The following is a 108,784-nucleotide window of genomic DNA, read 5'->3' on the forward strand; positions in this document are numbered from 1 at the left end:
GCAATAGTTCTCCAGGCTTTCTAGAGGTCTTTTTTTTTGGGACATTGGCTTTCCTTCCGCACCCATTTTTAGAACCCAAATTGTATCTTTAGGCACTTTGTTACTAGAAGCCTGTTGCATAAAACAAGTACATACATTTGTACATAATTTGTTCCCATTTCTTTAGCACAAAATAGGCATATTATTTTTGGCATCAAGAAGGTGATTCCCAGAGAGTTATTAGTTGAAAACTTGGCATATATCAGCATGGCATTCAGTGTGTCCTTAAAAAATCTGAGTAAACTGGAAAAATGGAAGACGACAGAAGAAGCAGCAGACATAGAAAATAATATCCAAGAAAAATTACAGCAGATGAACAGTATCTGAAAGTCATGTCCTTAAGAAACAGGAAAAATCCAGTACTGTCTCAGGACCTGAAAGATGCAGTCCCAGCCGAAGGGTGGCTGTTGAGAAGCCATTCTTAAGGAAAAGGATCAAGTATGCCAAATTACACAAGAACTGGACTGAAAACCAGTAGCATCAGGTCCTATGGAGTGATGACTCCAAATCTGAAAAATGTGTTTCTAATTGGGTTTCCTTACAGAAGAGGCCAGAAGAGATACAAGAAGTTGGTTACTGTATATGTGTATAGTGCATATATCTATTTACCAAAAGGCTTTGTGGGGGTGTTGATTTGTAAGTCTTAAAACACCTTTAATTTCTTTGTAGTCAATATTTAAAGTCACTATTTAGTTTGACAGCATTTAATCTTCAACACATAATCATTGTCAGTGTTTTTCTCTCCCGGTATGATTTTACTGCATTGACAGTATGCTTGGGATCATTGTCATGCTGAAAAATGAAGCCCCGGCCAATTAGTCTGTCCAGATGATATTGGGCGGTGGATCAAAATTTGATGGTGCTTTTTGATGGTAATTCCATTAATGCTGACAAATCCCCAACACCACTGGCTGAAATATCAGTGGTGTTGGGGATCCTTGTTTTACAGATGACTGTAGACACTTTCTCCTTATCTCCTCTGTACATGATGACGATGACTTGAGCCAAAAGTTAAAAATTTGGATTCATCACTCTATAAGACCTGTTGCTACAGTGTTTTACTCCAATTCTCGTGTAATTTGCTGTACCACAAGCTTTTCTACCTCGAGACTTTTGCGCAATGCTGTATGTAGAGATATTTGTCATATTTTGCCCATTACATTAAAATTATTTGAAGATTTTTACCACTGATGGTGCACTTCTGCAAATTTAGTATTTACTAAAAAAAAGACTAATCTAATCACTGTTCTTTTCTCAAACATATTACTACGTTTATCTCTTAACCTGGGGTTGTTCACTAGTTCTCATGATAAGCTAATGGCATTAAAAATAGAGAGATGCTACTTGATAGATAAAATTATGTTGAGCTAAAGCGTACACACACACACACACACACACACACACACACACACACACACACACACAAAAGCTCTCACACACACACATACACATTCATCATAGAGTGACTATCACAAGCCTCAGAGGAAGAGTGAAACATTAAGGACAAGCGATGTGAGAGTGGTCCTTCTCAATATTTAATCAAGATACATTTCAAATCTAACCCAGATGTATAATCAAGACAACTGGGGATTGAATGAATTGGTGTTTAAGTGCACACATTAGCTAAGCCTTATGGTGTGTGTGGTTGTGTGCGCAGCCACGTGCGTGTGCATTTGGTTTTCTCTCTTTGCTCAAACTGATTTAGATTCTCAAAGTGAAGATGTTCTTGCAAAGTGGAAGCTTTCCTCTTCAAAAGATGTTTTATGGGTGAGGGCTCAGTTTCTTGTGCATGACGGTATAAGCGTATCGTGTACATGTTAGAAGTGGGCGTGTACTCTGCTTTTAAAAATAAGTGGCGTGTCACTAAATTTGAGTTGACACCAGGGACTCCTTTGCTCAAAAGCCTCAAAATATCAAAATACCGGGATAGCAGCTCACTGTAACAGCAGACTTGCTGTCAGTGTTGGGGAGTAACGGAATACATGTACTGGCCTTACATATTTAAAATACAAAATATGAGTAACTGTATTTCATTAGAGCAACTGTTTAAATAGGTCATAATTAAATAAAGTTACTTAGTTGAAATAAATGGATTACACAGCAGTCATTTCCTGTTTCATATGTTAGGCTATCCCCCGCACTAATTTTGATAATTAAACGCATTGCCGGAAACCCAAACAAAACATGCAATAAGAGGCTGTAAATGTAAGCATCCTGTTAATGTTGGTGTACAGTAAATATATTGTCTATTCAGGGAGATTTGGGCTTAACAGCCAATTGGTAGAGAAAAAGAAACAAGAAGTTGCAGGATGTGATTGCTACCTTCATGCAGTTGTAAAAAGCTTGACAATGCATTAAGTAATCCAAAGTATTCAGAATATGTTGCTCACATTGAGTAACTTAACGGAATATGTTACAAACTACATTTTGGGGCATGTATTCTTTTTAAAAGTAACCTTCCCAACACTGAACTTACAGTGCTCAAAAAGATGTTTTGTGCACCATAACTAACCATTTTTTCTGTTGTTTACATTTTAAAAATGTAGAAAATCAGAATTTCCGAAAGCTCAAGCTGAAGCCTCAAAACCCAACAAAAATCAATCGCAGACAAGAGGAGAGAACATCAAATCCTTCCATTTTTGAAAACAGTTCATATGGACTATATCTTTGTGTGTATAAGAAGTAGTTGTTTGGTTTCTACGTTGGCTCTTTCTTTACTTCTTTCCCTGTAGGTACCATATGCCTCTCCACATTAAGCAAACATGGATGTGGAGTGCCAGCTAGATGGAAGCCTTTTACGGCTCTGAATACTGTGCAGAAACATTCTGTAAGAGGGACACAAAAATCACGGGATGAGAGCTGCATATTTGTGACTTTTGACAAGCAAGCCATGGCTACGTCGGACATGTTCATGCATGCTAGCACAGATCAGTGACACACCACAAAGCTGTGTCTCTTCCTGTCTCTCTGTCTCTCTCTCACACACACAGACACACACACACATAAACACACACCTACACTGCCTCTCTCTGTGGTTCTGTGTGTGACTGTGTAAGCATGTGGGTGTGCAAGTGTGTATGATAAACCCCACTGGTGGAGTAACAGTAGACTGGCAGTATTCCCAGAATGGGTTGCATTAGACATGCACACTAGCAAAGCTCTTCAGGTCGATGTTCTGGCCCTCCAACACTGCAACTCTCTGGCATGACTAACCCAGACTGCTTTGGAAGCGGGAGAAGAAAATCCAGATCTCGTCCTGTGCTACCTTAATAGAAGAGGGGAAAAACTGAATCGCATTTATTCCACTGTGTGTGCACGGCTATCTGCCTGCATGCACAGGCGTGCATGCATCATCTGTGTGTGTTTAAGCAGGACACCAACATTGACTGTTCACTTATCATATTACCATCTGCATTATTTAAAGCTTCGATAAACGCTCTTATGCTGGGGAGACACACAGACAGAAAGGATGAAGTAGTCGGTCAGAGGTGCATTACACTTAATGGATGAAGACAGTAACTGTGACAAATTAACACAAAGAACATTAACAAATCTGTAAAATGGATCGACAGAGAGCAGTGGTTGTGGGAAGAACGGGAGGTTGGGGAATGGCTTTGCCTATCCGCGGGGCTCCTGTGTTGGCTGACAGCAGGAGAAACTGGTTGCATTTGGGTTGGTTCATTAACAGGTTTGGCTGTGAGGCCAAGGAAACTAAGGACTGGATGGCTTATCAAAATACTGAGACAGTGAGCTCACTCACACAGCAGTGAGGTCACTTACCAGAGTGTGGCAGCCTGACCAATCATCAGTCAGCCTATTATCGTGGTATGCAGTGTTGCTATGAGTAACAGAGACAAGCACTGCCTTAGGGATCCCTAATGATGGCTGATGTGCTGAGATGCTACCACTTGGTCTGTTCTCTTTTCCTCACTTCTGCCACCTGTCCATCTCCTCTCCACACACTCTTGCATTTCTCTCTGCTCTTTTCCCGCTTGAACTTGAGGACAGAATTTTTTTTCGAGTCGAACTTTCCATATTTCAGCTCGTTTTCTCCCTTCTGCCCTGCTGTCTGTCCCCCTCCTCCCTGTGTTTACTGTCCCCTGCAGCAGTGTTTTCCAACTCTTCCCCATGGCAGGTTAGTGTAAACAAGCTGGAGGACCGAAACAATGTTAATTAACTGATCATTAACGAGTCGAGGCAGACCCCGGAGATGTAAGCAGTTGCCCACCCACCTGCGTCTCACCATTTCACTAACTGGACTGTTAATGACTAATCAGAGGCGAGAGCGATTACATCGCCTCCTAACGAGAAAGATTTATGATTGCGCGAGTCTATTATGCTTACATGGCGGAGGCCTTTACTGTGACGACAAGGAAACAAACTCAGACTGTGCTGCAAGATCAGATCTTATACTTATGTAAAGTGCCGATTTCAAATCCCACATTTCAAATCTTTCAGGTGCTTGTTGTAAATACTTTGCTGACAGTTAGGTTCAGAAGCTGGGGGCTGGATCCAAATGGTGGCTGGATAAATCACTGCTGGGTGGAATTCAAAATATCACTGAGGGCTGGAGCTCATTTACAGTGATGTTGGTTAGAAGTTTAAAATGTCCTAAAGGGTAGAAACAAGTAGTGATCCAAAGGAAACCAGTTAAAGTTAAGCTAAGGTTAAACCCAGTATAGTTAATCAAGAAAGCAAGATTAAGACATGCTAGGCAATTCCACTCAAATATACACAAACAAGACGTAAAAGATTTCAGATGACGACTTAAATGTACCAAAAGTTACTAAAGATGCTGATCAAGTTCCAACGTTATAACCATGTTGATTTTGTAAGAAGTTCAGTGGAAACATATTTCATCTGTTTTCCTTGCACTTGTTTGTAGTAACTAAAGCATTATTAAGTGTAGGAAGGCAGGGCAGGTTTGGTTTAGCACAAAAGAGCAAAGTGACTGGAACCCTGAGACAAACACTGTTGTTAACATATAAAAGAAACTGGGAGTGCCTTTGATGCTTGAAGCTAACCACAGGTGTGACATTAAAAAAAAATTAGTGCTTCATTGACTCAGGGAATGCCGCCTGTGAACACAATCCAGGCAGGAACTGTCTTTGTCAGGACAAAGTAATTGTGTAATTGAAAAAGTAATTTGTTTTTGTGACATGGGACAACAAGAAAAGAGGTTACAAGCCAAGAAGTTCGCAAATACTGCGTAACAGTGCGTTGCATAATCAAATCATGTGTTAATCTGAACTTGAGATTCTCTCTTACAGGTTGAATTCATAAATAGTCTTAGATAAATACCACACCCTCAAAAGGTTGGAACACCACAAGTGTAGGTAAAATGTAAATAAAAAACAGAATTGGGTCATTTGAAAATCTCACAACATATCAGATGTTAAAACTAAGACAGTTTATTTTTTTATGAAAAATATTAGCTCATTTTGAATTTGATGACAGCAACGCATCTCACAAAAGTTGGGATGGGGAAGACAAACGGAAAACTAAACAGTAACACCCTTTTAGGTATAAAAAGGACAGTTTCTCAGAAGTAAAGACTGGCAGGGGTACACCAGTTAAGTACTGCCTCTACAAAGAGGCATATTGTGGAACAATATCTGAATGTTGTTACTGTAAGTAAAACTGTGAAGACTTTGAATATTTCATCATCTACGGTATGCGATACATCACAAGATTACAAGAATTTGGAGGAATCCCTGTGCACAAGCGCCAGGGTGCATAATCTATACTGTGTGCTGGTGATTTTCAGGCCCTTGAGTGGCACTGCATTCAAAACAGTAATGATTCTGTGATAGAAATCACTGCTTAGGCTCATTATCATGTCTGGAATCCCCTGTCTGTGAACATCATACAAAGAAGAAGCTGTATATAAATTCAGATTCAGAAACGCCACGTTCTTCTTTCGGCAAAATCTAATTTTCAAAGTGAAAGTTGAAAGTCTCTTTTGGAAAACATGGGCACAGAATTCTCTAGACTAAACAGAAGAAGGACAATTGAGCTTGTTTTTAGTGCTCAGTTCAAAAGCCTGCATATCCTGATGGTATGGTGGGGTATTGGTACCTATCCAATGTGTACCTATGCACATTTGGAAAGGCACCATTAGTCCTGAAAGATACATACAGGTTTTAGAGTAACACATGCTCCCATCCATGTGACATGGGAGGAAGGCCTTGCATATTTCAGCTCAGTGCTCACAGTTTTACAGACTTTGGATGCTGCACGTTGGTAAACATGGCCGTGTCCCAACTTCTCTGTGACATGATGCTGCCATCAAAGTTCAAATATTAAACTTGCCTTCTTCTTTTTTTCTTACTTCAAAAGGTAAATGGTTTCTAAGTCTAAACATTTGATACGTTTTCTTAGTCCTATTGTGAATAAAACTTAGTTCTGGGTTTTACATATGTTATATGTAAGCATGTACTTTGATATGTTTGTATCTATTTTGTATCTTAAAAAAAGAGGGGACATAAAATCAAATCAATTATGAACACCGTTTTTTTTTTTTTTTCTTAATTGGCTACGTAAATGTACTTAGTTATTTAATAGCACGGCTCAGGTCACAAGGGGGGATGGAGGGGTGGCAGATATGGATGGCATTAGTTGTGAATGTGTGCACCAGCTTCCAAACGCCACCCAAACAGACAAACGCCCTGACTCACTGAGCATATTCTCTTTCTCCCTCCTATCTTTGTGTATGAATGCTTACCGAGAGGAAACGATAGATGCAGACATTCCACAACCCATATTCCCCCTCACTCTATCTTGTTGCCATGGGAACCGAAGCAGACGGGAGACAGGTTCATATCGGCCTCCCTCAGGTCTCCAGTCACAGTCTCCTTCTCTCTCTCTCTCTCTCTCTCTCTCTCTCTCTTTCTCTCTCCATGTGCTGTCAGAGCCGGCTGCTCCTGTGTGGGCCACTGATACTCGCTGATTAAAGGAAGTTATAATTTGATTTTCTCAGCAGGCGTCGTTTAATAGAGCAGTTTAACTAAAGCTGTGCCATCCCCAGGGCTTATAAAGGAGAGGGAGAGAAAGAAAGAGGGAGATACATATATATAAAGAGAGCAAGGGGGTGAGAGGGGGAGAGAGAGACAGAGAGAGTCATGCTAATCCCAAACACTGAGCAATCACCCCACCACTACACTCTCCCACTCATTCTCTCGTTCTAATTCTGTTTGCCTATTTTGCCGTCTGTCTCCCTCTCTCTCCCTCAGTGCCTCTCTGTCTTCCTCTCTCTGTTTCTCTTGCTCTTCCTCTGCCTATTAATCTGTGCTTCCCTCTCCTCTCCTCTCTTCTCCTCTCCCTCCCTCATTCCTTCCTCCCTCCCTTTAGCGAATCAAACATGGGAGGGCTGGCTTCTCTATGTACAGGCTGCCTGTATTACTGGCCCATTGTGATAATAGCGTTTAATTATCCTCTCAGCTAAAATCAGCCCCATCACTCTGCTTCTCTTTCCTTACCCCCGCTTTCCTTCCCACCCCTCCACCCCCTTTCTTCACCACAACCACCCGTCTGTGGTGTGTCTAATACTCGCCCCCCCCTACTACCACCCCCCACCCCTTCTGTGCATCTCTCTCTACCCTGCCGCCACCACCACTCCCCCGCCCTGTTCTCCAGCTATTTCAGACCCATTTAGCGGGATAAGCATCTTGAGACAGACAGAGGGGTTTTTGCTCTCTTTCAGAGAGAAGCGAGGAGAGGATATGGAGACTGGCATCTTGGTGCCCGCCTCAGAATACCAAACAGGGGCCCGGGCATCTTAATATGCAGTGTGGGACAGAGGCTGAGATCAAAGAGAGGCACAGACAGACAGAGAGATGGGTTGGGGGTAGGTGGGTGGTGGGGGATTCAGAGAGAGGAGGAGAGGGGCAGAGAGAGAGAGAGAGCGAGAGAGAGGTGAGAAAGGGAGGGAGTGAGTCCTCTCATTTCTCCTCATCTTAGCATCCTTTCCTTCACATCATCATTTCTGCTCTGCTCTCCTGCGTCACTCCCCTGACCCTAAGAAAAATCGACAGCTTAATTACCACAGTGTGCAAATCTGCGTGCGTGCCCATGCACTGATGTGTTTTTGTTCTGATGCGAGGATGCTGGGGAGCGTATGTGTACAAATCTTTCTCTGGATTCACTTTCACACATGCACACATTTATATATATATACACGTGTGTGTGTGTGTGTGTGTGTGTGTGTGTGTGTGTGTGTGTGTGTGTGTGTGTGTTTGTTTGTATACGGTGGGGGGTTGGATGGCAGGTCTACCTCTGCCACCTACCCAGCCTCTCTATCTCCTCAGTCAATTAAGATCGTGAGTAGCTGTCCCTGAAGCGGTGTAGACAGGCTAAATGAAAAGGCAGTGGATGTGAAATATGAATCATTAGAATACTGCAAGGACAGGCTTGGTGGCAGGGGGGGATACCGTAAGGGAAAAGGGGAGGGTGGGAGGGTCTGGTGGAGAGATAAGGAGAAAAGGGAATGGAAAAGAAAGGGAGAGGAAGAATGAGAGAGCAGATAATAAAAGATTAACGTCACGCCTCTCAGAGTGGTGGAATTTCAAAACCCTCCAGATCAAATTATTTATCCCTGTCTATAAAGGCAGAGGAAGAAATGGGGGGAGAAAGATCGGGGGGGGTAAAAAAAAAAGGAGGGGAACTGGTAGAGAGGAACAGAAGGGAAAAAAGAAGTGAGGAGAGGGAAGTGGAGTAGAATGGAAGAATGGCGCAAAGACCTCTCTCACCCTCTTTGATGATGGAGCTGACAGGGAAACAAATGCTCCGTGTATGTGTGTGTTTGTGTATTGGTTCTAAGACAGAAAAGAAAAGAGGGAGAGACAGAAAGAGAGAAAGAGAGAGAAAGTGCAGGCAGATGTCTGCATTCACTCTGTGGGAGGCTCAAGGCTGTTTGCCGAGGACAGAGAGACAAGAGAGTGAAAGAGAGGAAAAAAGAAAGGAAGATGGAGAGAGACAGAGAGGGTAGGATTAAATGAAACCTGTTTCCTTTTGATTCTTCACTAATTTGCGGCGAGATGAAGAGCACGGAGAACAAACCACCTACGCAGCACAGTGCCACACCAAAACTCACACACAGACACGCACACACGCAAACGCACATCCCTCGCCTAATTCTCAATGGAGTTCAGTCTGACACACAAACGCGCACAGTTACATTCATCTGTAATTCACCGCCTCGCGCCATTCTAACCAACGACATTGACATTTCTCTGCACGGACCGTGTAACCCCTGCTTGACTCCGTTTCTCCTCTATTTTTAATTTTCCACTCATCCCTCTGCTCTCAACTGCATTTTCCACTATCTATTTTTTTCTATTTCCTGAAGTGAAACCATTATAGCTCCGAGAATACCAGCAGACCGTGTTGCTCAGATACACATTGACTAAACACTCGGGCGCGCACACGTGCACGCGCAGGCGCAAAGTCCTTCCTCATTAGCCCTGATTCCCCCTGAGTGACATCTTTAACAAAAGGATGCAGCCTCTGCCGCCATGGCAACAGCCTCCTCCATCTCTATGCGGTGCTTCGGTCTGTTTACATGATGGGATCTCGCTCTTTTCTTTCCTCTCACTCCATCTCTCTATTTCTTTTCTATCTATCTGTCAGCCTCCTGCACTTTTTCACTCCTTTCCCTCTCTTTCTCCCCCCCTGCTTCCCACTCTATTTGTTTCTCTCTTGTTTTGCCTCCCCTCACCATTTCTCCTTCCTCGCATCTCCAGCTCCCCTCTTCTTCTCTCACTTGTCTTGCCTGCTGCCTTGCCGTTCTCTTTACCAGTTTCTGCTCCCCCCCCCCCCCCCCCCCCAACACACACATACACCCGCCACCCACTCCTCTCCCCAAACCCTTAAGGACATTCAGTAGAGACCACCTGCTTGCCAATCAGAAAGTGATATGTGGGTCTATGAGAGAGTGAGAGTAGGGGGGAAAAGAGAAAAAGAAAGAAAAGAGAGTGACATAGATGAGTGTGTGGATGTGATTAAGTGTGTGTGTGTGTGTGTGTGTGTGTGTGTGTGTGTGTGTGTGTGTGTGTGTGTGTGTGTGTGTGTGAGAGAGAGAATGTGTGTGTGAAACAGAGTGTGAGGGGGCTTCCAGGAGACTCTGATATCTAGGCCATGGGAGTCCAAGGCAGCCAGTGTGTCTGGTGTCACAGCAAATCAACTGTCAGCTGTACACCACCTGCCCACCCACACATGCGCGCATGCACACACACACATATACATCCAAAGTCTGAGGAGACTAAGAATAGAACACCCAGAGAGTGTTGCCACTTTTTCCTCCCCTCCTCTCTCTCTCTGCTCTCCTCCTGCCACCATCAGAGGTGTTTTGCAAGTGGCCTCCAACACGATAGGAATCTTTTCTGTCTTACACCTTCTCCCCAGAGCTCAGACCGGCCCTTCTCTCCCACGGTGAAACGAATCACTTCCACTGCTTTCACTTCCTCTCGTTGTCTGTAGGTACACGGTAGCCGTTAAGATCTCCTTTTTAAAAAAATTAATAGAATAAGAAAAAACAGGCAGACAGACGTCATGCACGGCCCACTAGTATCTTCTGCTTTCATAGACCGAGAAGGAGGGAGGGGGAAAGTGGTGAAAACACAGGAGAGATGCTTCTGAGGCGGGATTCGATCCGAGGCCAGCGGGGGTGAATGCGGTTTCACAGGCCTCGACCGCTAAAGCTTCTCCTGGGAGGATTTCCGGGGGCCCATATCCACGTTAATGTGCGCAACCTGCAGATATTAGGATAGATGGAGCGCAGTTGTCTCTGCTGCCTTTTAGCATACTGTTTGCATATCAGCACAAGGAGTGGCTAGGACCTCTGTACCAATGAAGAACACGCAATACATAAAACGGTGTTTGTGTGTAGGCACGTATACAGAGAGAAGTGTGGGTGCTTGCTTAAATGTGGTGTGAGTGTGTTTATGTTGAGTGTGTGTATATGTGTGTGGTATGCTGCTCTCAGTCTGGTCCCTCTGTTTCTCTGCTGTCTGTGGCCTCCTCTTCCCCATGAATACTAATGTGCTTCAAACCCCAGAGATCAACCCTCCTCCCTTTCCCTTCGCTCCCTCCCTCTATCCCTCCCTCCTCTCCCAGTCTCCCTCCCTCCCTCTCTCCATCCCTGCCTTCCTTGGCCACAGTCTTCATTCATTTCTCCACCCCCTTTACCTTTCAACTTTCCCTCTCTTTCATCTATCCTTTTACCCCCCATCTTTTACTCCTCCATAAATGCCCTTACCTGCTTCCTCTTTCCCTGCCTTATTTCCTCATCCCTCCCCTTCTATCCCCCCACCCTTTATATTTACATCTCACACCTTCTTCTTTTCATCATTTCCTCTCCTCAAATCCAAGTGTTTTCTGTCCCCCTTTTTGCCACATATTCACATGGCAAAGTGCTTCTTCTTTTAACATCGCCACCTTCCTTCTCTTACTTTTTTCTCCCCCCACCCCCCTCGTCTCTGCTCCTCTTCTCCTTTCCTGTTCCCTCCTTTCAACACACCTACTTTCGTGCCTTAGTTTCCTCACCCTCATCTTTCCTCCCGACCTCTCCTTCTCTTTCTTTTTCTCTCCTTTTCCCCTCAACCCATGCTTCCTTCTGCCTTGTCCCCTCCTTTACAGTACACCTCCTCAAGAGGACATGTAAATGAGGTCAGCACAGCCGAGTGTATTCATCACATCACTCAGGTGTTTGCGTGGGTGTTTTGCTGGTGCATACGTGCACAAATTAAACATGTAAGCCACTGATTTTGTGTGTGTGTGTGTTCATTAAGAATTGCATGCGCTCCCATCTAAATAAAAAAATTCCTGTCTTAAGCTGCAGTGAACCAAGTGCTCCAATTACATAAACGCCTTCACCCCAATACATTTTGACATCATGAAAATTATTCACGGCCTAATTCATTTAAAATTGCATCCAGTTTCTTGGCCTCTTCCTTTTTTTCCCTTTTTTTAAACCATGGGCCCTGGAAACAGATGATGAGTGGGGGTGAAGGGATGAGAGGAGCTTTCAGTTCCTTGTGTAACACGGAGGACACAGCTCTGTAGCTTCCTGCTGCTGACTGGACGTTGTCAAACTTTACTGCTTTTCTACACACACACACACACACACACACACACACACACACACACACATACAGATAGAAAGAAGGAGTATGGAAGCAAAAGTGGTGTGCCTACCAACAGCAGACCATGCAATCAGGAGAATGTGAGAAAGCCCAGGAGCAAGGAAAAGTGGGAGAAGAGATAAGGAGGAAAGTACGGGAAGAAAGCAGAGAAAGCCGTTCAAATTTTTTGGGTTCATCATTAAGACTGGAGTCAGTTCCCGGTTTTAGGATAGCCCATTCCTGTTTTGGTCAGCAAATAGCAGAAACGTGTGTGCTTGTGTGTATTCTTCTTCTTCTTTTTGTATGTGTGTGTGTTTGTTTGTTCAGCAGCGGCAGTGGGAATAATGAAGCCAGAGATGAGGAATCCTGCAGGAATTCGTCTCAGTCTGCATTCCTCCTGATGGGAAGCTGAGAGAGCAGTCAGCAGCAGAAAGCAACAGGCTACTGGAGGTTGACCCCCAGTGCATGCACATACACACGCCAACATAATCTTAAGACAATAACATCCTCTACTGGGGAGAAAACACATAACACACTGAAAGAGGCACAGGGACAATTGTGCATGCACAAACCCACCCACAGACGATGTTCGAAACACACAAAAACATAAACAGCACAAACAGGATTCAAGCAGATTGTTAGTAAACAGATTAAACTGGAGAAGCTATCCACGGTGACATGCACACACACACACACACACACACACACATATATGCAACCGCACATAATGTCGGTGTGCCTATATGAACACACACACACAAATCACATTGCATGACCACTTCAGGTTTCATCATCTTTTCCTTTTTTTTTTTCTTTCTTTCTCTTGAGAGCCGGCGATGGGGGGAGCATTCCCTCTCTTTTGTTGCTGCTGGGGAGAGAGAGCACATATCCATACAGAACGCTCTCTCTCCAGCCCCATTCACACCCACACAACTCCCTCCCTCCTTTCTCCAAGCACACGCACATACACACACACACACATACACACATCCAAAAAGATACAACATCAAAGAGCCGACACTGCCGAAGGATTACTTCAGCCACACACTGGCTCCTCAATCCGGGTCTGTTCCTCTGTCCCCCCCTCCAGCCTGCCAGCACTTGGTACAGTCCAAGCATTCTATGCCAAGTAGCTTTCACACATGGAGGGGAAGCTTGTCTCAAGCAATTGCTGACAAGCTACAAACAAGACAGCCTCCCTTTTCCCCCTCTCTCCTTCGCCTTTTTTTCCTCCCCCCTCTCTCGCGCCCCAACAACTCACGTCTGCTTCGCGCCCCAACCATCCTTACTCCTCACCCCTCTTGCCCTCTCGGTCCCCCCTCCTTTTCTTTCCCCCCCTCTCCTCCTCTAGCTTCTTCTCTTTCCCTCTCTTTCTCTCCCACCTACCCACCTCACTCCCCCCTCTCTCTCTCTGAGAATGTGGGGGCCCCACTAGCATAAATTGTCAGCTGTTCCTGGGCGTACTCTCCATGGCTCCCTAAACTCACATAAGCCCGCATATGCAGTCGGCGGTGAAGCAAGGGTAACCTAAGTAAGCTCTGTTGGTTATGAGTCTGAAAAAGTACACCCAAGCCCCCGAATAATGCTGCAGTGTGAGGCCACTCAGGAGTTTTATACTATAATAAGCTGCACCGGGAACCGAGGCTAATGGAAGTGCGGGGTCAACGTACTTTTATTCAGCGTCTTTGCTTAATTAACTCCCAAATGCAAAGTGTTGAGTCTCACTCAAAACCACAATTTTTAACCTTATTTGCAGTTTTCGCGGGAATCGCTGTAATGCTCTCCTATTGTGTGTGTGTGTGTGTGTGTGTGAATAATTAGTTATTGGAAAATTAAGGTAATTGCTATATTTATGAAGTCTTTTCACGAAATAATTACACCGTGCTTATTTTCCCTCTACACTGGGCGATGTCTGAAGGTTTTCAGAGCTCTGCTGGAACCATTTTGCATTGTAGTCTTATTGTTACTGAGCATGCATTGTTATCCACTAGTGTAGGCTGCCATCTAGTGTCGGGTTTGGGTACTGTTTTTTAATGAAGCGCCCAAGTTTCTACTTAAAAAATATTATTATTATTATTTCCCATGGCATTTATGTGAAATATTCCAGCAAATATCCTGTTGATTCACGCAAATGTGTTTTGTGAGTAAAAGACAAGTCTAAAACGTGATGCTTATGCAGAGTGCTTTGTCTGGTTTGATCAGTTGTAATTATTACAGTGAAAATTTCTCTTTCCCCCCTTACATCGTGTCAGCTGCAGGGCAGTTCAAGTTTCAGTGGTTTGCTCAGGAACACCTGTGCAAATGCTTCAAAATGTGCCCTCTGCTGTACTCAAGCTAGGTTGGGAATTGAGAAATGTGAAAAACAATCAGCCTTAATATTTAGGAGAAGGAAGCCCGTAGTGGCAGAGAAGTACAGTGGGGCAAAAAAGTATTTAGTCAGCCACCGATTGTGCAAGTTCCCCCACTTAAAATGATGACAGAGGTCAGTAATTTGCACCAGAGGTACACTTCAACTGTGAGAGACAGAATGTGAAAAAAAAATCCATGAATCCACATGGTAGGATTTGTAAAGAATTTATTCGTAAATCAGGGTGGAAAATAAGTATTTGGTCACCTCAAACAAGGAAAATCTCTGGCTCTCACAGACCTGTAACGTCTTCTGTAAGACGCTTTTCTGTCCCCCACTCGTTACCTGTATGAATGGCACCTGTTTGAACTCATCATCTGTATAAAAGACACCTGTCCACAGCCTCAAACAGTCAGACTCCAAACTCCGCCATGGCCAAGACCAAAGAGCTTTCGAAGGACACCAGGAAAAGTATTGTAGACCTGCACCAGACTGGGAAGAGTGAATCTACAATAGGCAAGCAGCTTGGTGTGAAAAAATCAACTGTGGGAGCAATCATCAGAAAATGGAAGACACACAAGACCACTGATAATCTCCCTCGATCTGGGGCTCCACGCAAGATCTCATCCCGTGGGGTCAAAATGATCATGAGAACGGTGAGCAAAGATCCCAGAACCACACGGGGGGACCTGGTGAATGACCTGCAGAGAGCTGGGACCAAAGTAACAAAGGTCACCATCAGTAACACACTACAACGGCAGGGAATCAAATCCCGCAGTGCCAGACGTGTTCCGCTGCTGAAGCCAGTGCATGTCCAGGCCCGTCTGAAGTTTGCCAGAGAGCACATGGATGATACAGCAGAGGATTGGGAGAATGTCATGTGGTCAGATGAAACCAAAGTAGAACTTTTTGGTATAAACTCAACTCGTCGTGTTTGGAGGAAGAAGAATACTGAGTTGCATCCCAAGAACACCATACCTACTGTGAAGCATGGGGGTGGAAACATCATGCTATGGGGCTGTTTTTCTGCCAAGGGGACAGGACGACTGATCCGTGTTAAGGACAGAATGAATGGGGCCATGTATCGTGAGATTTGGAGCCAAAACCTCCTTCCATCAGTGAGAACTTTGAAGATGAAACAAGGCTGGGTCTTCCAACATGACAATGATCCAAAACACACCGCCCGGGCAACAAAGGAGTGGCTCCGTAAGAAGCATTTGAAAGTCCTGGAGTGGCCTAGCCAGTCTCCAGACCTCAACCCCATAGAAAATCTGTGGCGGGAGTTGAAAGTCCGTGTTGCTCGGCGACAGCCCCAAAACATCACTGCTCTCGAGAAGATCTGCATGGAGGAATGGGCCAAAATACCAGCTACTGTGTGTGCAAACCTGGTAAAGACCTATAGTAAACGTTTGAGCTCTGTTATTGCCAACAAAGGTTATGTTACAAAGTATTGAGTTGTATTTTTGTTATTGACCAAATACTTATTTTCCACCCTGATTTACGAATAAATTCTTTACAAATCCTACCATGTGGATTCATGGATTTTTTTTTTTTTTCACATTCTGTCTCTCACAGTTGAAGTGTACCTCTGGTGCAAATTACTGACCTCTGTCATCATTTTAGGTGGGGGAACTTGCACAATCGGTGGCTGACTAAATACTTTTTTGCCCCACTGTATGTGAGGGTGGTGCAGGACATGTATGAGGACAGCAAGACAGCAGTGAAGTGATAGATGGGTTCAAGGTGGAGTTGGAATTAGACCATGGATCGGCTCTAAGCCTTTTCTTGTTTGCGGGATGCTGAGTTGTAGATGTTCAGATTTACATCATGGATGAGCGGGACTGCTTGGTTTGAGCAATTTGGAGACAAAGTTAGAGAGACAGGGCTTTGGTATGGTAAACATGCTGGACAAAAGGATCCTGAATATGGAGGTGCCAGGCAGGAGGAAAAGAGGAAAGCCACAGAGAAGATTGTGGTTGTAACCATGTCTGTAGACTGTGTTTCAAATGGATGTTGCTAATGAGAATATTCAAATTCTAACAGCTTTACACATTTTCTTGTTTTAGCAGCATAGATGATCTACGTTGGAGCTTGGAGTACAAGCATGTGTGAATCCGCATCTACAAGAGCCTAAACTGGCAGACCAACACAGGAGGTTGTATGCCAAAAAAAGACGGACAAGTTCGGAGATTATTCAGTGTACTTTATGTACGCTGCTGGGGGAGAAGCATCCGAACTGGTGATAGCAGTAGACTGTGTGAAATGATTAGGAAGGCTGGGTCTATAACTGGGCCCAGCTTGGGCATGTTTGAAACTGTGGTGGAGAGGTCACTGAGCAAACTGTTATCCATCCATCCATCTATAATGAATGGCCACCCTCTGCAACATTACGCACAAGAACATCATTTCAGCTGCTTTAACAAATCAATTTTTCAAAATTTCTTTTGAAAAATTTCCAGAGGAAAAAATCCTATAGAGTCAAATTACTTATAATTTGCAGTATAGTAGTGGAAAAGTACAGACTAATGTAATATATATCACATAATCAAGATCAGTTATCGATGCATATATGCATTCTGAAAACTGTGCAATGTCAGATCTTCTGATTGAAACACTGAGGAGGATCAAAATAACATTTAAAACCCAAATAATTATGAAAATTTTAAGAGAGAGACAGGAAAGCTGGGCCTGGATTTTTCCCCTTTTTAAAAAGTGACACCTACTGTTACACATGGAGACTTATTTATAGCCAAGTCAAAATTTAAAATGAGTGACTCAAACTTCTAAGTGAAACTTTTGTACTTAAATTGAAATGTGGACTTCTGGAGAGTAATCTTTTATCTTTCTCGGTGGTGGAAACAATCCATCCATCCATCTTCATCCGCTTTGTCCGGGGCCGGGTCGCGGGGGCAGCAGCCTAAGCAGCTGCCGGGTGGAAACAAGCTTCCTTAATTATAATTACCAAATATTTACCGAAAGGACTGAAACTAAAATGATAAATTCCAATTAGTACCTTGTAGTTCAAGTGCCTCTGCCAACCAGTTAGGTTGCAGGTTAGATGAAGCTCTGTCCAGAGTCATATGCAGTGAAGAAATATAACCGGTGAGCATAAAAAGTAATAAATTCATTATACAACTAATGTGAACTATGGTCACAATCTCTCCTTGTTTTTGAGTTATTGTGGAACAATGGCAAATGAAATTCCCTCGAGAGATATGAGGAACTATGTCCCTTATGCAAAAATACAGACAAGCACAAAGCTACACCATTTTCTAGATGCTAACTAAATCTTCAACAAAAAAAGTCCCCTTGAATTTTAAGGTCAAGTTTCCTGCTTAGATTTTGGCATGAAACTGTACCAGGTATACAGTTTTGAATCTTTTGTCACCATTTGCACTTACAAAAGCGTATTATATCAGATATATATATACTTAAATTGGAATAAAAGGATACAAAAGGCAAAAATTTATTCAGTCTTTACAGATAGCGAGACAGCTCATTTATTTCTAAAATCAATCTGTGAAACATAGACATCTCTGTATGTGCACACATTGCATTTACTCAGTAGAATTTGAAGTAGAACAAGATGAGCATCTTAGCTTGGATTTAAGTGGAGGAAACAATCAATAAAACATCTGTAATGACAGTTGTGTTGATTACTAGTTCAGAAATTCACATTAAAAACGAGACACTTTCCCTTTTCTTTTTTTTTTTTTCTTTTTTTTTTTTAAAGTGGCAGCCTTAGAAAAGATGAAGGGACGGGTGTGTGTGTGTGGGGTGGGGTGGGGGAGGAGACTACAAATGGCCTGGAAATACACATGCAGCGGTTTCACCACACCCAGCACCCCCCACCCTCGGGTCAAACCACAGGCTCCGGGACTAGGTGAAGATTAGCAGATCAATACAAAAGGAGGGAAAGACTAGTGAAGTCATTTAAAAGTTTTCACACCAAAAGACAAAAGACCCACTGAAACACCTCAAGGAAAGGCTCACTCCTAAATCCCACCTCCACCTTCAAGTATTCCCTTCAGCACTTGCACCACTTCAAGTATTCCCGCTCTGAACTCCAAACCATCGATTTCAGTACTACTTCTTAGGTTTACAACATAAGATATGATATAAGTGCACTCCAAATGTAATCTATACATAGAAAAATAAAGATGACATTAAGTAGAAGTAATAGTTATAACAATCACTTTATATTTCAATATTGTACACAAAAGTGATGTTAAATCACTTTATAACGTGGCATCACATTCCCCGCCCCCTGAGTGTAATGTTCAAGTTTAAACTTCTGTATGTACGGAAAAGCAAACAGGAACAGCAACCTTGGTTTGGTTATTTAAATAACATTAGCAATCATTGGCAACGGCAATGATTAGAAGCTCGAGTAATTATGCCTTTCCACAGGCCGTTGTGCTTGTGTGTGGTGGATGCATTATGTACACGCTGCAGATCGATCATGTGACTCTGGCCTGTTCCCTGGCGTTGAGACACAGACAGCCATCATCCTGGAAAATAAACACGAGTGTTAAGAAACAGACGAGACACTGAAGAAAAATCAATGCAGGTATTGAGCAGATGATCATACTGAACTGTAAGGATATTGATAGCCCCCCCCTCCGCGAGCAGTGTGAAGAGCAAAGGACAACTAAACATTCATCTTCCCCACTCATCAATCACATCAGGCAGCACTATGAAAGATGACTGACTGATGTGTAGCTCAGTTTTCTAAGGCGTCGCTTCCACTCACCTTAGTCTCAGTGCATGAGCAGGTCCTCCAGCTTCCTCATGAACCAGCAGCAATGCAACTCCGGCATTTATACAACTTGGGGTCATGGGTGCGGATGTGATTCCGTACATTCCTTAGTCGAAAGAACGTCTTACTGCAGAGCTGCAGCAGAGGGGAACAGAAAGTGTTAATAACAAAGAAATAACTGGAAAAGAGCTGCGATGCTGCAATTTAACAAAACTCCCAAGTGCCTCAATGCCACCCAAAAAGCAGGAAAGACTTTGTTAGACAAGAACTACACCTATGGCAACTGAGTCATTGTGGCCACTGCCTTTTTGATACGTTTATGTGCGCATTGCTGGTGACTAGATAACACTTCCACCAAATTTGAGAAAGAAATAGCTCTGAGCTACAAAAAGAATGATCCAACTTCAAAGTGCCTTTATTCCGCAGCCGTTCACTGGTAACAATCGAAACATGCGCTGTTATAAAGAGGAGAATTGTAAGTTTCACGTGTTTGTAGGATTACAGCAGCGGCTACAGTTTCTCCAGACATGCTTTCAGAAGTATGGGATGAGTTAGACTCGCCTCAACTTGACTCAGTTTCAATTACAATCAAGTACCATCGTTAAATCAACCCAGTCAAAAGTCCTGTGATGTCATTTGTACGCAACACGAACACCACAACAAAAGAGGACTTCGAGGCAATGGTATAGCTGCTGCTCGGTCTGTGGGTTTTTGTCAGACTCTGGGACCACAGTGTTGTTCTTTGAGCAGCTCTCTCCCTCGTTGCTGTGTTTGAAAAATGGTGGTTTTGATTTTTGCAAAGAGATGCTATCATGACTCATTGAGTAACGGCACTGGCCAGCCATGGCATGCTCTCTGTTGATGTCACATTTTGGATAGCCTCGAATCACTTGGAACCCCTGAGGAGTATGTACTAAAAAAAAAAAAAAAAAAAAAGGGAAGGAACTGTGACCCAATGGAAAACCCTGAAAGCTGTGTTGAGCTGTGCCGAACAGACCTGAGTAGGTACTAGTGTAAAGGCCTAACTGAGCACTTGTGAACATGTCCATTACTTTGATTCTTTTTGACTCACCTTATAGTTCAAGAAAACGCTGTTCAAACCAAAAACTGTAGAAAACTGTTGACCAACCATTTAATTTCTCATCATGGGCATATTTGGTGCTAAAATTACTGTCAGCCTATATAAAGTCATCCATTTTTCTTTTCGTTTGCAATTAAAACTAAAATGAGGTCAAGTAAACTAATATGAAGCCCTGTTTCATCCAGACAGAATGGTTTCATGTTTGTTGTAAGGTTTTTAAGAACAACACTTCTGGTCTCTCAAACTTCGCTACATCTTCTGACCAAAGTCGCCACCAGTGCAAGTTTAAAAATAAAGGCTGTGCTTGGCCTATTAGAAAGAAAGCTAGAATTAACAGACCTTGTGTTTTTGTCTAAATGCCACATGAAAAAAAGTATCACCTCAATGCTTTCTAACACCCTGAGCAGAGCAGCAGGAGAAAAAGATCTTAGACACAAGGTAGTACTGTCCCAAAGATGCAGTGAAAGGTCACTAAAGCCCCTTTTCTGTTAGTACCAACTCGGATCGACTTGGCATGGTTCGCCACGGTTTTCGGTGTTTTCCCATTGGGTTATAGTACCCGGTACTTTTTCTTTTAGTATCTGCTCATCTGCGGTTCTAAGTGAGCCGAGCAGGTACTAAAACATGATGTTGTCAGAAAAACTAATATTTGAATTCCTTGGTGCTTACCAGACATGGCCAGTGCTTGCCCTCGATGTGCCTAAGGCGATGCATAATTAGGGCATCACAATCCTTGTAGGAGGCTGAGCACTGCAGACAGGCGTGGGCTGCTTTGGGAACTTTAGGGGCCTGACTACGAGGCCCTCTGAGCTGCTTTAGTCGTGCCCGACGTACAGCATCCAGCATGGCACAGCTCCTACTGCTCAGAGCGAGGAGCTTACCTTGTTGCTAGAGAAAAATAAAATAAAATTATTAGTTAATGAGTTTTATTCACATTTTTAGATAGAAATGATTAAATGCTTTTAAAAGATTAGGCGCCACAGGCGATGCATCAAACAAAGACTGTACAGTTATAAAATTAGATATAAAAGCAAGCATGAGATCATAATCGTCACTATAGTTTGCTACTTAGTTTTTTTTTTTTTTTTTTACCTTTGGCATGGTCCCTGCAGGTTTTGACCTAGCACACCTGGCTAGAGGTAAAGTGTTTCGAGGGTTGGGCCTGGGTCTACGGCCCTTAACTTGGGTCACTTTCCTCTCCTCTCTCTCCCTCTTCACCACCGGCAGGATGGGTGGCCCTCTGGCTCTCAGAGTCCTGTGGGGTAACTCTTCTGCTTCAAATTTCTCTCCAACTTGTGACACAGAGCGTGTTAAGCAGATATCAACACTCTCCTCCTCCTTCTTCAGTCCGGACATGGGCCCCCCTGCTGGCCGGCAGAAGCTAAACAGAAAGCCAGAGTCCAGTAACTTGATGGGGGGCTTGCTCTGGCGTTTACCCAGGTCTGGTGAGGGAGGATCAGGGAAAGCTCCAACTGGCACAGGTTCTGCTGGTTCCTCTTTGATGACTTTATAAAGAGGGTGGTCGTAGATGGACGGTGGAGGTGCTTGCTCTGAAAACTGGAGCCCATCAGGTTTATTTTCCTTCACTTTTGGTCTAGTGTCCATGGTCCCTCTTAGCCCCTGGCTTCCCACCTTTCTTCCCTCTTCTCTGGCATTACACCTCACCTTCTTCGCCTCCTTCGTGGAGCCCCGTCTGAGTTTAGCCTTTGCTGCAGGACGGCTGCTGTTGTATCGCAGTGTTCTGACTGTCTCAACAGTGACCTTATTTCTAGCCTGTATCTTCTGTGAAGGTAAAGATTTGTGGGGTGTGTGGCCGCAGTAATTGTTTGATGAAAATCGGAGACCTGAGAGAGCGTATTCAGCTGGTTCTGATTTGATCCTGACTTTGTTTCTGACTAGCTTTTTATTCGAGCCACGTCGCAGAGGCTGCTGAGAATGAAGGTGGGAACCGTCACCCTTCCTTACGGATTGTCTCAGTTGCCTCCCCCCAAAGGCAACCCTGGATATAGGCTGGAACATGTCAGGTAACACCCCTTTACTTCGCATGCTCCTGTCACTGGGAGGAACACGCTTCCGAGTGGTTTTTGGCCTCTTAGCTGTAATCTTCTCTGTGCTAGCTGCTGCAGCAGGTTTGGTCTTCGCAGGCTTATGGAGGAGGTGAGTGTTAACAGGGTTGCAGAGGGGAAACGCCAGAGTCACATCCCCATATGATAGTCCTGGGGACGGTGAACGGGGTTTCCGGCGCTTGGTGAGTGAATAGTTGTTGGCCTTCAGCTTTCTTAGTCGCTTCTTTTGTCTCCAGCCAATAAGATCTTCTGGTCTGGGGAGGAGAGAAGTCCTTTGTAACCCCAGAACATTCATCAACTTGTACTTTTCCTGTGCTCTGGCATAATCCTCTTCATCCTCGCCAACCTCCTCAACTTCCTGCTTAACCCTCACAGGGCTGCACACCATGCCAGGTCTCAATCTAGAAGAGCAGGAAAGCTGGGAGATGGGATGAGATTTTTTGTTTTTTTGAGAGGTCTCCGACATTGGCAGCAATCTCTGAACCTGCTTGGCAGCTCCAGGAGTGGAGCGGAGCAGACGGGTGTTCGATGGGGATACGGGTGAGTAACTCTGTGACTGTGGGGTAGATGTGGCATTTCGAGGTGTGGAGGCCTTTTTTGAAGAGGGCGATTTAAAGTCCATGAGCTTCATCCTGTGTGAGGGACTTAGAGGGTGGCCGTTTTGGGATTTTGGCATTCTGCGTAAATTGCGGCTGGGACTTCCTTCAAAAGACTCGTCTGATGCATCCAGTGTTAGACTGAAGGCAGCGTTCACATTGTTCTCTAATCCCAAAACCCTTTTCCTTTTGCTTTCCCTCTGGTGGTGATGACGCTCACGGCACGAACCAGCATAGGCTGAGTTTGGATGAAGTTGCTGTTCCTGCTCTTTAATGAGGGCAGAGCAGGCTTCCACTGCAAGCCACATGCCCAGGTGGCGGGCCATGGCAATGACTTCAGGTAGATCCTCACGGCGAACACACAGAGTGGAGGAATAGGAGAAATCCAGCAGAGAGAGAAGGCTGTCCTCACTGAAACCTGGGGGGTTAAAAGGAGCCTTTAATTAGATCACTGGTCAATCAGAGGGTGAGAAGAGGGAGATGAAAGCAATTTGGTGTAAACAGAAGATCAGAGGGAGAGCACTCCAAGAGGGAGCAAAGTGTAAACATGACAGTTGAAACAAGACGACAAATTAACAACTCCTTTAATCATGGACACTTCTGCTCTCATGTAAGAACACACATCAAAGATAAGTAAACGATAACACAGACAACAGCCAAATCCCATTTTAAGGACCAGATTCTCTAAGGCTACGTCCACACGTACACGGGTATTTTTGAAAACGGAGATTTTCCGTTTTCATTTTTAAAAAAATAATCCTGTCCACACGTAAATGCAGAATGAAGGAAAACGCTGCTAGGAACATGCCAAAGCAACAGGTGGCGATATATTCCTAACCGTGTAGAAATGTTGGCCAATCAGAAGTCTAGAAACCTCGGCGGGAAAAAGTAAACAAAGCTGGGGCATAGAAGCAGAACCGCGTGGTATGTGTGGAGGGACAGTAACTGTGTGTGTATATGTAAGCATTTAAACACTGCAGAGAGTACAATTAACAGTATTGTAGAAATTCATTTCACCGAAACAATAACGTGGCGCACAGTGTGACGTCAAAAAAGGCGCACACCTTTGACGCTGCGTTTTCTCCGTTTTTCTCGTCCACACGTAAATGCAAAAACGGAGTTTTCAAAATATCCACCCTGGCCGGAGTTTTTAAAAATCTCTGTTTTCAGTGACCGAAAACGCCGTTTACGTGTGGACGAAAGGTGGAAACGCATAGAAAAATCTGCGTTTTCAAAAATACCCGGGTACGTGTGGACGTAGCCTAAGTCTGAATTTTTAGAGTGATTACGTCTTTACAAAATGCCAAATGTCATCACAAAGACCTCTGAATCAGCTGGATGATATGATTACATCTTAAGTTTCCTTCACACTATTGTTTGAGCAATGATAAGACGTTAATTTTCTTACCTAATGTCAGGAGTTCGCATTATTTGCATTCAGTCTCTTAATAAATGTGTATTCATTAAAATCTGTGTAATAAATCACTCAGAATTATAAATGACTCTACTGTTTGTTCTAACCTGGAATTATTGTCAACAGGGCAATAAAGGGACAATGTTGACTGCAGTTTATTAAGTTTATTACTGACTGGAGCTGCAACATTGTATTTAGCATTTGCTTGAAAGACAGTGTTCTGATTACTAAATAATGACTGGCGAGCAAAAGTCTGCTGGTACAATCTTCTCAAATGGGTGCATTAATTTTCATGAAAATGAATAAAAAAATCTTTTAGATTTTGGACAATAAGTCATGTAAAAAAAGAGGAAAAATGAACAATGGGAAAGTTGTCTAGAGCACACAAATTATAATGGACATTTTTTAGCATTATCTGATGTTTTAAAGGGAAAAAGAAACATTTAATTTAGTAATGTGGAGATTTATGGATGATGGAAATAAGGGTTGGGCTATCCTAAAATTGAAACAAAATATACAGTCTGCAGCTCGACCATATCACAAGCTAGAAGTATTTACGCCATTTCTTAATGCCAGCATTCAAAAGTGAGGCAAAAATCTGGGAGATGTGACGAGTTCAGACAAACACGCACTTTTCTGAGAGCCTTTCTTGGAAATCATTCATTGTGCTGCAGTCAAAACGGTCTCAGATTGGTAGTTATCCTGTTCATTTATTTAATAGTTAAGTCCAAACCCTAATTATACTTAGTGCTCCATAAACCTGATCATTTGCTGCACGAAGGAGGAGTGAAAGTGCCACAAATTTGTTTTTGGATGCAGCTCCTGTTATGTAACTGCCAATACTCTCAAGCCCCTTCATGCTCACAGTTCTCCCTTTCAAGTATTACTGGGGACAGTTTCAGCAACCATCATTTTGAAATAAGTGGTATAATGGCTAAAACTTAACACTCAAAGGGAACAAGTCTGTTTTCTCTTTTATCTCCAAGCCATCCTTAACAAAAGTACCTTGTTACTTATGCTCACATGATTAGCTTTGAAACACGAGTTTAAGTTTTGTCTCTTAATGGTGGAACAACATTCAGGAATCTCTTAAATTAGACAAATATTTTATCACAGTTGATCTTATACAAGCATGTAGCTTTTGAATTTTTGTATACGTTTATATTAGAGATGGCACGATACCACTTTTTTTATGTCCGATACCGATATCATAAATTTGGATATCGGCCAATACCAATATGAATCCGATATAGTGTGTTTTTTAATAAATAAAACTGTTTTTTTTAATATTTTGCTGCATTTTGTATAAGTTCAAACTCAAGTTTAAAAAAAACAAAACACTAAAGCTATTCTCTTATACCTGTATGCAAAACATACACTGCACCCAAAATATTTCATAGTTCAGCAAAACTGATCAATCTAATAAACTTAAACCTAGTCTATCCTCCCAATTCTGGTATTTTAAAGAGTAAGCAACCTAACTAACAGGGTTCCAAACTCCCAGCAAAAAAATAAATAAAAAAAAAAAAATAAAAAAAATAAAAATAGGGAACCACCCCTCACCTTATGATGCTTAATCAATGTAATCAACTTTAATTTGATGCAGTGTGAAAAAAAATGCACAGAAATAAATTATTTTTCAAGAATAATTAAATAGATTCAACATCTTTCTTCAACAGAACTGCAGACTGCACAGATGGTACCTTCCCAAAAGAAAAAGTACTATAGCTTACTAGGGTATATTAGACTTAATAGTTACTATATACAGTAATGGACTTCTATACATTTTACATCAGATTAAAACTTTGGGCGTAAGATTCAGATAATTATTTATTAAAAGCTCAACATTTTAAATGAGAATAAGAAAAGAAAAGTATTTCTTTGTGCCCCCTTTTCCCAGTTAATGCCCTATCGGCCCCCCTGGCTAAACTTTGCTAGATCCGCCCCTGCACAGTTACCAGCTGTCAGCTACGTAGAAAAAGATCCTGGTTTAGAAAGTAATATTAAATAAATTCTAACAACAGCTTATCAAGCTTAAATGTGCTGCTGTTGTTCAGCTGCTGGTTTCCTCTTTCTGGCGCGAAGTTAACGATAAACAAACAAGAGAGACAGACTCGCGACAGAAAAGCCGATCAGCTGATCATTAATCAGTTTCATCATTGAAGTAGCAGCAAGAAGAGGCAGTCGCTCCATATATCGGTTGTTAAGCTTAACACTGGAATGCTTTACAAACACTCAGAGATGAACTTACACACTTGCTTTACTTCTCTCGGGGATAACTTTCTCGGAGATGAAATGCCGGTTTGGTCGCGAGGCTACAAATACTCAACCAGACCGCCGACAGGTCTTGCACGCCACAGCCGCTCTATCACGTGACGCATTTTGCTCCGATGTGCTAAGATTATGAGCCGAGTTACGCCATGACCCAAGTTTTGTGAGGTGCTTTTTTGATATTTAATGGATCGGATTACCTTTTTTAATTCTCTCCGATATCGGATCCAGTAATTTAGGTCAGTATCGGATCGATACCTTATATCGGATCGGTCCATCTCTAGTTTATATATAGTAAAATTTTTTCTTTTTTTTTTTTTTTTAAACAGTAGTGGACTTTATCTATCCAAAAGGGGCAAGGCAGAGGTTGTTTCAAAAAGTGCTTTTCTATGTAAAGAGAATAGATTAAACATATATAATACACATATAATGTGTACTGTACGCTCACCCCCAACCAGTCAAGGCCCTCTCTAACCTAGTTCCGCAAGAGCGATCTTGTTAAAAGGGAGTCTTTCCTTTCCACTGTCGCCAAGTGCTTGCTCATAGAACGTCATCCGATTTTTTCTCTGTGTGACTGTAGGGTTTTTACCTTAAAGTATACAATGCCTTGAGGCGACTGCTGTTGTGATCCGGTGCTATATTAATTAAATTGAACTAAACAATTTTTCAGGCATTTAGACCAGAAATATTCACACTGAAGTTTTGACACCTGTGGGGGCAGAGTGACTGATGTGAGGAGAAGGATCAGGCTCGGTAAGGTATTTTGGTCTGCCTTCAACCACCTACCCAAAAAAACAGCTCAAGTAGAGAGATGTGGCACCCAGGTGTCCACTCTTACCTGTGAGATCTATGTCTGCCTTCATGCTCGAGTCCATTTCCGTGAAGATCTCCTGAAAGTGATCACTGACGGCTGCCAGGACGGCTCTGTGCGCTAAGAAGGAACGCCCGCTCGTCCGCAGGGTAATGTCACAGAACAGGCCTGCCTCACGCTGACTCCTCAGCTTGCTCAGCATGTCGGAGCTGTGTGACACTACTGTCTTTGTGACACATCCTCTGCCACCCGGCTCCTACGAGGCACAGACAAAAACGAAAAAGACAGATCGAAATACTTTATTATGGGAGTATGCTGTGTGTGTGTGTGTGTGTGTGTGTGTGTGTGTGTGTGTAAGCACTTCCAGGAGACAAGCGTGAGAGTAAGTGGGAATGAGTTAGAAGGTGTGAATTAAAATGTGTGAGATGCCGAAAAAGAAGGCCGTCTCCATAAAAATGAAGAGGCGCTTAAAGTTTGATGAGAAGAAACAAGGCTCCGGGATAGCGTTTGCTGTCAGTTCATCAACTCCAGTGTACACTCACCTCCGATTTCTTGTTGTGCTGACACTCTGGACAGCTGAGGACAAAGTCTCTGATCTCAAAGTACATCCCTGTGAAGAAAGCAGTTGTTCAAACATCAGAACATGAGGTAACAAAAGACAGGAAAGATTTTGGGCTGGATCGGGCTAATCGTTTTAAAGGTGTCACAACTGTCTCGACACTTGGTAATGCCTCACCAAAAAGAACAGCAAGGGGTGTGATTAACACCTATTGTTCATGTCTGAATAAGTCTCACAACCTTTGACTGATTCAACCACTTGTGCATATGCGAGTCTGTTTCAAGTATCCCTACACTTACAATTGGAATGCTTAAATCTCTGCTAGTGTATAGATAACATCATTAGTAGGCAGTTATAAGATTAATATGCATTTGTAGCAGTCTACACATGACTCGCATGCTTTACCAAGACACTTAGAAGACAAAAGTGATGTTCATACCTTCCCACCAGTAGTTTTCAGCCACACATTTGTACGTCTCTTCCAGTGAGAGGTGGCGTTGGCCCGGTCGCCTTATGTGGAAAGTGGAGATTGCCTCATGTCTTCGGTCCTCATTCAAAACCTCCCGGTAGTTGATGAAGCCCCTTTCCAGTTTCTTTCGATACAGCAGCCCGTCTATCACCTCAAAGTTGGGGGACCACCGTGCGGTGGACCCACGCCCACTCGAGCACCCCGCTGACTCCTTCTGCCGGGATTGCTTTCTATCTCCATCCGACCAGGGCTTGGACGGGCAACACGTCTCTGCGTTTTCGTATTGGGCGTTGGTGTGAGAACAGTCACAAGCCATTTTTTCTTTAAAAAAATGAGGATTTATTTTCCAATAAAAAGATACAACTTTGTAGTCTCAGAAGGACTACCCCCACCACCACCTTTCTGGATCGCCCTCTTACGAAACTTTACCCAACGACCTGAAACGAAGTCCACGTGGATGAGGCGATAAAGGACGACAGAGGCACGAAAACACGCAGTTGAAAAGTCTGACACAATGTAGTGCACCACACAGAGTAAATTCTCAATAACTAGCGCCTCTCATTGTGGCTTGAAAAGCAGAAGAAAAGTCAGACGGGAATCAGCCGCATTTCCCTGCCCCTGCTTTGTATCCTTGCTGTCAATGAGAGCATCACTTCTCTCTATCCAAACATCCCTAATATGCAATAGTTACACTTCCTCCTTGGGACACGTTTGGTCAAATTTCTTAGCAATTTCTCGGTTTCGACTGTCGGGCAACCAGGTTCTTTTTTAATATCCCTCCAAATGTTGATAATAACCCAGGAGAGTATCGCGCCAACAACGCCAAGCCAAGTGATGTAAAGTCACCACAACGACCGCGTAAACAGGCTTCACCGTCAACCCCTCGCCGGCAGTCCGTCTTCCATCTGTCTCAGAGGTCGGGAGTGGCCTCCGGGGGTGGATGACGGCGGGCAGCCTCACCTCTGGCGTTAACTTGTGATTTCTTTTCGCCAACTCGAGTCGGAAGCAACATGATGACGCAGCTATCAGCTCAGCATCGCGACTTGGACGACCTAAAAGCGAGGCTGGTCGCCCCGACCAGCTCGAAAATGTTGCAATAATCACCGCCGGACCCCTTCAAAAGCGAGCCAACAAGCTCCAGTCAGACACCCGACATAGTTCACCCCCCTTCAGCCGCCACAACGCCGCTCTAGTAGTCAAATAGTCCAATTTTTCAAACTCGTAACCTTCTGTTTGTTGCTAATCAGCAGACTAACCGAGCGAAGGGCTCCCCGCCTTCACACAAAGGCTATTAGCAGAAGCTTTAAAGAGCTTCGCCCGAGCCAATTGCGATTGGCTGCTGCGGCTGTCACTCAAACAGCCAGTTTTCTTCCATTTGCAGTAAGCTAGGTTGTTCGCTCACGATTCCAGTGTACCAGTATTTGCTTCACTTGCTGCAAACACAAGTGAAACACGATATAGCCAGTGTGTCGTATCCATTAACGGAATACACACTGTTTCATGTGGCGACTGTTCAATATTTCCCTCCCCAGAATAAGTTACAGCTACAACAGATTTACTCACATTTCAAAACGTTAGCCACATTTCATCACCTCAGTGTCTGTTACAAATATTGTATCCGCATATTAATTTTGTAAACGTTTGGGTTACATTTCCAGACTTTAATAACATTTAAAAATTAAATAACAATAAAATACATCAACCAGGCCCATGTCCAAAACATGTTTATTACTAAATTTTGATGACAACATCAACAATGACAAGGGCAACAGAAAAAGGCGGCTATTTCCTTAAAAATGTAAATCATAATCATGGAAAGGTGATGAAATAATGTAGATTTTAGGAGAAAAAAAAACAACATCAACTTTTTTCATAAGGCAAAAACTGATGATTAATTCTTTTTTTTTTTTTTAAAAAAATAAGGCTGGATTACACTTCTGAAAAGATGTCCACATGCCCTTACCAGATGAATTTACAGTTGGGTCCATAAATTGTTGTGGCAAGTTTTAGTGAACTAGTTTCATCCGTGTACAGTTTGTGCAGACTTACAATTTTAATTCAGCTGGGTTTACAATCAGAATCAGAATCAGAATACTTTATTGATCCCTGGGGGGAAATTATTTTTTTGTTACAGTGCTCCATTATAAACCAACATAAACCAACACTAACAAGACAGACAATACGCTAACTAAGAATAGTACAATATATATATATATATATATATATATATATATATATATATATATATATATATATATATATATATATATATATATATATAGTCACTCATTAATAAATAGCTGGAAAAGAAAAATGTGTAGTTGTAGCAGTAACCAGTGTGTTAAGTGGATGCGTTGTACAGGGAGATGGCCACAGGCAGGAAAGATTTCCTGTGTCGTTCAGTGGTGCTTTTCGGTAATCTCAGTCTCTCACTGAACGAGCTCCTGTGACTGACCAGCATGTCATGGAGTGGGTGGGAGGTGTTATCCAACATTGTCTTTATCTTGGACAGCATCCGCCTCTCCGACACCACCTTGAGGGAGTCCAGCTCCATCCCCACAACATTACTGGCCTTACGGATTAGTTTATTGAGTCTGTTGGCATCTGCTACCCTCAGCCTGCTCCCCAAGCATGCAACAGCATAGAGGATCGCACTGGCCACAACAGACTCATAGAAAATCCTCAGCATTTTCTGGCAGATGTTGAAGGACCTCAGCCGCCTCAAAAAATAGAGACGACTCTGGCCCTTCCTGTAAAGTGCTGTGGTGTTTTTAGCCCAGTCCAGTTTATTGTCAATGTGTACTCCAAGGTATTTATAGTCCTCCACAATGTCAACACTGACCCCCTGGATTGAAACAGGGGTCAAGTGTTTCCTGGTCTTCCTGAAGTCCACTATCAAGGATTATATCAAGGATTTTGCATTAAATGTTTAGGAATTTTTATACACGTTTTTATGTTTATTTTCAGAGGCCCAAATGGACAAAATAGTAAAGCTTTAAATATAATGATTGTTTTTAATACTTGGAAGAAAATAATTTGGAATCACCCTTATGAAGTCTAGAATCATCACCGAATGGTATAAGTTTCTTTTCGTCAGATGCTCTGCCTTCAGTTTAGTCTACAGTACCGGTAACTAGAAATCATGCTCAGATGATTGGTTTGGTCATTGAACAATATGTCCTTTCTTTTACTTTGCGTTGGGTCTTTATCCATTAGCACTGTGAAGCATTTTTCAGTCAGTTTTGCAAAACATGGCTGAATCTGAGCACAGAGTACAGCCCAGTACACTTCAGAATTCACCCTGGCACTTCTATCAGCAGTGACATAATGAGTAAGAACTGCTGACCTGGTTTCACTGACCACTATACACACCCATACCATAGCACTTTCTCACCACGCTCCATACATTTCTCTTCTCGTCAATCTGGTACAGTCTAATCTTGCTGACATCTGTCTAAAGATTTTTTTCCAGCACTCTTTTATATGTTTCTGACAAAGTCTAAACCTAAACTCTCTGTATTTCCATTCATGAAGGCGTCTCTTGATTGTCGACCTTGACCGTGGTATGCCTGAATCCTTGAGAGTCTTCTCGACTTGATTAGATGTTGTGAAAAAAAATTTTCCATTCCAGCGAACACATTTTTTTCATTCCACACTTTAGTTCTCTTCTGTGGTATTCCAGGACATTTGGTGCTGCTAAGTTAGCCAGTACATTCCTCCTGTTGATTTGGCCACCCCTAAAGGTTTTGCTGTCTCTCCGATAGGTTTATTTTGTTTGTTTAGCCTAATGATGGCCTCCCTCATATGCACTGACATTCCTTTGGGCCTCATGATTAGAATTACAGAGAAAAAAATCAACTTCAGATATTAAATCTTCATTTGGCATGAAATTAATGACGGAACAGCAAGTGTTCAACTACTTTTCAGCCTCTGAAAATGGGAGACTGTGTATAAAAACGACTTTATGAAAACCTCTTGAATTAAAGCTAAGCTAAGCTGTAAAGTCTGTCATGTCTACTTCTACTCTGGCGAGACGTCTTTGTCCACAGCACATGACTCCACAAAGACATGTCTTTGCTTATATTTTGACAATTTGTAGTTTTGCACTGAGGTTTTACAGACAGAAAATGTTTATTCCAATCATTCAGGTAAAATTTGTACAATATCCGATTATAGAGCCATGCACTGTGAAAACCAGCAGTTGCAAAAATGACCTGCAGATTCCAGTGTTACATTTTGGCTCTTGACATGTTTTGCAGTCTGCTGCTGGGCGGATCTTTCCAAGGTTTGGGTCCCACTTGGCAGTAGTTAGAATTTAAGCCACTTGTTGATGATTTTCTTTACAATGTGCTGCTATTAGCATTACAGGTGAATCTTTAACAAGTACACACAAATTCCACGTTGTCACATACTGTACTCTTTTGTCATTACTCTTTTTGATAAAGACAATCAACCTATTACTGTTACTTTCAATATGGTTGTCAACTTTGGTAAAAAGGCATATTTTTTAAAAACAAAAATAACTAGACTTATTTATAAATTATCTTGGTGTTAAATTCTGAATGTTTGATTGTTTCGATCATGACCTTAAAAGTCAGAAATTACTATGAAGCTTTTTTATAATGCATATACACTTTTAAAAAAGCTGTCAACATGAGTGCAACATGTCTTGGGTGTTTTAGCCAAATCTCCTGGATGAACTGACCCTCTTTTCTTACCCACTTCTCACGGATCAAAGAAGCTTGATGTTCATGCTGGTTCGGGATTTAAAATGATGCCTACTATTCAGAAGACCGGCGGTTGAGTCCTTAACTATTTTTCCAATCTGTGTTTCTACAAGTGTCTTTGGGCAAGATCCTTAATGCTTAATTGCCCCAGATGTGTTCATGAAAATAAGTCTATTCATGACTAAACTGGGTGAAGAGAGAACATGGAGAAGATGTTAAGTTGACTGGATGGAAAAGCTACACTGACAAAGGATGTTGTGAAGGACGACATGTGACAGGGGGATGCTAAAGACAGGGTGAGACGGAGGGAGATGATCCGCTGTGGCGACCCCTAAGGGAGCAAGAATAAGGAGGACGTCACATTACTGCTGGGAAACTCAGCTTGTGGTTCGGTGTTGGCTAACTAGCTTGTTATTTAGATTAGTTACGTATAAGCTTATACATTAATCAGATTCTTGGCAGGATGGTGGTGCAGTGTTAGCACAGTTCTTCAAGAAAAGTTTGAACCTTCTCATCCAAAGTTCAAAGACATGCGTGTCAGGTTAATTGGTAATTCTGAAGCATTTGTAGGTGTGCATATAAATCAGTGAGTGTCTCTGTGTGGTAGCTTTTCCAGCTACTACCCTGCCTCCCCTAGGCTAATGGTTAAAAAATGTATGGATGGGTGGATGGTTAGACAGCTGAACGAATTGACAGGGTGTTCCGGCATTGGATAACTGAGCCAAGGGTAAAGGGATTCATGCATGTAAGTAAAAAACATTGAGACACAGGACCACAGGAGCAACATGTCTTCTCACTATGAGATATATGATTCACAAAATATGGCTAACTTCAAAGACCTTTCGTTATTCATATACTGTCATAATAAATATGTCAATGCGCTTATCTGGTGTTTTACATTAGAAATGAAGACAAAAACAGTAAAGTTGGAAACTGACTTCCCTGCTACCAAAAACATAAAACTCCAGAGTAAAACCTCTGAAAATGAACCAGTGGTTCTGCAGTAAAACTGCTTCCTAAAAGGGAAACAATGCCTATAATAGAACATCTGGAATTTTCCAAGTGTGCAATGGGATTTTTTGAATGGATGGCACTAGAGAGACAAACACAAATTTTGGTGCTTCCGTCTACTTTTCAAAGATTGTTGCACTGAAGTACAGCATCATTAATTAATTTAATAGAGCTTGAAGATGATGGTGGGTGAATTTGTAAAGACTGTTGCTTTAGGGTAATGAATGAAGAATTGTTTTTATAACTCAAAAGGTTTATTACTGACAGCACTGATAATGCACGATTTAGACCATGGCAATTTATATCAGTAAACTGACATGTTAACATGAAGGGCACAATAGAAATAACAAATATGGTTAAAATGTTATTAGCAATGCAAAGAAAGGGAGATTAACGTTACAATTTGTTTTTAAAATGTAACTGCCCGCCTTCAAATCACTTTGACCTCACTTCTGTCAGGTAATTAATTACTATTAGGTAAATATTCTTTTTAATTATTTATTATTTAGATACCATGTGATAAACCACCAGAACTTGCACTTTATATCAAACATCTTTTATTAGACAATAAGAAAATGCAAATGCTTAACAACAGAAGTCACCCTATTCAACCAAAGTCTTCAGCATGCTATATAAACTCAAAGCTCACACAAAGTCAAAACCCTTCAAGTGCTTGTTATTGTCTTCTACAGGTTTTCAGTACAGTTTTCTCTTCACAATCATGTTCTGGAGAAGTGAAACAACTTGACTCAAGCTTTTAAATTTCACACAACACAAATATAATACAATTAACTCATTACTTGTTTATCGTATGATACAAAACACCTTTAAAAAAAGAATAAAGGACATAAACTGCAATACAGTCTGCTTTATAACTGAGTACATAAAGTGAAATGTAAAGCTCCAGTCGCTAAGATCAATATGACGCAAAGGCAATGCTATTGCACACAACACTGTGAATTCATGTGGAGCCTCAGTGCTCTTTTGCTGATGCGTCTTCAACTTCCATTCTGCTTTATATACTCTAGTCTTATTTTACAGCACCACACTTTTCTCAGTTTATACTACTCCTTGGTGACGCTGGTCTTTTCTTGGGTGGTCTTGGGTCGTTTAGATTCTGGAGGCTGGCACACTGGATCAGTGGGAGGAGAAGGACGATCTGGTGAAATAAAAAGAAGGTTACACGTCATAGCCTGTTTCTGTGTGATCTTCTGCTGCGTGTACAGTCATGCGAAAAGCAACATTTCCCCAGTCCTGTGAAAAAATGTAAGCCCACCTTTACTGTTTGCATAGCAATTAAGAGGCTAAGTAGTAGCCAGGTAATTCCAATCAAATGTACCAAATCATTTTTCAGCAAGTGTGAACACAAGTTCTAGCAGTTTGCTGGTCTGGAGGATTCAGATATGTGTTAACGCAATGTCACAATCTTCCTCGTGCCGCAGCAAATTCAACTCAAGGTCAGATTGTGCAATGCTCAACAGCTACGTCTCAGACTCATGACAATGCAATTAAAAAAGACTGATTTGGAATGAAACAATGAAAACGAGCCTCTTCTCTCTAAAAAGAACATGATACCTAAAGTTTGATTTGACAATAATGGAGATGTTTGGTGAAAACACAGCATATCAGCGTAAACACCTTTTGCAAACTGTGAACCACAGTGTTCGAGGGGTAATGATTTGGGCTTCTTTGGCACCCCCATGCAGGGCTGGCAAAATCGCTAGCCCGACGTCCCGGGGCTATATGATGGCAGGGCTAGCGATTTTGCCAGCCCTGCCATGATCTGCTACTAGAAAGCAGGACTTCGGCATTAATTCTGGGTTTTCTGCACTGCATGATGTTTTGGGGGGTTTTGTACATTAAACACCATCAGGGCTGAAGGTGCAAGAATAAACAAAAATACGCTGAGAAATAATCTGAACATTAATGAATGAAATACTCAATTATGAGCTCATCAGATTCTCCCATGTCTTAATGATAGAGCTGTGAAATTTAAATAACTGTTTAGGGCTCTATAGCACATCATGGTCACCATGGAAACGCGAACCCCATTTGCGACTAAAAACAGACCTGCAATACAAATGCATTTAGGATCGGCGTGTGAATAAAAAGTTTGACATTAAGCACACGCACACTGATACCACAACAGCAGCAGAGATGATGATGATGGCCCAGTTTAATGTGGAGCTAGAGTCTGTTTACACACCGCAAAGAGCAAAGAGGTGGAGCTTCCTTTGAATACTTATTATTGCTCGTTAATAAAAGAAACGCTTCAGTGGAAGATCTATGTCATAATTTACGCCTTCCACGCCAATCAAATGGTGTCGACCTAACGTGTAGGCACATTTCTTGGGAGGTTACCTGGAAGGTTACAGTGCAGAGTTAAGTACATTCTGTGTCATGCATATAACCTTTTCATATTTTTCGAAAATTATAGTTCGTTGTAAAAGCAGCCATTTAGCTGACAGCAAAATAATCAGTGTGACTGATCATAACAGCATCAAATGTGAGGCCTTGTGTCTCACATCTAAAGCTTGGCTAAAAGGCTTCATGCAAAAGGACAAAGATCCTAAGCACAGCTCAAAGGTCCAGTCAGTCGTAACTAACTGCATGACTTTAAGAGAGATATGCATAAATAAATTCCTGAAAACTTCAGTGAACCGAAGCAACATTATAAAGAAGAATGGGCTAAAATGTATCAACCAGACCAAAAGTTTAGCACTGAAGAATTAATATAGCCCTTTCAGGTTTGCTTACTTTGATGTTCACTCCCAAACAAAGTGGCTCACCTAATCAAACTATGCCGCTGGCTTGTTTGCAACCTGTCTGACTGCTTTTGTTTCCTGCTTCTTTGAATGCATCTGTAGCTGTGTCATAGTCAGAGATGTCAGTAAACAATTTAAGCTACAAAAAGACTCAAGGTGAAATAGATCTTCAAAAATATATATATGTTCTAAGCTCTAGTACAAATCCATAACTTGCTACAAGCTTGCTATAAGAGCGTGTACATAAAGAGGTAATCCAACTCAAATATGGTACTGTAATAAAGGCACAATAACATACACTGATTTAAACATAGGATAAGACAAGTTGTTGCTACTATCACTCAGTCTAGGGAGGGCCACAACAATCCCTGGGCTCTTGCCACCTAATAATTGTAAGCATCTCACTCGACTCTCCATTATAAAAGTTGATTATCGTGGAAAGTTCAGCATTAAAAAAGACGGCGAAAACCTTACTAACCGTGTTTGGCCTTTTCCGTGGAGGAGAGAGGGCTGAAAAGTGAGCCAACAGCTGGAGACCGGGGTGCAAGGGGAGTCAAAGATACTCTCCTGCAAACAAAGAGAAAAAAGTAGCAATGCTGAAAAGACCTCAAAGCAACACAACGTGTATTTATCGTCTTTTGTTTTGTTGTTGCCCAACAGTGAAAATTAGTCAAACGTTCCAAGTTACAGATGTGAAAAAGGGGGTACGCAAAAGCATGCACAGGCCTGCTATTGTCTGCCAGCAGTCTGACAGAGTGATTATTATTTTGTAGTCAGTGGGGGGTCCAACGAATCCCTCATACCAGACAGGGCTTTGTTCACACTGCAGGTGCTGGGCACATATTAACCGACAAAAACCTCACACGGCAAATAGAGCTATTTATATTTCTCTTAACTTATTCAAAAGAAGGCATATTATACACTATAAAGAGCACAGTGTTTTCTTACTTTTCACACTCTGAAAACTCAAACTGCATTCAAGGGGGCTAGGAGGGTAGATGTAGTCAATACGAGTCCGGTCAAAGATTTGAATAGATTATATATTTCCATAAATTAGCATACGCTGTAGTTTAGGGCAAACTGCACTCTTCACACGCGCCACGCTGCATCTAAAAAGAAGCTTTAATACTCACAGTGAAGCTTTAAGGCTGCTGCTGCACAAACAACACTTATTATCTCTACATTACATGCTTAATGAATAATTCCACTGTGTTTCTAGATCACTCGAGTGGGTTTCAGCAAGTTTCCCTTTCCTGTAAAATATATTTGAATAATATTCAAAATTGGAGACGCTCATCCTCATAACAGATTTTTAGACACAACTCCTAATAAACTGTGGAACATGGATTTGAAAGATGCTTTTGTTTAAAACTTTACTGTCAAAAAAAAAAAACATCCACAAATTATATGTACAAGCATATAAGTTCTTTCTTTAAGGAGGTGTTTTTTGATTTCCTTTTTTCCCCACATACACTTGTGGGACACTTCATTAGGTACACATTGCTAGGACCAACTTGTGCTTTCAGAAAAGGCCTGATACGTGATAGAAGTCACACAGCTGCTGCAGATTTATCAATCATCCGTTCCACCACATACCAAAGGTGCTCAGATTAAACTAAGATCTGTGGACTCTGAAGGCCATTTGAGTAAACTCATGTCAAGTTCAAGAAATTAGTTTGAAAGGATGTGAGCTTTGTGACATGGTGCGTTGTCCTGCTGAAAGCAGCCAATTAGAAGTCACTGTGGTCACAACAGAATGGGCATGGTTAGCATCAGTACTAACCAGGTAGGCTGCAGCATATAAACAATGCTCAGTTGCTCTTAAGGGCCCAAATATGCCAAGAATACAGGCCTCCACATGATTACACCACAAACACCACCTTGAACCAATGATAAAAGACAGGAATGATCGGTGCTTCCATGTTGTTTACAGCAAACAATCCATCCAAATGACTCAAGGCAATGTTTTACCAAACTTCCATTGCTGAATTTTGATCAGCCTGTGTGACCTGTAGCCTCAGTTTCCTGTTCTTAGCAGACAGCAGTGGCACCTGGTGTGGTTTTCTGCTACTGTAGCCCATCCACGTAAGATTCAAGGTGTTGTGTATTCAGAGATGCTTGTCTTGATACCTTGTTTGCACAGAGCTTCTATTTGAGTTACTGTTGCCTTCCATTCAACTTGAAGTAAGCTGGTCATTCTCCACTGATCTCTGACATCAACAACGCAAATTTCACCCAGTTGTTGTGCAGGAAAATCTCAACAGATCAGCAGTTTCTGAAATACTCAAACCAGCCCATTTGGCACAACGACGCCATGTTAAAAACCACTTGAATCCTCTTTCCTCCCCATTCTTATGCTTGGTTTGAGCTTTAGCTGTCACTCTCTTGACTGTGTCTACATGTATAAAAGCAGCAGTTATAAAGTGTCTGTTTATACAAATACCAATATGTACAAGGCTTCCTGAGAGCCTCAGGGAATACACTGTTGTAAACTCTGTTTCAGACTGTTTTTTTCTACTTTTGAAACTGTATGATGTCATAGATAACCTTAATCCAGTAAAATCAGGCACACGGTTCTGTTTTCACAAAAACTTCTGTTTGTAAGAGGCAGACAGAGGAAAGGTGTCTAAGGACAAACGAGCTAAAACAGCTTGTTTCAGACAAATATGGCTTATTGTGAACTGTGAATAATAATGAAAACCTATTGTCAAAGAGACCAAGTGGAGCTAGAAATGAGTACAATACTTTCCCTTTAAGCAATTCATTTTTTTAAATAAAATAACTATTAAACTTTTATGTTTTTGAAAGTTGAGGGTGTGAAGCACTTTCTTTTTTTAAAGACTGAATGAAACAGCTTTGAATTTCTATTGGCAGCTACACGAGAAAACAACTTGCATACAAAAGAAATAAAAACATACCCGTACTAAGTACATCATTATTTACCCGTTTTACTTTCTGCCACCCTGACAGAATCCCAAAGACAGCTGCTCTAATATTTACCTTGGAGTGGGCCCTTTTGATGTGGCAGCACTCTTAGGTGTTGCGGGCCCAGGAGTATTGGCACTGTTGAGGACTTTTGGTGTGGATGGAGAGAGGGGGGTTACGCGTGGTTGGGGAGTGGAAGGGGCGCTTGTGCTCCCAGATTTTGAGGACTGAGGTGCTGCAGAGGCCGTGGCTTTAGGAGTAGTGGGCTTTCCCCATCCCTCAAGGGTGTTGAGGGTGATCCTGCGGGGCTGAGGTTTGGAGTTGGCACGAGGGGTGCTCTTCTTCTCCTCTGGGGAGGTTAGAGAGGGGGCGTCTTTGCCCTGGTTAGCTTGGGATGTGGCAGGTGGGGCTGGGGGTGACGGCTGGGATATAGGAGATGAGCCTTTGGCCAATGATGCCTTCTTGCCTTTTTTCTCAACACCACTGCTTGGGACAAAGACCTCCAGGGTGGGCGGCTCTTTCAGTGGAGTGCCCAGCTCCCCAGGAGAGAATGACAGGAAGGAGCAGTAACCGTCTGTGGAGGACACAGCCAGGAAGGAACCATCACGGGACCTGCAAGGGATAAAGTCTGCTTAATGGTAAAACATTTACAGTTTACCATCCACCTCTCTACTTCATGGGCATAAATCCACACATAAAATATCATTATCAGACTAAGGAATGCTCACAAAGTTACAAGTTTTCAGGTTATTAAATGTAAGACTGACTGTAAGAAATTATTATTATAAGTTCGATCATGTCTTTAGCAACAAATTAACTGATAACTTCATGTTATTTAGAGCTTATGCTGGACTCTAAGTGCAGGCTAAACTGGGTAGTTTGCAGTATTGTGCTGCAGTGGATGAACTGTTTGGTCACTGATAATTTAGCCCATAGATAGCAGCAGAGATGCAGCAAAGGTGGTGGGAGAAGTATAACTTTAAGGAGAAAAATCTTTCAAAATCTTGTTTGTCCATCACATTTGACTAGATATTGATGCACTGAATGTTTTTTTCTTTACTCAACTTTCACTCATCAACACGTACTGTATAAAACTCTGGCTCCTGTTTCTTCCTGTTAAAAGAGTTTTTCCTTCCTACTGTACCTTACAATATAAAGCATCTTCAGGCAAATAACTGAATAACAGGAGTTATTTGAGCCAGTCATGTTCTTTAGTAACACTCGCCAAATTCCACCTTTATGCTAGCTATATTCTGGCTGAGCAATACATGGCTTATGTATCTGATTGAAGCCTGTCGACAAAGCAAGCACATCTACTGGAGCTCATAAGACAAATTAGGCGCATTTCATTTTAAGGCAAATGTTTCACATGGCATTGCTACTCTTTAACCCCTATCTATATTGGCTTCCAAGAGGTGAAAGCTTTCCCTTTATCACGGTGACAAATAAAGGTCTTTTATTCCAATTGCTGCAGCCATCATATAAAAGATGAATTTGGCCTATTACTAGCTGTTCCCTGCTTCTGTCTTCCTCTCTTTTGCTGATTTCTGTGGTTTTGATGGCAATGCCATGAAGTTTTGTACTTTATAACCTCAAAGTGTGTGTTCTGTGAGTACAGATTATCTGCTTTTATGTATTGCTGTGTTGTTTTGTATTTTTAAGACAAAATATTCCTTTAAGAAAATCAGGCTTCACTCAAAACAAGTGAATAATATACAGATTTGGCTGTTTTTAACAAATAAGTAAATACATATTACTTTTTTGTGTGCACATTATCATATCTTCCTGTCATCTTTTGCTTTTGAAAAGTTAAATATAGATACCTGTGCTAAAACGGCTAAAAAGAAAGTTTACCATGTGAGATCACTGAGTGTGTGGTAGTGGATGTTGGACACAAGGCCAAATGGAAGTTTCTGCTGCGTGTCATACAACAGGATTGAATCCTCAGAGGCCACGGCAAACACCATACGGTACGGCAGCTGGAATACGTTGGGAAGAGCCTGGACAGTACCGTCTGTAGGGAAGAAATGGGAATGGGAGTGACACGAAGAACACAACACAAGAAAAGAAAACTAGTCCGAAATAATCAGTCTTGCTTGAATGTCCTTGCCTTCTCCTTTTTTTGTCCTCAGTTCAAAGTAGACAGGGCAGCAGCGCACAGCCAGTGTAGCCTTAGATGGGCACGGCAAGTGAGCAACAGGCCTATAAAACACACAGAAAGATATTTATATACACAGATTATTAAACTTTAACAGACTCTGAATAGGGTGTAAATACAATAACAGTCCACAAAAGATACCTCTTTAGACCCTTCCTGGAAAAGATGTAGGTGGTATTCATGATGTTTTCTCCTATCTCCACGCATCCAGCTGAGGTTTCAAAGAAGCAGACAACAGCGAGGCGAAATTAGAAAAAAAGTGTTGCACTGTTAGAACACAAGATTTCAAAAGCATGCTTTGTGTTTACCGGGAGCAAGCAGGAATGACCCGTCTGGTGTGAATGAGAGACGGCGAAAGAAAGACCTCATGCTGTCATCGTGGAACATCCTGTACTGCTTCACCTGAAAAGGCAACAGTTCTAACTCGCTCTGGACAGTTTGGTAGAGCATTTAATTTCTTATATTTGATTTTATAAACTTGTTAAAGAGCAGGTTAAGGAATAAGAATAACACAAGCAGGAAAAACCTCAAAACACCTTTTGCAAAGTTAAGAGAGGTATTGTGGCTCATGCAACTATCAGCTTGGATGAAACACAGATTTCTCAGAATTTCAGATTTATGAGAGACCAGACTGGTGCTAATAAAAATGATTGGAAAGAAGTAACTGAGACATTAGAACCACCTTTAAGACATTGAAGAGAGTTTGTAAAAAGAAGCACGACTGACCTCTCCTTCTGCAAGCGGCCCAGAGCTCATTTTACTGATACTGAAGGCCTTCTTCTTGGTGTGAGTGCTGTACACACGAAGCACCCTGAATGGGAGGAGAAACAAAAATATTCCGAGCATCAGCGTGCTGACACATCAATGCCAGTGCCTACACGACATCAAATACAATCATTTAATAAGGAACAATACTGCACTCATTGCCCACTTTGTTAGTTACACCTGTTCAGTTGTTTGGTAATGCAAAGATCTAACCAGCCAATCACATGACAGCAACTCAGTGCATTTAGGCAAGCAGACGTTGTCAAGTCAACCTGCTGAAGTGAAAACTGAGCTTCATAATAGGGAATAAAGGTGATTTAAGGGACTGATAGGAAGGCAAAAGAAACTTAAATAACCACTTATTACACCTAAGGTAAGCAGAAGAGCATCTCTGAATCCCTCAACCACTGAAGCAGATGGGCTCCAGCAGCAGCAGAACACACAGTGTCACTTCACTCTGCTAAGAACTGGAAACTGAGGCTAAAATCCTCACAGGCTCACCAAAAGTGGACAATAGAAGACTGGGAAAAATGTTGTGTGGTCTGATGAGTATCAATTTGTGCTGCAAATGACAGGGTCAGACTTTGGTGTAAACAACATGAAAGCATGGATCCAACCTGCCTTGCATCAATAGCTCAGGCTGATAGAGGTGTTAAGGTGTGGGGGATATTTTCTTGGCACACTTTGGGCTCGTTAGTACCAGCTGAACATCGTTTAAATGCTATAGCCTACCTGACTATTGTTGCTGACCATGTCCACGGCTTTATGGGCACAGTGTACCCAACAGGATAACGTGTCATGTCACAAAGCTCAAGTAATCTAAAACTGGTTTTCTGATGAAGTCACTGAGTTCACTGTAGTCAAACAGCCTCCACAGTCACCATATCCCAATCTAATAGAGCGCCATTACAATGTAGAGGAAAAGAAGATTCACATAAATGCTATGCAGCCGACAAATCTGCAGCAACTGTGTGCTCACATCATGTCAATAGCTGAGGAATGTTTTAGGCACCTTCTTGAATCTAAGGCTACATCCACACGTACACGGGTATTTTTGAAAACGCAGATTTTTCTATGCGTTTCCACCTTTCGTCCACACGTAAACGGCGTTTTCGGTCACTGAAAACAGAGATTTTTAAAAACTCCGGCCAGGGTGGATATTTTGAAAACTCCGTTTTTGCATTTACCTGTGGACGAGAAAAACGGAGAAAACGCAGCGTCAAAGGTGTGCGCATTTTTTGACGTCACACTGTGCGCCACGTTATTGTTTCGGTGAAATGAATTTCTACAATACTGTTAATTGTACTCTCTGCAGTGTTTAAATGCTTACATATACACACACAGTTACTGTCCCTCCACACATACCACGCGGTTCTGCTTCTATGCCCCAGCTTTGTTTACTTTTTCCCGCCGAGGCTTCTAGACTTCTGATTGGCCAACATTTCTGCACGGTTAGGAATCTAGCGCCACCTGCTGCTTTGGCATGTTCATAGCAGCGTTTTCCTTCATTTCTGCGTTTACGTATGGACGAGATTTTTTTTTTTAAACTAAAAGGAAAATCTCAGTTTTCAAAAATACCCGTGTACGTGTGGACGTAGCCTAAGTGATGTAGAATTAAAGCAGTTCTGGTGTTAAAAGAGGATCCACCAGGTGACTTAGTAATGTGTCCCTAATAAAGTCGCCAGTGAGTATAATCCATGTTTGAATCACCTATCACAGCTGAGAGTGGCAATATATTGTCCTTGGGGATCCCAGGTAACCCCCTGCACGTAGCTCTTGTGGTCATTCAAGATAGAAAGCTTCTGTCCTAAAAACACAAACAACAAAATAGACAGAAAGTCAAAAATAACACCAGATAAAAGCATCACAGATAAAATGTATGCACCCACAAACCTTTATTGATGTCCCACATGATAGCTGTGTTATCAACAGATCCAGACACCATGAAGTTTCCATCACGTGTCCAGCAGATGTCATACACATCCTCTATGTGCCCTCTGGAAAGAAATCAGATAGCAAACTCCTTTCTATAACCACATCTCATGGGCATTATAGTTATAAAAGCTTCAACAACCAGAGTGCCACACAAAGTAATTAAACACCATTTATGACTGAGTCTCACTTCGTTGACCTTAGCAAACATTAGCACTTGCTGTTCTAGCGTACCTAAGCGTTTTGACCACAGTCCAGCTCTCCTTGTTTAGCTGAGCATCCTCATCCTCCTGAAACACAGAGGCCTGCTCGAGCTCCTTGGAGTCGTTGAGCTTCCACAGCAGAATTATTGCATCTACATCAAAACGTTAAAAGGCCTCTATTATTGTTTCTTAAAAAAAACATGTTTCGTTTTGAGAACAAAAACAACAGTTGCTTTTAAATAGAAACACGCATGTTTGCAATGGAGAAAAGGCTGAGAAGCGTCTGTCTACTACGTGGAACATACCATCTCCTCCTGAAGCAAGCAGCTCTCCGTTGGGGCTAAAGCGCACTACGTTGACAGCTTTTGTATGTCTAGCCAGATTAGACAGAAACTCTACCACCGCCTTCCCGTCTGGACCAGCATCCACCCGCCACAGCTGCAAAAACATCATTAGGAAAAGAGATCATTAAAAATTCTCGGTAAATTGTCCGTGCAACATACAGCTCTTCACAAACAATACTCCGTCCACAGATTAATTTTAGTAGGATAAAGGTTACAAAAAAGGGTAAATGTATTAAAAATCTTAATACTTAAATAACTGCTATTAGGTGGATCATCCCTTTAAGGATGTCACGTGCCTTGATAATTTAAAACCTTGCTGTACGCAAACATGAAAACATCGCATTGCTTGATGGTGCATCATGACTTAGAGACTGTCACCAGTGTCTGAGAAGGAAAAAACAAAAACAGGACTACTTTTGACTGCTCTGTTAGTCACAAGGGGCCACCACAGTGAGTAGTTCTCCTTATCTGATTTGGCAAAGAGTGTTATACAGGATGCCTTTCCTGATGCAACCCTCCCAGGGATTTGTGCCTCCTCCAGATCTCAGACTAAGGATCTTTGACTTGTTGTGTTAACCAGTATCCTATGGGCCTTAAGAGAGGCATTCTCTAAGGGCTAAAGCGGGCCTGAAAAAGTCTCTGTAAACAAAAGGTCAATAATCACCCTGACAAATGCACAGTGAAACACTTGCTTAAATGTACAGTTGTGGCCAGATTTCTACATACACTCTGGTCCTTCAAAATCCAAGAAACTCTGTGAAGATCTAAGAAGGAGAATTGTAGATGTAGATTGTAGGATTCTGCCTGAGAAAGATGCCCCTGCTCCAAAACTGACACCTTTAAGTTTGACTGAAATGCCCACGTGAACGAGGGCCTTCTGGAGAAGAATTATGGTGAGGTAATGGTGAGGTTTTCACACCCAAGAACACTGTACTAACTTTAAGCACGGTTGTGGCAGCATCATGCTCCAGGGCTGTTTTGTAAGTGGTACTGGTAGATTGCACAAAGTGGATGATGTAGTAAAAGATTCTTATTCCGTTTCCCTCATTCTCCCTCACATGACCGCAATTTACCTCGTTTCCACTCTTGACTTTCTCAACACTGATTGGTTCTTGATTTTCTTTGTGCCTTAAATAAACTCACCTGGCATACATTGTATAAGGACTGCACTCCCTTTCACTCACTCTTTTCACTCCCACATAGGGCGGCAGCTGAGGTCAGTTTGATTTGTTCTTCTGAGTTTAAACATTTATGTTCAAGTTAATGATTTAAAGTCCAACCTTGTTTTCTCTTTTAGAGTTTAGTAGTCCATGTGTGTCTTCCTTTAAGTTAAAGTGAAATAATCCAGTACATAAGGAAAATCAATGGTTAGGCTGTTTTCTTTGCATTCTGACCAGATTAAACCCATGGTGATAAACTTTACCTTACCTTTGAACCTCCTACCTAACAGATGGAATCTTATAGGAGAATTACCACCAAATTATTCAACTTCACCTCAAATCAGCAGTAAAACAGGTGTTCCAACAGAAGAATGATACCAAACACACATCCATAACTGGTTTTAGAAAGGATAAAGCAAGCAAGCATTAAATTTTAAATTCATACTTGTGTACTAGATTCTTATTTTTCTTAAGTCATTAAAGATGTACGCTGTACAATCATTTCACCCCGGAAAAAGAAAAGTCAGAAGGAATCACTAAAAGCCCAAAATGACCATGACATTCATGATGAGTATATGGAAGATTATAATTACAACTGTACTCTGTCTACCTGCACTGGGACTGTTCAGAAAGTTAACAAAAAAAATTTTCTCCATATTATCTCTGTTTCTGTGTCCTTATTCTTAAGCTAAGTGTTTTTATGACCAATTAATGAAGAAAAAAACAACTGATGGGTACAAATACCTGCGTCTTCTACATCCGTGAGACTCGCTTCTTCCTGCTGCATTTATAGACTAAATCACTGTTTTTTTTTCTTCTTTATTTCACATTTTATTTAATTAAAAACAAAATAAAAATCGTCGACCTCTTACGGAGTTAACCTGATGTTCTGACCGCTGTCTCCACTCACCCTGACTGTGGTGTCCACTCCAGCTGTGGCCAGTCGATGAATGCGTCCATCTGAGCTGTGCTGAAAGTCCAGACTGTACACTGGCTCCTTGTTGTGCCATGCTATCTCACACGTTACCACCTTCATTTCTTTTCAATTTTTATATTCGGCACCGACCTCAAGGGATAAAAACACGGTAAATTCACCACCTAGATCGTTTTCAATCAACTCATATGAACGCATTAGTTAGCAAAACGTACAACAATGACTCTGAAATACGGATTAGAGAAAACAGTTTGATAAAGCCGCTCATTTGGCTGCACTAACATATAGAGCACAGCTGGCTAACACGTTAGCAGTTAAACTGGCAGGTTAGCTGGACTGGTTTACGGCTAAACACAGTGGACATCATTCCCATTCATGAACATTTGTGTTAAGTTACTGTTAGCTAAGGAGCGTGCCCGTTATAAATGCAGACGAATTACAAATGCTTATTAATCTGAACGAAGATAACTGGAAGTACGTGACAGTATTTACCTTCTCTGTTGTCCTGCTCAGTCAGAATTGGTAAATTCCCGCGTTCCAGACTCTCAAAACTTCCGGTCTGCCGTGATTGGACAAAAACACGGAAAGGGCGGGGACAATTGATAGTCTTGACTTTTTGTTTTTTTCCTGACGTAATCCGCAAAGATCTTTGGCCATCCCCTCATTTCTTCATATATTTACTATGTAATAAACACCAGACATGGTGACTTAGTGAAGCGTGCAAACATACGTTGATATACAGAATAAAATAAAAAAAGGGGGGGGGGGGGGGAGACTAATCAATTACTGATAGTATAGCATTGTGTGTTTTTCCTACTCAGGTATGTTTTTACTGAATTGACCGTGAATTTGGGACCATTGCCATCATGAAAGTGGATGAAAATCTAATGGTAGTCGTCTCTGTTCATAATTCCATCAGTATTGATGTTGTCAATCTCCAGTACCACTTACCGAAATGTAGCCCTAAACTATGACAGTCTCCACAGGTAATTTTAAACACTCAGTGTTTTTAAGCCTCGCCTTTTGTTTTTACCTTCACTTGGCCAGTTTCCTAAAATGGTTTAGGCACACAAAGCACAGCATGCTGAAATATGACAAGTTCTCTAGTTCATAAAAATACTATGTTCTAGTACTCTGTTCTAGGATGCCCTCTGGACCCAGTGGAGTGAGTGACAGGAGAATGGCGGCTAAGCTGTCATCCCTGTTGGACAACATCTCCCACCCCATGCAAGAGACTCTGACAGCACTGAGCAGCTCCTTCAGTGGGAGACTGCGGCACCCACGGTGTGGGACGGAGAGATTTCGCAGGTCTTTCCTCCCCACTGCTGTCAGACTCCACAACAAAGACTTTTGCAGCTGATCAAACCCTCACACGTGCAATAAGACTGCTATATGTGCAATTCTTGTACAATTCTTCTTCTGACGAAGTTGTACTTTTGTATTTTCTTACTCAGTTGTATGTATTGTATATAGTATTTTATTTTATTTTATTGCATTCCAGTGTTTTCTAATTTCTTCTACATAACTTTTCACTTTTGCTGTAACAAAACAAATTTCCCACCTGTGGGACTAATAAAGGTCATCTTATCTTATCTTATGCTATGGCTGTCAAACTGTTAAGAAATGGGAAGAGATGCTTTTGTGACAGGGTGCTGGTAATAAACTGCCTGAAGATAAAATCTAAAATTGTTTCTTTGCTAAGTTTTCCATTATCTGTAGACACAACACTGGTTGAATTTGGTAAAAAAAAAAAAATTGGTCCATTTTTTTTATTATCTTTGAATGATTCAAAGGTCTGTAAGTGGACAGGGTCTAAGGCAGTTTGGTTATGAAAACAATGTCTGTGCGTGATGTCTGTTTATGGCTTAAGGCCTCCACTGAATTGTTTACTGTGCTTCACACAGCCTGATAAGGAGCAGTGGTACAGAGTGAAAATGATGAATTAACGGTGTGAGCCTTATTTCGGAGCGCCACATTGTTGTGAGTGAGATTTAATTGAAGGAGGAACACAATGAAAAAAAGAAAAAAAGGGGCCAGCCCTTGGATTTACGTAAGCATCTCGCGTGTATTTAACACAATTGCCTCAGGCTTTAAAGATCTGTACGAAATTCTGGTTTCCAGTGTGAGAGAAAAAGCCATGCAGTTATTAGAGCTAGGTTAATTGATGATTCTAAATTATCCATGAATGTAAGGGTAAACGGCTGTTTGTTTCTATCTGATAGACTGGTCGGCTGTCCGGGGTGTACCCTGCCGGGGAACCTATCACTTCAGGGTTATTTCCCGGCCCTGCTGTCACCAGGATAAAGATAGGGGGATGGTAGTTGTTGTAGACCCATTAAATTTTTATGGTAACCAGGATCTAGACTTTGTTGAACTGTATGCAATGTGAAGACAACATGTAGTATTTAAGTGACCAAGTAGTATTTGGATAAAAGTTATTTCATTTCATTTTATTTATTTATTTCACACTTGGTACAACAGATCAAACAAACCAACCACACTTTCTATCAATAAAGCACTACAACCATGTGTGAAAAGGAGCAGGAAGAAGAAAATATTCTTATTAAACCCTGCCCCCTATCTACACTGAAAAAAATGCAATAGGGTGGTTGTTGAATCTGCATAGAATTACTTCATATATCCAGCATGACTAATTTAAATTTCACATCTAAACATATTTTTGTCTTTTAATTTTCACATATTCTTTAAGAATATTCATTCTTTTAGAACAAATCATGTTGAAAAGAAACAAGTTAGTGTGTTTTATCCTCAAGCTCCGCCCCCTGGAAAGGAAAAATCGGCTGCACTGTCCGCCATTTTTGTCTCTCGCTTTGGAAAATCTACTACCATCTGGAGTTTTACACTTGAAGGTAAATAGGATTTTAAAGCTAACACACCAGTGAGAAAGAGTGTAGACCCTTTATATATGTGGACTTTTACTGGGGTGTTGTCATTTTACAGGTATGTGGGCTGTTTATCAAAAACCATGAAAGGCCAATGTTAGCTAGCTCCAGTTAGCTAATGGTAACCGAAATTATGCGATAAGCAAATTAGTAATTAACATATATAATGTGAGTTAATATTGTTTGTATATTCTTTCAGTCTAAATTACCAGACTATTACAAACTTGCATCGGTGTCTGTAGTAAGTGGTGGTACCTGCAGTGTCTTAACCATTAAACAAGCTAATGTAGGGCTGGGATATGACTAGTTTGTTGAAACATGTCTGCTGCCAATGTGACTGCTCACACACGGTAACATTACTAGCACATAGCCACAGCCGCTAAAAACATGCTGAAAGGGCAATCTAGCTTCTGTAGTCAGCAGCTGGAAGACTCAACACAGACCCAAGATTCAGTGTAACGGTTATCTAAATGTTGTGTGTCCTGTTTGTAAGCCCAGAAAAAGAAATTAAATAAAATGACGACCTTGAGCTTCAAGCTAATGTAAGCGTAATGCTATAGCATAAAGCAACTAATGCAATGATGACGTTGTTAAATTAGTAAAAATACAGTAAATATATCCAACATGAATCAGTTATATTTTTGGTCTAAACATAATTAAGTCTCACGCCTTTCACTTGTTTTAGAAGGATGTTCAGTCTTTTAAAACCAGTCATATCAAAATAACAGAAAATAGTTACGTTTTCTGTTGAAACTCCACCCCCCAGGGCGTGTTCTGCGAGGGAAAATTCACTGTGGCGGTCCGCCATTTTTTTGTCGTTGCTTCGTTTACGTTTGGTGCTGAGCTTTACTTTGTCGAGGTAAACTGAAAACTACATGTTTGAGAGGAAACGAAGAGAACATCCATTATATGGGGAAGTTTTTCTCATGAATTGCTGTTGAGCAACATAATGGAAAAAACAAGTCATTCCTTAAGTTAACTAACGATAATGCTAGCTTAAGCTGCAGGACAATATTATGTGCATTAGCTTTTTTTCAGTGTGTGCCCAGTCACATCCGCTTGTTTTTTCTCAGTGAATACAGACTAACAAACTCGTGTCCATTTAGTTTAGTTTTAGTTAAACAGTTAAATAAGCTAGTTTGCCATGGGGTGGGCTCTGTTGGGGGGGGGTGAAGATTTGCATATGTTATCTCACATTCTGTAAGGTAAATTTTCTGGAAAGGTCAAATTAACTAATTTAACTAAGTATTAATGAAAGACCTTGATGTGTATATGACAATAATAGATGTAGTTTCTGGGTCATTTGGCAGAACTGCAAAATGGCCAGAAGGAGGCAACTGCTGTGGTTGCAAACAGGCTTTGGGTGGTATGGAAGTAAGGGCAACTATGGAACTGCTCAGCAACATGGGACCCATAGCTAATAAATAGTAATATGACAAAAAAATAACAACTTTGTGTGGATGTAACCTTGTGAGATTTGAGATTTTGACAGCATTTTTATGTGACAACTTCTCTTTTTAGATAAATGCAGAGTTTAAGCGCATTACCACCATGCCACTGCAGTCCAGATTACTCTCGCATATAGATGTGCTATCTGACAAACTCATAAAGGTCTTCAAAAGGCGAGGAGGACAAATAGGAAGAAGACTGCAGAACATTCTGGAGCCCACGGCCCAGGTAAGAAAAAAATAATTTGTGTATACACTCTAGGGAAAATAATAATTTTAACAAAATGCTGCTTGTCACTCTATGCCAGGAGTATGTTGAAAATCACCTGGGATTTTCACAATTTACCATGGGTGCGTTTTTTTTTCTTCTTTTACCTGCATTAGAACTATGTGTGGAGTTCATAGTTGAACACCTCTCTATGCTCTGACAGTATTCTGCTTCTTTGCATGGAGATTTCACTTCATGCATTACCTTTTTAAACATTCTGAGGACTCAAATCACATGCTGTAATGAATCCATTTTTGTTCACCTAATGTGTTAATGTTAACATTTTTTGGAATAGTGACACAGATTGAAATAAGATTTGGTATAATGTTCTTTGACCAGTGTTCTGTTTAATTAAATTTTGGAATTCTGCATTTTCTAGGCCACAGATGAAGCCATTATCCAACGATCTAATAAGGAAACAACCATGGGAATTTACATCATAAAGTCAAGAGATGCCAATGGCAGCCCTGAGGACATCGGGATAGTCCTTGAAGGCCAGAGAGTCTGGCAGGATTTGGATAACTATACCCTAGCAGCTGCAATGCTGTTTGGACTAATGTACACTTTGAACCTCACCTACCCACTGGAAAAGTATACCTTCGAGGTATTATAGAAACTGGTTATGGAGCTCAAAAGGAACAGCCTTTCAAAGAAGGCCCAGGTTCTCAGGACCAGACTGTACGATTGAACAGTTTTCCAGTTATGATGTGGGAACAACATGTTTACCTCTTCGAATATATACCATCCTTTCTTTTAAGCCGGCACTGGTAAAGTTGCAGTACATAGTGAAACTTATTTTTCTGGCACTTTTCAACTTGGGGCCTTTATTACTGCAGTTTTCACTTTTCAAGCCATGGCTCTTTTAAAAAAAAATTTCAAACTTTGAATGTCCATTTTTCTCAATGGAAATGGTGCCTTGCACCAATTTCACCAATTTGCAATTTTGTTCCCAAGGTGCACCACTACAAACAGATTGCATCGTCTAGTATTAGTGATTGTGATGTTTAGTGATAGAAGCAAGCCAATACTAATCAGTTTAGGTCTCTTGGTTGTGTGCCTGTGGGTTATAATGTTATTTTAAGTCTCTTCTTTGTGTTATTTTAATAATTACACCCCTGTTGCCATATTACCTTATGGCTCTTACATTTAAAAAACTATTTTTTACATAAGCGCGATGTCATAAGGCCCCACAATGTTGAATTCAGGTTCCAGCAGATAACTTTGAGGAATGTTGTGGAATGTTTTTCAAGAGATGCATTGTACAAATATGACTCATGTATATTTTGGAAGCCTGAATTGAAAGTCCATTTTTACAACTGTGTAGTATTTTCAAAAATACAGGTCATTGTTCAAAAATGTTTTGCTTATGTCTTTGATTGAGAGAAAGTGTACAGTACATACAGTAAGATCAGCCTTAATTTAGTTTTATTTATTGAACACTCAATTATATATTAGATTATATATTATATATTAGAAATTTGTTATAAAATAAAATAAGCTTACCATAAAATTGTCTTGTCAGTATAACACATAGTAGTCCAATACAATTAACACAAAAAGTTCATGTCTGATAAACAAGTGGTTTCTGTAAATATTTGACCGGAATGAAAAACATAACAACAACATAAAAAAGTCATGTTCGTGTTACCAGAAAAATGTGTGCAGGTATAACATAAAAAACTAAGGTTAACCAAACATAACTTAATTTCGTGCAACCGATTACAATAATTTTTTTATGTTTATCCCACTGATTATTTTTTTCAGTATACATTCCAACTTATATTACAAGTGGGCACCAAAAATCAGGGAACAAACTAACATTAACATTTATCTCCAGTCCTAACCCAAACCAAACAACAAATTTACAATCAGAATATACCACTCCACATAGTAACAAGGAGAAAAATAAAATTAAAATAAATAAAACAAAAAATTATAATGGATCCATTTTCAATGAACTCCAATTTCATTCGCATTCTTCATATTGAGTTATCATTTTAAGCATGTAACACTTTTTAAAACAATGTAAACTTATACAATTCTTTAAATTATAATGAAGAGGATAAAAGTTATTGAATAGTGTTGAAATAAACTGACAGAATTGAAGGATTAAAATATTCCAACAGCTCAACTTACTCCATCTGAACATGTTTCAATCGTGTTTTATGAACACAAAATGCACAGGTTTACTAAACATGAAAAGGTTGTGTTGATTTAACTCAGTTGTTTAAGTTTCTGCCAAAGCAAAACATTTGTGTGCAACCAGTGTCCACTATTGAATCAAGTAAATCCAACATGTTTTTTCAGTGCAAAAAGGAGTTACAGTACCTGTATTCCTACACAATATTGTCCCGGGAGCGAGAAAAACTTTCTGGTGAAGTTTTGGTTGATTTTTGGGTTTTGCTTGACACTAGCTTTATTTTATCAGTGAGGTTTGGATTGTTTTCTTTCTCTAAGAGAGAGGAAGATGGTTTTATGCTTGGACATGTTTGCAATGGGCCCCAGTATTTGTTATTATATGAGTATTTTATTGGTTACGTTTGTCTTTGCTTTTGTTACAGTGCACTGAAATAAGAACATCTGAGAGGTGTGATCCACCGGTGGTGATATTTTGGTATTTTGTGAGTTCCTGATTTAACAAATCAGCTCTTTAATCCAGGCCTGAGAGATTGAACTTTAAAGCGCTATAAAATATTCTTACTGGAAACAGTCGCAACGTATTTTTCTCCATGATTGTAATGGGCTCTGGAGAAATTCACTTATATGGGACATTGATCACATGAGAAGTCCTGAGCCTAAAAGGATTGCAGCGAGTCAATCCAGTCCAAAAAACAAGGAACTGTTTTCCTTTAAAATGATGACGTCATCTTGCTGGTGATGGAGGCTCGAATAGGTTGCGCGTGAGACTCCATTATCAGCAATACCTGGTATGAATGTGTGTGGATGTATGCATGTGACTGGCCTGTGATGGACTGACGACTAAAAGTTTTAACTGACTTGATACTGAGAAAAAAACGGTACTGACTTTAGGATTAGTAAATGTCCACAAACAATTCACCCAGCCTGTAAAAGAAGGGTGGATGTTTTGTCTTGCTTTGTTTTGTTTTTACAGGAACAGAAGGATGACAGAGACTAAAGGAGGAGGCTGTAGCTTCACATGAGTGTGAACTGCAGACTTAACCCTTTGGTTGCTAATTTTGAGTTACTGATGTTTGCATTAAGAAAAGTGTGTTTTAGTAGCTGTGTTTCGATTAATGTATCACAGTATATTGTTGGGAAGGTTAAATGCTAAAGTGAAGAAAAGCTTTGATTTCACTCATGACTGAACATGTTATTATTAACCATAGCGGGCCACTGTAAAAAGTCAATTAACTGTTATAGAGGGGGGGGAAAAAAGCCAAAAAACTCTATTAATATCTATGGATAACAGGGAAATGGTAGGCTTGTCACATTCAAAATGGAGATATGTAATAATAAACACTGGTCCCCGTTTTTTAGGTGCTTTCTTGAAATAGTCAGCAATTTAAAAGTAGGATAGAACCGACAGGGGCGTGTGATAGGAGGTGGTGCTGCACAAGAACAAGAGCAAAATAAAGAAAAATTATTGTGTTTAGCTTTGATAAATTCAAATTAAAATGTACCATTACACTCAGAGGATCAATATGAAATCAAATATATGCTAATTTTGTATGAAGTACATGACTGATAACTGTTCTGTCCTGAGCTTTTGTTTTTACAGCACCCACTTGACCACACCAACAGTTTCTCGCCACCAAAAGGGAATACTTGCAAAGAATAGGGAGGAATATCATCAACACTGGGAAAGGTAAGCCCCGAAGGGGTGATGACACCATAAATTTCACTTTCATTTTTCAAACATGAAAAATTCTTCAAACATTTAGAGACAGAGTGGATAAACATAATGTCGCAAACCACATAAGGATGGAGAGTTGGAATCGATAAGATGGTGAAATAACACGCAGTAAAATGTTGATCATGTTGATTATGTTTATTCCAGTGTGCAGAGCAAGGTTATTATCATTAACGAAAACTAACGAAATAACGAAAACTAGAAGTGAAAAAACATTTTCGTTAACGAAAAAAAAAAAAAAAAAAAAGGAAAACTAACTAAAACTGTAATGAGTGTTCACAAAACTAACTAAAATTAACTGAATTTATAGCAAAATGTGTTTAGTTTTCATTGATGTGTGCGTGTCCTACAATAGTCAAGGGTGAAAATGAAGTTTAGTTTCCAGATTTTTTCTTGCCGTCTCATTATGCCAGCAGGTGGCAGCACGTTAGTCGAGTCGTCTGTGTTGCTGCTCCGTCCACGCGCAGAATCATGTCAGGAAAAGTCGGGAGAAAGCGCCAGAGTCCAATTTGGGATTACTTTGAATATGACTGTGTTTTGGATAAAGCAAGTGTCTTGTAGTGGAAAGAGACAAATTATGAGGGACATTTATAAAGGGAAAAAATCCCACAAACCTTAAAGTGCACTTGAAAAGGTCACACAAGAAGGCTAACCCAGCTTACCTTGAAAAGGTAAGGGAGCACACTCAACCCTCATCCCCAGAAACAGAAGCTAACTCCATGCAAGGCAGCGTGATGCATCCCGAGACAACAGGACGGGGACATCTACATAACTGTGTGAGTCAATTGCCTTCAAAAAGTTTATCAATTGACTTGAACCAAAATTACGAAAACCTGGTGCTGCAAGAGTTAATAGTCTCAATACCCAAGGATAAGCAGAAGAGCATGACTGATGATGAAACTGAGATTTTGTTACACTTAATTTTTGCAAACACAACTAAAAATATAACTGAAACTAATCGGAACTAAACTGAAACTAAGGATTTTCAACAAAAAAAAAATAGAAACTAAACTAAACTAGCCAACAATTGATAAAAACTAATTAAAACTGATATAAATTCGAAAATCTGAAGTCGAAACTAAATAAAAATAAAAACTAATGAAAATTGCAAAACTGTTAAAAGCCTGTTCCAGACTAAGATGGCGTTGGACATCTTCAGGGCGGAAAAGGGTTGGTGTGACCAAGGTGTGGTTTGGCTTGTTGTGTGTATATTTCAAGATGATATGGCTCTGGATGGACCAGTTACCAGGGCATGGAAGGAGGACGGACTCATTAAATAAGGAGAAGGAATTTTCTGGGATTGGAGATCCTCTGGGTGAGTGGTTGACTAAAAGCATGCATAAAATAAAAGCTATTTTTCATTATTGATTGGTAATAGATTGATAATTGGCCACATTTACAGCTGTATTGACTTGTTGTGGACTTCATGTTTAAGCACTCTAATTAACAGATTGGAAATAGTGACATTAAAGGACAAGTATGCAGCGCCACTCTGTCAGATGCCAGTGACGGTGGGGCTCAGTGATGAATCAGGTGAGCTGGATTCATGGCTGAATCAAAACAAAGCTTCCCCTGCTGTGGTCAGTAAGGGAAAAACAGGGGGAAATATAATTTAAAAGAGGCATTTATAAACGTTTATGTGTGAAGTTTATTAACGGGATAAAAGGGGGTGTTTTACTATTATTTCAGCATCAGCATTATCGTTACATCAGAATCATATAACAAGCATTGCGTTAAACATTGCTTGAAGCTATTGACATTACATTAACATTTGTATTACAGTGATTGTTATAACCTCAGGTTAATCTTCTATTTACAGGTGTCAGGATAATCATATGATCTTTCATTGCAGGTGTAACCATGATCATCTTTATACATATTGCAGTTTGTTGCTCATTATAGAGTTGTGCTCAAGTTAATAAGGGTTAAAAGCTACAGTCAGCGCGATGTTTGGCTGATCTATGGACTGGAGTGACTTCGAGCATAGAAGGCCGCACGCGCTTACATAACACCGATGTCATGCTTTTCTTTGTGATCTTTTATTCAGTTATATCTTTTGCTAAGTTTTAAGTAGTGGCAGTTGATTAAACAACATTCATTTAATTTTACATACCTGATTCAGAGCATTACACACAGATCAACTTAACAATCTGCAAAACCTTGTAGCTGCAATGTTGTGTCTCCATAAGGGACAGTTGGCTCCAGGAGATAAGTGGGAGTCAGTGCCTGTCCTCGAGAAGGAGAGAATGTTCCTTTGCTGTGTCAACAAGTTCATATTCCAGTGAAGTTCATATTAATACAGGTTTTGTTTCATGGCAATTCTGCGGACGCAGGCTCTGGGCGGAGCCAGGAGTTGAACAGATCTAACATGACAATTAAATTGACTTCATTCCCTGGCACCGGATGACAGGACTGGAGCAACGACACTGGATAGGAGAAGGTCTCATGCTTTCTAAGATATGAGGTCACTAACCTTTTTTTTAAATTTTCTAGCTCCGTTGATTTGACACATGGGAATGTGTCAAACAAGGGGGGAAGTTGAGTTTTAACATCAAACAAGGGTTATATGAACATTTTTATGACTTCATTTGTGTTTTAATAACTTAGGTATAGTAAAGCTTAAGCTAATAGTGACCCAAAAGGTTTCCGGACTTTTTTAGAGAATCAGTGAGAAGCATAAATCATTATTTCCATGTTTAAGCGTTAATCATTGGAATGAACTGAATAGCGTTTAGAAGATAAAATGCCTGTGTTCATGAGAAGCTGAGTACCACACTGGAGAGGAAACCGTGGGACGGTAGGCAGAAGGAAACACATGATTTTTGTGAAAACGGGGGGCAGATGTTAGAATTAAAAATGGCTAATTTGTTTTTGATGTCTTTTGTTAAAATGAGTGGTTTTAATAATTTTCAGACACACCTTGCAAATGTGCTTATACGGTAATGAGTTGGCACTCGGTCTTTTGAAGGTCATAAGCTTCGTTCGGCGTGATGGTCCGGACTGATAAAGTGTAGGAAATGCCTTGAGTGCAGAGGGCTAAATGCAAACACGCTTACACACACATAGGATATGATTGGAATGAGTCCCTGGGACATTCTGAATATTCTAAACCAGGGGTGCCCAATCCCGGTCCTCGAGAGCTACCGTCCTGCAGCTTTTAGATGCATCCTTGTTCCCACACACCCGAATCAATTGAATGGCTTGTTATCAGGCCTTTGCCAAACACGATGGCATGCTGAAGAGGTAATCAAACCATTTGATTCAGCTGTGTTGGAGTAGGGATGCATCTAAAAGCTGCAGGATAGTAGCTCTCGAGGACTGGGATTGGGCAGCCCTGTTCTAAACCAATTCTGAATCGCCAGAAGATCAGTAGATAACAGCATTAGATTATTAGAGCTAGGAAGTGAGGTGTTTTGGTTTTCTGTCTCTTACAGAGGAAGGAACAGACACCAGACGAGGTCACAGATATACGAGGATCCCTCGCAGCAGAGACAGACACGGTGACTGCCGAGACACCAACTGGGTTCAAGTGTCATGGCATTTTGGGCTCCGATTAGTCACCTCAAAGGATGGATCCCATAAACACAGCAATAACCATGAAGGGGTTGGCGGAAATCCAGGAACACCAGACCAGCGAGGTTCAAGAGGCTCTTGGTCAAAAGGGGGACACGTTCCTGTTCCTTTTTCTGGGGGATACACAGGACACACAGGACCCGAGGATACACAGATCGTTGTTTGAAATCGGGGCAGAATAATCCCCTGATCTGTGCAACGACTGAAGGGTTGTCTAACCCCTGAGGTTGAAGAAAGAAGAGCAGAGGATCACCCAACTGGAAGACACTGGTAGCTGCAGCAATAAAATAAAGGCTAAAAGCTCCTCAGACAGAGGTTCTAGTCTGAGTACGTCTGAAGGGTATAAGGTAGCACCAAAATAAAGCTGTGGGAGAACTGGGGAGTGTCATCTGTACCTGCTACTGTTGTAATAATAGTTTTTCTTGCATCTGAACTGCGCAAACACAGAGGTCATCTCACATATGGTTCGCCCAACAGGGGGACAAAGGACCTCAGGAGTGAGAAGAAATGAACCCGGTCACACTGGATTACAGGGTGTAGGTGAGCTCTTTATTCTAAAGAGCTCAACAGGGGGAGTGTGGGATTATAATATTATTTTATGCCATGTTAGACCCCTAATTAAAGATTGTGAATTATGTAGTTTTAGTTTGCATTATTCTCCAGAATTAGAAGAAGCTGATAACTATTGCATTTGTTAAATTGATTCGCATTACATTAGACTGCTGATTTATTGTGAATGAATGATATTGTTTTATGATGCATTATACTGCTGAGTTATAAGAAATACTGTTCGCAGAAAGTCATCGCCTTATTTGTCTGATTAGAAGAGAACAGAACATACTGGAGTTTTCTGCCCCATCTCAGCAGGAGCAGATAAACAGGGAGCCAAGGTCGTAGCTTAGGCACTGTGTGAGAGAAAGAATGTGAATGTTTAGGCTTTTATGAATAGGTGGAGGCACCAGAGGCTATAAGAGTTTGAGCAATGCTCCACCATTTTGAGATCTGATGCTGTCTGCGTACGGTGTCCATCTCCCACGCGTGTGATCATTAAAATCATCGTTTGACTCAACCCGACCGGACCAGTGTTGTTATTTTGGTTTTTCCTCTTGTATCCATCCCCAATATTTGAATCCGTAACAGTGGCTTAATAAAAATTAATTTGTAAATAGTGAGATACAAGTACTAGAAAAACAGACAATGTTCAAAGAAAAAAGGGCAGTAATGATATCAGATTTTCACATCATTAATTATCATAGTAAAAATCACGATGATAATGTCAAAAACAGCAATTAGACCATTATTTAAAATTATTTATTAAAAAATAGGTAGAACAAACTTTTATTACTGTGGTTGTCATTGACAGAATATTTAATTTTTAAATATCAGAGTTAGCAGCAGTGCACTGCAACTGTGAAACATTTAAGTCAAGTTAACTTAAAGAAAATAAAACCGCTAACAGTTTTGCAATGAGGATTTTAGTTAAATCCCGAGGATTAAAGTTGAAAATCGAGGACATTTTAGAAAAAAACCCCATTGTTTCCAAGCCTGTGATATGCAGGTTAAAGTACAACATGTAAAACCGTGTGGTTGATGCTTTTCTTTTTTTCTGTAAAATGTCGTGGAAAATGGAAATGCGACTCCCACGCTGGTTATTTCATCACCTGAGAGTCGCTTCAAAAAATATTTTGAAATACAAAACAGATGTTTTTAAAACAAAATGATCCAGTTTAATTCATCAGTATATTCAGACCTGGAAGTTCATGCTGCGGCCACTGGTCAGACTGAGCTCTTTACCAAAGTGAAACTTGAATTATTGCCCAAAAGTGAAATGTAAAACCAGGGTGCCTAAAGTTAATGCCTTAATTGCCACCTACGCTGCCAAAACATTTGAGTTTGAAACAATCAACCAAAACTGAAGACCTTGCTCCTTGTGCCCCACATCACACACCTCATTATTATAATGAAACCGCTTGCAGCGATGACAAACTTCTGTGGCAGACTTGTGTTGTGATTTTGAGAAGACTACCAAAGTCTTATAGAGCTTATGACATAAGGACCTGATGCCTTTGCAGGTTGTTTTGACAAACTCATTTTTATTTTGCTCCTACACAGCCACACACACACATATATACACCTGTATGGCTGTGCGCTTTCCTCTCCTCTCCAAACCTCCCACCCCTCTTTTGGGACCGGACAGTTACTTAAATAGGGAAGTCATGGTTACCGTAATGGACCTGAGCTGTGCCGGCCACCCCTCCCCTGCAGCTAAGCCACAAACCACACCTTGCCGCAGAGCAGTAATCAACAAATATAAATAGGCAATATAAAAATATATTTGGTAAGACATGATAATACAAAATGTGCAACCTATTATTTAAAACAAAAACAAGAGAAAAATCAAACACAAAAGTATTAATAGCTGGCAAGACTACTGACAAACTGCTACTTCCTTGATTTTCTTGAGAAACTTGGGAGCAATTAATATCTACAGCTGTTCGTTTCTGTTTCATAAAAACCCTAAAAAGCTAGTTAAAGTAACCTAAAAATAAAAATCCGTAAGCATCTGTAACATACCTTAAATTAAGTTAATATCCCACTCACGGGTCTCCTTATGAAACATTTACAGGCGGAGCGCTAGTTAAATCCAGGATGTGACGACTTTTGTTTAATCATTTGTTGTGTCAGAATTGTTATTAGTGAGAAACTGGTCTAGGATCTCATCAATTACATTACACTCGAAATTCACTTGTGCCAGGTCCAGCGCAGGCACGTGGGAGAGAAGAAGGCGCCCGACGTTCTGCCGAAGCTCTACCAAACTAAGGGGAAACAGAAAGGAGAAAAACAGTGAGGCTGCTTTCATAAATTGCTTTATCAAAGAGGGCTACATCAAAACCACGAGGAGTGATCTCCCAGCAGTCCAACCTTCTGGATGCATCTGAGTTTGAATGTGTGCCAGAAACAGCTGCCCCTCCTTCCTCCTCTGGATGTGTCTGAATTGAAGATTCACTGGTTGTTGGAAGACTTTGTGCTTTTTCCCTTTGGTGCTCTAAGCTTAACTGGAGCTCTTCACACTGGGCTGCCAGGTTTGCCTTGTGCTCCTCCACAAGGTCCAGCTGGTGGTGCAGAGGGAGAGGGTAGGTACGAAGGTCAATATCAATCAAACGAAAGGAGAAATATATTTAAAAAGTGCATAACAGTGGGCAATTTGGGATATTTTCCCTTATACAGTTGGATTGACAAGTAGATGTAAGGTATACCTCATAGCATGTGCTTTTATCAGAACACCAATTAAGGCACATGACAACATCGGCCAGCTGCTGCCAGATGTTAAATAAATAAATAGATAAATAAATATAAGGATTAACAAGAAGCACTCAGTAAGTGCAAACCTCCCCCAGGGCAGCGCTGAGGAGTATTTACTTTTACATACTGTTCCCTAAACAGTATGTTGCCAATACAAACATTAGCAGTAAGAATCATAGTTGTAACAGCTCTGTATACCATCATTTAGAATTAGAATTAAACTTTATTGTCATTGCACATGCACAGGTACAGGGCAACGAAATGCAGTTTGCATCCATCCAGAAGTGCTTTAGTGATATAGATATATTACAATATATATTAGCAATAGTATAGATATGTAAGTATATTACAGAAATGGGTCTATTATGGTATGTTATAATGACCTTCAGATCAATCTATTTGACCTCTATACAGGTCAAATTTGACATGACCATTTCCAACTTTGTGTTTACAGACGGAGTGACATGCACGTTCCTACGTCAGCGCTACCAGAAGCATAAGCTAGGCAGAGGCAAAAAGCTTGTTTAGTTCAGTGCGTTTAAGACTCAAATTATTTCAACTGAATGTGAGAAAAGCTTTTTGTCATCACTTTTACTATTTTCTTTAAACAAAGACAGCCCTACACAGTGTCACTGACCCGTGAGCGCAGCTCTTCTGTCTCCTTCGTTCTTTGATCCAGTTTCCGGACTAGAGCGTCAACTTGCAGTGCGATCTCATCATCGTTTTCCACATTTTTGTCAGCACTCAGATTGGCCTTGGTATCAGATGCTGCTATTAAAGCCTCCTTCTCTTTAATCAGTTCACTGACTTTCTGTTTGGCCTTCTCGAACAGACTTTTGTAGTCCGTCTGCCATCCTGTTTCTTCTGTCTGGCTGGCTTGGTGACAACACTCCTTCTTTACGCTGACCGGTGCCATCTCCTTCAGTTTTTTCTCCAGGTCTTTCACTTGTGAGGTAAGTTTCTGGACCTGTTCTTTTAAAGAGTCTCTCTCCTGAGCGGTCTCCTGCATGAGCTCAAGCAGCTGGTCTTGTTGTTGCTGTACCTCAGAGATATTGGGGTAGGTAAGTGGACTATATTCGTTGTCACCGATATTTGAACAGGAAGGTCTAGGACTTCCTTCCCTTTCTAGATCATGGTTCACACCATTCTGCAAGGTCTTCTGTCCCTGATGTTCACTCTGACTGTCTCCACTGCTCTCCTGCTTAAATTTTCTTTGCTGAACGTTGCAGTTATCCATATTTGAGGTCTGTTCTTTACCACCCTTATTAATATCATCTTGCTTTTGGTCCTCGCCTTCTTGCTTCACAATAGGTGCTTCTGTCTGGGTAGTGGCGCTTGACAGCTGTGGAAGGGGCGCTGGGGAGGAACTGGTTTCCACAGCTGCAGACCCTGCAGAGCTTGCTCCTGCAGCATTCGTGTCTGAGGGGACATCCACAGCAGCATCATCGCTACACTCCAACAGCATGCTGACATTATTGTCACTTTGCTCTTCCTCTTTCTTCACTTTATTTAAATCGTAGAGGTTCTGTTTTGGCTTGGGGGTGCTAGCAGTCTCCAAGATGACAATTTCATCGTCGGTATCATCAGTATTACTATCGACATTCACAGAAGGAGAGCTCAGTGGGGTCACATCTACTGATGGGGCTGTTTCCGAGGTGCTCCTGTGGAAGCCATTTATCCGAGATCTTTTTGGTGTGTTCTGTGGAGTAACAGGCAGTTTCCTTTTTACTCTGCAGAGCACAAAAAACAGAGTTAACGCCCAATGTTACTGTCCCAAAACACATATTTAAGCTGCCAAACAAAACAAAACCATACCTCAGGGTTGACAATGCGCCTGCTGACAATGCGCCTGCTGACAATGAGCATACACTAGTAATAACTGGAAAACCATCATTACGAGAAGGGCTGTAGGCTAAAGAGAAAGAATACAAATACATTTTAATTTCTCAAAGTGTTTTTCCCCACTCACACTCAAAGAGAAAAATTTCTCACCAGCTGAAGAAATGGTGGAAGACGTCAGCGGTGAGGATTCAGGCCTTGTAGCGCCCTCTTGTAATGAACAGCTCCTCAAAGTAGTGGGAGTGGAAGGGGATTGGTGGACAATCTGTCAATAAAAAAAAGACTGAACATTAATCATCATATTAGACTAAACTGAATCTAAATTTAGCACAAAAAGTAAAGAATCTTGTATTTGGCTGATTATTTTTTTGTTGTAACAATTTTTCTTGGCAATAAATCTTACACCGTTCCCTTAAATGGTACCATTTAAGCCCAAGTTGATCCCACAACTGTTCAGTCGGTTTGAGGTCAGGAATGGTTCGGTGCGAGACTGCGGAGATATGGGATTGCTACTGGTTTTATCTCGTCATCTCTCTGCACTGATGAGCCATTTTTTCCAGTGAGGGAGATGCCGCCTCATACTAACCACACTGCCTCCACCTCCAAAAGTTCTTACCCAATCAGTGCTGCAATCAACATATCGTTCTCTGCATCTTCTCCACACTTTCACATGTTCAAGTTCCAGTGCACATGGGCACAAAAAGGCCTGATGGTGAACCACAGTCTTCTTGGCAGGCTTGTTGGCAGCCCAGTGAGACTGGAGATTGGCTATGTGCACTCTGCCTGGGTAGAAAGCTGTCGGCCATATCAGCTTGCAAACCGTGACTTTAAATCTGTAGAAGCCTGTCTAGAGTTCCTGAGGAAAAGTGGAGTTCTTGTGGTGTTATCTTCTTGGGATGCCTACTTCGTGGCTTACCTGTGAAATCCCCCATTATATGGAAACCGGCCCTCAATTTGGAAGAGGTGCTAGGTTTAGTTTTTTGCAGAACACCAGCTTGAAGCTGCCCTATAACACTGGCCTAGATAATAATAATAATAATAATAATAATAATAACAACAATAATATGATACTACTACTACTACTAATAATAATAGTAATAATGATAGACCAAACAAATATATAATTAGAGTTTGTGCTAAGTTTAGATTTGTTTAGTCTAATATGATGATTCTATCAATAGCACATTGCTGCTGGCCTCCAAAGTGATAAATGGGAAACACTGTTTGATGCAGCCGCCGTTCCAGGTCTCCCTGCCGCTCTCCGAGAGCCTCATTTTGTTTGGCAAGTTTAGACAGAGGCAACTGTTCTTCATGGGTTCAATACTCCACAAATGCGCACAGGATCACAAATAATTAAAATGACAAAATCCCTCAAAGTCATAGTAAGGCACTGCAGGTGCCCTTGCAGCAGAAAAAAAAGAAAAACGATTTACAGAAAATGACGCATCCTTACCATCTGTCTTTCCTTCTCCTGTTTCTTTTCCTCTCTCTCCCTGTAACAAATAAATCACACAGGTCACCTCTTTTATGATCAGTTAAGATTTTCGTTTAGATTTCTGTATAAATATTAATTTAAACTTCTGTCACTGTGACTCACTGCTGTTTGTAGGTCTTGCGATACGAAGGCTGATCATCATCAGAGTCTTCTTTTTCCTCGGCTACCTGGCAGCTCCTGTAAGTGCAATTGAGAACTGAAGTGAAAAGACTGGTAACCAGTGCTAGTCCCCCTCCCATAAGTAGATAAAGATTTTCTTTCCTGATTCATCTGTGTGTGTTTGTCCATTCAGAAAAACCAGTGTCACCATATAAGGAGGTAGTGACATAACCATGTAATAATTACCAGCAAATTTAGGTTCCTCAAACACTGGAATAAAATGGGGGTCGACTTTTTATTTGCCCTTTGCCATGGTATTTGCCGTGGCCATACTGGTATCAAAGCACCATTGATGAAGGCTTTATTTCTACTATTCACTTATATGTTTAACTCTGAGTAAACACACTCAGAGTTGATGGAAATAACTCTGATCAGGCCTTGTTGGAATCAAAACCGATGGTTAGTTTTGGTAATGGACTCAGAGATTGTTGAACCTGCTTTCTGGAACAGAATCATGGTAAACTGCCAAAAATCCAATTACCTGAACTGAGGATCAGGGTTCATTTGGCAGAACCATTTCTCTGGCAGCTTGTTGATGTCAATGCCATCAGGAAGTTTACGCCACTGCAGACAGCTATCACACTGCGCCCAGTTTTGATCTGGTCGCTTCCTAAAGACAAACCGGCATGGTTAAACACATATGCAAACACAAATTTGAATGAATGAAAACCTGATGCCAGTCGCTGCGAAGTGTACTAACTTGATATCTTCTGGTAGTATGGTGCTATTTGGATTTTCTTTCGTCTTTCTGTAGCGTATCTCTTTCCAGTACTCCTCCAATTTAATCCCCAAATTATTCATGGTTTTCCTGTGCCAAGAAAGTTTGCATCAGACAGACAGACTGTGCCTCACCCACCCAAACCTCATTATGACCTCAATCGAGCCTTCGAGGTGATAAATGTAATCAGGAATGCTATTACCTGTACTTGTCATTCTCCATAAAACTCTGTTTGTTGTGAGTGGGATCCAAAAAGTTACATTCTATGACCCCAATGACTCCAACACCGTTGTTGTTGGCCTGTAGGAAGCAACATTTTAGCAAATGATAACATCTACATCATTCTACATGTTAAAACACGTGATTAAAGAAAAACTCACTTAAACAGCAGAAACTGACCTTAAGCTGACAGCCGACACGTTCGTAAGCTTTAATGAGCCGGTTCTTGTGATACATCATTATGCCACACTGGTCTTTGCTTTTGGTGTTATACCCAAAAGTAATAGGAATTCTTTGGGTCTAGCATACAATTTAAGGAAAACGCAAAAAAACAGCAGAATAAACATATCACCAAAATTATACAGTTGTAGAAAAGCTGTGTAAAAAGGATACCGGTACTAGGAAAGTAGGCTTATAGTGATCCTTTCTGATCCAGGCCAGGCTCTTGGCGATGAGCTGAGATTTCACCTTTTGACCCCGAACTATGATCTGCATTCGAGGCTTCAGGTACAGAATGCTGGAAAATGCCTACACCCACCCACAGATGTCATTTTACTTATACAATCAGAAGAATCGTGAAAAAGAAAACAGGGTGGAGCTCATAAATTGGGGGAAATCTCTAAAAACCATGATTAAGAGTGACTATTTTACAGACCTCCTTAATGCAATATCTGCCTGTAATTTTTCAGCTTATAAAGTTTTCTCCTTATATATATATATATATATATATATATATATATATATATATTTGAGAGAGAGGGATCCATGCATTCATAGTTTTTTAAAAATCTTTTTATCTTTTATAATCACCTTTAAAGTGTTTGTGCCAATAACATCATGTACAGTAAAACAGGCATGGAGAACAGCACTGACTGGGAGAGGCTTTGAACAGATGACATACTCAGTTCAATTCAACATATAATACTTTAAGAATGCACAAGCATCTACCTATCATCTGTGATATAATTATGTAGAATTATAACGTATTGTTCATAAACAGGCAGCCTAACATTCATGAAACATTATTATATTAAAACACTCAAATTTGTCTCAGTGCCACACAGGCCTCAATGTGAGCTTGAAGCCAATTATAATTTTTAAGTTGTTTAATGTGTAGGTGCTCACAATAAACAGATTTTTAATGAAAGGCCCGGGACTTCGGTAGCATAAAAAAGTGGCTATTCTTTGTGCCCATGAGGATCAGTCACTCTTTTTACCATTATTTAGTAAAAGTTAGGTATCAGACTAACGCTTAAAGCTTTCACTTGAGTGAAGTAACTCACATTACTGCTACTGCTAAGTAATGTTAGCCAATTTTACAGCATATTTCATAAATCACTATGCCATAACTAACTACTGGGGCGATCGTGGCTCAGGAGTTGGCAGTTCGCCTTGTAATCGGAAGGTTGCTGGTTCGAGCCCCGGCTCTGACAGTCTTGTGTCATTGTGTCCTTGGGCAAGACACTTCACCCGTTGCCTACTGGTGGTGGTCAGAGGGCCTGGTGGCACCAGTGTCCGGCAGCCTCGCCTCTGTCAGTGCGCCCCAGGGCGGCTGTGGCTACAATGTAGCTTGCCAGCACCAGTGTGTGAATGACTGAATGTAGTGTGAAGCGCTTTGGGGTCCATAGGAACTAAGTAAAGCGCAGTGCATTTCAGTCATTTCTTCAGCAAGGTTGATAGCTGGCAAAATAATAATAAAAGTTTCCAAAATTAGCATATTTTATTTACACATACTCAAAAATGATTTACTAGGACTCACCTGTCATGTGACTCAGTGTCATTTTCCATCAAACACTTATTTTATTTCTCTATCTGATAAGAAAACTATTCGGTCAGATAGTTATTTGTGGTGAATGAAATACAGTTTCAAGCACGTTTAAGCATCACATCTGAAATTCAAGCGCTTTTCAAACCTTGAAAAGACTATATTCAAGTATTTTCACCTGTACGAACCCTGCCTGAAGCATAACCCATCCTCTCTGAAACATGGTGGAGTTATGTCATGGGCATGTATGGCTGCCAGTGAAAACGAGCCACTACTGTTTACTGGTGAAGTGACTGCTGATAGAAGTACCAGGATGAACTGTGGAAGTATGCAAGGCTATACTCTCTGCTTCAAAAATATATTAATCTGAGCCTGGGGACTCAGATGGGGGACTGTATACAAATGGCTGCAATTCTTTAACAGTTAATGCAAAGCTTTTGTTTAATCCCACAAATCCCTCTGCTGTTTAATTTTACTGTGTAGGTGCACAGAGGTAAACTTACAAAAATTGTGTCACTGTCAAAAAAAAAAGCTGAACCTGTGGATCTAACCAGAAGTTGCCCACTGGACTGAACTGTGATTAGCATCTAAAGCTGTTGCACTCTCATTTTTGGATGCATAATTATGTTGAGGACAAAGAGGCTTTCTCTTTTAGCACCAAGTGCTAATGGTTTATTTCAGGGCATGCGCATTTATGCTGCTTACCCGAAGCGAGTACATGCTCTCAGGGATGTGTGACGTGATCTTGTCTGGACGCTGATTAGTGTCATTCTCTGCACTGTAAACCTCAGATGGAATTCGGATGTCGTACCGATCCTTCTCAAAATCAAACTCTGTTGTTCCAGTAGATGTCCTGACAAAAAAACAAAACAAGACACAGTTTATGTTATTGGTTATTAGTGCAAAAGACAGTTAGAATATAAGTGCAGAGAGGGAGGACTTTGTCATGCAATATTTCTTAGAACTATGTTTACAAAAAGTTAGAACCCTCTGGAAAATGTGAAATAAATTGAAAGGAAGGATTGCAAAAGACTAAATACTGAGTTGGGAAGGCATTTACCTCGCTCTAAAAAGCAGCGTGAATAAGTGGTTAACAGTTTAGGTATAGAGAAAAACCAATTAACTGAGTCATTAGGGCGTGCATGTTTTGAACTACTATTGGTATGAAAATCAGAAGAATTTTCTTTTTGGAAATCATGGATGCATCATCCTTGAGGTAAATGTAATGGTATGGAGTGCATTTCAACAAATGGTGTGCAGTTGACATCCAGTTAATTTGCCCTGTTTGTCGTGCAAAGAAAGCTTCCAGATCTGTAAACTATCATCTTTTTATCAGGCAAACAAGAAAGATGGTGATTTGATTCTTGTAGGAATGATGATAATCTGTTCATTTGTTTTATCTTATTGATCCAGTAATGAGAGGCTTTAACTAGCAGGCTTTAATTGCAACAGCATAGCCTCTGAAATCACATATGACCCTTTATTCCTGTGTGGACCACAGACAGACCTGCGGAGGTTCCAGATGATGATCCGTGTGCCAGTTTTCGACGTGGATCCCGGCAAACTAATTGCATGAATCTCTGAGAGTAGCTCTTCTTGTGTGCTGAAAGGGGAATACTGCAGAATGGCCTGTAGACTGGATTTCTGGTCCTCTCTTACACAGAGTAAAGGAGAAGTTAAGGACGGAAAACAAAGGAAAAAGGGAAGTATGACTTATGACAAAAGATGACAAAAAAATACCCTTCTCAATGACATTTACAGCTACAAACCTAGCACATCTCACATGCTAGGTTTGTAGCTCAGTTCAGATTTTCTCCTACTCCATTCTTCAAATAAATCAAATCCTACTTGATAACATTTAGCCCGACTCCACTCATACAATCATGTGAAGAAGAAGGTTTGTTCATGATGAGGTGCTGCTAATCAAATGAATTTGATTAAATGATGATTGACATGTTTGAACACTTCTAAAAAAGCAGAAGATTTGGCCCGTTTGAAGATTTCAGGTAACTTCACACAGTATCAGAACTATACAGAAAACAATTACTTTGTGTTATTGCTGCTAAAGATGTTTCTGCAACACATTTCTCCCTCTGAAAACGCTACGTCCAGAACAGAATCAACCTTTTGGGATCTACTTACCTGGATGACTGAGCGTGCATCAAGACACGTGTTTCTACAAGCTACTGAATTATGCATAAAGTGCTGGTGCACGGTGCCAGGCATCACAGTTCTGATTATTTCTCCTGAATTCTTTTCTATCAGACACTACCGGACCTCTGCTTTAATAGTCTGACTCTTGGGAACAATTCACAGTGCACAACCCTTTAAACATGGAGATAAAAACTCCAACAACAATAGTCCTGGTCAAGTCTTTGCTTTTCTACAGACCTCACTTGTAAACCAGTAGAACAGGACAACCACAGATCTAAATAAAATAAATACAACAGCAAGACTGGAAGCACTTCAGAGGTGTAAGAAAAGATGAAATCAGAGTTATAAAATTTTTGTTTTAGCAAAGTTGCAGGACTTTGTTATCACACCTTTTATCTAGTCTCTAATTTTGATTTATTTATGTTTTTTTTTAAAGGAATCTCTTTTTTCTCCCTTTTTTCTCTCTGAGATCTCTGGATTGCTCCTGTTCTTTTTCAGCTGACTTAATTTGATCCTGGAGTAATGAATACATAGTTGATGTATAATATTTCATTAGATAAAGGATATAGTTCTTGGAGTCGCTCTCTTCAAAGGAAACAATAGGTACAATTATTTGATCTGCACCAATCTTTTCCAGGTAAGTCTGGGAGAGCATCCCCACGCATAAGCTCCTCTTCGACTTGGAGAAGACAATAGCATCTTTGCCAAGACGCATGGAGCCAGACTTGAAGCCATTGCCATAGATTCCAATTGGATCTTTACCGTTCAGGGGCATCTTGTCACTGTATCCGAAGCTGAAGGAGAGAAAATGCAAATTTTTTTTTACCAGTTTTGCAAACCATAATTCTCCCTCTGAAGGGAAGCAGTATGCAATCAGTTCCATTTGTCTGACTGTCTGTTAGCAGTCTAGCATCCACAGTTTTCAAGATATCATGTTTAACTTTTGTCTGATGGCAGGTACCAAAAGCATCTCTAGGTGATTTAATTTTTGATTTAATTTAATATGGTCATGATCAAGGTCAAGGTCACACCAAATGTGGAAATCAGTTTAAATGCTATCTTACGCACAATTTATCATGGCTTCAATCTTCACAACAACATACTAGGCCTCGGAAGACATGAGCACCTAGGTTGGCTAAGCATTTGACCTTAACCTTCATTGTTAGCACCAAATTTGTAATGCGCCTTAACATTGGTTGCCAACCAAGAAGAAGAAGAAGCTGTGAGCCAGGAGGGAGGAGGTAGGTGAGTGAGTGAGTGATTCGTTCGCTCTATGATTCAGCACAGGAGGGAGGGGGTGAGTAGCTCAAATGTGCTGTTAGCATGTTAGCAGAGCGAAGCTACTGTGAACCGAGGAGCTATTTTCTTGATGTGAGCTTCTACTCAGGGTTTTTCCTTCCAGTTCAGAGCAGAATTTTTTTTTGTTAAGATACTGGATGTTGTGTTTTTCTCCACAATTTTAATTATAAGCTAGATACATTGCTGCTAACAGCAACAGGGATGAGTCAGTGAGTCAGTTGAGCTTGTGAATCATGATTCATGAGTCAGTAAAGTGATTCTCGAGTATTGAACGATTCGTTCATGATTCGCGCGTCACTACAAGAGACCATATCGAGTAACACATGATATGAAAAGGCATGGTGAGAGCTGTACAATACACTTTTAATTTCTTCAATACGACACCCAATGATGGCACAATGACACCATAAAATTCTGCAAACCACACACTCCATGAATTTATGTTAAAATCTCAAGGTTTTACAAAGATTTCAATCTTCTGAAATCTGACTTTCCACAAGTTTCAAAAAATGACACCGTAGTTGCATCTGTACCTGAGCATCTTATGCATTGTTTTATTGTCCAGCCCATTTCCATTATCCATGAAGCTGAGGCATTCTTCTCCTTTGACCACAGTTTTATCAATCCAGAACTGTTTGGCACTGACGTCTGGGTCGTAGGCATTGTCTGTCAAAAACAGTTTTAGGGAGCATTTAAAATCCAAATATGAACGCCAGAATTACAGTGTAGATGAGCAGCAGGGAGAGACTACTTTTTTTAACAGAGGACCTATTTTTCTGCTACATACAGTGTACATATTAAACAGACTCATAAAGTTAGATTCGTGCAGAAATATAGTGAAGATTATATATATATATATATATATATATATATATATATATATATATATATATATATATATATATCTTCACTATTATATTACATATTATTGTTATTTATTGTATTTTTTTTTAACATGAAACAAGACATACAGTTCAATCAAGTAAATATTTGACTTTGTTATATAATCATCTGTCTGTGTCGTTACAGCTGTTGTTCTCAGAATTGGAAGTGAAATAGAAACCAACCTCGAAATACAATGAGATCACAGTGACTCACCAATCAGTTCAGCTATAGCGCTGAAGGGCCAGGTGTGGCTGGTGGAGTTGCTGTGCAGAAACTTGGGCGAAAGCTACAAGTGAAACAAATTCAATTTCACAAATTAGTTGCATTTTATATCACATCCACCACAACAAAGGGGCTTTACTGACTTTATTTATTTTTACTGCATGGAAAATATGCTCCATGTTTAAAACAAAGGTTTGATGTAATTTTGAAACCAAAACCTGGTCAGTTCAGCGCTGCACTGGTCAATTTAGTGAAAATACATGCAAATCTTTGCAGAAGAGATCAGACTTGTAATAGGGAAGAACAGTAAGGGGAAGGGTTTCCCACATGTAGCAACAGCACAGGAAATCCAGATAAAAATGTTTGTGTAAATTCTTATTAACACAAAAACTGAATCAGCTAATCACATGGCAGTAATTCAGCATGGTCAAAACAACCTGCTGAAGTTCAAACCAAACATCAGAATGAGAAAAAAAGGTGAGTGAAGGATTTGCTCTGTAAGCAAACTGGTGCGGGTGAAGGAAGGGTGGTAGACAGTCTCTGATGTGCTGAGACAGTATCTGCTCCAAAAACTTCATGACTACAGACGTGAGGGCTACAGGTCTGTAGTCATTGAGATCGGAATGATAGTGGAGACCTTCAGATTGGTGGGAATGGTGGCATGAGTCAAGGAGAGGTTGAGCACCCTTCTAAAGAAGGTGTTGAGGTCCTCTGCGAGTTTGAGGCTGCTGTCGGCAGTTGGGGGCTCTGGTCTTTCTAGTTGGTGAGAGATTGGGATGCCGCTCCACACCTGGCTGGGGGTTGTTATCAGTGAGGAAGCCCTCGATCCTCTTCTTATAAGCCTCCTTTGCCTGTTTAATACCCATCCTCTGGTTGGCACTGGCAGGTTGCACAAGGAAATGACCCTCAGCACGAAGGTTAAGTGACGAGTTCTGATCAGAGCCTGGATTTTACTTGTCATCCAAGGTTTTCAGTTAAGTTTTTGTCACTGTCACATTTTCTACACGGCAGTTAATGTAGAAAAGGACAGAGTGATTGAAGGTCTCCAGATCCTGCTGTTTAAAAATGGACCAGTTTGTCAGATTAAAACAGTCCTGTAGCTGGAGGAGAGCATCACCTGGCCATATGTTACTAACCACACAAACTTTGAAGCAGATGGGCTGAAGACCACACTGGGTGGCACTCCCCTCAGCTAAGAACATGCAAACTGAGGCTCCAGTTTGCTCAAATTAACCCAACAGCAGAATGGAAAAATGTTGCTTGTTCTAATGAGTCTCTGCTTGCTGGTGTAATGGTCAGGTCAGAAAACAACATGCCTTGTATCAAAAGTTCAGGGTGGTGGTAACAGTGTAATGGTGTGTGGGAAACTACCAACTGAGAACCGTTTAAACCTTACAACATAACTGAATACTGTTGCTGGCCATGTTCATCCCCTCATGACTACAGTGTACCCATTGTCTGATAGCTGCTTCTGGCAGGATAACGTAACATATCACAAAGCTCAGATCATCTCAAACTGGTTTCTTGAACATGGCAATGAGTTCACTGTGCATCTTTGCATATTGTTTTTAATGTGTTACATTTGTTTACCTTATTGCTTGGTATTGTCATTTTTTTCTCCACCACTGCAGAGCTTCAGCCAAGACTACAGATGACAATGTCTGGTATAACAGATCTATATCGTAACTGTTCAACACTTAGAAAGCTGATATTTATTTGGTCATAAACAGAATCAATTCAAGTAGGTGGAAATTATGCAAAGAAACTGTCTAAGGAGCTTGGAAAGAAAAGCGCCTGGACTTCTTTAAGTTGCTTGAAGACATTTCACCTGTCATCTGAGAAGCTTCTTCAGTTCTAGAGTCAAATGTTGGAGAGCTCCAGATTTAAGCCCTATGGGAGTGTCCCCCCAAGAGGGACACCGGACCCCTTAATGATCTACCTAATCACATGAGCCAAGGCGTGAAAATGGGTTTAACTAAAAATCAGCCCACATCAGCTCATTGTGAAATCTACCCCCACCCTATCATATGGCAGACAGTTGGTTTCATAAACCACTGCCTCTGTTCAAAGATGGTCGCTCACAGTTGACATAGATGGCTTCTTTCACTCCTCTTTCAAACCATCTGTCTTCTCTGTCCAAAATGTGAACATTGGTGTCCTCGAAGGAGTGACCTTTGTCCTTTAGATGCAGAAGGACAGCCGAGTCTTGTCCTGTCTAGGTGGCTCTTCTATGTTGTGCCATGCTTTTATGAAGTGACTGTTCGGTCTGTCCAATGTAGAGGTCTGAGCATTCCCCCCTACACTGTACAGCCTATACTACGTTGTTAAGTTTGTGTTTAGTTCTGTCTTTGGGATGAACCAGTTTCTGTCTGAATGTGTGGACACACACTCTGACTGAAATGACTCTGACCTGGATGACTGAGAACCTTCACAGACATATGCAAAGAAGCTCCGCAGTCAAACAAAGGTGACCTAAACAACTTTAATCCCTTGTTTTGCTTTCACAAGTGTGATAACACGAGGGACACACTTACTACTAGGGCTGCCACGATTAGTCGTCTAGTCACGATTACGTCGACTATCAAAATCGTCGACAACTAATTTAATAGTCGACGCGTCGTTTGAAGCTTTGTAAGATCCCAAAAGACGCAGGAATAAGTAGTAGGATTTAAGAGTGTAATAACGGACTGAAACAGAAGATGGCAGCACTGCATGTACAAGGATGCCAGCTGCCGTTAAACCCTGAAGAAGAAGCTGTGTCCCAGAATTCATAGCGCAGCCCAATTTAGTTTCCAACAATGGCGGCAGCTAGTTAGTAGAGCAGGGCGATATGGCCAAAAATATTTATCACGATATATATTTGAAAATTTGCGATAACGATATAACTGACGATATAATTGATGCGAGACAAAATACAACTCCACAACATTACTAGCGCAAAAAGACAACCTTCCATTTATTTTCACTTAAACAAGAAGCTGGTTTTTATGTACATTAAAGCTTTATAAAAATGTAACAGTGCAAATGCAAATTCCTTGCTGAAAGTTTAACCAAAAGGCATTTCCAGTAGAAATGGGCTGACATATCCTGAGCATAACCATGTATAATATCCACTGAAGTTAAAAAGAGGTGCTTTGCAACATTAAACTGCAGTGTGCAGTACGTATTTTTCGGACCATAAGGTGCACGGGATTATAAGGCACATTAAGCGAAACAAAGCAGTCAGATAAATCAAACTTTATTAAACTCATTCTTCTTGCTTCCTCCACTTCTGTACCATTGATTCATTAATGTTGAATTCTCTGGCAGCTGCTCTATTCCCATGTTGTTGCAGTACATTAATGACTAACCTTGTATTGTGGATGGATTATCTCAGTTGTTCTCCTGACTGAAGTTTGGTTCGTTTACAGCATCCTGCCATGCGATTGCATTTGTCTCTAACTATCAGGAACCTTAACGTTAACTTTTATAAGTGGAAAAGTGTTAGTGTTAGTCCTCCAGCTTCACTGTTTATGTTATGCTAACATAGCTGTGTCGCTAGCGATCACGTAGCACATCATTATATACCACCTAGCCCAACTTCAGTAACCCTACAAACGTCACTGCTGTTTAGTTTCCTGTCTTCATTTATGTTGGAAGTGATAGCAGAGCTGTACGTTTGAATTTTTTCAGAAATCTCTCAGTCAGAACATGCTATATCATGCTTAGGTAACTAGCAAAACTAGCGAGCTAACTTCCGCTAGCTTCCTGCTAACTTCTAACTCCGTTAAATGTAATAAATTTTGTTTTCATGGATGCCTGGAAGTTAAACTTCATAGTTACACCTGGTAAAGCAGCAATGCTGATCGTTTTATTAAAGATGAAAGAATTTAAACAGTTTTTAACTCTCAGTGATGCTGCAGTGTTCGTTTGACCAGAAGCATACAGAGTTTAGGACCCAGATTACTCCCAGATTTAAGAGCATCTTAGTCCGACAAATACGACAATAACAACGGCTGCTTGCATGTTCTGCAAAAAAAAAGTGCTTTGTCGTGTATCTGACGGACAAACACCAAACCAGTTCCACATGACTGAAGTTGCACCATTTTTACAAACCAATTCTGGTTCATCTGTTTCACTCAACAATCGGCCATGTGCGTATGAAAAAAAAGGCACTGCGCATGCGCGTTTTCCTCCCATTCTATCGCGATATTTCATTTTCCTATCGTTGCCTAACATTATACCGGTATTACCATGAACGGTATAATATGGCCCAGCTCTACTAGTTAGTTTTAATATTACTCTTATTATTCTTTCTGGGTCACAAAATAAATGTTTAACATATGTTCAGGCAAGAATGTAACTGTGTAAACCTCAAATATCTGCTCAGTTTATCAAGACATCACATATTTGCAAAAGCGCTCCGACGTTTTCGGAGATGTCTGTTACCCACCAGCTCGATAGCTAGCCAGGGTTCAAGCCTCACTAGAGCCCGTGAGAACACCGGACTCCCGTCAAATCGTTTTCAAACCCACCACCGTCTTTCGCTACTCAGGTTAAACATGATATATAAGTCACTTAGATAACTTAAAAGTGTTATTGTTTGGCTTTTTTCAGTGTTTTATTTGTTCCGGAGTAAATCGGTTTAGCTGAGATTAAAGTTAAAGTTTTCACACAGCTGAATAAATGTCAAGCAGACAACTGATTATCAGAAGTGTGAGATGCTCGAGAATATACTCCGGTGTCCCGTTGTATTTTATATAGCAAGGAGCAGACGGCTGAGTTTAATAAAGTCCACCGAAACAACCTGCAAATTTCATTTAAATTCAATAAACTTTAATATTTTTAGTTAGCACCTTAAACACTTCAAGCTGTAAGCTAATGATATAAAAGCAGATGCGTGCTGGTGCAATAAGCTGTACGTTTTACGTCCAATGGATGCATGATCTGATTAGTCGACTAATCGCAAAAATAATCGGTGACTAGTCGACTATCAAAATAATCGTTTGTGGCAGGCCTACTTACTACAGAGTAATAAACAAACAGGGGAAGACTTTAAGAGGGTGAATAGAGGGAAAATGTCTGTGAAGGTTCTCAGTCATCCAGGTCATCGTAGTCAAAGGAGCTTGCAAAGAAAAGCGTCTGGACTTCTTTAAGTTGCTTGAAGACGTTTCACCTCTCATCCGAGAAGCTTCTTCAGTTCTAAGGTCAAATGGTGGAGAGCCCCAGATATAAACCTAGTGGGAGTAACCCCCCACAGAGGGACAAAAGGACCCCCTGATGATCCTCTAATCGCCTGAGCCAAGGTGTGAAACTGGGTGTGGGTCCCAATCAGCCACAATGAACTCACCCGAAACTCTGGCTGATTGGGACCCACACCCAGTTTCACACCTTGGCTCAGGCGATTAGAGGATCATCAGGGGGTCCTTTTGTCCCTCTGTGGGGGGTTACTCCCACTAGGTTTATATCTGGGGCTCTCCACCATTTGACCTTAGAACTGAAGAAGCTTCTCGGATGAGAGGTGAAACGTCTTCAAGCAACTTAAAGAAGTCCAGACGCTTTTCTTTGCAAGCTCCTTTGAATAGAGGGAAAACATTATACAAGTGCATTAAATCTTATGCAAAAGCCATTTAACCTCCTACCAAATATAGATATAGAGAATACACTGGTCCTGGCTCTGTGTCGACCTGGAACAAGACGAGACAGGCCATTGTAACCAGTATGTTAGTGGGCTGTAAAACCAGCCGTGAGTCAGGAAAACGAAACTTATCCACTAGCCTGAATTCACAGCGCAACCGGACCTAATTTCTGAGTAATCAATACTGCTGTTAACGATGACAGTACTCTTTGGCAGTTGTAAATATAAACTGACTGGTAACTACATGGGAGTCCCACAGACCTCGGTACCAACAGCCAATACAGCTTTGACCACAGCGGGTGTGCTGTATGGACTGAATTAACCTCACTGAACCCAGACGCAGATTCTTACTGTTGTTTCAATTGTTCACACATTTAGTCCACCAATAAATAGGACAAAACTCCCCAAACAAATAAGTAAACTCCTCTCACCGTGCTTAACGGAACACCATGGTCCATCTGCGTCGCCATCTTTCTCTGTAGACCGATTGCTGTGGGCGGGGTTAGGTCCAAGCATCCGGTCGGCCAAAACACTCGAGTTACACAAAAATTAAACAGAGAACTTTTAAGTTAATTAAAATCGCCCTTGCTTATGTTTTATGTTAATATCAATATCCATACCTCATATGTAAGGATTTATTTGTGCATTGCACGCTGTCTGGAACACTTCCGGCTTGACGTTCCAAAATAAAAGCGTGCCGACAGTGACGTACCTTGAAATTAATTTTAGTGTTACGGAATGTGATACACGTGCCAGTGTTGTTGTGCCAGTGCAAGTGATGAAAAGTGCAAGTGAGAAAAAGGGGATTATTCGTATTTAAACTGGGGGATGTGGCCAACAGGGTGGCAGAGATTTTAACAAATATAACATAGTTCTATAAGGATATTTCAATGACGCAAAATATCTGGATTGGTTATAATGTAGGGGCAATAGCACAGAGACATAAATTATATTTAAAAAACAGTTCATTTCTTTATTTTATAAAGGAAATAATTAAATACATGGATTAATCTTTAAGGCTTCAGAGAATAGATGGAAGGTATTTTCTTGGATTTACAAAGTTTTTGAAAAAAAACCCATCTATTTTCTCACAACACCATATCCTGTTTTATCTAAGACATGAAAACATCAGAAACAATTATTTAAAAGATATTCCGATCTATTGAAAGCGGGCATGCCGAGCCCCCGGGGCAGACCCAGGACACGCTGGAGATATATCTCTCGGCTGGCCTGGGAACGCCTTGGTGTTCCCCCGGACAAGCTGGAGGAGGTGGGAGAGGGAGGTCTGGGCTTCTCTGCTTGGACTGCTGCCCCCGCGACCCGGATAAGCGGAAGAAAATTGATGGATGGATGGATGAAAGTGGAAATGAAAATAATTGTCTATTATCATTCTGATTTTTATGTAATCATGCGTAAAAAAATGCTATAACCTAAAAAAAAATAATCACATCAAGAATGTAAAATTATAGATATATAAATTCAACACTAATTAAAACGAAAACACAATTTTGTTATTGTAAGCTAGTCTGTATATTCAAATATGTGTTATGAAACCTCGCGTGTGCTGGATTTGCATGCGTTTCCCACACTCACTGAAACAGGAGCTCAGGTGCCTTTGTAATTTATGACTTCCCCATCCCTTTCTTTGATCTCGTTCTCAGTTAGTTCAGAATAAATGGATTTCAGCTTGTCTTTTTTTAAAAATGTACTTTGTGCATTAGAGGTAGGATCGTAATTTAATCTACTTTTCTAGTCCTACCGATCACTCAAAGTGCTTTCAACAAGTCAACAGCTTTAACTATACATACAGCACTCGATTTCACATTCACTGCTGATACAGAATCACTGACACCTGCCAGAATTTTGACCAGAAACGTCCTTGCTGTGAGATGTTAAATACTTTGATACCATGCCAACCTAATGAAGAGCATCTGTCCGTGTCAAGGAGTGTACAAAAATGCCTGAACAAATGTATGAAATTTTAAAATACTTCCTTTTTTCTGTAATGTGGTCACTTCACTTGATTTGTGGCTGCATGGGATTTGTTCATGGCTAACCCAAGCAGAAGTTCTAAACTCAAATAGTTATTCTTCACATTATTTTCTTCATCAGTATGTCTTTGGACTTGATAGTTCAAAGACATACTGATGATTGGTCTGCAGGACAAACAGGATGTCTGGAAAGTACTGAAACCTCTCCAAATTATTGAGGTTAAAAACTCCATTCCAGTCAGCCACCACCTCTGCACTGAAACATTTAGTGTGTAATACTGTGGTAATCGCCGTTTATATGAAACAGTAAGATGTTCTCTTATATTGTGATTTGTCATTCGTTGTCACACCATTATGTAAGATGCTCGTTATAGTTTCATAATTAGCATCAAATTGAAAATGATGTGAATATATCCAAGTATTGCACGATTGTAACATTCTAAGGACGTTTATATAACACATAACTTTGTCAAAACAGGTTTTCCCCCTTATTTTTAGTCTTTATTAAGCTAGGACAGTGTCTCGACTGTTATAATTGCTGGTTTGATAACAGCCAGAGACATAAATGCTGTTAGCATTGTGTCAGGAAGAACATCTGGTGCAAAACCCAGGAGGCTCAAACATGTGGAGTTACCTGCTGTGCCAACCCCTTGTGACAATGGAACAGCTGAAAGTCACTTGTATTGAGTTGGACATGGAGGAAGACAGGAAAGCTGGGATGACACACAGTAAATGGGTAACCTACTCCATCTGGTGAGCTACACCAGCACACGGAGATAGTTTTACAAATGCAAAATAGACAACTAGAGGTTTGCAGTCAGTGTAAAACCTTACCAACTGGAATTTCCCCATAACCAATAATATTGGGCAAGCCTGTAACTTTAGAATCACAGCTCCATAAACTGTATTTTTAAATCTATTTGATCCATAATTCATATGCCTCTGGGCCACATCAGGTTATTGAGAAATAAATATGCATTACTGTCTCCCCTGCAGAGTTAAGGCTCCACAACAATTTCCCTCAATACAAACACGCCAAAACATGTAACTTTAAAGCTGTACAGCCAAATAAATAAATAAATACAGCACTCAATTTTAATGTTTAATTTATTCAATTTTATTTTTGCTAAATTAAAATCTGACCTGGTCTTTTAAACATTCAAAATAACTTAAACATTTAGCACTGTGGAAAAGGAGAAGACAATGGCCAGTTGTAAAAACTTTCAGTGAACAACTGCAAAGAAAGGCTAATTTCCCTTGAACACCAAAAATAGCAAAACCAGAGCTTATTTCCCTGTTATACACAAAGCACATTCAGTAACTTAACAGTAGAACTCTTAGCATAACTTATTATGAATTTTTACCAAGAGACATTTGGTCGTCACATTCTCTTGAGTCAGAGAGACCTGATTACAGCTGTACTACAGATTTAAGTTAACCAGTTATGCAAATGAACAATATTACTCATTAAGATCATTGAAAAGGGAACCTGCCTATTGGTGCAAAAGTTAAATAATCGTCACAGGAACAATCATTATTATTTTATGCATGCTTTATAAAAAAAACGTTGGTAACTTTACGTTGGTTTCCATTATTATAATTAATGGCAATTGTTTTTAGTCATAAAGCAAGCAGAAGATGTTAATGGGACAGTCTCATGTGAATTGCTCAGAAAGAAGAATTTTCCAATTATTTGTAATTATTTTCCATAAACAGTTAAGTACCATCATATCAGATACCAAAAAAAAGTCAGTTGTAAATAACATCCCTTTGTTTTCCAGTGAAATTAAAAAGCAAAATCTCAAAACATTTCCTTTTTTTTCCTAGTTCACAATACATCGTCATCAGTGATTCTGCCCGTTTTACATATTCAGCTTGCATGGCTGGTTCACGAAAGGCTTTCTAGCTCTCCATGGAGTCGAGGAACTCTTCTTCTGCGATGTGCTCCAGCCTCATCAGGACTGCGTGTGAACTGGCGGGTGGGTAGTCTGCAACAGGGAAGTAGGTTGCGGGATCGCTGGAGGTGGGAGGGCTCTGGAAGGAATGAAAAAGGGTGCGAAGGAAAGGCAACAGCTGGGTGATGGAGGAGAGGGAGCGCTGAGGGAGGAGGGGGAACTCCAAATGCTCAGTAGAAGTTTCCTCACTCAGCTCGTCCAGTGTCTGAAATCATGCAACAGGGCAGCATAATCAGAGTGAGATGACTGAACATTACAAATAGCTTCTATTAAACTATATTTTAAATTAAAATAGAGATAACATAAGAAGTTTAAGGTAAACCTCCCTGACATTTCCACTTTGATTGTGTGATTTTGATTTTCAACTCTGAGAAACTAATACACTAAATGTGAGACACTTTTAACTCCTGATGTATTCCTCTTACAACTGTTCCTTTCATGTTGTGTGTTATCTAACACAGCTCTCTATTTGAACTTTGTTCCTGATAAAAACTCCAATTCAAGAGTTACTTTGGCATCTGCACTCAAGACAGAACATCAAACGCCATCTAGGTGACCAAGCCCTTTGTCATTCATGCATATGCGTCACTGGCTAAAAAAGCGTTACTGGTCTGTTGGAAAAAAAAAAAGCTACAAAGCAGGCCTGATATTTGTCACTAAAGCTACAGAATGTGGTGGTGCTGCTGCTGGAGTATAAAGACGCTCCGTCAAGAAGCTGATGCCCACCATCTGTTCATTAATGTTTAACAATGTGCTGCTGCTTGTGCTTTTACACTGTTCCACTCGAAATCATGTTGTACAAACAGCATTTACATCCAAGTTTGAGAGTTTTGAGACTGTGTGCTTATTCAAGAAACATACGAGACATTTCTGAATGGTTATTATGAAAATTATGGAAAAGTGGAGGTGTGAAAGACCACAAATATCTGAACTGTGAGGCCGTGATTGTGACCTGGTTTATGACTCGTGAAGCAGGGATCACACGTTCTACGTCGGCGAATCCGTTACGGTTTGCAAGGGTTCCACTATGACATAAATTTCGTCATCAGATGTGTGACTGTCTGTGTGCCTGCCTATTTTTTGTGTATTTACATTACAATGCACCAACTATGCATGCACCACAGACGCTGGACTTCAAAGAAGTAGAACAGGAATGACTACTCACCTGTCCATGTCTGCAACAGAGTATACATGGTGCATTCCTGAATAAGTCGAATGTCGGAAGCTTTATGTGGAACACACCCTCAACTTGGATTTCCCTCTTAGAAAGTCAGAGCAGACCAAAATACCCCGAGAACGTAAACAGCAGTAAAACTGTAAACTTTTATTCTGTGGTGCCAATGTTGTGTATTTTTGACTCACTCAATAAGCTATATGCAGAACACTAATCAGGCTCTATTTATGAATGTGATTTTTAAGCATACACAAATGCTGTGTTGGTAGTGATACCTGCACGGTTCCACCCTCCCAGAAACCAAAACAAATCCTGTTTTTCTCTAGCTATTTTCAGGAACATGCTAACGCAGAATGCAACATAATGCGGGCTTAAGCAGGTCTGCTTTCCTTGCATGCTGGAGGAAGATGATCATCTCGTCCCATTTTTTCTCCATTCTAGTGACCCTAATTATGAGTGTTTGACTTCAAAAAGTTCAAAACACTTGAATTTGGGGAAACATTGACTGTTCTTACCCCATAGCGTTGCTGTATTCCTTCTAGTACTCTCACAATGTGTGGTATGCATTCCTGTTCACCTTCTATCAGTGTATTTTCTGGACCACTGTAGCGGTTTACATCCACCTCAGGGACAAATGCCCAGCGATACCTGTGTGATGAACAGATAATCATGCAAATGAGTCAAAAACAGACAAAATTAATAATTATTAGTCAATCTCACAAAATATCTAAGCATGCTTTAAAGTCCCTTTGACCCCATTTCCTCTCTTACATCTGAAAGAGTGGTATCCGCTCTGGGGGAAAAGCCAGCGAGGTGTCCAGAAACTTGCAGGCTGACAGGTACATGTCCAACTCTGCCTGAGAGAAATTAACCTGTCCATTTCTGTCAAGGGTTCCACGCACCACTTTAGCCAGTCTTGGTGATTTACAAGAAGAAAAGCAAAGTTTTTAGACACTCAAAAAGGTGGAATGAAACAGGAATTTGTCAATAAAACAATTAACCCACTTTGAGTTGTCTTTGTCCACCTGCAGAGCCTTCTCCAGACGTGTAAAAGTGCGAATCTGAAAAACAGAGACAGACAGAAAATAGATGCTAAACACAGTTTGCTCCATGTATTAATCCACGTTCTTAGAGAAATTAATCATTACCAGTTCTGTAACCATTATGGGCCAAAGAGATGTCAGGTGCTGGGTGGAAATCCGCAACAAGAAAACGCGAAACATCAGGAACATCTGGGCTGAAACAGCAGGGCTGGGGTTCATACGTAAAGTCTCTGTGAGACGCTCTAGAAGGAAGAGAAAGAACAAAACAGTTTTTTGCTTGTTTTTTTGAGTCAGATTGAGCTAGATCACCTTTAAATTTGCAAAATATCCAGTAACAGCAGCTAACCTTGAATGAGGGGCAAATAGAGGTGGTACTGGTCCAGTTCTCCGCTGAACATTGCAAATGCCTGGCGTTTCAGCAGCATGGGTTTCTGGTCAGCGTTAGCAAACAGTTTCAGGGAGCTACTCTGCATGCCTGCAGTACAATGAAATGGAGATTTATAACAGCGCCCATTTAAATTGGTAAACTACATTATTAAAAGTGACACTGCGACTGTTCTGTTCAAATTCTTTTTGTGTCTGCACATCATTTTGAATCCTTGAATGTCCTCTTTTATCACACAAAAGCTTCACTTTTATACTTTCAGTGTCTTTCCAGAATTAACCATCTTCTGGAGTCTGTACTCACTCATGAGGTCTTTAAACATGGTCTTCTCATGAGTCAGCAGGTGGTCAATAATGGATTTCCAACTACAGAAAACACGGAACAGGCAAGCAGCAGAAATTAGAGGCTGGTGATGTCAAAGTTATATGTGTAATATAATTTCAAACTTGTAACAGATTCACATGAAATTAAAATAAGGGAAAAGTTTGGTTTTTTTAATTAATCCAACTTTTTTTTATGTTCTTTGAATTAGATGCAATAAAAAGTACATAGCTGTTATATGACACTAATGGGGCATCTTAAGGTGAAAGTAAATACTTTTGTGTATTAGAAATTGACATCCAACACACAAATATTACTAACCTTTGTGCACAAGAGGCATCCATTGTGAAGAAGAGGGGGTCCATGAAAAGCTCAAAGACCTCTTTCTTCCAGGCCCTTTTGGTATAGGCATACCCACTCAGACTGCTAAGAAGTTGTGCACCCGCCTCAAAGCTGGGCATGTTGTAGGCACTGCAGGAGAAAAAGTTAAAGTTAAAGAATTCCATTAAGCCCTATGAGACCAAAGGTGTTAAGATTATCCAAGTTACCTGTGGTTCTTCAGGTAGGGGAAAACATAATACATGAGACGTGAGATGAGAGGAACAGCTTTCTCCTTCTCGTCACTGCGATACACCATGTCCAGAAGCGGTGCCAAGATCTACATGGTTAGAAAGTGTGCTAAATAGTGCCTGAAGCACAGACAAACCATGAATCCATTTATTTAATAACAAATAAAATCCCACCTCAGCCAGAAGTACAAGAGCCTGCACGCTGTAAACTGAGGGAGCAGAAGAGGAGACCATGGTGCTAGCTTGAGCTGCTGACTCTGTCAAGGACAGAAAGAACAGCAAGATAGTTTGTTAGTTGTAATAAGAGGTGTGTGGGTGCTGTGGCCACTACGTCTGACCATGTTAGTGCTTTGAATCTAGAATGGCTGTTACAGGAAAAATGATTCTATGTTTCTTTACCTTCTTTTAAATGTACAAAGATGCCTTTTGTCTGCCCTCTGCCTATGGTTAGATTAGTTTAGAATTATCTTTTTAGACTTTCCCAGCAAACACATCTTGTTTCTGGGACATATTGTTTTAGATTGTTTTATCTTCCCTAGCTCTCTGCTGACGAGACTAGCACCATATATGGAGTTGTTTTATTTTATCTGTTTATTATTTGTTATCCTGTTCTCACTGTCTCTGTGCTCTGTGCCTATAAAAATTACCAAGCCACTGTGCATGGTGTGAGTTGTTCTTAGCAGCTCACCCGTGTACACGTTTGATAAAGAAAGTAACTTTGTCTCATTGTGTCTTTATTTCTCCTGGGTTTTTTACAGAGTTTTCCCCCAACATTTCTTGGTCCTTCGAGCCGGAGAACAGCAGGCCATCAGAACGATGGTGCTGCAGAACAGACTGACACTAGACCTGCTAACAGCATCACAAGGAGGAGTTTGCAAGCTGATCGGGGAAACATGTTGCACTTTTATCCCTGCTGGATACGAAACTGGAGGAGACATTTATGAAGCTTTGCAGAATTTGACCGCTCTGCAAAAATATGTCACTGACCACACACCTGGAGCAGCTACAGCACAAGGCTGGCTGGACTGGCTGTTCAGCGGTTCATGGCTGGCTGCTGTAGCAAAGCCATTTTTCCTTCTAGGTCTCATCATGATAGCACTGCTCATATTAGTGTTGTGTGTGTTGCCATGCCTAAGAGTAATGATTTCAAAGATGATAACAACTACAATGACTGCTTATGTTGCCGTGCCTGAAGAAGACCAGCATCCCGTTGCAATTCTGTTAGAGGAGAACTTGTAATAACTGCTAATGAATGACGTGGTGATTAAAAATGACTTGTCAAGTGATCACGCACTGATTAAAACATTAGTAGGTTATGCAAGTTTTCATCCTTTTATTTTTTGAAGTTTTCAGTTTTAAACATAAAGTTTTTCATTTTAAATATAAAGTTTTCATCCTTTTATTTTTTGAAGTTCTCATCATTGTATTTTATTTTTTTGAAGTTTTCATTTTAAATATGAAGTTTTCATCCTTTTACATATAAAGTTTTCAATTTAAGGTTTGCATCATTTTAAATATAAGGTTTTCATCCTTGTATTTTTTGAAGTTTTCATTTTACATATTAGGTTTTCATCATTTTTAAATACAAAGTTTTCATTTTAGTTTTCATCCTTTTATTTTTTGTAGTTTTCGTTTTAAAATATAAGGTTTTTATCTTTTATTTTTTGTAGTTTTAGTTTTATTATTTTTTCTTGTTTATTCCACTTGTTATTTCATTTACTATGATTTTCATTTACTATGTTTTTCTTTTTATTATTTTCTTTTGTTTTATTCTTTAGACCAAATGACTTCCATTTCTGCTATGCTGACATTTTGAAAATTAAAAAATTGCTTAAGATACTTAATAAATAACCTTCACAGACAATTGTTGTATACATTTAAAATAAGTTAAAACAGGAGGGAATGTTACAGGAAAAATGATTCTATGTTTCTTTACCTTCTTTTAAATGTACAAAGATGCCTTTTGTCTGCCCTCTGCCTATGGTTAGATTAGTTTAGAATTATCTTTTTAGACTTTCCCAGCAAACACATCTTGTTTCTGGGACATATTGTTTTAGATTGTTTTATCTTCCCTAGCTCTCTGCTGACGAGACTAGCACCATATATGGAGTTGTTTTATTTTATCTGTTTATTATTTGTTATCCTGTTCTCACTGTCTCTGTGCTCTGTGCCTATAAAAATTACCAAGCCACTGTGCATGGTGTGAGTTGTTCTTAGCAGCTCACCCGTGTACACGTTTGATAAAGAAAGTAACTTTGTCTCATTGTGTCTTTATTTCTCCTGGGTTTTTTACAGAGTTTTCCCCCAACAATGGCAAAGGAATGTTACAACAGTATTCAAGTAAAAAAATGAAGTAGACAAGAACCCTCAAGCAATGATTCGCTATCATGGTCGCCAGCCCGTAATGTGAAAGAAAAACGAACACCTGGGTCATTAAAACATGGCCAGATGATGCTCTCCTCTAATTACAGGACTGTTCGGATCGGACAGACTGGTACATCTTTGAACAGCAGGACCTGGAGACCCTAACGGAAAACCTTGGATGAAGAGTGAATTACAGGGTCTGATCAGAACTCTGTACAGCACTGCAAGAGCGAACCCGAAGAGGGGCATCAAACAGGCCAAGGAGGCCTACAGGAGGGGGAGAGAGGGCCTGGAGAGGTACCAGAACTCTCAATAACTACAAAGGCCAGAGCCCCCAAACCTCCGACACCAGAGGACCTCAACACCATCTTTGCTTGGTTTGAACGGCCTGTAGACAAATGATTATACACCAACCCACCCAATTACGTTGTACATGTGCAAGGACAATAAAGGGCTATTCTTCTTCTAAATGAAAACAAACAGAGATGTTGGGTAAGTTTGATACAAAAGGAAGGGGAGTGTTTATGGTATGGTCCTGGTACTGAACTTTAGATAACTTATCTACAACTGAAAAAAGTGCTCTTTGAAAGACTGCTGACAGGGTGTAGCCCTCCCGTGGCCCTGAACTGGATATAGACTGATAATAAAATACCCATATAACATTCACTGTATGTCTGCACTGCTCCCATAGATATTGAATGATGATGCCATTTGAGTTTAAACTATTACTCAGTTTAAGCAGAAAATTATAATAGGCCCCCCTTTAACTCAAAGAAATACACCCATTCAGGCAGGAAGCTGGGCTTGGGATTCAAGGACATTCAGATGTGAAATGCAACAAATAAAAGAAATTAATAAATTGTGAACACAACAGCCTCAAGCTTATTTTATGGCGGTTAGCAATCTCTGCTAGGTCCAACATGACTGAGGCCTGCATTTATACCCATGTCTTAACTTTCCTCAAGCAACAGGCAAATGGCCGTATCACAGTCAAGGTGACACATTTGTCAAAGAAAGTTACCACAATGGTCGCCATCCCCATCACCGTCATCTGGCTCATCAGCTTCCGGGCACACTTGAGGTTGAACTTTGACCTCAAGGCTACGGCTGAGCCAGCTAGTCTGCTCCAGAGATGACCCTGCAATCCCACCTACTGCTTCAAGGATCCTCTGAGTCACCTCCTGTGCAACAATTTAATAATTAAACACTTGCACCTGCTTACTGAGTCAATCCACTGCTTTCACTTACATTAGCACACAGCATCTCACCTGCAGATCTCTAGTATCCTTCTTATTGTCCAGGTTAGGGAGCCTGTTGACAAAGTCATTCAGGATTCTGCAAGAGAGAATCTGTTACTAAACATCAAATCCTCCCAACTGACACAAACAAGTTAAATATGAACAAGATTTAATACATCGAAGCATCTACATCAGTTTCTGTGGCAGAATTAATAATCCTACTTTTCAAAAGATGTTCTAAATACTACTGGTAGTCAAGTTAAGATGAGAACTGACCCCAGGAGTAAGAAATGTCCAGGGGGGGCCAGGTTGAGCTGAACAGACTCCCGTAACAGACTGAGGAGAGGTGCAATGTTTTCCTGCAGAGCCTGAGCTGAAATACTATGTAGGGAAGAAGAGATGGTTTCAAAATGGGATTATTTTTAGAGCATTTTTCTGATCTATATAAAGCCTTGGTTTGTGCTTGAATTATGTTCTTGCTCATACCTCTGGATATAGGTGAAGCTGAACTGCAACATGGGGATATCGACCAGTGTCGACTTCTAATGGAGAGAAAAATGGGAAAGAAAAAAAAGATTCAAGAAATGTACAAATTACAAATCTTAAATGTCTTTCCATGCACCTGTGTTTTTGTACCTGTTCTCCTTTGATCTGATGTGGTTTTTTCACCACCTCTTTGACCAAATGTAGGACAGTGTCTGTGTGCAAAGTGCTCAGTGATTTCACCATCTCCACGATGGTCTGACGAGACTCGCTGGCTACGGGCAAAACCTGAAGGAGAATAGAGTGTGAAGCTGCCACCGAGCGACTCGGATATGAACGCCCTTTCATCGTTTCCACGCGCACTGTAGGTCTTACTTTGTTTTTGTGCCTCCTTTTACTCTTCCTGTTGCTCCACACGACTCCAAGTGACGCCATTACCTGAACGCCATACTGACCAGTTAGAGGGAGCAGGAACTCCAGTATCCGCTGCCGCAAGACCTAGAAATGGCAACATTGTGTCTGGATGAGTTCATGACTTCTTCAACAACACATGCGGCATTAATGATGACTGCGATGATGCAGTCTACAGTTAACATAGTTCCAACACTGTGAACAAAACTCAGTGCTGCACAGAAAAGCTTACGGCTATTGCCGATTCCCCACTTTTCGACTTTTATAAACAGCAAATACACACCTTGGTCGTTCTGAAATAAACAGAGGTAGAAGTGTGTCTGCTGCTCTGGCCAGAGTCCGATGCGCGCCGCTGAAACTCTTCCCTCATGACCACGCCCCATAACAATGCCATGCTACTGAGCATCTGTGGCAGCGCCTCAATCACAGCGTTGCGTGCGTTACGGACATCCACAGGGTCGCAGGCTACGAGGGACTGACGGAAAGCCAGAGAGGAAATAAAATGAGCATTAAGTGGTTGTAGATGTAAGAAGTACATACTGTATCTGTGCTCTATTTTTTACCCTTTTGTTGTCCAGTAGACAATAGTGTGTAATGGTGGTCAGACCCTCCAACAGAGTCAGTGGGTAATCAGGGGCAATGTTCTCCTTCCTACTACTCAGACTGGTAAAAAGTCAGAAGAAAGAAAGAAAATGTTGCATTAAATGTACAACTAATATTCAAAATCCCATTCTAGGAATTCCTATTTTCATATCCTGTTAAATCCTGTGTATTTAGGTTACCTCTGGTTTGTCTTCCCTCCATCATGCTCATAGAGCTTGACGAGCTCGTCCAGGTTTCTGCAGATCTGACTGATGAGCGGAGTGACAATGATGCCTAATGAACGTCCCAAGTATGGCAGAGAGGAGCAAAGCAGCGACACCCAGTGGGGGTGCATGGCATAGCCGTATTGGGGCTGCAGAGCCCTGGCTGCAGCAGAAACAAACATGCCTTGGGCTGTGATCGGGTGGCTTTGGACGTACTGGGCTGCTTTGATAGACTGTTGGAAAAGGACTGCAGTCTGCCACTCGCGAGCAAGGGGGGTGCTGGCAGGTGATGATTCACGAGTCTCCCCTGGTTGGCCAGGTGTCCCGCCAGGCCCAGCTGTTGAGGCAGCTCTACCTGACCACACATGGTATTCCAGGACTATTAGAGCCTGGAGAAGGTTGAGCAATTCCATCTGTAAGGGGTATTGTTCCTGTCCACCTCCTGCCCCGAAATTCACCAGACTTTCCTCCGACAGGCCTCCCTGCTCCTCTAGCAGCTCCACACCTTTAGATTGTCCTTTGGCTGTCCCCCTCTGGCTAATGTACATAGATGCAGAAAGTGTAAGCAGAGCATACTGCTGCACTTTACAACCAGAGAGGAGTCTGCGGATGGACTCCATATCGGACGCATCCTGTCCTCGCGCTGTGCAGCAGAGCTGGTTCACAATGCGGGTCAACACCGCCACGCTTTTCACCTGAACCTCTCTGTTCCCCTGCAGGTCAAGGGGACTCAGGCTCAGATAGGAAGGGTAATGAGAGCGAAGGAATCGCAGGCACAATGAAACCAGCAGTTCAATGAGCAGGGACGGGGGTGCGGAAGGAGTGGAGGAGGGGGAAAGGAGGCACCCGTAGAAGTTCTTGCCATCTTGGGCCTGTTGGTGACGCTGCAGAAGGTTAGACACCAGGTTTAAATGTGCAGCGGAGCTCGTGTCGAGCGAGGTGAAGGATAGAGCATCCACCAGAGGGCACTCAGCACTGCTCCTCATCAAACTGTCCAGCAGCCCCAAGCCTTGGAGCAGATGGCGCCAACCACCCGCCACAGGGTACAGCAGCACGTGGCGGAACAGGGAGTCGATGGCTTCTCTCTTTTCACGTTCCTGTTTTAACAGGCGAGACTTGGCCATGGCTTCCAGCTCCAAGTCCTCCTCATCTTCACTTGACAGTGAATCAGATGCCTGCGTGTGCCCAGACTCAACCCTCCGCAGCCCGTTGACCATTCCTCCTTCCTCAATGCTGGGATATGGAGTCGAGCTTGAGCTGGTGTTATCTGTGGAAACCTGAGCACCGCTGGTGTCAGCTGACTCAGTGTGTTCACTTTCAGCCTCCTCCTCGTCCTCTTCCTCTCCTTCTTCCGTCTCTTCACTCTCGCTCCTGGATGCCACTAAGCTGTCTGGTGGTTTTGCAGGATCTGGGCCGCTGTCCAACTCTGCCCACAAGGACTCTCGGTCCACAATGTTCAGGACATTTAAGGTGGTGACTTCTGTTGCCATTGTGTCCGCTGATCCTGAGGTTTTGCTTGAGCTTCGACTTCTACTGTTTAAAATCTTCAGGTTACCTTAAAAACGATGGACGTGTTAGCTCAGCATAAATGAACAGGACCAAACGCATAAGACCAACTAAAAGGTTTCATTTCATCGCCAAAACAACACATGCTGAAAAACGCACTTACCAGCAGTAACATTCTGTTTGATGCTCTGAATGGAGCAGCGCTGAGTGGAGGGATGCAGCAGCAACAACAGAATAGGCTCCAGGATCCGGATGACATCACTGAGGGACAGAGCCCGGACCAGCCAGCACTGAGCTGCTGCACTTATTGAGCCATCGGTACAGCTCAGACTGTCCACCACCACACACAGAGATCTAAGAGACAGGAGGAAACACGCATTTCAAAATCTTAGTAAGCAAACCTTTTGTTTCAAAGGGGCAGCAAATCAGAGGAAAGGGAACCAAGTGGGTGCAACAAAGTATAAGTTAAATGAGGAAAATTTTGAACTATCGATCATCTAAAGCTGCTCTAGTAGACTTCCAGAATAAAAGCATGGAGCTTCACATGAACATAATTGGTCCTCTTTAGGAAGCCACCAGCAACCGTTACTCAAACAGTTTCTCATTGTCATCAACTGCAAGCCTCTATTTTTAATTGAGTAAATTTTATGATTATTTTATTCATTTGGCACACAACCATACTAAAAACTGCAGGAGCACTTGAACAACAATATATTTTACACATAAGAATGCAAGAATGTTAAAAAAAAAAAAAAATCAAAATCAACATCAACACCCACATGACTCACAGCAAACTTAGGAAATCCAAATCAAGGATCCCAAACTGTACAGCTTTCCCACCTAATACCACACTCTACTATTTTACATCCTGTAGCATTACATATTCACATTAGGCAGCTGTCAGTGGCTGTGTAAACATTCTCTGTGGGAAAAACTAAAGTGCCTGTGTTCAAGCTGATCGTTCAAAGCGGCATTTACATGCTGTTTAACTGCTACCTTGCTGATGCCAAAGAGTGTCAGGTTAATCCACTTTTGAACTAGCACCTATTTCCAGACCATTTATAACCAAACCATCCACTATTTCTGTCCGATGTACTAACCGGTCAAAGGAACGACTGAGGGACATGGTCCTGTTGGTCTGGATCTCCCGGGTGAGGTGCCACAGCACTGTGAAGCGGTGTAGTGCTTCCAGCCTTACTGCCTGAGGAAAGCAAACATACAAAACTTTCACTTATTTGCTCAACTTGTCACATCGTCCATCGGGCGCATTTGCATGATGAGCTAGTAAACTGTAACATGTCATAAAGAGATAAAAATGTAAATATGTGAAAGAAAAAAATGCAGCGAAGCAGGTCCGCAGGCACAGATACCTTGTCCTTGTGCAGCAGCGCCTGGCAGATGATGTCCTCACAGATGGATGCTGATGGAGCCAAACAGTGCAGCCTGCAGAACAGTTCCACACAGGAAATGTGCTGCTCTCGCCTCTCCGTGTCCAGCTGACTCCACAGCACCCGAGACACCCTCTGAGTAAAAACGAGCAAAAAGAATCCAAAAATACATGATAATAAGAAAAAAGAAGAAGAAATCACAAATCAAAAAGACCAAATTCATCTCAAACGTGCTGATGATATGGTGATTAGACTGAATTTCATTCAAAGATTCCATGAGGGTAGCTCCTTGAATTATCTGTTGATTACAGATAGTTAGCACAGTTTTGTATTTTGTAATGAGTTCAAGTTATATCTGTTTCAGTTTTATTTTTAGTCTTAATTCTTATTGTACGGAAGACATATGTCAGAGGCAAATCCGTACGAGTATATACATTTAAAAACCACGTAATTGTTTTGAAAGCAGTTGACCCTCAGTCTTGTACACATTCAAAGCCTCAATAAACACATCCATCAGTGCATCATCGGGCAAGCAGTAATTATGCAGTGTGATAGAAATTAATACATTTCTGTGATACTGCTGAGATCCATGACGGTGAATTGCCTCACAGTTTAAAAAAAAAAGGAGGTTGATAAGAACCTGGCTTAGAGAAACAGAGCACAGAAAACTCGAGTACCTGGGACTCTAACATAAGAAAGAAATACAGCCTGCAGTGTTGACAAGTAATGAAAACAGAAATGGACTGGCATTCATACTGAACCTTTCTAGTCACTCAGCTTTAGACTACAAGCTACCCATACATTCACACAGTGCTTTATTATATGCACTTCTACCTCACATCCATAGCTAGTTTGACTCAATGACCTAATAGCCTAACAAGCATGTCTTTGGACTGCAAGAGGACGCCAGCATACACAGGAAACCCACACAGGCACAGGAAAAGCTCTTGCTGACTAAAGTACTTGCACCTAGAAGCTTCTTGCTACATTACTGACCCTGCAACATCACTCTGTACTGGGCAGTCTGGCTACTGGCTTGCATTTAGGCAGCTTAGAAACAAATGAACACGTGTAATTTATTATTAGTTTATCCAATTATCTCATTCAAATCCAGCAGATTTCTTGAAGGCAGTTTATTCTCTTAACTCTAAGTTTTCCTTCACATTTCCTCGTCTTACCACAGCTGCCCTTACAGAGATTTTGGTAGCTAATAATAAACACTTTGCATCAACTTGAAAGATGTTGGTGTAGCTTAAAAACACATGCAAATTAATAAAATAATAATAATCATTATTATTAATTAATTCAATCTTATCTTACTAAATCTTACATTGTTTTATTTGACTCACGGCATGGATTTGGAATACATTTCATTACTTTTGCGATTTTATTTATTTATAAATTTGCCTTTTTAATTGTTTAATAATACTTTTACTGCTGAGGATCTTTCATCTGTTTCTCTACAGTCTTATAATGTAAATCAGCCCATTTACACCAAGTTAGAACAAGATTCAAATGAATGAAAACCTAACCTGATAGAAGTCGGTGCCCTCCTCTATGGTGCGTAGCAGGGCAGGGTAGATGGGTGGCACAGTGACCATCTGCAGCCGCCCACTCAGTGGGTTAGACTCAGAGCTCTGGTAGCGTCTCTGCTTGTCCTGAATAACCAGTGTTAAGGATTGGGAGTGGTTGATCAGTTCCAGTAGGGAAGCCACTGCAGTGTGCTGGATGTTGTAGTCTCTGGACAGGCAGCACAGCGTCATTAAGGACCTCAGCCACACTGGGAGGCTGTCCACTTGATAACCTGATGAAAAAGAAGAGTTGTTAGTCACTTATCCCTCTTTGTAGGATAACTGACAGCGGTATTAACACACACATCTATGCGCTGACCTGTGTGACCAAACATATCTGTGTGGAAAGCTAGAGTCTCCTCTTCACTTAGGTAAATGGGGAAGGTAGTGCACTCCAGCAGAAGGTGGCAGGTGGCGATGAAGGCCTGTCGACAGGCCTCAGAGATCTCTGCCTTGCCGCGGGGCATATAACCAGCTGACCAGTCCAGGTGCCCCGAATGCCTGTGATCCCTTTTCTTCTCAGCAGAGGCTGCTGAGACCCGGGTGTCAGAAGAGGAACGGGATTTACGTTTATTTGGCGTGAACAGCTCCGTCAGTTTGTCTTTGATTTCACGCCCACCCACATTCACCATCAAAGACTTCTGATCTACAGAGGAAGCACGTAGGTCAGGATGAGGCTCTTCAATTGGTCCCCTGACATCCTCCACTTGCACCAACAAGTATCTGCGAATATTTAGAAATCACAGTTAATAAAAGCGGCCCATGATGATCATTTAGACTACAACCGGCTCAGATGTTCACCTTGTGGTTATGAAGGCCAGGATGTCCTGCAGACACTGGGCCATGGTGTCTATACTGCCCCCCCTTCTCCACACTCCTTCGCCTTCTTTGAAAACTCCATTCTCCACAGTCCCCATCGTGACCCCTGGTGGCAGGTGCTGCTCTGAGGGTGAGGCGCTGATGCCTAATCCGCTGTCCTCAGACCTGAGTGTTGGGAAAGCACTGTTTGCTGTCTCTGCCTCAACGCCTCCATCTCTGTTTATCTCTTCATCCTCGTGATTCCCGTCGGCCTGACCGGGGGAGCCGCTTTTCTCTCCTTCATTCTCTTTATCCTAGACAGAGTATAACTGACATGATGAGGTACAGTCAAACTTCACACGGTGTAATTTTTAAAGAGACACATCTTGGATGCCAAACCTGAGTCTCTGCGCATTCCTCTTTCAGTGACTGTAACTCCGTCTCCTCTGCCTGCGCCCCTGCCTCAACATCCATGTAAGCCACAGGCATCTGGATCTTACTGAGGACTTTGAAGCATGCGCGCAGTCCCTGTGTGACGTCTTCCAGGCAAACAGCATCAATGTGACTGCACAGGGTTCGCAGCATGGTGCCCAGCATCTCAGGAAGATAATGTGACTGGATGTCTGCATGGAGCTCCTGTTGCAAAGAAGAAACATGATGATTGTGCTGTTTATGAATGGGTGTATGCGCGAGACTGACTTGCGATTGCTTTTTCTGTGACTTTCTGGCAAATAATCCAATCAGTTCTAAAATACCGACTGGCTGATGCTGACTCTGATCTAAAATGCAGGTCACATCTCCCTGAGCTGTTGACGACAGCCTTCACAGAGATAGATCAGCAATGATGTGCAGATGTTTGTGCCATTTACCAGAGGAAGAACATCAAGCAGGAAAATGATGAGGCTGGACATCTCTGAGATGGAGGGAGCGGGATGACTGCGGTCCTGTTCAGGAGGCGTTGGTGGGTCATCCTTGTTGCTAGAGTAGAGCGAGAAACGACGATCCTTGTAAGGTGATGTTTGACAGCAAACAAGAAATCTTCACATACACGCTGCATATAATCTTGGCACTAGTTATTTGTTTGACTCAGCCTTTAGCTTTTTAGAATTTCCCATGCAAGAATTCGGTGTCATCCTCGTACCCGAGAGAGGCGCAGAAGCGTCGAGTCATGTACTCCCAGAGATATTCGCTGTTCATGGAACTCACGAGCATGTTCACCGTCTTTATGATTTCTGATGCATTCTTATTCTCTTTTATCTTACTGTGGAGGGAAAACACAAGAAAGCATGTTTTTGGATTCATCTCGGCGTTTGAAGTTTTGTCACATGCTCTTTAATCAGCAGTGAACATGCAGTTCATGTGTTTTACCATTTACTGCTCTTACCTAGCTAGCTGGTTGCCTGAGAGTCCTGAGCTGGTGATGGTTTCCTCTCCCAGCATTTCTCGACAGTAGCTGTAAAAAGCTCGGACCACCTCCAACAACACACGGCTCAAGACAGGCGGACCTGAGGAGAAATATGACTATTATCAAATAAGTGGTTGATAAAGTAATTCAGACTTTTGACGTTTTTGTGTACTGCACACATGCTGCTTACCTATCTCCGGTTTATCGAGCAGGCTGATAATGATGCGAAAGGGCCTGAGGTAACTAGTCACATTTTCCGGGTCACTATTCACATCCTTCTGTTTGAGGATGTTAATCAGAGCCTGAAGTCAGAGACATAAACAAATGAGACTTTGAGAAACATGTGACAAACATCTATTGATGCACACTTTAAACAAGTGTACCTCACCTGTTCAAGTCATGTGAGAAAACGCAGACGCTTAACCGATGCATACCATTCTTTGATGAAGAGCACACATTTTATTGCTACTTAGTGAGAGGTTTGAACAACATGTGACCTGCAAATCAAGTCATGTCAGAGATACACCGCAGTATCTCTTACTCTTATTCTGTAACCCCTCGTTTCACTATATCTCGTTTTCATTTTCAATGAGATATGAACTGATCTTTTTCATTTGAAATTAAATAAGTTACACTGCTTAATATTCTCAGTATCCTCCTTTAGTTCCATTCCTCTTGAGAACACATGGGATGCAGTGAAAGATGCGACAAATGTGTAAATGCTATTTTTACTTCTAAGTATTCACCGTCTCACAAACCACAGCATGAGCAGATGTCCCACTTAGCTTCAATATTTAATGCAAAATAATCTTAAAATGCATAACCAGAAAAACACAAAAAGGCCACTACAATGCAATCCTACTTGTCAGACTAAGAAAACGGTCTGTTTAGATGATGGACTCCTGCCTTCCTTTCAGTGGTGAAAACTCCAACACAGTTTCAGTCTCAGTTGTAACACTGACCTCAGCTGAAGTTTAGTACTGTAGTAGTCTGTTGCTTCGGGAAAGAGGTCTGGTGATCAATCTACTGTCACAGAACCTTAAGTGCTTGCTAATTTTTTTTTTATGATGAATCATATTTTTTTTATTTAAGTATTATTATTATTATTCACATTGTTAATTAATATCATTAATTTGTTCCAATGGAAGATAAAAATAAGCACAGGCAAGTACATGTACATGAATGTGCAAAAGTCTTGAGTCAGCCCCATTTCTTGATATTTTGCTTTGACTGTAAAAGCAATTCCCAAGAACTGCTTAAAACAGTGATGAAAAAACAAACAAACTGCCTTTCAAGCTCATTGTACACAGTCAATTTTTGTCCTTTATATTTTACTATATTTCCATGTATGGTTGCACATGCTTCAATAAATAACTGCACCCACTTCTCATTTTCCTACCAAAATATAAAGAAGTGAGGGGTGGCTCGTGACTTTATTAGTACTATACATCAGGCTAAGGGGAAATCACACCGAGTGAGACCTTCAACACATGCAAAAAACAACTTTGCTCCAAGTTTCACTACAGGAATCTCTGCGGTGTACCAGCAGAAGCAATTTGAAACTACTAAATCTCCATAAAACAGTCAACCAGCCACTCGTACTCATTTTTACTTCACTCTCATGAGCAACTTCTTCTCATTTATGGTCATTTTACAGTTTTGGTAAATACACTACACATCTGCTTTAATGCAGTTAGTTAAACAGAAGTTATGTGGAGGACTGACTCCATAAAAAACTGTTTAACACAAGATCTAACAGGCCAGTCAGTGATGGTTAGATGTAATTTGTGATATGGTTGAAACATCCACATCACCTGTTTCTTTTTGTTTACCCCCAACCTTTAGGTTAAGAAAACCAGCTACTTGATTCAGAAACATATACTTGATGTTTAAACTAAAAAGCAAACATGCATACAATATGTTTTTGTGTATTCTTGATGTTTTTTCTCTGCCTATTTGCTATTAAATACATTAGCTACCTTCACAAGGAAATCCCTGGAGTAGGTGCTGAAGTAAAATGCCGTATGCTCCTCCATGGTGGTGGAGAGCTCGGGATGTGGAGCCACCATTCCTCCTTTTATATCCGTCCCTGGAAACGACACGCATATATAGATGAGAAGTGTAAGTGAACCAGACAATTTTGCCAAACGGTGGTACGTATGAATTTTCACTCTGGTATATTCTGATGACAAGGACCTAGAAGCCAGGCGTAGAGGCGTCTGTTGAGGGACATGTCTCTTCTGAGCAGCGTGAGTGAGGCTGCAGAGACGACTGTGATCATGTCTTCAAAGCTCAAAGCAATGGTGGGCTCTGCTGGGTTCTAGCCAACAACAGGAAGATGCACAGTTAGCCGAGTAACAACCAAAAAAGTCCTAATACTATAACAGTATTACCATAAACATGATACATGTGTTTTGGTATAGTCCGTCTTTGATTTGAGAGTCTGAAAAGTTGAAAGGGTGCAATTCACACTGCCGCCCCCCACTGCCCAACCCCAAATCGAATATATTTGTTTTTGCCTTACATTTGTGTTGATCATGAAAACATTCATTGATTGCAATGCTTGAAATTTTCAGCCAATGCTGGATCATGAGCACAAAGAGTATCATGTTTTACAGTTTAACTCAATTATTTCAACTTAATTATTTGTTAGGAAAAATAAAGCACTAAAATGCCAACATCCGATGGACTTTTTCCACAAGTGAACGGAGAATGAATACGACACAGACGCGTGCTTGCTGTGTTTAGATAACTGGATTAACTGACCGTCTCACCAGACTGTTAAGCACCGGTGCACAAAATGCTGTGATAATGAATAGAAACAAGACTGGTTATAAACAAATTGTTTTCTTTGGACATAAAACTGGAAACGGGTCTTAGATTAGGATAATAAATGCACTTAGTTTGCTTAGTGTTAAAGATATAAAGTAAAAAAACAAAAGAAAACACAAGGAGTGCCTACCAGGCATGTTGCAAATGGGAAAAAGTAGAGCAGGATTTCAAGTGTGTTCCTCTGCACCAAGGCATTTGAATCTTGCAGAGATAGACAAAGTGACTTCACCTGTAGACAGAAAGAAGTTCAGACATTCGATAGCATGAATTGTAAAAAACAAAAGGGAAGAAAAGTGACATGAATTGTTCCCATAAGTAAGGATTTCATGTGCAGAGGCACTCACCACTACGCGCTGATCGTAGCCTAGCATGTACGCTTGTTGGCTCAGTGAGGCCATTCGGTCAAAATGTGTGACTATAAAGACGGAGGCAGGCAGCCGCACCATAGGGGTGACCAGCATGCTCCCCCACAGGGCACCATAGAAGACCTGCTGACCCACGAGCAGTGACAACTTGACCAGCAGAGCATCGGTCCTTAACAGCAGAAGGGCACAAAGTGGAGATGACTCAGTGACACGCACAAAGCAACACGTACAATTATAAATCTATATTTCTACATTGCCGTCAGTGATGTCACATCAGTGTTGTTGTCAGTGCTGACCAATGATATCCACTGACTGAGTATAGAAAGAATGATTAGTCAGGACACGGTCCTGTGGAGCCCAGTGACTCACAACATAATTTTCACTTGTGAAACTTTTGCCGCAAGTTAAGTCCTGAATAATTTTTGACTGTTTTTCCTGTCTACACCCAGTGCTGTGTACATTAGTGCAAAACAAACAATAAAAAAGGCATTTATGGTTAGACTAAAGCTGAAATGTTGACAATGCATGTCTGAGTGAGCAAACAGAAAAACGGTAAAGTGAGGACTCGCTCTACTGCATTAGGTCAGCTGAGAAGCAAACGTGTTATGAAGGCATGCATAAACAGCAAACTTGAATGACTTAATTTTTATACACCACTTTCAGCATTCCTGCCATTTTTGGATCAGTACCTAAAGATTTATTTATTTTTCACGACCCGTGCTGGATTTGGTCCACTGTATCGGGACGGTGACCACGTTCAGCCTGAATCTCACGTTGCAGAAAAGGAGAGGGTCACAGGTATCCATATAAAATTGTGAGTGGTTAGTGATGATTGTGTTGGTGCGGCCAGAAAACTGAACAGGATGCAGGATGGATGAATTGCAAATTTGTTCCTAAAGAGGGATCAGACTGGAACTTCCAGGCAGTGATCCAAATGTAGCAGGAGCACTGGGAGCGGTGATCAGCTGCACATGGAGGCAAATTTCTAAGGAACAACAACCAAACTTAAATCATATACGGGGTTCTTTTTCATTTTTTTCAAAACTGTATAATTGTAAAATATTTGATAGCATCTCATAAATAATACCAGAATTATACTAAAGCCCCTCCCTTATTCACAGGGCTCGCCACGGCGGCCAGATCTGGATGGCTTGTTTGTTAGATGCATGCTGTTCCATTTTAAAAGCAAAATGTGTAGCACAACAAACACCAAGAAAAACCCTGAAAATGCAAATGTCTTTGTTTCTTCAGAGGTGCAAAGAGATGTCTTGCATTTCTACTTTCATCTTGGGATTTGGTGAACTTGTAGGTACTAACAGCATACGTGGAATTCAGTCATAATAAACTGGCTTTTTATGCTACGTACCTGTCGTAGACCTCCAGTCCTTCCTCCAGGCCTGGTAGGAGACCTGTTATGAAAGCCTGAAGACTGGGCAGCAAAGCCTTCTGCAGAGGGAGATAGTAACGCTCATACAGCGTCAGCAGGACGGGCTTTACTGCCATGGCTGCGTGGGCCAAAAGTGGGAACAATCCTGAACTAAAAAGCACAAAAACACACAGGCTCAAGTAAACTTATGAACTCTTTGTTTTTCTTTAAGCATCAAAGGTTTGGTTTTTCTACCTGTAAATGAACAGATCCTTGGCTAGCCATTTTGTTCCAATGATTTTGAAAATGACCTCATAGGTCTCCAGAGCCTTGAGGTGTACACCGCTGGGCAGGGCCGGGTGTAAACACTGAGCCAGACGCTTCCCTATGATCAGCCTCTTGGGCAGGAGGGAGTATCGCAGATTAGTCTGTAGGGCCTGTTTCAAATGCAGAGAAAATAATAAGAAAACTCTTTAGATGACGGCGAAAAACCGTTAAGAGGAAATGTGAGAACCTGTCAAAACACGACGACTAAACTAAACCCCCCCACAGATTACACTTCAGTGCTTAAAGTCATTTACAGTTTTAAATCAATCAGGTAAATTTCTCCCTCGCATTCCAACTGTTCGACATCGGCACACACAGACACTCCAAAGTCAACATCTTGCTGTACTGAAAAAAAGGACAGTGGCTCATTTATTACTAGTTATAAAGCTGTTAAATACATAGGGAGAGTTTTTATGTGGGAAATGAGAACTAATGCATAACTATAGGGAACTGAAAGACAGGCAACAGCGGTGAACCAAAAATGTCAACACCAGGAAGACATGGAAAAAAAGAGCTAAAAGCATGTCATCTCTGCACATTCAGACTGTACCTTATTGAGCTTTCCCAGGGATGAGATGAGATCTGCCCACTCACTCGAAGACTCGAAGTTTCGCAGCGCTTTCTCGATGACTGCCGCATAGCTACGATAACGGTAGTCATTCTGAAGTTCCAACTCCTCAGGATCCATGATACTTTAGTCTGATCCCAGCATCATCAGCATAATATCTCTGGTAAAAATGGCAAATGAGAGTTTTTGAGGGAAAAAACTCAAAAAACAAAAAAACAGTAGCAGCATAAATGTGTGTGAAACCTGCTGGATGTCCTCAGCCTCTGAGGCTTGTTTATTCCAAATAAAATTATCCAATTAGCTCTGTTCACTGACATACACGAGCTCTGAGGCAAAGGAGACAAATGCCCTCATTCATGACTGCTCGGTGTTTGGCTGTCTGAACTGTCTCTCAGTCTGAGGAGGAGGACTCTTTCTAACACGAACTGTGCAGCCCTGCGAGCACAGCCGCAGAAAAACAAGCAAAGAGCTGAGCTTAAAAACACACAAAGAGATACACTTTGCATCTCTCTTGTCTACAGGAAAATTTAGAACAGCATTAATTGATTTTTGGGCCTCTGGGAAGCAAAAAATAATAATTGAAAAACAATTTAAAAAAATGGGGCAACATTGCAGCTCGCTTAGCTTTTAGGTTCAGCAGAGAAAACTTGCTAGCAAACAGTGGCCTGCAGACACAAAGGAAGATTAAGATTTTTTTTTTTTTTTAAAGAGTTTGATTTTGGACCACCGGTTGAATAAATGCACTGAAACCGTGTTTCAGTTTCCACCAACTTTTGAGGGAAATGTCTGGCCCTTAAGTTGATTAATGCTCCACCGGTAAAGCCCAGTTATTACCTGCTTTGTTTTTGCGGTAAAGACAGTTGCTTGTAAATACGTGTGCATATTATGTATTCAAATATAGCTAAACAAAGGAATGGGTGGGGGAGCAGGAAGGCAGGATTAGAGAAGCACGGGCATCTGGACTCCCTGTGGCTGATCTAAGAGGGCTTTACCACTGTAAACACCGTCCCGAGCACATGCTCAGGACGACAGTTCATTCACGGGGAAAATCACATGCCATTTGGCAAATTTATAACCTACAAAAATTTAGGAATTGATTGAAAGAATTCAAATCTAATAAAAGACAAAATGTTAAAGCCTACCAATACAACTCTGCCTAGGACACCAGTGAAAAATAGACAAACCCAGCTCTAGACTGAGTGAGGATGTGAAAGAGTTGAGGTTATTTCATGTCCAGAGGAGGCGGTGATCAACTGAGACCTTGCTTTTTCATATCGTCCTGACAACGAGCCTACTCATTTATGTCCTATGTAATTGACGTTTGATTTTGGTCTATATCTTTTGACTTATTTGAGCCACCCTACTAAGTCCTGATGTACTAAATAGAGGACACTCTGGGCTTTCCATTGATATCTCGTGTGTTTGGGTGGCTTCTTTTAGCTCCAAAGAGGAAGGAAATCACAGAAAACGTTCAATGGGAAGATTCCCCTTTCCTCGGTTCTCAGGAGGATATGGGCATATTATATTTTGGCTTTTCTTCACGTCATTGTGATCAGTGAAGTGTTTTACACGTTGTTGGACAAAAGAGTCTTCACTTTGTTAGGCTATTAAATAAACCCACTGCCCCATATTTACATTTAATTTTTGAAAATAAAGAATAAAAACTTTTTAAAGGCTCTTCTTTGAACATTTAGCAAATTTAAAAAGAAAAAAGTACACACAACAGACAAAACAGAAAAACACAGGCCTCTCCACAAAGCTGTGTAGGCTAACTGGCTGGTAGATTTGAAAAATGAGTAAACATTATCCTACATATACAATTATTGGTGTCATCCTTAAGTTTTGGCCTTCCAAAGAAAAAAAAAAACCTGGTTGGTGATTTTTACAATTAGCTTAATAAAGCTAAAAATGCATTTCTTTTTTAAACAGCAAAAAACAAACAAAACCCAAATTTTTCAATTGAACCTTTTTTGGTCTCTTTAAAAATACTCTTGGATGAAACTGGTGAATTCATCTATCCATCCATGCTCCTCATCTTATCCAATTCAGGGTTGCACGGTGGGGAATCACCATCTTTTCCAAGATGCCGCATGAGAAACTGGGTGTATGAGCTCACCTTATCAGTGTGGCCCTCCACAATAGTCCCAGTTTCTCATGAAGCCCCTTCGCAAAATTGGTCCTGATAGATCACCACTCAGCCACAGGGCTAACACAGAGACAGACAACCATTCTGTTGTCCATATTCACATCTGCAGCTAATTTAGAGTCATCAGTTAGCCTAACATAAGAGTGTTTGGACTGTGGAGGGAGAACATGCAAACACAAACCAGCGTCTACATGTTATTGTGTACTGTAATTTGGGAACAGTGACAAAAATATGTGGAATGGAGTATTAAAAAGACTGAAGTCACTGCAGCCATTTTCTGCGCTTCTCGTCTGAGCTTTTTGTGGTCTTCAATGTTTGTTTGTTTTTTAAACTCTTCCTCTTCTATGTGAACCTTGCTGTCACTCCGTTTCCTGTTCAAACTTTTCAAATAACTGTAATTCGACCTGTTCATTAGATCATCTTGGTGGAATGGAATTCAGGAATGCACTGTCCTTGCGCATTCCCACAATTCCCTCCCTCTGCATGGCTAAAACATTATGCAAAGTGCCCCCAGCATAGAATCTTACATTAGTCGAATGTCATGCAAAAAGTGGTGACACGCTTTAAATACATAAAGTGTCCTGCAGTGGTGCCAGGTTTGCTAAATGACCCCAGACATCGTCATTTCTGTAGTGCGGATTCTTACTGCTGGTCATAAAAGCATCATTGTGCACATCTGTGACTAGAAAATACAGGCCGATCATGTATTAATCTAAAAAATAAAAAAAAAAGGTCACATCTTCTTTTTGTGTGTGTGTGTGTGTTTTAACTGTAATGTGCATTGAATATTAAAGAAGAGCCGGTTCAAAAATACCCAGAGCATCCATGCACGGGTGTGTATGTGTGATCAATGACACGTGCATGTGACACATGTTAGCTCTGTTCACAAAGAGTTTTCTTGACCTACGGACCAGCACCACAGCAACTATGAGGTTAGACAGTCTTTCATCAAGGCTTACTTGCAAAACCAGCACTGTTTGTAAAATCCAGGCTTTCCTCCCTGTCATGGGTGGATTGGACTGCTGATATGTTTCAAAGTGGGGGGTTTTCTCCCCACTAACAGAACTTATATACAAGGGTTTCAATTAGAAGACAAATAACTCTAAACACTTTGACCAGTTTAACGTGTTTTTAGTCATACGTCTGCCTGCAAATACTCTGAGTGTGTGTCTGTGTGCATGTGTGTGTGTAGCGACTGGGGGGGGAAAAGCATTCTGGAGAATTACAAGTGACAGCTTGATAACCAAATTGTGCAGGCCGGGCAGAACAAAGTTTAAATTCTCACTTCCTCATTGTAAGTATCGGCAAAAACAGCAAGTGTGATAAACCCGTGCATTTCTACAGAAACAGGAGTGTGTGTGCTTTGAGGGTGGACGCACGCTCCAAGGCACACAACAAGCCCCGTCAGCTGACTAACACCACCAACACGGCCACAGCAGGCTTTAACGTGACGGTGCTGGCGCATAGGATGATGATGAAAGAGGCTGTGGATGCAGCATGAAATGTGGCCAAATAACAGTTGGCTGCAGCAGCCTTTAGCCTGTAAGTACACTGTAGCATTAGAGCCTACAGATTATGTAACAGCACGACTTCAGACCAAAACCTGCATGATACTATCACTACCTTACAGGCTAGGAAATATATTAAAGAGTAGTCAGACACGTTTTTTCCCCATAGGTAAGCAGATAAAAATCCTAAAAATAGAATTTTCCTATTTTTTCCTAACGTCACAGGAAAATCACATTTGTTTTCTTTGGTTAGGGTTTCTTTGGTTATAATAATAAAGCGCATAGTGTTAAAGCAAAGAACCCCGCCGCAAACAAAATCAGCTAGCTACGTGGTGCATGAATGACTCACCGACAGAAAAAGCAGCACGAGATGCGCGGGGCCACGCTCGCTTCACAGCACTCAGACACGAGCGGCAGACAGTCCGGTCCTGATGGTGCATCCTCCAGGCAAAAGCCGCTCACAGGAAAAAAAAGGATGTGTGTGTGAAAACAACCATACCCGGAGCACCAGGGCTGACTCTGGCAACTGGGCGGGGATCTCCTATAGCTGATCAGCTGATCCAGCACCAGACGCTCACTTCCTCACAGAGAAGAAGAAAGGGTGGGAGCCGGGAAAGTGTAGTCGGTAAATGTAAATATTCGCCTTCTTGGTGCCTTAAAGAAAAGTCGATACACTACAAAATGTGTGCTAAAAGAAGCATAAACTAAACACTTTGTGCAGTTGTGAAATTGAGATGTAGACGGTAATGAAATGTCATCACTCCCCCTCTGCTTTGGTATGTTCCAGGATGTGCAGTGTTTACAAACCTCTCACCTCGCCGTCAGAGATCTGACCACGGGGTGCGTTCGGTTAGGCCGCATTGCTAATGAAGGTTCCTTAAATGAGTGAAGTAACCCGGAAGTATCTGCGTGGCGGGGCTTATTTATTAGCTTCAGAGATTTACGCAAAAGGGAGAGTTCGTTTTTAAAAGCAGGATTTAGCATATTGGCATTTATGACTGTAATATTTTGTTATAATAATGAGATTGTTAGCTAAAAACTCACTAATTTTGTCCTTAAGAATTACTCCAA

At 41.1% G+C, this 108,784-nt stretch overlaps 5 protein-coding genes across 6 annotated transcripts; 1 reads left to right on the plus strand and 4 right to left on the minus strand.

The window, feature by feature from the left end:
* Nucleotides 1-17,955: 17,955 nt before the first annotated feature.
* LOC146690744 (uncharacterized) lies at nt 17,956-29,822 on the minus strand. The gene is made up of 7 exons (XM_085433819.1): nt 28,502-29,822; nt 28,046-28,113; nt 27,531-27,759; nt 21,438-23,425; nt 21,015-21,233; nt 19,259-19,399; nt 17,956-19,016 (listed from the first exon to the last, which is right to left on the minus strand). The coding sequence occupies exons 1-6, from the start codon at nt 28,845-28,847 to the stop codon at nt 19,295-19,297; spliced, it is 2,955 nt and encodes a 984-aa protein (XP_085289945.1). The 5' UTR covers nt 28,848-29,822; the 3' UTR covers nt 17,956-19,016; nt 19,259-19,294.
* Nucleotides 29,823-34,803: 4,981 nt separating this feature from the next.
* Nucleotides 34,804-48,031, minus strand: chaf1b (chromatin assembly factor 1, subunit B). Its single transcript, XM_085433820.1, has 14 exons — nt 47,948-48,031; nt 47,432-47,587; nt 45,323-45,455; nt 45,049-45,169; nt 44,776-44,879; nt 44,593-44,689; nt 42,844-42,928; nt 42,426-42,519; nt 42,259-42,328; nt 42,070-42,161; nt 41,814-41,973; nt 40,035-40,571; nt 37,513-37,601; nt 34,804-35,428 (listed from the first exon to the last, which is right to left on the minus strand). Exons 2-14 carry the CDS (start codon nt 47,555-47,557, stop codon nt 35,334-35,336), a joined length of 1,803 nt encoding a protein of 600 aa, XP_085289946.1. The 5' UTR covers nt 47,558-47,587; nt 47,948-48,031; the 3' UTR covers nt 34,804-35,333.
* Nucleotides 48,032-50,226: 2,195 nt separating this feature from the next.
* On the plus strand, nt 50,227-53,423 carry LOC146690746 (uncharacterized). The gene is made up of 3 exons (XM_085433821.1): nt 50,227-50,325; nt 51,880-52,035; nt 52,454-53,423. The coding sequence occupies exons 2-3, from the start codon at nt 51,910-51,912 to the stop codon at nt 52,685-52,687; spliced, it is 360 nt and encodes a 119-aa protein (XP_085289947.1). The 5' UTR covers nt 50,227-50,325; nt 51,880-51,909; the 3' UTR covers nt 52,688-53,423.
* Nucleotides 53,424-60,807: 7,384 nt separating this feature from the next.
* On the minus strand, nt 60,808-79,727 carry morc3a (MORC family CW-type zinc finger 3a). Its single transcript, XM_085433822.1, has 18 exons — nt 79,625-79,727; nt 73,568-73,640; nt 73,003-73,135; nt 71,738-71,964; nt 70,524-70,680; nt 69,722-69,869; nt 67,645-67,779; nt 67,432-67,551; nt 67,235-67,332; nt 67,015-67,122; nt 66,796-66,924; nt 66,258-66,332; nt 66,114-66,153; nt 64,814-64,925; nt 64,637-64,733; nt 63,459-64,551; nt 62,441-62,631; nt 60,808-62,334 (listed from the first exon to the last, which is right to left on the minus strand). The coding sequence occupies exons 1-18, from the start codon at nt 79,661-79,663 to the stop codon at nt 62,184-62,186; spliced, it is 3,126 nt and encodes a 1,041-aa protein (XP_085289948.1). The 5' UTR covers nt 79,664-79,727; the 3' UTR covers nt 60,808-62,183.
* Nucleotides 79,728-82,273: 2,546 nt separating this feature from the next.
* Nucleotides 82,274-108,267, minus strand: dop1b (DOP1 leucine zipper like protein B). Of its 2 annotated transcripts, none has more exons than XM_085433823.1 (38): nt 108,063-108,266; nt 104,042-104,219; nt 103,420-103,601; nt 103,165-103,335; nt 101,778-101,967; nt 101,564-101,662; nt 100,798-100,921; nt 100,581-100,690; nt 98,792-98,903; nt 98,581-98,701; nt 98,338-98,457; nt 98,066-98,174; nt 97,596-97,832; nt 97,200-97,510; nt 96,718-97,121; nt 96,360-96,631; nt 94,810-94,962; nt 94,540-94,640; nt 93,603-93,793; nt 91,910-93,488; nt 91,691-91,790; nt 91,411-91,602; nt 91,092-91,214; nt 90,870-91,004; nt 90,720-90,775; nt 90,510-90,614; nt 90,264-90,330; nt 90,017-90,176; nt 86,806-86,888; nt 86,611-86,720; nt 86,384-86,533; nt 86,045-86,106; nt 85,703-85,831; nt 85,462-85,598; nt 85,319-85,374; nt 85,085-85,228; nt 84,829-84,961; nt 82,274-83,344 (listed from the first exon to the last, which is right to left on the minus strand). In XM_085433823.1, exons 2-38 carry the CDS (start codon nt 104,177-104,179, stop codon nt 83,087-83,089), a joined length of 6,924 nt encoding a protein of 2,307 aa, XP_085289949.1. In that variant the 5' UTR covers nt 104,180-104,219; nt 108,063-108,266; the 3' UTR covers nt 82,274-83,086. The 2 variants fall into 2 exon arrangements, 1 of the variants encoding a protein (XP_085289949.1); XR_014915480.1 differs by having other exon boundaries at nt 83,284-83,344; nt 84,305-84,961; nt 108,063-108,267.
* Nucleotides 108,268-108,784: the final 517 nt, after the last annotated feature.

This window comes from Copadichromis virginalis, linkage group LG16 (assembly GCF_057382275.1).
Source record: "Copadichromis virginalis isolate Kocher_CV1m ecotype Utaka linkage group LG16, C_Virginalis_male_GT1.1, whole genome shotgun sequence".
In the NCBI taxonomy this organism is placed as follows: Eukaryota; Metazoa; Chordata; class Actinopteri; order Cichliformes; family Cichlidae; genus Copadichromis; species Copadichromis virginalis.

What these genes read in the sequence shown, in the direction of transcription:
- chaf1b (XM_085433820.1), bottom strand. Translation starts at nt 47,557, where the DNA reads ATGAAGGTGGTAACGTGTGAGATAGCATGGCACAACAAGGAGCCAGTG. An exon ending in GAGGACAAAAAAAGGAGAAG is followed by an intron (nt 41,974 to 42,069) that starts GCAAGGACATTC and finishes TCTTCCCTACAG; the next exon opens with ACGGTACTGTCCAGGCTCTT. An exon ending in ACACTCAGTGATCTCACATG is followed by an intron (nt 40,572 to 41,813) that starts GTAAACTTTCTT and finishes TATCCCTTGCAG; the next exon opens with GTCCCGTGATGGTTCCTTCC.
- LOC146690746 (XM_085433821.1), top strand. Translation starts at nt 51,910, where the DNA reads ATGCCACTGCAGTCCAGATTACTCTCGCATATAGATGTGCTATCTGAC. An exon ending in TTCTGGAGCCCACGGCCCAG is followed by an intron (nt 52,036 to 52,453) that starts GTAAGAAAAAAA and finishes TGCATTTTCTAG; the next exon opens with GCCACAGATGAAGCCATTAT.
- dop1b (XM_085433823.1), bottom strand. Translation starts at nt 104,179, where the DNA reads ATGGATCCTGAGGAGTTGGAACTTCAGAATGACTACCGTTATCGTAGC. An exon ending in TCAGGCAACCAGCTAGCTAG is followed by an intron (nt 98,458 to 98,580) that starts GTAAGAGCAGTA and finishes TTCCCTCCACAG; the next exon opens with TAAGATAAAAGAGAATAAGA. An exon ending in GAATACAGCAACGCTATGGG is followed by an intron (nt 83,345 to 84,828) that starts GTAAGAACAGTC and finishes GCATGATTTCAG; the next exon opens with ACACTGGACGAGCTGAGTGA.
- morc3a (XM_085433822.1), bottom strand. Translation starts at nt 79,663, where the DNA reads ATGGCGACGCAGATGGACCATGGTGTTCCGTTAAGCACG. An exon ending in CGCAAGACCTACAAACAGCA is followed by an intron (nt 66,154 to 66,257) that starts GTGAGTCACAGT and finishes TATTTGTTACAG; the next exon opens with GGAGAGAGAGGAAAAGAAAC. An exon ending in TTCCACCATTTCTTCAGCTG is followed by an intron (nt 64,734 to 64,813) that starts GTGAGAAATTTT and finishes CTTTCTCTTTAG; the next exon opens with CCTACAGCCCTTCTCGTAAT.
- LOC146690744 (XM_085433819.1), bottom strand. Translation starts at nt 28,847, where the DNA reads ATGGCTTGTGACTGTTCTCACACCAACGCCCAATACGAAAACGCAGAG. An exon ending in GGCAGACATAGATCTCACAG is followed by an intron (nt 23,426 to 27,530) that starts GTAAGAGTGGAC and finishes TTAACCCCCCAG; the next exon opens with GTTTCAGTGAGGACAGCCTT. An exon ending in CTGCAGGGACCATGCCAAAG is followed by an intron (nt 21,234 to 21,437) that starts GTAAAAAAAAAA and finishes ATTTTTCTCTAG; the next exon opens with CAACAAGGTAAGCTCCTCGC.